General features: G+C 39.6%; 1 protein-coding gene across 1 annotated transcript; it reads right to left on the bottom strand.

The window, feature by feature from the left end:
• Positions 1-46,917: 46,917 nt before the first annotated feature.
• On the bottom strand, positions 46,918-108,613 carry LOC126278494 (serine/threonine-protein phosphatase 2A regulatory subunit B'' subunit gamma-like). Its single transcript, XM_049978653.1, has 10 exons — positions 108,481-108,613; positions 108,268-108,392; positions 108,054-108,158; positions 107,854-107,966; positions 102,036-102,204; positions 84,173-84,361; positions 83,506-83,642; positions 82,910-83,123; positions 61,925-62,052; positions 46,918-47,238 (listed from the first exon to the last, which is right to left on the bottom strand). The coding sequence occupies exons 1-10, from the start codon at positions 108,542-108,544 to the stop codon at positions 47,127-47,129; spliced, it is 1,356 nt and encodes a 451-aa protein (XP_049834610.1). The 5' UTR covers positions 108,545-108,613; the 3' UTR covers positions 46,918-47,126.
• Positions 108,614-144,179: the final 35,566 nt, after the last annotated feature.

Here is a 144,179-nt window from a genome sequence, read left to right as displayed (position 1 = left end):
GCCGCGTGGGAATTGGGGAAGCAAACAAGACTCTTCCATTCTTTTGCAGGATTATAGCTGAACAGGAGGAGAAAATTAGAGCCCTTCAGGCTGATTTGGACAGAGCGAGGGCGGAACTGAAGAGGTTAAGGGGGGGGGGGAGGAGGGCAAACAGCGGTGGGAAGTGGTAGCTGGGAACAGGGGCCACAGAAAGAGGACAGTGGCTGACAGTTTCCCAATTGGCACAACCAATAGATTTGCCTTGCTACCACTGTTCCGTAAGGAAGAGGCTCCAGTAGAAGTAGATGTAGTTAAGATGCAACAGAACCTGATTCGGAAACCAACTGTTTAAAAAAAAGTAGAAAGTAAGAAGAAAGTTCTGTTGCTAGGTAGCAGCCATGGAAGAGGTGTGGGCCAGATTTTGGAGGAAAAATTAGGTGACAGGTACCAGGACACAAACTTTTTCAAGCCAAGTGCAAGTCTTTGCAAGGTGGTAGAGGATATAGGTGTCTTATGCAAGGGATTCACAAAGCAATATCATGTGATGATAGTGGGTGGAGCGGGAAACAGTATTAATAGGGATCAGGGCTACAGCTTTGAGTGTGACCTGGTGAAAATAGCCTCGGCAACAACCCATACCAATGTTGGGCTAGTGTCTGCTTTCATGCGGCATGATCAGCCCCAGTTGAACCGCTCTGTCAGGTTGGTAAATATGGAGTTGGATCAGTTGTGTAGGGCGGTCACTCTGTCAGACAATGGATTGGTTCCTGTCAAGGCTACTGATAGGGGAGATTTCACAAGGCATGGCCTACGTCTCAATAGGAAAGGGAAGGGTAAACTGGCAGTGTTGTTAGCGAAATCCATAAGGGGGGACGCTAGTACTCATGGATGTAACTCTTTTTTAGACTAATATCAGTGTCCAATGAGAAGTTCCGGCAAGCAGGTGCTAAAGAGGTCCAAAACTCACAAAATTCTCACAACAGGAAAGTAAATAATAATGTTACCATATTTAACCAAAATATTGGTGGATTAAAGAAAAAAGTAGATTCTCACAAAAGTAAAGTAAAAGAATAATGACATTCTGGAGTAGTCGGGTGTTCTGCCGGATGTTCGTGTCAAACTTGCACAATATTTCGACAGTGTGCCTCACTGTCTTCCTCAGGTGCTTCCTGGGACTTGTCCCTGTTTGGAACGCGTCCAGTTACCATTTTTCACCAAAATATTCTGGGATTGAAGAATAAAGAAGAAAAGCTCCTGGTTTGTTTAGATGACATTGAATCTGATAATGTAATAGATATACTATGCCTGTCTGAGCATCACAGGTAAATATCAATGGTTATGAACTAGCTGCACATACACTCCTGGAAATGGAAAAAAGAACACATTGACACCGGTGTGTCAGACCCACCATACTTGCTCCAGACACTGCAAGAGGGCTGTACAAGCAATGATCACATGCACGGCACAGCGGACACACCAGGAACCGCGGTGTTGGCCGTCGAATGGCGCTAGCTGCGCAGCATTTGTGCACCGCCGCCGTCAGTGTCAGCCAGTTTGCCGTGGCATACGGAGCTCCATCACAGTCTTTAACACTGGTAGCATGCCGCGACAGCGTGGACGTGAACCGTATGTGCAGTTGACGGACTTTGAGCGAGGGCGTATAGTGGGCATGCGGGAGGCTGGGTGGACGTACCGCTGAATTGTTCAACGAGTGGGGCGTGAGGTCTCCACAGTACATCAATGTTGTCGCCAGTGGTCGGCGGAAGGTGCACGTGCCCGTCGACCTGGGACCGGACCGCAGCTACGCACGGATGCACGCCAAGACCGTAGGATCCTACACAGTGCCGTAGGGGACTGCACCGCCACTTCCCAGCAAATTAGGGACACTGTTGCTCCTGGGGTATCGGCGAGGACCATTCGCAACCGTCTCCATGAAGCTGGGCTACGGTCCCGCACACCGTTAGGCCGTCTTCCGCTCACGCCCCAACATCGTGCAGCCAGCCTCCAGTGGTGTCGCGACAGGCGTGAATGGAGGGATGAATGGAGACGTGTCGTCTTCAGCGATGAGAGTCGCTTCTACCTTGGAGCCAATGATGGTCGTATTCGTGTTTGACGCCGTGCAGGTGAGCGCCACAATCAGGACTGCATACGACCGAGGCACACAGGGCCAACACCCGGCATCATGGTGTGGGGAGCGATCTCCTACACTGGCCGTACACCTCTGGTGATCGTCGAGGGGACACTGAATAGTGCACGGTACATCCAAACCGTCATCGAACCCATCGTTCTACCATTCCTAGACCGGCAAGGGAACTTGCTGTTCCAACAGGACAATGCACGTCCGCATGTATCCCGTGCCACCCAACGTGCTCTAGAAGGTGTAAGTCAACTGCCCTGGCCAGCAAGATCTCCGGATCTGTCCCCCATTGAGCATGTTTGGGACTGGATGAAGCGTCGTTTCACGCGGTCTGCAAGTCCAGCACGAACGCTGGTCCAACTGAGGCGCCAGGTGGAAATGGCATGGCAAGCCGTTCCACAGGACTACATCCAGCATCTCTACGATCGTCTCCATGGGAGAATAGCAGCCTGCATTGCTGCGAAAGGTGGATATACACTGTACTAGTGCCGACATTGTGCATGCTCTGTTGCCTGTGTCTATGTGCCTGTGGTTCTGTCAGTGTGATCATGTGATGTATCTGACCCCAGGAATGTGTCAATAAAGTTTCCCCTTCCTGGGACAATGAATTCACGGTGTTCTTATTTCAATTTCCAGGAATGTATGAGTATAGAGAATAAGGTGGGAGGAGGAGTTGCCATATATGTCAAAAGTTATCACTGTGTAGAAAGATTCGATACAAAACAGTTTTGTCTAGAGCAACATATAGAAGCAAGTGCCTGTCAACTTAAACTGAAGAAGGGCTTTTTTATAATTGTAACAGTATATAGGTCCCCCTCAGGAAACTTTCATTTATTCCTGGAAAACTTGGATGGCTTGTTGTGCTATCTGTCAGATAGGGGAGAGCAAATTATTATTTGTGGGGACTTCAATGTTGATTCACTGAAAGAGTGTAATAGGAAGAATGACCTGGAAGTCTTGCTCGGTTCTTTCAGTTTGACATCTGTCATTAATTTTCCTACTCAGCTAGTTACAGTATATGACATAGCTCCATTCAGTAATTCAAAACTACCCTCCAAAGTTGTGTGTTCAATTAATGACTCAACAACTAGAAATTTCAAAGAAAATCTTCAGCAGTTAGACTGGGATCAGGTGTACAAGGAACCCGATGCTAATTTAAAATATAACTTATTTCATGATACACTTGTAAGAGAATTTGAAAACTGTTTCCCCAAGAAAGTAGATAATTCTAATTATAAGAAACCATGCAAAAAACCTTGGCTTACTAAAGGAATAAAAATATATTGTAACCACAAAATGGAACTGTATCTAACAACAAGAAAGAGTAATGTCCCAGAAACAGCCAAATATTATAAAAAACTACTGTGCTATATTAAGAAAGGTTATTAAAAAGTCCAGAAGCATGTGCATCATGTCTGAGATTAATACCTCTGATAACAAAAGCAAAACAATTTGGACTATTATTACAAGGGAAACAGGGCAATCAAGAGTACAGGATGACGGCATCACCATCAAAGCAAATGGAAACTTGGTAAACAACAAGCAAGAAGTCGAAAACATTTTGAATAATCATTTTTTAAATGTTGTAGAGAAAATAGGATCTAAATGTTCATTAGAAGAAGCAAGGCAGTTACCCACACCATTTGATACAACTGAAATTCCACCCACCTCTCGTTTTGATATTGTTGTTGTTGTCGTCTTCAGTCCTGAGGCTGGTTTGATGCAGCTCTCCATGCTACTCTATGTTGTGCAAGCTTCTTCATCTCCCAGTACTTACTGCAGCTTACATCCTTCTGAATCTGCTTAGTGTATTCATCTCTTGGTCTCCCTCTACGCTGCCCTCCAATGCTAAATTTGTGATCCCTTGATGCCTCAGAACATGTCCTACCAACCGGTCCCTTCTTCTTGTCAAGTTGTGCCACAAACTCCTCTTCTCCCCAATTCTATTCAATACCTCCTCACTAGTTACGTGAAATTAGGAAGATCATAAACTCTCTCACGAATAAAAGCTCACATGGAACTGATGACATTTCCAGCAGGATAATAAAAGCTTGTTCCCAAGAAATAAGTGGGATTCTTAGCCACATATGTAATAGCTGTCTGAAGCAGGGTATTTTCCCAGATAGACTGAAGTATGCCATTGTTAAACCACTGCATAATAAAGGGGATACATTTGATGTCAATAACTACCACCCACTCTCTCTTCTGACTGCCTTATCCAAAATTCTTGAAAAAGTAATGTATTGTAGGGTAGCTTCACACCTTTGTAAAAATAAAGTTTTAACAAAATGTCAGTTTGGTTTCCAGAAGGGTTTTTCAACAAAAAATGCTATATATAGTTTCACTAATGAAATATTAAATGCTCTGAGTAACTGGAAGTCACCTGTTGGATTTTTTGTGATTTATCAAAGGATTTTGATTGTGTAAATCATGGAATACTTCTAGATAAGCTCAAGTACTATGGTATGAATGGGAGAGTGCTAAAATGGTTTAAATCATACCTAACTGGAAGAGTGCAGAAAGTTGAAATAAACAGTTCACATAATATGCAGAAAAAACTGGTGATTTCTCAAACTGGGGGACAATCAAGAATGGGGTGCCACAAGGTTCGGTCTTGGGTCCTCTGCTGTTCTTAATATATGTTAATGACCTGCCATTCTACAGTCATGAAGATGCAAAGCTGGTACTTTTTGTCGATGATACGAGTGTAGCTATCACGCCCAACATACAAGAATTAACTGGTGAAATAGTAAATGATGTTTTTCAGAAAATGATTAAGTGGTTCTCTGCACACGGGCTCTCATTAAACTTTGACAAAACACAGTATATACAATTCCACACAGTAAATGGAATGACACCATTAATAAAAATAGACTTCGATCAGAAATCGGTAGCTAAGGTAGAATATTCAAAATTTCTAGGTGTATGCATTGATGAGGGATTGAACTGGAAAAAACACACTGAGGATCTGCTGAAACATTTGACTTCGGCTACTTATGCTATTAGGGTCATTGCAAATTTTGGCGATATACATCTGAGTAAATTAGCTTACCATGCCTATTTTCATTCTCTGGTTTCGTATGGGGTCATATTTTGGGGTAGCTCATCATTGAGCAAAAGAGTGTTCATTGCACAAAAGCGTGTAATCAGAATAATTGCTGGAGCTCATCCAAGATCGTCCTGCAGACACTTATTTAAAGATATAGAAATCTTCACTGTAGTCTCACAATATATATATTCACTTATGAAATTTGTTATCAACAATCGGAACTAATTCAAACATAATAGCATTGTACATGGCTACAACACTAGGAGAAAGGATGATCTTCGCTGCTCAAGGTTAAATCTAACTTTGGCTCAGGAGGGGGTAAATTATGCTCTCACAAAAGTCTTTGGTCACATACCTAATAGCATCAAAAGTCTGACAGATAGCCATAGAGCATTTAAAAGGAAATTAAAAGAATTTCTTAATGGCATCCCTACTCATTAGATGAATTTTTGGATATAGTAAGTGGTTAATTTCCCAACCCCCCCACTATATATATATATATATATATATATATATATATATATATATATATATATATATATATATATATATATGTGTGTGTGTGTGTATGGAACAAGTACTAATCTAATCTAATCTGAACATACACACACATCGGTTGTCAACTCTGTGAACAGGGACATCAATATGCAATAACATTTTCATTAGGCAAACTACCAAAACAATGCTCACCTTTCCATTATTATTGTATGTATTGTGTATATGAACTGCAAAGCACGACACGCCGTTCAAGGACAGATAATCTGAAACAGAAAGACATTTTAAATGCTATACTTTCCATGAGAGACAATGAAATGTATTTTCCGACAACACATGTAGAAATTTTAATATTATTGTACCTGTTTTAGATGTTAGTGCATATATTTTGTAAAAACTTCTTGGAACGTTCTGTCACAATGATGTCCTGCGCACACACACATACGAATTGTATATAAACTGTGATTACCATTCAAGAGTTCAACTAAAGACTGCTGCCACACTGAAATACACAAGACAGTTCATACGTGGCAGCCACAATACCAATATTGAAATCTTCTGGGCGCACGCACCTCATTCAAATATTGTATACCATGAACTGTATTTGAATGTGTATCTAAATATTGTACTAAATTGCTTTAGGGTGAATTGCTCGCCTACAGGTGCGTCCTTTCGTCTCGCAATTCAGGGGGCATTTTAAAGGCACATTTGCAAGATGGGCATGTATATATAGCAAAAACGTATATATAAGTTCAGAATATAAATAAAGAATTACATAAGATATTAATTGGTATAAGCAGTTGTATCGATTGTGGCATGCAACCACTGAAACATTTAAATAATTATGCAGTTCAGTTGTCTTGCCGAGAAGACGGCACCTGTTTTGTTCTGGAAGCCGTCCTGATCGGACGCATGTCTGCCATCGCTGCAGATAATTATTTGGCACACCGCCGTTATTATATGTATTGAGATGCAATCTCATCAGGCATACTCATAGTTGCACACAGCAACAGAATTAATGTAAGTGTCCATGTTGTTTAATTAAGCATAATATTTTATGAATACAGTGATATTATTTAGTTTTATATTCATTTATGTTGCAAGCTATTGTTCCATGTAAACAGCATCTTGGGAAGGCTAGTTTCTGTGTTACAAATTAAATCAAAGGTCCAGTATGAACAAATGTTTATAATTATTCAAACAACAAAGTCCGATAAAGAGAAATCATTCACAGTCCAATTTACGACGAACGCACCTTACGCAAAATCCTATTGTCAAGTGCACAAAGTTTGTGTAAACTGATCACACGCTATTATCATTATTTATTATAATTATAATAATAACAATAATAATTATTTGCTTGTCCTTCGATATACTCAAACCAGACAGGAATAGTCACTATAAAACAAACTAGTAATTGTAGTCCTATTCCTGAGAACACAGAGACTGCTGTTGAGCGTATACCAAACTGGTCAAGTATCATACTACAGGGAAGTTTAATTAAACAGGGACAAATTCAGAATTTCGCTGCAGAGAAGAAATTATTTTGCCCTGTGATATTTATAAAACATGTTCTGCCAAAAGTTTGGACAGAACAACAAAAAATATAGTTCATCACAACACACATTGTTGGTGATGCTGCTCTGTGGGCTATGGAAGCATCAGTGTGTTGTCATACACTGAAGCAGTTTGGAAAAAAAAAAACTTTTCTGCGAAGTACTGGAGTACATGCATTCTGGAGATGTTAAGTAAACAAGTTTACAGACCAGAGGTGTGGAACCCAAACAGGGTAGTATGAATTGTTATATTGCAAGTTATATTACGAAAGCTTGCTATTGGGATGAGCCCAGGGGGGGCCCAAATGGCATGTGCAGATCGACTAACATTTCGTCGTTCTGCACGTGACGTCAGATTAGGAGCACGTTGTGTCGAGGCGCCAGAAGAGCTTTTCTTTCCTAGTGTTGTTCTGCTTTAGTTTGTGGTGTTGTTGCGTTGTTTTGCAAAAGTTTTGCTTTAAAATGCCTGAGTGAGCTGTAACAGGGCGTCTGTCATACAGCAGAAAGACAAAAGACACGGATATAATTTATCATTCGTTCCCAAAAGACGTAAAGTGCAGATCTGGATAATGAAGTGCCACCGAAAAGATCGCTTCATCTTTGCGACGTCAACTGTTTGTTCGTTACATTTCACATCAGATGACTATCTCCGTGACTTGCGAACAGAACTTCTTAATCTAACACCGAAAAAACAACACTTAAACCAGACGCAGTGCCAAGTGTAAATACACTAGGGAGTGTTCCCAGAGTTTGTGGAAATTCAGACTCTGATGATTCAGTTTCTCCGAATAGGGCAGACAGGTTGCAGGCAAGAAAGACTATGAAAAATGCAGTTGAAGACCTGGCTAGTGTGTCTCCGAAAAAAAGAAAAATAGACCAGTCAACAGCGACAGATGACTGTGACACCGATAATAAACACATCACATCAGCGAACTCTGTAAACGATAGAAGAATTAGAATACAGGAACCGCAGACTGACAGCTATGTGTGCAAACCTCATGTATAGTGAGAAGTGCTTGAAACTCAAAGTTGAAAGATTGTCGTGAGAAAATAAAATACCAACAAAAGTGTCGAAAGAAGCAAGTACAGGAGGAAGTGACTCAAATAGTAGGCAAATTGTTTAAAAAAAAAAACACAGATAAACTGCTTGTTGAGTGGAAAGAAACGAGCAAAGTGGCAAAGGGAAGATACTTGTAAAGCGGTTACACTTCGTGCTGCGTCAAAGAAATGTTATTTGTTTTTAAGGAATCAGGTCGGTTTCTCACTTCTAGGACTGTCAACACTTAAGAGATGGACGTCACGCTCTTTGAGGTGCTTTCCTGGTGGGCTGACGTGTTTTGCAACTAATGGAAGCCCACACATCTGTATTGACAAAAACTGAACGTGTGTGTGCTATCTTTCGAAGAAATGAATGTATGTAGCAATATTACTTATGACCGTGTTGTAGGGCCACACATTAATGTGCTATTTGTTATGTACGTGGTTTGTTTTCTGGATGGAAGCAACCGATTTACTATGATCTTGACACACAGTAATACCTGCTCTATACAAGATGTTGTTGCGGTAGTGTGCGACCTTGGAACAAAAAATCGATCTGTGTGGAAAGATTCTAATGTGATAGAAACAAATTCCTGCTTTTCCAATCCGCAGTATGAAAAGCAACGAATCTGGGTGTTTTCAGATGTTCCACATTTCTTTAAATTAATGAATAACCACTTTCTGGATCACGGACTAAAGCTTCCAAGTGGGAAAATTGTTAATAAGTCTATTATAGAAAGACTGCTCGCATTAGATAGGAGTCAAATAAAGTTGTCCTAAACAGCGTCACCTCAGTGTGAAGGGGAGAGAGCGTCAAAGGGGTTATTTGGCAATGCAACTTTTTCCGAGTACCACAGCTAAAGCCATAAAGTACCTAATGCCTGAAGAAGAGCAAGCAGCATTTTCTTTTTTTTTTTTTCAGGTCGCAAATGACACATTTGACTTTCTGAATACGCGGAGGTATAACAAGAATGAGTTATCACGTGGTTATGGGATGCACATGGGTGTTCAAGAAAGATATCAAGAGAACTATGCCTGAGCCGAAAAAATGAGCCTAAGAAATACAAATCACTTGCTCCCAGGAATTTTGCCCGACATGAGCGAAGCACTGCAAATGATAGAAGGTGAAAAAGAGCTGCAAGATATTAACTTTTCTCTTCAACCTGCACCAGAAGAATCTGCTGTCAAAGAGGGATGTGACTGCTCTGCAGAAGGATTCCGTTACCTGGCTGGCTACATTGCATATCGTGCAAAGAACTGTGACATCATACTGGGAACGCCGTCTGGTGATATTTTAAGTCCTCCAACAAATGAAAATTATGGTTGGATTGAAGCCCTATCTCGCAGTGGGCTTACAATTCCAACAGGCTACATAAGGTGTCTGAGTTTGAACTAATTTTTAATGAATTTAATGGATTGGATAGTATTTCCAAGGAAAAAAATATAGTGGAAACAATATGCACTGCTATCCAAACTAAATATCCAGTGTCAGAACACGACTTTTCATTCGTATCCGGTTCCCCAATATGAAGCATAAAATGCAGAAAGCAGCACAGAAGCGGAAATCAAGGCAGCGACACTCTTCTTCCACTACAAACATCTAAACAGGTAAATCAACTGTCTCAAATAATTTCCTGAGTACTTATTTCTGTTATAAGTAGTTACTTGTCTTTAATAAGAGACGCTTGCTCCGACAGACGTTGCCTCGCTTTGTTACCACAGTGATGTCACTGCGCCAGCCAATCACTGCCGATTTAGCTTCGGGCCCAACCTCCCTCTTAGGTAACCTTGGATGAGCCAATATCCAGAAGAGATGTATTGCAAAGATTTGAATTTAAACTATTTCAGTAAGGGAAAAGTTAGTAAACCTACACGATACTGATTTAGAGCAGTTTCTGGCAACATTGGATTCCACTGGCCTCGCACATGATGACATAAAACAAAGTAATGAAAATGGCGACAGCTATTCTCGATAATGTAGGAGGAATAACAAAAATAATCACAGGAAATGGCAACGGCAGTATTAGGAAACGAGTGTCGGAATAAAAATGGAAATGGTGATTTACATCTACATGGTTACTCTGCAATTCACACTTACGTGCCTGGCAGAGGGTTCATCGAACCATTTTCATACTACTTCTCTAGCATTCCACTCTCGAACGGCGCGCGGGAAAAATGAACACCTTAATCTTTCCGTTCGCGCTCTGATTTCTCCTATTTTATTACGATGATCATTTCTCCCTGCGTAGGTGGGTGTCAACAAAATATTTATCGGAAGAGAAAGTTGGTGATTGAAATTTCGTAGATATCGTCGCAAATAAAACCGCCTTTGTTTCAACGACTGCTACCCTCACAAGCGTATCATATCACTGACACTCTCATCCCTATTGCGCGATAACACGAAACGAGCTGCCCTTCTTTGCACTTTTTCGATGTCCTCCGTCAATCCTACCTGGTAAGGATCCCACACCGCGCAGCAGTATTCCAGCAGAGGACAGACAAGTGTAATTTAGGCTGTCTCTTTAGTGGGTTTGTCGCATCTTCCAAGTATTCTGCCAATAAAATGCAGTCTTTGTTTCATCTTCCCAACCATATTATCTATGTGGTCTTTTCAATTTAAGTTGCTCATAACTGTAATTTCTAGGTATTTAGTAGAATTGACAGCCCTTAGATTTGTGCGATTTATCGTACACCCAAAATTTATTGGATTTCTTTTAGTACCCATGTGGATGACCACGGACTTTTCTTTGTTTAGTGCCAACTGCCACTTTTCACACCATACAGAAATTCTCTCTAGATCATTTTGTAATTGGAATTGATCGTCTGATGATTTTACCAGATGGTAAATTACAGCGTCATCTGCAAACAATCTCAGGGGGCTGCTCAGATTATCACCTAGATCTTTTATGTAAATCAGGAACAGCAGAGGGCCTATGACACTACCTTGTGGAACGCTAGATATCACTTCTTTTCTACTCGATGATTTACCTTCTATCGCTATGAACGGTGACCTCTCTGAGAGGAAATCACGAATCCAGTCACACAACTGAGACGATACACCATATGCGCGCAATTTGATTAATAGTCGCTTGTGATTAACGGTATCAAACGTCTACTGAAAATCTAGGAATATGGAATAGATCTGAGATCCCTTGTCGACAGTACTGATTACTTCATATGAATAAAGAGCTAACTGCGTTTCACAAGAACAATATTTTCTGAATCCGTGTTGGTTATGTATCAGTAAGTCATTTTCTTCAAGGTGATTCATAATGTTTGAGTATGGTATATGCTCCAAAATCCTACTGCAAATTGAGGTCAGTGATGTGCGTCTGTATTTCAATGGGTTACTCCTATTTCCTTTCTTGAATATTGGTGTGACCTGTGCTACTTTCCAGTCTTTAGGATCAGACCTTTCGTCAAGTGAGCGGTTATATATGATTGCTGTGAAAGGCGCTGTTGTGTGTGCATATTCTGAAAGGAACCTGATTGGTATACCATCTGGACTGGAAGACTTGCCTTTCTTAAGTGATTTGAGTTGTTTTGCAACACCTAAGATATCTACTTTTATGGAAGTCGTGCTAACAGCTGTTCTGGTTTCGTATTATGGAATATTTACTTCGTCTTCTTTCGTAAAGGAATTATGGAAAACTGGTGTATTTAGTAACTCCGCTTGAGTGGCACTATCATCGGTAACACTTCCATCACTATCGTGCAGCTGCCTGTGTACTTTACATACGACCAGAATCTCTTTGGGTTTTCTACCATGTTTTGAGGCAATGTTTCATTGTGGAAACTATTAAGAGCATCTCGTATTGATGTTTACACTAAATTTCGAGCTTCCATGAAACTTAGCCAGTCTTGGGGATTTTGCGTTCCTCTGAATTTGGCATGCTTTTTTCGTTGCTTATGCAACAGTGTTCTGACGTGTTTTTGAACAACCAGATGGCAATAATGCGTACCAAACTCCAAACCAAAATCAGTATGACAGCTATCCGCAGAATGGAAATTGGAAGCCCTGTGGAGAGACTGCTGGTTGTCCTAATCAAAACCAAGTAGATATAATTCTGACAGATGGCAAACCCATTAGGCAGGGCACTAGAATCTGAACGGGGAGCAACCTGCCATGCAAAACCAATCTGTAAGTAACCAGGAACAAGGTACCTTGCAAAGGCAAGTTAGCCAAGTAATGTTGCCTAATCAGGATCAACAAGTAAGAATAATGGAGGCTGTAGAAGGAAGCTGATCTGGCCCCTCTATGACGTTACTCTAAAATTAACCACATCATGCCTCCTGGTAGTGGTTGAGGGCTGGGGCAAAGGCACATTATTATATGACAGAAACATGTTAAGATACAATGAAGGCAATGATGTACACATTGAAGTACACACTGAGCAAAGTACTGGTTCAAATGGCAAGTACGTAGTACAAGCTGCACTGCATGAAAGGATAGGAAATATTCCACCTACCATGGTAATTGATGCTGGAGCTGCAATGAGTGGAGTGAGTTACACATTTTATGAGGAGTTGTGTCAGGTTTACCTTCTTTTTCCAGTAAAAGAATGTAGGGTAGTTGAAGCTATTAGTTCCAAATCGCAGGTAATTAACACTCAGGTACACATGGAATGTTAATGGAGAATGAGCCTTTAATGCACACTCAGTGGTCAGTATTGTGGGGTGGGATTTTGTTAGAGAGAGGAATGGAAGAATTGACCTCTTGTCTGGTACATGTACACTGGGTGCTTTAGGTGAAAGACCTTTACTGGAATTGATTGCTACTGGGAAGGTACATGGCAAATACTGTCAGTTTATCTGTATTAAGTACGCCAGACCATTGTTAAAGTATATGGGTAGTACCTTATCTATGAAAGAGAACTGTAGCTCATGACTGAGTGAGGACACTGACTGACTGTGCTGTCAGTTCTCTGGACCCATTCCATGGACTCTAGTGTGAAAAAAAATACAAAAAGTGGCAGCTGCTGTACAAAGAGCCATATAAATTTATAGACATTCCACACGAGGGCAGCTACAAGTTAATGCACCCAGAAAACATTAATATTAAATGACTTTACCCAAACAGATACTTAAAAATGTATGTAGAATTACTTCATGGAATATGTCTTTATGTATCTATTAGTTGTAAATACAATGAAAAATCCAGGGCAAAGGCTCCTCCACTGTTGTTTTGAACCACAAGGATTACCTGGTGGTAGGATTCTGCCAGCTGTCAGGTACTTCCACCTACAGACCATGCCACAGTGACCTCATTCCAGAAATCTAGCAGGATCTCCAGTCGCTACTCAAATCCTTAAGTCCATAACAGAACCTGTCCCCAGAGTCCATCTCGCTACTCATGTCCGTGTACACTAACATTCCTAATGCTCATGACCTCACTGCTATTGGGCACTACCTTTCCCAATGCCCAACAGACTCCAAACCAACAACCTCCTTCCTAGTCACCATGACCAACCATATCCTCACCCACAATTACTTCTACTTTGAAGGCGTTATCTACAAGTAAATCTGGTGTACAGCTTTGGGTACCCACATGGCACCATCCTATGTCAAGCTATTCATGGGACAGCTACAGAACTCCTTCCTAAAACCCAGAATCATAAACCCCTCACCTGGTTCAGATTCATGGATGACATCTTTGCTTTATGGATAGAAGGTGAGGACACTCTATCCACATTGTTCCAGAACCTCAACAACTTCTTCCCCATTTGTTTCACCTGGTCCTCTTCAACCCAACAAGCCACCTTCCTAGATGTTGACCTCAAAGATGGTTACATCAGTGCCTTCGTCCACATCATACCTACTAACCACCAGCAACCTCCACTTCGACAGCTGCCACCCATTCCATACCAAAAAGTCCCTTCTGTACAGCCTAGCCACATGTGGTCCTCACATATGCAGTGATGAGGAGTCCCTCTTGAAATATGGTATACCGAAGGTCTCACTGAAGACTTCACCGACCATAATTATCCCCCCAACCCTGTACAAAACCAAATCTCCTGTGCCTTATCTTTCCAGTCTCCCACCACCTTCTGAAGTCCCGTTGTCCAGCCACAGAGGAGCAGTTCCCTCATAACTCAGTATCACCCAGGAAATGGAGCAACTGAATTGCATTCTCTGCCAGGGTTTTGACTACCTCTCGTGCCCTGAAATTAGAAATGTCCTGCCCGCTATCCTTCCCACCCCTCTCACAGTGGTATACCACTGTCCACTGAACCTACACAATATACTCATCCATCCTTACACAACCCCTGCTCCCAACCCCTTACCTCATGGCTCATACCCCTGTAATAGACCTAGACGCAAGACCCATCCCATACATCTTCCCACTACCACCTACTCCACTTCGGTCACTAACATCACCTATCCCATCAAAGGCTGGGCTACCAGTGAAACTAGTCATGTGGTCTACAAGCTAAGCTGCAACCACTGTGCTGGCTTCTATGTAGGCATGACAACCAACAGGCTGTCTGTCTGCATGAATGGCCACCGACAGACTATGGCCAAGAAACAAGTGGACCACCCTGTTGCTGAACACGCTGCCAAACATGATATCTTTCATTTCACTGACTGCTTCACAGCCTGTGCCATTTGGATCCTTCCCACCAACACCAGCTTTTCTCAGTTGCGCAGGTAGGAACATTCCCTGCAGTACAGCCTACATTGCTGTAACCCTCCTGGCCTCAGCCTTCTTTAGTCACTGTCCTCACCCATCAAGCCCCTTCCCCAGGACATTCCAGCACTACGCAGCCATCATTCCACCACCATACCCACCAGTCTTTTTATTTTTCTCTTTTTCCACTACTTCACATCCTCTCCCCATCTCTCCTCTGCCCTCTGTCTAATCTGCAACACTTCACTGTCTGCCACCACTATCATACTATCTCTCCCCCTCCCCACTCCACTCTCCTCCTTAGCCCCACCCTGTCACCACACCCATCATACACTGGTGCCGCTGCTCAGTGTGGTTTCAGTTGCCTGAGACTGGAGTCACGTGTGAGTCGCGTTTGCATGAGTGTGAGTGTGAATGTGTGCTATTAGTTGTAAATACTAGTTTTTTCTTATGTGAATTTCGATATTTTTTTACCTATGTTTTAGTATGTAAGAAGTTCCACCATAAAGTGATAAAGTAACATGTCATCTGAAAGGGAGCTTTTCACTGTGTAACTCATTCCAAGAGAATTTAGATAGGATGCACAGGGGGTAATCCTCATGGAAAACAGGATAATTGGGAACTTGAGTTAATCATGGACAATTTTCTTGTGTATATGTATAAAAAAGTGAATTTTTTTCTTTGATTTGACACTGATAGATAACATCAGTAGAATTACAGGAAAGTTTTTTATTTTGACAAAGCTCTCATATTGACAGAGACTATAAATGAAACAGAATCCGTTTTTGAAGCCTGTAAAAATAGTAGACTAAGTAAACTTCAGCATAAGAATGATTCTTGTACATATAGTGAACATATTTTGCCTAAATGTCAGTGTGTGGCTAAAAAATAAACAAAACAAACCATGGATTATCAGGTAAAATATACCGAGAAAAGAGATTTTTCATATTCCAAATTTAGTCGCAGATTAGCCTCGTAAATTTCATGGTCTTTGTGGTCATGATTTCACTTGTGGGTTAGGATCTGGGAGCCGTTACACTCACAGCAAATGGGGATATGCACTGGCATCCTATACATACACAGATAGCAGTAAAGGAAAACTGAAAGATAAAGCAATGAGCACTAATTTGTAAGATCAGGCCACAGCCTTGTACCTGTGAAATCCATATTGTCAATTGGTCATAAAACACATGTTGTTGTTGTTGTTGTCTTCAGTCCTGAGACTGGTTTGATGCAGCTCTCCATGCTACTCTATCCTGTGCAAGCTTCTTCATCTCCCAGTACCTACTGCAAGCTACATGCTTCTGAATCTGCTTAGTGTAGTCATCTCTTGGTCTCCCTCTACGATTTTTACCCTCCACACTGCCCTCCAATACGAAATTGGTGATCCCTTGATGCCCCAGAACATGTCCTACCCACCGATCCCTTCTTCTGGTCAAGTTGTGCCACAAACTTCTCTTCTCCCCAATCCGATTCAATACTTCCTCATTAGTTATGTGATCTGTCCATCTAATCTTCAGCATTCTTCTGTAGCACCACATTTCAAAAGCTTCTATTCTCTTCTTGTCGAAACTATTTATCGTCCATGATTCACTTCCATACATAGCTACACTCCATACAAAAACTTTCAGAAATGACTTCCTGACACTTAAATCGATACTCGATGTTAACAAATTTCTCTTCTTCAGAAACGCTTTCCTTGCCATTGCCAGTCTACATTTTATATCCTCTCTACTTTGACCATCATCAGTTATTTTGCTCCCCAAATAGCAAAACCCCTTTACTACTTTAAGTGTCTCATTTCCTAATCTAATTCCTTCAGCATCACCCGAATTAATTCGACTACATTCCATTATCCTCGTTTTGCTTTTGTTGATGATCATCTTATATCCTCCTTTCAAGACACTATCCACTCCGTTCAACTGCTCTTCCAAGTCCTTTGCTGTCTCTGACAGAATTACAATGTCATCGGCGAACCTCAAAGTTTTTATTTCTTCTCCATGGACTTTAATACCTACTCTGAATTTTTCTTTTGTTTCCTTCACTGCTTGCTCAATATACAGATTGAATAACATCGGGGAGAGACTACAGCCCTGTCTCACTCCCTTCCCAACCACTGCTTCCCTTTCATGTCCCTCCACTCTTATAACTGCCATCTGGTTTCTCTCACGTGTTCCAACATTTCTACGGAATCCAAGATGATCTTCCCCGAGGTCGGCTTCTACTAGTTTTTCCATTCGTCTGTAAAGAATTCGCTTTAGTATTTTGCAGCTGTGACTTATTAAACTGATAGTTCGGTAATTTTCACATCTGTCAACACCTGCTTTCTTTGGGATTGGAATTATTATATTCTTCTTGAAGTCTGAGGGTATTTTGCCAGTCTCATACATCTTGCTCACCAGATGGTAGAGTTTTGTCAGGACTGGCTCTCCCAACGCTGTCAGTAGTTCCAATGGAATGTTGTCTACTCCGGGGGCCTTGTTTCGACTCAGGTCTTTCAGCACTCTGTCAAACTCTTCACGCAGTATCGTATCTCCCATTTCATCTTCATCTACATCCTCTTCCATTTCCATAATATTGTTCTCAAGTACATCGCCCTTGTATAGACCCTCTATATATTCCTTCCACCTTTCTGGTTTCCCTTCTTTGCTTAGAACTGGGTTTCCATCTGAGCCCTTAATATTCGTACAAGAGGTTCTCTTTTCTCCAAAGGTCTGTTTAATTTTCTTGTAGTCAGTATCTATCTTACCCCTAGTGAGATAAGCCTTTACATCCTTACATTTGTCCTCTAGCCATCCCTGCTTAGCCATTTTACACTTCCTGTCGATCTCATTTTTGAGACGTTTGTATTCCTTTTTGCCTGCTTCATTTACTGCATTTTTACATTTTCTCCTTTCATCAATTAAATTCAATATTTCTTCTGTTACCCAAGGATTTCTACTAGCCCTCATCTTTTTACCTACTTGATCCTCTGCTGCCTTCACTACTTCATTCCTCAAAGCTACCCATTCTTCTTCTATTGTATTTATTTCCCCCATTCCTATCAATAGCTCACTTATGCTCTCCTTGAAACTCTGTACAACCTCTGGTTCTTTTAGTTTATCCAGGTCCCATCTCCTTAAATTCCCACCTTTTTGCAGTTTCTTCAGTTTTAATCTACAGGTCATAACCAATAGATTGTGGTCAGAGTCTCCACATCTGCCCCTGGAAATGTCTTACAATTTAAAACCTGGTTCCTAAATCTCTGTCATACCATTATATAATCTATCTGAAACCTGTCAGTATCTCCAGGCTTCTTCCATGTATACAGCCTTCTTTTATGATTCTTGAACCAAGTGTTAGTTATGATTAAGTTGTGCTCTGTGCAAAATTCTACCAGGCGGCTTCCTCTTTCATTTTTTTTCCCCAGTCTGTATTCACCTACTATGTTTCCTTCTCTCCCTTTTCCTACTACTGAATTCCAGTCACCCATGACTATTAAATTTTCGTCACCCTTCACTATCTGAATAATTTCTTTTACTTGATCATACATTTCTTCAATTTCTTCATCATCTGCAGAGCTAGTTGGGATATAAACTTGTACTACTGTAGTAGGTGTGGGCTTCGTATCTAGCTTGGCCACAATAATGCGTTCACTATGTTGTTTGTAGTAGCTTACCCGCATTCCTATTTTCCTATTCATTATTAGGCCTACTCCTGCAATACCCCTATTTGATTTTGTTTTTATAACCCTGTAGTCACCTGACCAGAAGTCTTGTTCCTCCTGCCACCGAACTTCACTAATTCCCACTATATCTAACTTTAACCTATCCATTTCCCTTTTTAAATTTTCTAACCTACCTGCCCGATTAAGCAATCTGGCATTCCACGCTCCGATCCGTAGAACACCAGTTTTCTTTCTCCTGATAATGATATCCTCTTGAGTAGTCCCCGCCCGTAGATCCAAATGGGGGACTATTTTACCTCCGGAATATTTTACCCAAGAGGACGCCATCATCATTTAATCATACAGTAAAGCTGCATGTCCTCGGGAAAAATTACGGCTGTAGTTTCCCCTTGCTTTCAGCCGTTCGCAGTACCAGCACAGCAAGGCTGTTTTGGTTATTGTTACAAGGCCAGATCAGTCAATCATCCAGACTGTCGCCCCTGCAACTACTGAAAAGGCTGCTGCCCCTCTTCAGGAACCACACGTTTGTCTGGCCTCTCAACAGATACCCCTCCATTGTGGTTGCACTTACGGTACGGCTATCTGTATCACTGAGGCACGCAAGCCTCCCCACCAATGGCAAGGTCCATGGTTCATGGGACATAGAGTAATGAAATACAGAAATAAGCTTATGTAAGCAAAGTATGTATTTGACAAAAATAATGTCGAACTCTGTACAAACTGAGCTGTATGTAAAGATTGTATAGATAAATGCTGTATACAAATGTAAATGTGTCTGTTGCACAAACATGAAAATATAATATAACGTGTGTTAATGATGGGACCCTTATTTAAACATTCGCATATCAAGTGAGAGTGGGTGATTGTGATACATTTTCACAATGGTAAATTAAAATTGAGAAATAACTGTGTGATTCTCTTAGTGAATGGGACACATTAAAAACTGTGGGGTAGCTTCTGTGTCAGCACTTGTGGGACAGACTAGGTCAGTGACAGTGCAATGACAATACACATTCTTGGGATCTGTGTTGTGAAGGAATCTGTCATTTAATACAAATTTGCTGAACTTTTGAGCTATAGATTATGCTATTTATGAGATGCTAGAGGACAATATGTATATAATGACAGCCACTACAAAATAACTGTATTTGACAAATGGCTAAAACCACAATATTCTCATCAGTATTGCATGGCAAGTTTTGAACTGAAGACAGCACCCTTGCTAGTGGATAAACTGGTATGATGTTCAAAGAATCTTCACAGACAAAAATAACACACTAACAAATACAAATGGCAAAAATTTCTATGTGGAATGAATACTTGTATACTAACTTGGGTCAGCTCGTTCTAGCTTGTAGAAAGTAATATCATGGAAGAATATTTATGCTGCTCTGGAATATGCGGGTTCACAGTTCTGGATGAAATAATGACGAGACACATCGTACTGCTACGGTAGGTCTCTGTTGCATATCCAGATTTGACACTTGCTCTAGTCTGGAGGGGTGCAGCCACCCCAGTCTGCACTGCCTGCTACGAACCACGTGTGCACTGTGCAAGTGCATAGATGACCAACAGCGGGAGCAGGCTGCAGTGTGCACACCATTGATGCCGTACAAAGATCACACAACAATGCCATTGAATGATAATTTCTTATTGTAAAACAATGTAATCAACTACCTACTGCTAAAAGCAGATAAACTTTAATTTTTTGAGTTAATGAAAGAAAAATATCAGCTGTCAACATAGCAAAATCATAAACAACAAAAACAACAACAACAAGATTTTCTATATATTTGTATATTTTTAATTGTGATGAACTTGGCAATATGGTCCCACCTAACAGTATGACACAGCACCCCCTATGGCATGGATGCATGTACTGATTAGTTTGGGATGGGTTTATAAATTTATCAAACAATGGAAAATCCAGGATGGAATATAACAATATTAAGAAAAGGAAAGTTGCTACTTACCACAGAGCGGAGATGCTGAGTCGCAGATAGGCACAACAAAAAGACTGTCACAAATACGTGAAGCTTTTGGACATAAGGCCTTCATCAACACACACACACACACACACACACACACACACACACACAAGCACAAACGACTGGAGTCTCAGGCAACTGAAACCACACTGCAAGCAGCAGCACCAGTGCATAATGGGAGTGGCGACTGGGTGGGGTAAGGAGGAGACTGGTGTTAGTGGGAATGATCCATATGGCACAGGTTGTGAAGCAGTAATTGAAATGAAGGATGTCATATTTGGCACCATGTTCAGCAACAGGGTGGTCCACTTGGTTCTTGGCCACAGTTTGTCATTGGCCATTCATACAAACAGACAGCTTGTTGGTTGTAATGCCCACATAACGTGCAGCACATTGGTTGCAGCTTAGCTTGTAGCTCACATGACTAGTTTCACAGGAAGCCCTGCTTTAGATGGGATAGGTGATGTTCATGACCAGACTGGGGGAGTTGGTGGCAGGTGTTCTGGCATAACCACAAGTGCTGAAACGAAGAGGACGAATGCAAAACTAGAGAAGGTGGTAAGGAAACTTCAGCCAATACTCCACTGACAGGGATTGCCCCGTGCTAGGAGCGACCTCTGGAAGAAGTGAATATAATCGCTGCTCCTGCCAGCCTTGGCCACTCAGAGCGGCCCTGTATACAGACATTAGAGACAGTTGTAGACTGGCACTCGCAGAACTGATTGTAGTGATCCATATTAAGTGCTTGCTTGGACTTTGTATATAGCGAAGTTCATATTACTGTTGGCATGTTGCCCCTCGCTTGCGACATTTGCTGGAAATAAAAAGTTAAGTATTGTCAATCTGCTTTCTAGAAATAAAACTATTAATGTTATTTTCTTGAACTGTTGTATAGTAATCCGAGAATGCAGCATCCCTTAAGCACCCTATACGAGACAAGTGGGCAAGACCCAACAACTGGCGACAAGTCTTCAAATGAACTACGTGCCGACAGCCACAAAAATTTGTGTGTTTTTTGTGCTGGCACTTTCATTATCTCTTGTTTTTCCTTTGCAGGGGCACTCACTCATGACAGTTTCTTGTCATTTTTCCTAATCAGTTTTTTCAGGTGGGTGTTGCAGAAAATTTCTTTGATTTTGTCATTATTTAGATTGCTTGCCTTTTATATTTTTTGCATTTGTGTCTTTCAACATGCCCACCAATCCTGTCCCGACCCTGCTCAGGTGCCACAGCCACAAGCGTTAGATGCCACACAGCTAATGCAGATATTTTAGTTCCAGATGCAGCAAGTCTCCACCCTGCCCGACATGGTGCAACAGCTACTGGCCAACACTGTACACCCGACAGAACAAGTACCACCTTTTTGACAGATTCGTGACCAAGAAAAGGAATAGCTTGACAGGTTAGCCCAGTTAGAATCACATCTAATCACCCACAATGTACCAGGTACTGTGAAACTTCCCTGTCTATTATCAGCGGTAGGAAGTGCAGTGTACAGATTAATTCAAAAACTTTTTCCTAACGCCACACCAAGTGAACTCGTGTGTGAGTGTTATCACTTCTCTAACTAACTATTATGATCAACAAGTGAATGTGGTAGGTATCAATTATTTAATTGCAAAAAAGAGTCAGAACAAACTATAACAAGTGGGTCATAGATTTGAAAAGGAAATGCATATATAAATGTACTTGCAGTGCTTTCTATTCAGATGTTATGTTGTGTGATGCAATTGTGTACAACGTCTCTGATGTCAAAATCAGAGAACAAATTTTGAAATAATCCAATCCATAATATCAGCAGGTAGTGTAAATGCTAGATAAGTATGGTTCTGGTGCCTTGTTGGTTCATACATTTGAGCAGTCAGCTATTTGTCGGGTTGAGTCCCTTAGTTGCGATCACCCCATTCCACTCCAGTGACTTGTGCTGGTCATGTGGCATAAACAATGTTCCGCACCACATAAGCAGTTCGCTAAACGGGCAGTTACACAGATGAACAGAATTAAATCTTTCCCTGGGTGTTATTCATGTCACAAACGCCAAGACTGCCTCTCCTGACAAGCTCAGTGTTATGCTTGTGGTAGGAAAGGACATGTTCAATCTGCATGTTTGTAACGGAACAAACTTAAGAATTTGGCCCACTCACAAAACTCTAATCACAAGGTCCATGTCATTAATGCAGCATATTCTAAGTGTGCAACTAGCAAGCATGCAGTTTTGTCAGTGATACGTCAGTCAAACAAACTTTTTGTTCATTTACTTCTTTGTGGGAAACATTGGAGATTTCAGTTGGACATGGTCAGATTGCTAAATCATCACACATATGAACTGTTAGGCTCCCCAACCCCGTTTAAAACTAGCACACAATTGACAGCTTATAATGAACAAGACATTCCCATTCTCGGAACATGTACTTTGCCTGCCATGTATTGCTCGCATATGCAAACAGTGACTTTTACGGGGCTACAATCATGTGATTGTGAGCACATATCTGGTTTTTATTCTTTGGATTTGTTTGGCTTTAACATTCAGGACAATGTGCTCCCAGTGTCTGGCTTCAATGCAAAAGACAGTGTAGCTAACTTACTGAAAGAATTTTCAAAACTCCTTTCTGAAGATTTAGGCAAAGCTAACAATTTTGTTGCACATATTACTCTGAAAGACAACACTCAGCCAAAATTTTGCTGGGCCAGAACTGTTCCCATTGCATTACGGGACAAAGTTGCAGCTGAACTTAAAGAACTGCAAGATAACGGAGTTGTTGCGCCCATATCAGCTTGTCAATAGGCAAGTCCCCTGCTTTTGCCCCACAAACCTTCAGGTTGCATTTGCCTCTGTGTTGACTATAAGCCTACAGTCAACTAACAAACTGTCATTGATACTCATCCATTGTCATGCCCAGAGGATCTCATGGACAAATTAGGTGCTGGATGCTACTTTTCAAAAATTGATTTGCACGACGTGTATCTTCAAATACCACTTGATGAAGAATGTCAAAAAGTGTGTGTAGTAAATACTCATTTGGGCTTGTTTAAATATTTGCGTTTGCCTTTTGGCAGTGCTTCCACACCCACCATTTTTTAGTGGTATTTGAACAGCTGAATGCGCAAGTACCAAACTGTTCAAACTATTTGGACAATATTGTCGTAGCGGATCATACACCTATGTGTACACTTACGTGCTTTGTTTCATGTGTTATCTGATGCAGGACTAAAGTATAGACCAGACAAGTGTGATTTTTTTAAACCTGAGTTGCAGTATCTTGGTCATGTCATAAACAGTCAAGGTGTACATCCTCTTCAGTCGCATTTGTTAGCCATACGAGATTTGACAGTTCTCACAATTTCAGAGAACTGCAGTCACTCTTAGGGAATATGAACTATTATATTCCGTTCATACTGAATGTTGTAAAAATCACAGCTCCATTGCATCGCTTGTGTTGCAAGAATGTCCCATTTGTTTGGACAGTGCCAAGTAGTTTCTTTTAAAAAATTAAAGATGCATTGCTTAGTGATCAATGGTCAGTTCACTTTGATTTACATATACATCTACATATATACTCTGCTAGCCACCAAGCAGTGAGGGCACAATTCATGCCAAAGTCACATTTCCTCCCCTCTGTTCCACTCCACGCTAATCGCGCAGGGGAAAAATGACTGTCTGAACGCCTCAGTACGAGCTCTAATTTCCCTTATCTTTGAATGGTGATCATTGCGCGATTTGAAAGTTGGTGGTAATAATATGTGCTCTACATCCTCAGGGAAGATCGGATTTCGGAATTTAGTGAGCATCCCTTTCCGTTTAGTGCGCTGTCTATCTGCAAGTGTGTCCCACTTCAAACTTTCTATGAGATTTGTAACGCTCGAACGATGGCTAAATGTACCAGTCATTATACTTGCCGCTCTTCTTTGCCGGGGGATGTTTTGGCCAGACCACAGGCCAGATGGTGGGGGTACAGCCGGAAGCTTGACGTCCCCCGCAGCCACAGCTTCCAGCCCGACATTGCGCCCACACTTCTTCACCCCCCCACTGTGGTTGCACTCCCTACATAATGATGGTCTGTCACTTTGGGGGGAGAATTGTTCTGGCATAACCACAATTGCCAAAATAAAGAGGATGAATGCAAGACCAGAGAAGGTGGTGAGGAAACGTCAGCCTGCTGACAAGGACTGCGACGCGCCAGCAGTGATCTCTGCAAGAAGTAAATATAAGTGCTGTGCCTGCCAGCCTCAGCCACTCAGATTGGCCCCGTATAGGGACATTAGTGGATAGTTGTGGACTGGCACTCGCAGAACAAGCTGTAGGGATTCATGTCAAGCACTTACTTGGACTTTGCTATAGCGAAGATCATATTACTGTTTGCATATCACCCCTCACTTGCGACATTTGCAGTAAATAAAAAGTTAAGAATTGTCAATCTGCTTTCTAGAAATAAAACTACTAATGTTATTTGCTTGAATTGTTGTATAGCATTCTGAGAATGCAGCATCCCTTAGGCATCCTACACGAGACGAGTCAGTGGGAGGATGTATGGGATACATCTTGCATATACTGTAGGTCTATTACAGGGGTATGAGCCATGGGGTAAGGGATTTGGAAGCAGGGGTTGTGTAAGGATGGGCAAGTATGTTGTGTAGGTTCAGTGGATGGTGGAATACCACAAAGGGAGGGGTGGGAAGGATAGTGGGCAGGACATCTCTCATTTCAGGCCACGACAAAAGGTAGTCAAAACCAGGGTGAAGAAAGTAATTCAATTGGTCCAGTCCTTGGTGGTACTGAGTTATGAGGGGAATGCTCTCCTTTGTGGCTGGACGATGGGACTTTGAGAGGTGGTGGGAGACTGAAAGGATAAGGTACAGGAGATTTGCTTTTGTTCAAGGTTAGGAGGATAATTATGATCTGTGAAGGCTTCAGTGAGACCTTCAGTAAATTTCAAGAGGGACCACAGATGTGACAACCATGTGTGGCTAGGTTGTACAGAAGGGACTTCTTGGTATGGAATGGGTGGCAGCTGTAGAAATGGAGGTACTGCTGGTGGTTAGTAGATTTGAACGGAGGTACTGATGTACTGTGGAGGTCAACATCTAGGAAGGTGGCTTGTTGGGTTGAAGAGGACCAGGTGAAACAAGGAGAAGTTGTTGAGGTTCTGGAGGAATGTGGATAGGGTGTCCTCACCACTGATCCAGATCAAAAAGATGTCATCAATGAATCTGAACTAAGTGAGGGGTTAGGATACAGGGTTTTTAGGAAGAATTCCTGTAGATGGTCCATGAATAGGTTGTCATAGGATGCTGCCATGTGGGTACCCAAAGCTGTACAGCGGATTTGCTTCTAAGTAATGCCTTCAAAGTAAGAGTAATTGTGGGTGAGGATATAGTTGGTCATGGTGACTAGGAAGGAGGTGGTTGGTTTGGAATCTGTTGGGCATTGGGAAAGGTAGTGTTCAACAGCAGTAAAGCCATGAGCAATAGGAATGTTAGTGTACAGGGATGCGTCATCAATAGTGACGAGCAGGGCACTATGTGCTAAAAGGAGAGGAACTGTGAAGAGTCGGTGAAGGAAATGATTGATATCTTTTATATATGAGGGTAGGTTCCAGGTAATAGGTTGAAGGTGTTGGTCTATGAGAGCAGATATTCTCTCAGTGGGGGCACAGTAACCAGCCACAATGGGGAGTCCTGGGTGGTTAGCTTTATGGACTTTAGGAAGCATGTAGAAGGTAGAAGAGCAGAGAGTGGTAGGGGTGAGTAGAGAGATTGACTCTGGGGAGAGGTTCTGGGATGGGCCTAAGAATTTGAGTAACAACTGTAGATCATGCTGGATCTCTGGAATGGGGTCACTGTGGCAAGGTTTGTAGGTGGAAATACCTGACAGCTGGTGGAGTCCTTCTGCCAGGTAATCCTTGTGGTTCAAAACAACAGTCGTGGAGCCTTTGTCCACAGTTGGATTATAAGGTTGAGATGATAACTTTATCCTCACTTTTTTATCAGGCAGTGTATTGAAACGAAAATCAGTTACTGTAATCTTTACTTTAAATACAGGAGTTATTATTATGTATACCAAAACTACAAATATTAATAACTCAACTATCAGGAAATAAAAATACCTCTATAAAAAGTATATAATAAGTCGAGGCGGAAGTACAGAGGCAAAGATGTTGTTGAAAGACAGGTGAAGTATGAGCGGCGGCAACTTGAAATTAGCGGAGGTTGAGGCCTGGCGGATAACGAGAAGAGAGGATACACTGAAGGGCAAGTTGCGAGTGTATACCTGTCCTTTTTTCCCCCTAAGGTAAGTCTTTCCACTCCTGGGATTGGAATGACTCCTTACCCTCTCCCTTAAAACCCACATCCTTTCGTCTTTCCCTCTCTTTCCTGATGAAGCAACCGTTGGTTGCGAAAGCTTGAATTTTGTTTGTGTGTTTGTGTTTGTTTGTGTGTCTATCAACCTGCCAGCACTTTTGTTTGGTAAGTCACATCATCTTTGTTTTCAGATATATTTTTCCCGTGGAAAGCATCCACAAATATTTTGTTTTGATGAAGTTTTGTATTATTAATGGGAATATAACCAGTAAATCAAGAGTTTGATTGGATTATTTTCTCTATATATTACATGACATATACTGAAACAGTAATTAGAAGTGTAGTTCACATTGTTTGAGATGTAAATAACAGTTGATTCACTTGAACTTTCAATGTAAATGTAGAAAGAACCACTAAATTCTTAGCTATAGCAACTGCTTTTATGAGGACAGGTTTTATCTGGAGGTCAAATATCATTCTGAGAAGCAACAATAATTACAAACCTATTATCACCAATTCTATACCTAGGTACAGACACAGTTCAGTGGATCTGAGGGGGGTTTTGCTGTAGGCAGTCTCACATGAAATCAATTTTTAATATTCCACTTTGTATTACTATTTATTATTGCAGTTATGGCTGCAATTCATTTATTCTTTTTAAGGCAGACATGATCAAATGAGCCTTTGGGACCTAATGGAGATTTTTTTTTAAAAAAAAAAAACATTTCAGTTAGATTTGTATTAATTTTATTACGTTGAATTAATCTTTATTTTTTAGAATGTCCACATAATTTTTTGTTTGTGTAATACCAGAATGTATTCGACCAGAATGATACTTCTTATTTTCGTATGCAGTTTCATGATCGATTCCAAATAGTCTAGGAGTAGTTATTGTTTCGTTCATAACTATTACAATTTTAATTTTTGATTCCTGTTATAAAACGCCATTTCAGAGTAGCCAGTTTCATGTTATTAAACAAATTATGTTGTGAATTATAATGGTTGTAGTAGTTTTATTAATATGAATCGGACACAATCAGTAAAGGAACGTTATATTATAATAGGGCAGTTTTAACAATAATTGATTTTTTTTTATTTCTTAAGCAACATCCACATAGCTAATGCATGTGATAAATTAATTAAGGATTAAATATATTTATTAGCTTAGCAAAAGTATATGCTTTGCAAACACAAAACTAGATGTTTAATCTCCTATTAGTTTTATAGTTCTTAAACATTCACAAAATAAATCTAGTCATTCAATTTTTAAACAAATTGCCTCATGGCTCATATCCCTATAATAGACCTAGATGCAAGACCTGCCCCACACTGTCTACTCCAGTCCGGTCACAAGCATCATCCCATTGAAGGCAGGTCTACCTGTGAAACCAGTCATCCGATCTACAAGCTACGCTGCAACCACTGGTTGCATTCTGTGTGGGCATGATAACCAACAAGCTATCTGTCCTCATGTATGGCCACTGTCAAACTGTTGCCAAGAAGCAGTTGGACAACCCAGTTGTTGAGCATGACACCCAACATGATGTCTTCATTGCAGCGACTGCTTCACAGCCTGTTCCATCTGGATCCTTACCACCAACACTAGCTTTCCTTAATTGTGCAGGTGAGAACTCTCCCTGTAGTATATTCCATGTTCCCATAATACTCCTGGCGTCAAACTTCATTAGTCAATGTCCTCAGCAATCTAGGTCATTCCCTATTCCCATTCCAGCACTACACAGCCCTCTATTCCACCAACACACCCTCAGTTTGTTTTTCTTCTCTCCGTTTCTGCTACCACGCCCCCCTCCCCCCTGTCTAACCTCCCGGCTGCACCTAGCTGCCCTATCCTCTCTGCCTCATCCCTGTATGCTCCCATGAGCAGGGTTTTGGTTTTGATTTTGTTTTCCTTTGTATTTTGGTAATCACTGTTGTCACAACCACATCATGGTCACTGATATCAGTTTCAATGCGGACATCCTCAAAGAGGTCAGGTCCATTTGTTGCCTTCAGATCCAATATATTTTCGTCATGAGGGGCTTTAGTTTTCAGGAAAGGCACTTAATAATGTTTAACAGGATGTCTTATCACACCCAGCACTAACAAAACTGTAATTTTACTAATTAAAGGATAATTAAAGTCTCCCCTAATTATTACAGTATGGTAGGGAAACTTATGTACAAGTGAACTGAGATTTTCTCTAAAGTTTTTGGTTACATCAGGAGATGAATCTGGTGGTCAATAACGAGGATCCAATTACCATCTTATACCAACCCCTGATCCTGAATCTTGCCCAAAAAGTCTCACATGCAGCTACAATTTCTATCTTGGTGGGTTTGAGTTTCTTGTCTACTGTGACAAATACATCACCTCCATTTCCCATTTGCCTATCCTTTCAATATACACTCAGTTTTTCTCCAAAAATCTCACTGCTATCAATTTTAGATTTCAACCAGCTTCATTTTCAGGCAAATTCTGGCACTTTGTTGCGAACGCTTCAGCAGTTAACCATTAAGATTTTAATACTCTCACCTGTGGGAGGCATTTCTTTCGATCCTACACTGACACTTCTGGGTTTCCCACAGTTATCGTTATCTTTATTGGATAGAGTTGCCTAATCTAAAAAAAAACCTTGTGTGCATGCCACACACAGTCAGCTACCTGAGTAGCAGCCTCTGACTGCCTACAATTTTTAGGAGACTCAGAATTTGCAGCATTCTCCCAAGAACTGATTGTGGACCTTTGGTTCTGAATCGAGAGGAATTACTGTACCAGAGGCTTTGATGGTTCTATGACAAGCTAGGCTGTGACTGCATGGTCTTGCGCCATAGGGTTGAGAAATGTAGGATCCCTCTAAATGGGTCAGGTGTGCTACTGAGGCTGCTTGACTGTGAGTGGCATATCAGTGGTAGATTATTTGGCTAACTACAGGGAGAATTTTTGTTACTAACATTTATACTCACTGTTCTCAAGTACATCTACATCCATACTCCGCAAGCCACCTGACGGTATGTGGCGGAGGGTACCCTGAGTACCTCTATCGGTTCTCCCTTCTATTCCAGTCTCGTATTGTACGTGGAAAGAAGGATTGTCGGTATGCTTCTGTGTGGGCTCTAATCTCTCTGATTTTATCCTCATGGTCTCTTCGTGAGATATACGTAGGAGGGAGCAATATACTGCTCGACTCTTCGCAGAAGGTATGTTCTCGAAACTTTAACATAAGCCCGTACCGAGCTACTGAGCATCTCTCCTGCAGAGTCTTCCACTGGAGTTTATCTATCATCTCCGTATAACCTGTACAGCTAGTTTCTGATAGTACAATTTGAAATAAAAGAAAACATGAATATAGGTATTTGTTTACTTAATTTCAAACTTGACTGTCCCAACTAGAAATACTACAGACTTTTACAACTGTTCACTATTTTATACTGTGCAACTTAGCTACGAAAAAAAACATGTTATCCATGTCTCAACATTATGTAAAATCTAAAATCTATCTAGTTACGAGAATGAGGTATCGCACAATTCATTATATCCAACCTGGTACCACATATTACAAACTGATCAAACAAATAATGGCATTTGACCTATAGTTGTTACGAGATCCACCAGTTATAATAAGTATTACTACAGCAGTTAATCTTGTGTGATAATTCCATTTCAAATCTATCCAAATTGTTAGACCCAGGCGTCTGTATGAGTTGACTGATTCTAATTGTGATTCACTGATATTTTAATCTAAGTATACTATGTTTCTTTTTGTTTTGTTAAGTTCACAATCTTATATTTTTGACCAATCTTATATTTTTGAGCATTTAAAGGAAATTGCCAATTGTTGTACCACTTGGAATCCTATAAAGTTCTGACAATATCTTTGCTATTGATAACTACATCATTTGCAAAAGGTCTGAGGTTACTACAGGCCTTTACTTATTTATTCAAATAACCCTTTTGGAGGGTACAATGAATCAAGTTTTGGTTTTGCTTCTTTGTGTTTAATTTTAGTTGCTCTAAGACTTCATCCACCCTTTGAAGGAGTAATTTCTTTTCTTCCTGGATCCTTTCCCTTCCATTTCCAGCCTTATTTGTTTTCTGAAATCCCCCTGTTGTGAATGCAGTAACTGAAGGCTACTCTTAATTCAGCCCAAACTTTTGTGGTAGTGCCAGATCCTGTACTATGATTATTTAGTGCTTATCTGGTAGGACAGCACTATAACAGAGATGTGGTAACACAATAAGAAGTAACAAATAACACTTGTTATGAGCATGTTAAAAAATTGTACTTACCTTTGGTACACTTTGGTGTGTGACACTTCTCCTAACTAATACAATGATACTAACTAACTATGCTGTCTGTTGTGTACTGATACTGCTCAAGATACCTCTTTTTTCTGCACAAAGTATAGAACAACACAATACACAATAAGTTAAAGTTATGAATGTTACAGTTTAGTATTATAATTGTACCTCTTGTTTTCCACAGTCATTCAAAAAGATAAAATTGATAAAAAAGCTTTAATTTATTGAAATATTAATTGATTGTATCTCTTTGGTTATGAAACATAGTATAACAATAATATATGCATATCTTTGTATGTGAATAATCAATAAGTAACTGGAGTCAGTTTGTCTGTTATGGAGTATGGAGATGGGAATGAGCATAATGTACTGGACTGTAAATTCGTTTTGTAAATGATTTTATTAACTCATGAACAAGTAGTCTGATTGTTGTGGAGTGGAGGATTTGACATTCATTAACCCTTCCAGGTACATAAGAAAGCTAAAGTGCTAGTGATTAAAATTTTGTATCTCTGTGGTAACAGGAGGTTTTATAAACAAAAAAGTTATTATTTCAAACGTTTTTATTTGTACTGCTAAAAAAAAGCTTGGATGTATTTGTCCCTGTGGTCCTTAAAGGACAGTTACAGAACACATTACACTTAATACTTGAAAAAATTACAGAGGCTATGTATATGTTGTCTATTTGATGTGAAATTCTGCAAAACAGTTTCTGCTTGAAGTAAAGCATAAATTAACACCACACTGTTAACAAATATTGTAAGTGCGATTTTCAACACACTTTGAAGCACAATGAACACATCTCTTCCTTACGTCTGATTTTATAAATCGGTGCTCTAGACTCTTTGGATTGCAACTGATCTGCAACCTTCTTGATGTTTTCACTACTGATGATAAATTCCTTTGTCGACTTGAATAATTTCCAATTAGATTTCTCGCAATGCATTGTCTGAACTCTAGGGATGATAGTGTTGATTTGAAATCTGATTCTTCTGCCAATTTTGAATATATTACACATGCATTGTTTTCACCAATGTCAAGAAGATCAAAGAAAATTCTCAGGTAATACTTAATCTTTGTCGTCCTGTTGATCTTGTAAGTCACTTTCTTCTGGTCCATAAGGTCCACCCCTCCCATCCACTTATTGTACTTTCTTATCATAAGAGGACACTGAACATTTATCTTTTCAGAAGAACCAGACTGACACCTCTTCATTGTCGTACATGGTATTGGGGAAATAGAATTAGTCAGTAGAAAAACTGGCTTGTTATCCATCCATTTGAGGATTGTCAGACCATTGCTACTGAGACTGTATGAATCACCTCTTTTCATTTCTTGTCTGGAGGGAATGTCTTTAGCATGTTTTTACGATTGGAGCGCACTGTTCCACATGAGCTGATATTTTGTAAACCAAGGTAATAGTGCAAAGCTGGAGAGTTAAAAAAGTTATCTATGTAAATTTCACATCCCAGTCCAGATAGTGATTTTGTCAGTTGCAGAACTACTGACTCACTAATCCCTATTTAAGGAAATGAGGTTTTTTTGCCAGTGTATAAACCACACTCAAATAGGTAGCCAGTTTCCGAATCACATCTGCACCACATTTTGAAACCCCATTTGACTGGCTTATTTTGACACACTGTCACATAATATTATGTCCTTTGAATCTGATCATATGCTCATCTACAGATTGAGCCCTAGTTCCACTAAGAGATTCCTGGAAGGTTTTGTTCAAATGGGTAATTACAGGTCTCACTTTGTATGTGCGGTCTTCCTTTATTGACTGATCTGCATTGTTGGAAAAATGTGAGTACTTTTGAATCTCTTCGAACCGATGTAGTGGCATAATCTGAACTATATAAGGAACACCTAAATCGGGTTCAGTTGCCCAGTAGCTTCTAAATGTAGGCAAAATATGGTACCCCATTACCAGGTTCATACCAAGAAATGCCTCGATTTCATCGTCATTTGTGCTGAATGCGTTGTCTGATTGTTCTGCATACCAAATATTTTTCAGGAATTAATATATCATGCACCAAATCTTTTAGGACAACAGTGGAAGAAAAAAAAATTCAAATGGCTGGGGCATTTCATGATTTTCACTGACACTAAACAAAAGCACTTTCCCAAATTCATGATATCACTGAACTGTCTTGGTTGGTAAGTTCTGGACCATTTAAATTCTGGTAAATCTGGAAGGGAATCAGGTCCCTCAGCATTTAGTTCTGATATTTCATCTGTATGCCTTCTTTTGCTAGGTGGGCTACGCATTTATTTTTCAGGATCTTCTATAACAACATGTTCTCTTACATCTTCCATATCTCCTTCAAGAAAAATTTCATCTTCTTCATCCAAAATCTGCATAACACTTTCATCAGTGATGAAAAATTCTCTTTTTCTGGAGCACATGACCTAAAAGCAGATTTGAAATTATACCAGTACAAATTGTTTCTGCTTATTTAATAAAATGAAAGTGAGAACCACCAACAATAACCATCGACTAATGGTAGTTATAGTAATTGTTGCCACCAAAGATGTACGATATTAAAGAAAACAAATGTCTCTGCTTCAAGGAGAGCATCTGCAGCACATGAACTGTGATTACAGTCCAATTAGTAAGGTGATTTATATGTGGGACAAATGTGTCCCATGTACGTAAAAGGGTTAAAAATGGATGCGATGAAAGTAACCTGCTTCATTATATTATTTTAATGTATACATTTTCAAGCAACAACCCAAATGTCTTGTAGCAAGCACAATCAACCATCTAGACGAACAGACAAGAATTTCAACATCAATGAGCACAAAGTTAAGTAGAAATAACGAACTTTGACTATTCTACATTCACTTGCTCTTACTAATTTGTATTTATCATGCAAATGAATGCATAGTTAGTAGGTTGCAAAGTTTGCTTATCTCTTTAGTACTGTAATTATTGGAGTGAGCAGAGCCAAGAGTTGGTCAGACTTGGCAGTCACTGTAACTGATTATAATTGAGCAGACACTTGATAGTCCAAGTATTCCATGAATAATGACTGCTATGATGGAAGACAGGCTTCAGAGTACTGTTCTGCACTAACTGCAGGCACTGAAGTATATTGTCTATTTGTTTGTGCAGAACTTTGTGTTACTTATGTGGAACTGACATAGTGACCACTGCATGTCGTGTTTTGAGCCTGCTGGTGGAAGAATCACACGTCTGCCCATACAAGGCAGAAGCGAAACAGTCCACAGCTGGCAGCATACCCTATTGGCTGGAAGAATCTCACGTTCGCCCATACAAGACAGAAGCGAAATAGTCCACAGCTGGCAGCATTCCGTATTGGCTGCTGTCTCCTCTATCACTTGACATACAAGCATGATGGAGGAAGTGGCTCACAAGGAGGAAAACATCCATGTTAGTGTGTGCCACCCGGAGGCTGCTGCATGGAGCTGAGAGGCAAGTGGTTATGCTTGCGTGCTTGTTGGATCTCGTAGTATTTGTTGTGCACCTCCTTGCTTGGAACACAACACCAGCATTTTGTGTTGCTCCTCTAAAAAATACTCTGTTATCTATCTTGTAACTCCAATTCAAGTGTTTTTTAATATCTTTGTCAATTTCAGTAAAAAATGTAGGTCTGGGTTTGTAGCTGTTTGGTAAGTTAAAAGTCTGCTTGGTTATTCTATTATTATCCATTTGATATATGTGCACATATCCAGTGAGCTAGTCTTCTTTTCTTTATTACATCATTTAACTTCTCTATTTTCTAATAGAGCTTTTTGTTTGATTTTAATTTGTATTTAGCATTACTATTACTTTTGGTCCAGTATTTTCCTCAAAACTCTTCTATCAATTTTTTATAGTTTCTCAAGATCACAAAATCTTATTTGTTTAAGTATTTGTGCTAGAAACGGTACTTACCACTGTTTGACAGTATCTTTGTTTTGTGTTCCATGACAAAGATTTTTTTGTTATATACGGTTTTGTCATATGATATGCTCTTTCCATTTTATGTATTCCATTTTATACTGCTATTTTTCTTTTGTATTGCTCTTCCTTTGTGTATTTAAAACAGTTTGTTTTGTGTATTGTATTGTCATGAATTTTAAGGTATTGGAGAACATCACTGATGTTTGTTATTAGCTGTGTTTCTTTGTTCTACGAGGGGTGTTCAATAGATAATTCAACACATTATGTTTCTCAGCCTATTTTGGGTGAAAAATGCAGAATTTGTTGTGGGACATTGTGGATATTCCACTTCAGCTCCCACAGTTCCACGACATTCTGATAGCATCTGTAACAGAGGTGCATTCCAAACACAGCTGTCACTGAGTTTCTTTTGGCAGAAAACCAGACCATTGCAGATATTCACAGGCACTTGCAGAATGTTTACAAAGACCTGGCAGTGAACAAAACTATGGTAGATCACATAAAATGGTCCGATCTCCCACATGCTGGCTGGCCACACAAAGCTGTGATTCCTGCAATGTTGGAACATGCAGACATACTCATTCGAGCTGATCGACAGATTACAATTTCGCTGCTCAACTGGGTGTTTCTGGTGGTAGTATGGACACTCTCATCCATCAGTTGGGGCACTCAAAAGTGTCTGCCTGCTGAGTTCCTCTCTGGCTAACAGAAGACCATAAAGAGCAATAAAGGGCCATCTGTGCAGAACTGCTTGCATATTACAAGGCTGATCATGACAATTTTTTGTGAGACATCACCACATGTGATGGAACAAGGTTCATCACTTCGAACCGGAAACGAAATGGTAGTCCATGGAGTAGTGCCACACCAATCTCCCCTGGAGGAAAACTTCAAAGCTGCACCCTCAGGTGATGAAGTCATGGTGACAATCTTCTGGGACTCTGAACAAGTTATTTTGTTTGATGTCCTCCCTCATTGTGCAATGATCTACTCTGAAGTGTATTGTGCTGTTTGCAGGAAATTGAAAAAACTACTTCATTGTGTTTGCCACAAAAATTCAAACAATCTTCTGCTTTGCCATGCCAATGCAAGGCCTCACACAAGGCTGCATACCCGAGAAGAGCTCACAAAGCTTCATCAGAATGTTCTTCTTCATCCACCCAACATCCGGGATCTTGCACCTTCTGATTTCCATCTGTTTGTTCCAATAAAGGATGCACTCCACAGGAAGTGGTAGTGAATGATGGGGAGGTTATTGATGGAGGAAGACATTGGCTCTGACATCAACCAGTAGAGTGGTACCAACGGGGCATACATGCCTTTCTAGTAAGGTGGCAGAAGGCTGTCGCACTGAACAGAGATCATGTTGAAAAATAGCGTTCTGTAGCCAAAAGAGTGGAGAATAATATGGTCTATTGGACTCAGGAGCAAAACCAACCTGCTTTGAGGAAATAAGTATGTTGCATACTTCCTGAATGCCCCTTGTGTTTTGTCTGCAGTTCTGTGATGGTGCTATCTAGTGAGCTAGAAGGTAGACAATCTCTGGATGATTTTATTTGAGTTTCTTGCTAGTCGAACACCCTTAGTATTGATGGATTTTCTCAATTTCGTCACTACCTTCTCTAATGCGCAATTGAAAAGCAGAGGTGACAAACTATCTCCTTTTATACTCCTGACTTCATTTCAGAGGTTGGACAGTTCCCCTTAACTGTATCCCTTTCCCTAAACCTTTACAGTCATTTTCCTTCACCCCTCTTCCTTCCCCTTCAACTCTTCTGCCACAAGGAGTCACTGGCTCCGAAAGGTTGTAAAAGTTAAATCCTTTTGCGCCTGTGTTCCCCTGCTGCCGCTTGGTAAGTAGAATTTTTTTTCCCTGGGTTTCCTGGATAAAAATACACTTTTTCTTGTGTGAGAATATAATTTTTCCCTTGCAAAAATTCACTTCCTCTTAGTTGAAAATATATTTTTCCATGTTAAGTGACAATGCAGGTAGTGTAATGGATGATGATAAACAGAAGGCCAAAATTCTAAACTTAGCTTTCAAAAACTCATTTACGGTAGAGGACTGCAGCACCATTTCCCCTTTCAATTGACGAACAAATGCAAGGATGGCTGACACAGTGTTTAGTGTATCTGGGATAGTAAAACACTTAAGATCCTTAGATGCCGGGAAGGCATCTGGCCCAGACAGTATCCTCATAAGATTTTACGTTGAATATGCTACAAATATAGCACCATTCTTATGCATCCTCTATCAGAGATCACTGGAATAGCAAAAAGTTCCACTATACGGAAGGGGCCGCTCACTAAATTCCAAAATCCGATCTTCGCCAAGGATGTAGAGTGTATATTATTACCACCAACTTTCAAATCACGCAATGATCACCATTCAAAGATAAGGGAAATTAGAGCTCATACTGTGGCGTTCAGACAGTGGTTTTTCCCTCATGCAATCCGCAACTGGAACAGAGGGGGAGAAGTATGACTTTGGCGCAAATAGTGGCCTCCGCCACACACCGCTTGATGGATAGTGGACTATATATGTAGATGTAGAAATATACTTTCATTCGGAGCTGTAAAACTTATCAATCGTTTGAATAGTGAAAGATTCACACACTGGCACAGAACTCCTCAGCACTTTAGGAAACTCAACCCAGCAAAAAACAACACGTTTTGTAAAATCTTTGATGCATGGCAACATTTACATTGTATATTGTCGTATTATGAAAGTATAAACACAAATACCACCAAATATAGCACTGTAGCTTCTGAAGCATTGAAATCTAGTTTGTGATGCACTTTTGTCAATCAATTATAGTTCACGTTACAGGATCTCGCTAGACAGTGAAGCAAATGTTCAGAGCATGTGATGTAGTCAGCCATTAGCAGCACCAGTGTTAAGTAGAATGAACACACAAATAAGAAAAGTTAGCGGCTTAAATTAATTTGCATGTATACCGCTTTTTAAAAAAAGACCTCGGCTTTGACATATAACACTGATCATCAAAAAGTTTTTTTTCCACCCTGAGGGTGTGATTAGACAGGATCCTAAGAACACAGCTTAAACTGCAGCAGCTGAATACTTATGGTGAGCACAATTATACATTTCACTGCTGTGCAGCAAACATTTTGTAGGTTATCTGGCAGAATATGTGTTTCGTCAAGCATTTACTTTTGCAAGGAAAAGCCAATTATGTTAGAAATTGCCCAACGACTCACTAAACACTTTTTTTCTGAAGGATAGTTACTACTATTAAAGAACTAAGATAAGTAAGACAAATTAACCACGAAAGTTGGTCTTTGTAATGTGTGTTACCCTCTAAGATATATCACACACAAATGTTTCAGTAAAATTTTAAGTAATGGTCTTTTGGGCACAAAATTTTTCTAACTTTCTGGTCCTCAGTGTTAAGTTTTAAATAAATCTAATGCTCCTTGATTTAAGAAAGTAATTGCATATTCTAACATGTAACATAATTCATCTTGTGTAAGAGAAAATCTACCTAGAAAGTAACCCTTTTCAAACCACCATTCGCAATGTTTCAACAACTTGTTAGAAATTAAACACCTGTGACATCATGCTCATTGAAACAAGGCCCACGAGATAGAAACAATGAAAGCAGGTTGTTATTAAGAAGTATTGCATGGTCTTTGAGAGATTTTGTTGTTGCCAGATGCTTGTGTGTGCACTGAGTTTTGTTGTAAATGGTGCATTTCTTTGCAACTGAAGTTTCATTTTGGTGTTATTCTCTCGTCTATGTTTTATTGCTGCAATATTATTCTGCAGTAGCTGGTTAAAGTAAGTTTTTTTGTTAGAGTATCAGTTCTTACTAGTCAAAATGACAAAAATTTAACTGATCAAATCCAGGATGGAATGTAACAAACCTTCGTTAGTCACTGTCCTCACCCATCCATCCCCTTCCCTGTTCCCATTCTAGCACTACACAGCCGTCATTCCACCACCACACCCAGTCTTTTTATTTCTTTCCTTTTCTGCTTTTTTGTGTGTGTGTGTGTGTGTGTGTGTGTGTGTGTGTGTGCGCGCGCGATTATATACCTATCCTTTTTTTCCCCCTAAGGTAAGTCTTTCTGCTCCCGGGATTGGAATGACTCTTTACCCTCTCCCTTAAAACCCACATCCTTTCATCTTTCCTTTTCCTTCCCTCTTTCCTGACGAAGCAGCCGCCGGTTGCGAAAGCTAGAAATTCTGTGTGTGTGTGTGTGTTTTATTCATTGTGCCTATCTACCGGCGTTTTCCCGCTTGGTAAGTCTTGGAATCTTTGTTTTTAATATATTTTTCCCATGTGGAAGTTTCTTTCTATTTTATTTACATTAACATTATAATTATATGGACAAAGGAACTTCTAAAACACTGGAAAACAATGCTATGTTATACGTTGTTGTTGTGGTCTTCAGTCCTGAGACTGGTTTGATGCAGCTCTCCATGGTACTCTATCCTGTGCAAGCTTTTTCATCCCCCAGTACCTGCTGCAACCTATATCCTTCTGAATCTGCTTGGAGTATCCACATCTTGGTCTCCCTCTACGATTTTTACCCTCTACGCTTCCCTCCAATATTAAATTGGTGATCCCTTGATGCCTCAGAACATGTCCTACCAACCGATCCCTTCTTATGGTCAAGTTGTGCCACAAACTTCTCTTCTCCCCAATTCTATTCAATACCTCCTCATTAGTTATAGGTTCTACCCATCTAATCTTCATCATTCTTCTGTATCACTACATTTTGAAAGCTTCTATTCTCCTCTTGTCCAAACTAGTTATCATCCATGTTTGACTTCCATACACAGCTACACTCCATACAAATACTTTCACAAACAACTTCCTAACACTTAAATCTACACTCAATGTTAACAAATTCTCTCCTTCAGAAACGCTTTCCTTGCCATTGCCAGTCTACATTTTATATCCTCTCTACTTCGACCATCATCAGTTATTTTGCTCCCCAAATAGCAAAACTCCTTTACTGCTTTTAGTGTCTCATTTCCTAATGTAATTCCCTCAGCATCACCCGACTTAATTCGACTACATTCCATTATCCTCGTTTTGCTTTTGTTGATATTCATCTTACATCCTCCTTTCAAGACCCTATCCATTCTGTTCAAATGCTCTTCCAAGTCCTTTGCTGTATCTGACAGCATTACAATGTCATCAGCAAACCACAAAGTTTTTATTTCTTCTCCATGGATTTTAATACCTACTCTGAATTTTTCTTTTGTTTCCTTCACTGCTTGCTCAATATAGAGATTGAATAGCATCGGGGAGAGGGTACAACCCTGTCTCACTCCCTTCCCAACCACTGCTTCCCTTTCATGCCCCTCGCCTCTTATAACTGCCATTTGGTTTCTATACAAATTGTAAATAGCCTTTCACTCGCTGTATTTTACCCCTGCCACCTTCAGACTTTGAAAGAGAGTATTCCAGTCAACATTGTCAAAACCTTTCTCTAAGTCTACAAATGCTAGAAATGTAGGTTTGCCTTTCCTTAATCTAGCTTCTAAGATAAGTCGTAGGGTCAGTATTGCCTCACGTGTTCCAATATTTCTACGGAATCCGAAATGACCTTCCCCGAGGTCGGCTTCTACCAGTTTTTCCATACATATGTAAATAATTTGCGTTAGTATTTTGCAGCTGTGACTTATTAAACTGATTGTTCGGTAATTTTCACATCTGTCAGCACCTGCTTTCTTTGGGATTGGAATTATTATATTCTTCTTGAAGTCTGACGGTATTTCACCTGTCTCATACATCTTGCTCACCAGATGGTAGAGTTTTGTCAGGACTGGCTCTCCCAAGGCCATCAGTAGTTTTACTGGAATGTTGTCTACTCAGGGGCCCTTGTTTTGGCTCAGGTCTTTCAGTGCTCTGTCAAACTCTTCATGCAGTATTGTGTCTCCCATTTCATCTTCATCTACATTCTCTTCCATTTCTACAATATTGTCCTCAAGTATGTCACCCTTGTATAGACCCTCTACATACTCCTCCCACCTTTCTGCTTTTCCTTCTTGGCTTAGAACTGGGTTCCCATCAAAGCTCTTGGTATTTATACAAGTGGTTCTCTTTTCTCCAAAGGTCTCTTTAATTTTCCTGTAGGTAATATTTCTCCTACCTCTCGTGAGATAAGCCTCTACATCCTTACATTTGTCCTCTAGCCATCCCTGCTTAGCCATTTTGCACTTCCTGTCGATCTCATTTTTGAGACATTTGTATTCCTTTTTGCATGCTTCATTTACTGCATTTTTATATCTTCTCCTTTCATCAATTAAATTCAATATTTCTTCTGTTACCCAAGGGTTACTACTAGCCCTCGTCTTTTTACCTACTTGATCCTCTGCCGCCTTCACTACTCCATCTCTCAAAGCTATCCATTCTTCTTCTATTGTATTTCTTTCCCCCATTCCTGTCAATTGTTCCCTTATGCTCTCCATGAAACTCTGTACAACCTCTGGTTTAGTCAGTTTATCCAGGTCCCATCTCCTTAAATTCCCACCTTTTTTGCAATTTCTTCAGTTTTAATCTACAGTTCATAATCAATAGATTGTGGTCAGAGTCCACATCTGCCCCTGGAAATGTCCTACAAATTAAACCTGGTTCCTAAGTCTGTGTCTGTGTCTTATATAATCTATCTGATATCTTTTAATATCTCGAGCTTTCTTCCATGTATACAACCTTCTTTTATGATTCTTGAACCAAGTGTTAGCTATGATTAAGTTATGCTCTGTGCAAAATTCTACCAGACAGCTTCCTCTTTCATTTCTTCCCCCCAATCCATATTCACCTACTATGTTTCCTTCTCTCCCTTTTCCAGTCACCCATCACTATTAAATTTTCGTCACCCTTCACTACCTGAATAATTTCTTTTATCTCGTCATACATTTCTTCGTCATCTGCAGAGCTAGTTGGCATATAAACTTGTACTACTGTAGTAGGCATGGGCTTCGTGTCTATCTTGGCCACTATAATACATTCACTATGCTGTTTGTAGTAGCTTATCCGAATTCCTATTTTTTTTATTAATTATTAAACCTACTCCTGCATTACCCCTAGTTGATTTTGTTTTATATAACCCTGTATTCACTTGACCAGAAGTCTTGTTCCTCCTGCCACCGAACTTCACCAATTACCACTATATCTAACTTTAGCCTATCCATTTCCCTTTTTAAATTTTCTAACCTACCTGCCCGAATAAGGGATCTGACATGCCACGCTCCGATCCGTAAAATGCCAGTTTTCTTTCTCCTGATAATGACATCCTCCTGAGTAGTCCCCGCCCGGAGATCCAAATGGGGGACTATTTCACCTCCGGAATATTTTACTCAAGAGGACGCAATCATCATTTAACCATACAGTAAAGCTGCATGCCCTCGGAAAAAATTACGGCTGTAGTTTCCCCTTTCTTTCAGCCGTTCGCAGTACCACAACAGCTAGGCCGTTTAGGTTAGTGTTACAATGCCAGATCAGTCAATCTTCCAGACTGTTGCCCCTGCAACTACTGAAAAGGCTACTGCCCCTCTTCAGGAACCACACGGTTGTCTGGCCTCTCAACACATACCCCTCCATTGTGGTTGCACCTACGGTACGGCTATCTGTATCATTGAGGCACGCAAGCCTCCCCACCAACAGCAAGGTCCATGGTTCATGGGGGTCTTACCATTATATAATATATCTGAAACCTTCTAGTGTCTCCAGGGTTCTTCCATGTAGACAACCTTCTTTCATGATTATTGAACCAAGTGTTAACTATGATTAAGTTGTGCTCTATGCAAAATTCTACCAGGCAGCTCCCTCTTTCATTTGTTAGCCCCAATGTTATATAGAGAACTGAAGGTATGCTCATCAGACAGTGGAATGAGTAGCCAGTCTGTAGATGATAGTTGCCTAAGTTATTGTCCAGTGTCTGTACATGGCGGATCGTGCACAGTACACTATGTGATCAAAAGTATCTGGATACCCCCAAAAACATATGTTTTTCATATAAGGTGCATTGTACTGCCAGGTAATCCGTACCAGCAACCTCAGTAGTCATTAGACATCGTGAGAGAGCAGAACGGGGCACTCTGCGGAACTCACTGACTTCGAACGTGGTCAGGAGATTGGGTGTCACTTGTGTCATACATCTGTATGCGAGATTTCCACCCACCTAAACATCCATAGGGCCACTGCTTCTGATGTGATAGTGAAGCGCAAATGTGAAGGGACACGTACAGCACAAAAGTGTACAAGCTGATGTTGTCTGTTGACTGACAGGGACCACGGACAGTTGAAGAGGGTCATAATATGTAATAGGCAGGCATCTATCCAGATTATCACACAGGAATTCCAAACTACATCAGGATCCACTGCAAATACTATGACAGTTAGGCGGGAGGTGAGAAAACATGGATTTCATGGTCAAGCGACTGCTCTTAAGCCACACATCATGCCGGTAAATGCCAAACGGTGCCTAGCTTTGTGTAAGGAGCGTAAACATTGGACGATTGAACAGTGGAAAAACATTGTGTGGAGCGACGAATCACGGTACACAATGTGGCGATCTGATGGGAGGGTGTGGGTATGGCGAATGCCCGATGAACGTCATCTGGCAGCATGTGTAGTGCCAACAGTAAAATTCTGAGACAGTGGTGTTATGGAGTGGTTGTGTTTATCATGGAGGGGGCTTGCACACCTTGTTGTTTTGCATGGTACTATCACAGCACAGGCCTACATTGATGTTTTAAGCACCTTCCTGCTTCCCACTGTTGAAGAGCAATTCGGGGATGGTGACTGCATCTTTCAACATGATCGAGCACCTGTTCATAATGCATGACCTGTTGTGGAGTGGTTACATGACAGTAACATCCCTGTAATGGACTCACCTGCACAGATTCCAGACCAGAATCCTATAGAACACCTTTGGGATGTTTTGGTACGCCGACTTCATGCCAGGCCTCATCGACCGACATTGATACCTCCCCTCAGTGCAACATTCCATGAAGAATGGGCTCCCATTCCCCAAGAAACCTTCCAGCACCTGACTGAACGTATGCCTGTGATAGGGGAAACTGTTGTCATACTGAATTTCAGCATAACCAATGGAGGGTGCCACAAACTTTTAAGTAATTTTTAGCCAATTGTCCACCTACGTTTGATCATATAGTGTATGTCTTGTTATGAAAAATTGTGTGCAAATGAGCTTTCTTGGTGTAAAATCGATTTATTATCTTTTATTACATGTGCCAGTTTAAATGAAAATAAATAAAGAATAAATATTCAGAAATAGTGTCTTTACTGACTTGTAATGACCCTGTGGACCTATTCATCTACAAATCAGATGACGCTGATGTGCTGTCTCATCAAAAAGAAGTGTGAATTTACCTTTATTCTACAAATTATTTATCAAATTTTGATTGAGTCTCTTTCTCACCAAGTTTTGATGGACTAAAGGAGCACCAAAGAACTTTAGAAGTGTGCTATGCTGTTGTTACAGGCTAATTTCAGCCTCCAGTTAAGAGTGTTTACTTATAGCAATCATATTTCATGATACCCTTGTAGTTTGTTTTCTAGAAAAGTGTTTTTGAAGAATATAGATTTTAGCACTATCTGTTTGCACAGACTTATTAGTCTTTTTCTATTTGTGTTGGTTCTTTTATGTGCAGAAAATTTTCCTACTATGGCTGAGTGTTGACGTTCTTTTGTCAGTTTGTACGTTAAAGTCTTCTAGCAGGATTACTGTGTTTTCCTATGTAATGAGATCTAGAAGGTTTGATAGATTTTGCCAAAAATTTTCTGTCTGCTCATTCTGAGTTCTGTTTTTCTCTTTTGTTGGTGCATGGGTATTTAAAATAGTGAAAACTTTGTTTGATAATTTACATGTTAGTACAGAAACCTTTCATTAACTGATTTAAACTCTATTATTGAGTTTAATGTGTTTTGTTTGCAATGAAACCTGTTCCAAATTGAGGTACAGTGTTCATAATTCTCTTCCCTGGTTTTCCCTTAAATATCCCAAATCCTCCTCAATGAAAGGGATGACCATCAGTAAATCTTGTTTCTTACAGTGCATTTTTTGGTTTAAGAACGTTTATTATAGTTTAAAGTTTTTAAGAGTGAATTTATATTAAAGCGGGTAGGTAATTTATTTTGCTGTGGTTGATTTTTTGGGCTTCAGAATGCTCTGACTTATCCTGTGCAGTCTTGTGCATGTTCCAAGAATCCAAATGCCTAGTTTTCATTTCCTTGGAAATGGGAGACTGGTTACTTACTAGGGTAAAATCTGATACAAAGTGCATGTCCACCGTTGACTGCTAGTTGAGATAGAGAGACAAGTTCCCTAAAGACAATTCTAGTGATTGTTAGCTCAGAGGAAAATTTTTACAGCCATACCTCTGGTGAACAGATGTTGTTGCTTCTTGCAAGTCACACACACTGTGGATTTTTTTTTCTTTGAGTTGCTTCTTCCACTAGTTCTGCTGTACCAAGACCCATTCTTTCTGACCTCACTACCATTGAAGTCCTCATTGTTATCCTGTCTTGGATCACTCAGAGGGTACTATCACATGGGCCAGGTGAACCCTGTTATTAAGAGGTGGTTGCTCCTCCCCTTCCTCCTCCTCACTTTAATAAGCCAGCCTTGGGCTTGGGCTTGGGATCAGCATATCAGAGTTCTGCAAGGCCACTAATATACTAGATGTCGGGCTTGGTAGTCTGTATTAAAGGATGTACTTGGAAATGGAAAGGTGTAAAATCAAATCCTGGTCACCCCATGAAATATTTCAACAAAAATGATAGAGCTGCTAGATAAGTCAACAATGCAGAACTGCAAAACCCTGGGGTTATGGATACAACATCAAAACTAAGGCTCAGTCATCACTGAGTAGAAATCTGGGTTGCCAAGACTGAAAAAAACCCGATAAGTGCAATCAAATGTGAATGTAATGCTCACTGTGTTCTTTGGTTTTCATGTCATAGTGCACTACAAGTTCTTTACAGGAGGTCAAAAGATCCGCAATGAAGAAGGGGGGGGGGGGGGGGGGGAATTTAGATTCCAACGAGGCAATTAGAGACAATGCTCAAGTTTGAATTTTTTAAGGAAATTCGTCATTCCCTTTTCAAAGAAACCACCCCAGCACTTGCCTTAAGTGATTTAGGGTGCTCAAGGAAAACATAAATCTGGACCGCCATCCTGGAATCTGAACCGTTGTCCTCCCAAATGAGAGTCCAATGTGCCAATCACTGCACCAACTCCTTTGTGGAGGTCAACACCATTTCCATAAATAAAATTGAACAAATTTGTGGAAAATAATTCATGGCTTTTGTACCAAAATAATGTTCCTGCTGACACTCTACTTGTTCACCGACACTTTGACCCTAAGCAATGCTCTAATGATACCACAGCCTCCATATTTGACAGACATGGCACCAAGTAACTTTTTTTGTTGCCGAAAAGAAACTATTACGGGACTGTCATTTTACAGGCACAGGTCAGTTTAAAACCTCATTGCTGAGAGAGAGAGCTATTCCAAGAACAAGTTCTGAAAGTGTTTTGGGGACTGGAAAAAGCAATGTCATAACTCACAATATCTAATGGGGACTTATGTAGGGATAACATTGATATAGTCAAATAAAAAATATTCTTTCCAAAAACAAATATTCACTTTATTTTTTGAATGCCTACTGTACAGTAAGATGTGTAACACAGATGGAAAACAGGCAAGAAGGAAGTCAAGAGACTACTATAAAGATTGTAACACAGTACTCTGTGTTGGTGTTTGCTTGTATGCATGTAAAACACTTAAAAGTGTTCTTAGATTTTTTGGGTCTATGACATCATAACCAACCTATGCAGGAGCTATAAAAATATGAAATTTTAACATAATTTTCACTTGTTTCTGTGCATGAGTATTTTTAGAATTTTAAATACAATGATACTAAACAATATAGGACTCATTACTTTGAGCTTCTTTTGTTTGTGTGTTCTTTTTTTCATTTCCATATAAAAATCTCACAATAAGACATGTATTTTTTTAATAATAAAAAAGTAATAAAATAAGTTATAAAATAATTATAATATTATCTCACAGCAAGCTACACTTCTGCAGATGCCTCATTACTATCAGTAGATATGGCTTCCCTGTTCTCATATGTCCAGAAATCATTCAAATCTATCAGGATGCTTACTACTGTATCACCTTGACCACTGCAGAAAGGAAAAAGAAAAATATAATTTACTACTTTAGAATATTATCAGCAAAAAAAGATTAGCAAAGTTTGTTTATACGTCACGTAGATTACGAGTGGTAAATGCGTGAACTCAATGCAATAAGTATATGATCAAGAGGGGAAATACAGTAATTTGTAAGCTTCAGTAGTTTGGTCTTTGAAAATAAACAGCACTCTTACGATACATGTCATTGCTTTAGAGAGAGATCAAATCAGGCGATCAACTGTATTAAATGGTTTGCAGAAGTCATAATTTATAGGATGAGTAACAGAGTTACAAGGTCCATACACTCTATAAACTCTGAATCTTTGTTATAGAATAGGTGCTTGGTTTACAAAATGAAGTAGTAAACTTAGATTCAAAAGATGTTCTAATACACTACTGGAGGGAAGTAAATGTAATTTCCACAAACAAAACTTGGTGAGTTGACACATTTTATGTTACATTAGTATATTTTGCATTTTTGACTTGAACATAAAAGATAAAAGACTGCAATATATATAAAATATATATAAAATAGAAAGAAACTTCCACATGGGAAAAATGTATATTAAAAATATATTAAAAAGAAAAGATTCCAAGACTTAACAAGCGGGAAAGCGCCAGTAGACAGGCACAATAAAATGACACACAAACACACACACAAAATTTCTAGCTTTCACAACCAACGATTGCTTCTTCAGGAAAGAGGGAAGGAGAGGGAAAGAGGGAAGGAGAGGGAAAGAAGAAAGGATGTGGGTTTTAAGGGAGAGGGTAAGGAGTCATTCCAATCCCGGGAGCGGAAAGACTTACCTTAGGGGAAAAAAAAGGATAGGTATATACTCGCGCGCACACACACACACACACACACACACACACACACACACACACACACACACATATCCATCCATACATATACAGACACAAGCAGACACATTTAAAGGCAAAGAGTTTGGGCAGAGATGTCAGTCGAGGCGGAAGTGCAGAGGCAAAGATGATGTTGAATTACAGGTGAGGTATGAGTGGCGGCAACTTGAAATTAGCGGAGATTGAGGCCTGGTGGATAACGACAAGAGAGGATAGATTGAAGGGCAAGTTCCCATCTCCGTAGTTCGGATAGGTTGGTGTTGGTGGGAAGTATCCAGATAACCCGGACGGTGTAACACTGTGCCAAGATGTGCTGGCCGTGCACCAAGGCATGTTTAGCCACAGGGTGATCCTCATTACCAACAAACACTGTCTGCCTGTGTCCATTCATGCGAATGGACAGTTTGTTGCTGGTCATTCCCACATAGAAAGCGTCACAGTGCAGGCAGGTCAGTTGGTAAATCACGTGGGTGCTTTCACACGTGGCTCTCCCTTTGATCGTGTACACCTTCCGGGTTACAGGACTGGAGTAGGTGGTGGTGGGAGGGTGCATAGGACAGGTTTTACACCGGGGGCGGTTACAAGGGTAGGAGCAAGAGGATAGGGAAGGCGGTTTGGGGATTTCATAGGGATGAACCAAGAGGTTACGAAGGTTAGGTGGACGGCGGAAAGACACTCTTGGTGGAGTGGGGAGGATTTCATGAAGGATGGATCTCATTTCGGGGCAGGATTTTAGGAAGTCGTATCCCTGCTGGAGAGCCACATTCAGAGTCTGATCCAGTCCCGGAAAGTATCCTGTCACAAGTGGGGCACTTTTAGGGTTCTTCTGTGAGAGGTTCTGGGTTTGAGGGGATGAGGAAGTGGCTGTGGTTATTTGCTTCTGTACCAGGTCGGGAGGGTAGTTGCAGGATGCGAAAGCTGTTTTCAGGTTGTTGGTGTAATGGTTCAGGGATTCAGCACTGGAGCAGTTTCGTTTGCCACGAAGGCCTAGGCTGTAGGGAAGGGACCGTTTGACATGGAATGGGTGGCAGCTGTCATAATGGAGGTACTGTTGCTTGTTGGTGGGTTTGATGTGGACGGATGTGTGAAGCTGGCCATTGGACAGATGGAGGTCAACATCAAGGAAAGTGGCATGGGATTTGGAGTAGGACCAGGTGAATCTGATGGAACCAAAGGAGTTGAGATTGGAGAGGAAATTCTGGAGTTGTTCTTCACTGTGAGTCCAGATCATGAAGATGTCATCAATAAATCTGTACCAAACTTTGGGTTGGCAGGCTTGGGTAACCAAGAAGGCTTCCTCTAAGCGACCCATAAATAGGTTGGCATACGAGGGGGCAATCCTGGTACCCATGGCTGTTCCCTTTCATTGTTGGTATGTCTGGCCTTCAAAAGTGAAGAAGTTGTGGGTCAGGATGAAGCTGGCTAAGGTTATGAGGAAAGAGGTTTTAGGTAGGGTGGCAGGTGATCGGCGTGAAAGGAAGTGCTCCATTGCAGCGAGGCGAACCCCAAAAGTGCCCCACTTGTGAAAGGATACTTCCCGGGACTGGATCAGACTCTGAATGTGGCTCTCCAGCAGGGATACGACTTCCTAAAATCCTGCCCCGAAATGAGATCCATCCTTCATGAAATCCTCCCCACTCCACCAAGAGTGTCTTTGTCCACCTAACCTTCGTAACCTCTTAGTTCATCCCCATGAAATCCCCAAACTACCTTCCCTACCCTCTGGCTCCTACCCTTGTAACCGCCCCCGGTGTAAAACCTGTCCTATGCGCCCTCCCACCACCACCTACTCCAGTCCTGTAACCCGGAAGGTGTACACGATCAAAGGAAGAGCCACGTGTGAAAGCACCCGCGTGATTTACCAACTGACCTGCCTACACTGTGACGCTTTCTATGTGGGAATGACCAGCAACAAATTGTCCATTCGCATGAATGGACACAGGCAGACAGTGTTTGTTGGTAATGAGGATCACCCTGTGGCTAAACATGCCTTGGTGCACGGCCAGCACATCTTGGCACAGTGTTATCTGGATACTTCCCACCAACACCAACCTATCCGAACTCCGGAGATGAGGACTTGCCCTTCAATATATCCTCTCTTCTTGCTATCCACCAGGCCTCAATCTCCGCTAATTTCAAGTTGCCGCCACTCATACCTCACCTGTCATTCAACATCATCTTTGCCCCTGCACTTCCGCCTCGACTGACATCTCTGCCCAAACTCTTTACCTTTAAATGTGTCTGCTTGTGTCTGTGTGTGTGTGTGTGTGTGTGTGTGTGTGTGTGTGTGTGTGTGTGTGTGTGCGCGCGCGCGCGAGTATACACCTATCCTTTTTTTCCTCCTAAGGTAAGTCTCTCCGCTCCCGGGATTGGAATGACTCCTTACCCTCTCCCTTGAAACCCACATCCTTTCGTCTTTCCCTCTCCTTCCCTCTTTCCTGAAGAAGCAACCGTTGGTTGCGAAAGCTAGAAATTTTGTGTGTGTGTTATTTTATTATGCCTGTCTACCGGCGCTTTCCCGCTTGGTAGGTCTTGGAACCTTTGTTTTTAATATATTTTTCCCATGTGGAAGTTTATTTCTATTTTATTTATATATATAGTCTGTACTATGAGTTTGGTGTTTATGTAGTTTCAGGACTTTTGTAAGTAGAGTGAAACATCTATTTTAAATTTTTGTAGGGTCCATACTTAGAAACCACAAAACTGAGGAAAATGCAGAATCGAGAAAAACATTAAACCCCCCAAAAATAGCAAATACATATGTAATTGGCATATGCAATTAAATATCATAATCCTCACCAACACAGAGTATAAAAATAAGTGAAGGAAATTAAGTGTACAACGCAATGTCTATACAATAATTTGTGGTAATGAATTTCATCAGATCCCAGCAAGTAAAAACTCGCCAAAAAATTGAAATTGGTATCTGGGTACAAGGTAATCAAGCTATTTTCCAACATGCTACAACCACAAATTACATGCCAAAACACGCTGCTTGAGACAAGTTTTCGAAACATGTTTCTGGCTACACATTGTGGATACCATTTGGAAACATCTTTCAAAACACAGAAACGTCCTTAAAATTCTGGAGCAGAATCAGCTCTTCAGCTGTTTTGCTGCAGCTATTATTTCTTGGTAAAAGAAAGAAAGGAAGACCAGGATTAAAGTCCCCATTGGTGAAGAAGTTTTTAGAGAGAATATAACTCAGATTGCACAAGGATGAGGAGCAATTCCATTCTGTCCTATTCACAGGAACCATATCAGCATTTTCCTAAGAAATTTAAGGAACCCAAAGAAACCCTAAATACAGATAGTAATATGGGGATTTGCGATCTCCACCTTCTGAATGAGAGTGCCAATGTTTTAACTATACCAGATTACCCTGTTCTCTTGTACTCTTTCTCTGTATATTGTTTAACTTTTCTGCAATTATTCCTATTCCTGCAAGATACCATTCTACTGCTTATGTGGTTAGCCATTAGAGAAATGGAATACACAATATATTACATGTGTAAAGGAATTCAGGTGCTTCAATAAGCTCACCTTCACAGTGGATGAAGTACTGTGGCTGTAAAAAGATTGAGCCATGACAATGTGGATGTATGTCCTCCAAAGGGGAAATTTAATTCTGGGCATAAATTTGGTTTAAAGTGATTAGAAAGGATGTGACAGAGACTGAGGGAAATGTTCAGCAGTGGACACAACTGTACATAGTGTGGGGAAGGTAGTACAGAAATGCCTAACATGAAGTGTGACCAATAATTTTTGGATACTTGTACTGATATGAAGTTTGGGAATTTGGTTTAATGATCATACAGCTGTCTGACTAACATATACTAAAACAAAAAGTGCTATATGCTACTTAAATGTTTTCCCAAACAGCAGTATCACGCCAAGAGACATGTCCAGTTATTTCTGTGCGTGTATCTCATTATAATAAGTATGTGCAAATACATAAAGCCAGGACAGAATTAAAATCAGATCATGTATTCTATGACAGAAGAAATTTAGGTGTAGGCTTTCCTGTACAGAGGAAACTCAGGCACAGCAGAAAACCATGTTGTAGGTAAAAATTGTACTCTACGGAAAGCATTTAAAAAAAATGAAGTGACAATAGGGCATTTTTGGCTGGGATACCCCACCTGGGGTTGGTCTGTTGCCTACCGCTAAGTCCTTTCATAAGATGCCATTTCGGTGACTTGAGCATTGACAATTAAAGGGGTGAGAATGATATAGTCCAAAGCCAAACTCATCTTAAAATATGTTTCTTGTGTTAGTTGAACTTCTACTCACCAGAGGAAGCTGCTGCAAAAATATTTTAACTTTCACTCACTAGGGGCAGTTCACACTTGTTGCTCTCATACAGTGAGGAAGTAGTCTTTTCGAGTGTGTGTGTCACAATTCAAAGCCACAGTAAAATGGCACTTGCAAAGAAGAGGTTATTTCCATGCGTAACCGAAAAAGAAGATTCTGAGACAGAAATGGCCAGTTCTGAAGAAGATTATTCATCCAGTGGAAGCAGTTAGTGTCCCTCTGATGAATATTCATCCGAAAATGACATGGAAAGTTGAAAATACTTTTCTAACATTTAAAAATTGAGGCTTAGGACTGTATCACTGTAAAATATTATTGAGTAATTATAACTATTATATACTTGCTAATTAAAATATGTATATGTTAATCATGAACAATTTACATTTCTCCTATTAATTACTGCATTATTGGTAATAATTTTAATATCATAAGGCTATTTGTATAATATATTAAGGTATGTTATATGTGTTAAAGTGGCTTTGGTCTTTCTCATTCGGAATACTTTGTTTGGCTTAGGATGTTGACAGACGTAAAAGGTCTCCTGGAGTATTTCCTGCTAAAGAACCTGAAGGCAGAAAAAAAGAAGAAATATGTGCAATTGGGAAAGGGAAAAATGCAAATGTCATGGAAATTCTGCCAGAGGGCACATATCTGATAAAACAGGACAAACTGCTGGTGCTAAAATGTGTAGTCCTTGAATTGGGTGATTTCAATTGCCAAAATAATTACCTTCTGAGCAATATGAAGATGAAACAAGTGCAAAGGAGGTAACTATGATTAATGAAAATATGAAATTAATTTTTTATATCATGTATTTTTATAAGTAGAATATTATTATTTTGATTAATATATTTTACCTTTTTAGGTACTCAAAGAAAAGGAATAGCACAGTTTTGCGGTGAATAGTTACTTTTTTTTTTTTTTTTTACCAGGTTAAGGTTAATGGCTGTAATATTTTGGTATGCAGAGAAGCATTTATAAGTGTGCATGGGCTTCAGAACAATAAAGGACGCCTTAAGAACTTACAAAAACAATTGTCTGATGAACACTCTACTTCTCTAAAAGACAGAAGTGGTATTTAAAGATTAATTTAATGTTTCTTCCCAGAAAAATCACAATTTTGCTCTATTCTGCTTATTTATCCAGCATTTTTCTTGAAGAATCATTTTCAAACATAAATTCACTAAATTTCTCCTATCTGTGCATTTCCCTTTAAAATTACTATTATTCATTTTGTCTCCAGGAAAAATAGGGAATCCATCAAGGAAAATTTCACCAGAAGCAGTTCAGACAGTTCAAAAATTCATAAATAATATACCTAAGTAAGCCAGTCATTACAGCCACACACAGAAAAGTAATAAAGTGTACTTCGACCATGACATGTTGATTTCTTCATCATCTCAAGAACATTGTTTGAAGTATTGTGAAGAAAATTGTGCACCGTAAGTAAAAGTTTCGAAATTTCGAGATATTTTTAACTACAATTTTTATAATGGTTTTAAATTGCCTTGTTCAGACATGTGTCATGCATGTGACGAATTTCAAATTCAAATAAAAAATGCACAATTGACCAACTCTGAAGATATGATTAGAAGATTAAAAATTGAAAGGGAGCTACATCACGCCAAAGGATGTGCCGGAAAAAATATCGTTACACAGTTTTCCAAGTTAGCTAGGGAAAATCCTGAGGAACATCTTACAATAGCCTTTTATCCACAACAATTTTTTCCAACACCCAGGCTGACATCTGTGCCTGCATTCTATAAGAGGAAGTTGTGGACGTACAATTTTGCTATTCATGATTGTGGATCTGAAGGGGGACATATGTTTGTGTGGAGTGAAGACGAAGCAAAGTGTGGATTTGATGAGATAGGAAGCTGTCCGGTAAAATTCCTAGAAATAAAGAAGTATCAAGCACACATTCTTTACATTATAAGCAATAATTGCAGAGGCCAAGGGAAAAACTGGACAACTGTTGCATTAGACAGATCACTAGTGCGTTCAGGAAAATTTATGCCGTTGAACACTGGTTTCAACAAGTTGGACACACACGATTGCCCTGTGATAGAGATTTCAGTTGAATTGAGAAGCACATTAAGAACAGACACCCCACTGTGTACACCCCTGATGATTGGATTATAGTCATTAGAGAATCATGCAAGAATAAGCCATTTTCACCCGTTAAAATGAAGCAAGCAGACTTTATAGATCTGATATCTTTGCAGATAAATATTGCAAAGAAGGACAAACATGATTATGGATCTCAGTTCTGATTCTCTGAAGTGACAGCTTTTTGCTTTGATGAACGAATGCCTCACATTTAAAAGTGAAGTATCAGTGCACTGATATTGAAGAATTCAGAACTGTAAATATCACTAGAAAAGGATGAGCACAACAGGAGCTTAATCTGTTCGAGCTATCAAGGAAATGCTTAAAACCCATTCCAATTTGCGACAAGGAACTCAAAGATGTTATGTCATTGATGCTATTTACAGCAGGTGTTTCGAATGGATACTTCAAGAGTCTGAGTGAAACAGAGGAAGAAAATGATGAAAATGACACAGAGATGACCACATAGATAATATTGTCGGGAAGGCGAGCCAAAGGTTGCGTTTCATTGGCAGGACACTTAGAAGATGCAACAAGTCCACTAAAGAGACAGCTTACACTACACTCGTTCGTCCTCTGTTAGAATATTGCTGCGCGGTGTGGGATCCTTACCAGGTGGGATTGACGGAGGATATCGAAAGGGTGCAAAAAAGGGCAGCTCGTTTTCTATTATCGCGTTGTAGGGGAGAGAGTGTGGCAGATATGATACACGAGTTGGGATGGAAGTCATTACAGCATAGACGTTTTTCGTTACGGCGAGACCTTTTTACGAAATTTCAGTCACCAACTTTCTCTTCCGAATGCGAAAATATTTTGTTGAGCCCAACCTACATAGGTAGGAATGATCATCAAAATAAAATAAGAGAAATCAGAGCTCGAACAGAAAGGTTTAGGTGTTCGTTTTTCCCGCTCGCTGTTCGGGAGTGGAATAGTAGAGAGATAGTATGATTGTGGTTCGATGAACCCTCTGTCAAGCACTTAAATGTGAATTGCAGAGTAGTCATGTAGATGTAGATGTAGATATTGGCTATATTGATTGAAATATTTTAGTCACTAACATTATAAGCTCTGTTGTACGTTGATGTCCAAATTTTTGTAAACCTTGTATTCATTTAATATGAGACAGGCGAAAGCCCAATGTTATTTCACCCAAGGGATAAAATAGTTTTTTGTTAATAATGTTTAAGTTTGTTACAATATAATGCTGCACACTGTAGAAATAACACCACTGGTCATAATGACATCAAATTACAACGGAATATTATTGGAGAAGGGAGAAAATGTATGGCACAAGCGGAAAAAAGTGTCAAAATTATCAATAAATGGTTCTGTATGTATCAGAATATGTAAATGAAAACACTTGTCATGCTTACAACCCATTGAAGTTGGTATAAACAAGTGGATACACAGATTTTCCTCTCTGCAATGTTAGCCGTGATTGTCTCAGTGCAGTATCGCACTCTCCTTGTAAAGCTGTATTACAAGAATGATGACTGTGCACACGTCAATCTGCAGAAGTTCCAGACACTGAAGTGTTTGAAAAAAGGCATTTATCCAATGACTGCTGTGGGTCTGGAGAAAATGATTTGGAAATTCGGAAAGATGGGTTCTTTTGGTGTGTAACCTGGTAGAGAGAGGAAACAAATTAATTCAACGTCAGTGGAAGCAGTGGCCACAGCAATGCAGTAGGAGATGAGTGGTGGTGTGCAAACGTGCAGTTCACGGAGAATTGCCAGAACACTGGACATACCCGTCAGCAAGGTGCTTATATCTTACGAAACATCCTCCTTTGCTATCCATTCAAAATTCCCCATGTGCAAGAGTTGCTTTCTGTTGACCTGCCAGCAAGAGAGACCTTTGCTTTACAATTTATTACTCTCAAGGAAGTGAACAATGATTGGCCATGGAAGATTTTGTGGACAGACGAAGCCCACTTCAATCTGTAAAGATATGTCAATGCAGAGAATTGTTGAATATGGGCAATGGAAAATCCACATGCAAATCACCCAGCACCACTTTATCCTGAAAAGGTCACTGCGTGGTGTAGACTTACAGCATTATTTATCATATGCCTGTATTTTTTCGAAGAGACAGGTGCTTCTGGTCCTGTTAACTAAACCGTCATTGGTAAGCACTATGAGTGTCTTTAGCACAACCAAGTCATTCCAGGTCTCCAACAGCGTGGATGTGATCATTTTTATGCAAGATGGTACACCTCCACAGATTGCAAATCCAGTTAAGCAGCTGCTGAAGTGCCATTTTGGAAATCCTAGAATTATCAGCTGCAATTCCCCTACAGCCTGGCCGTCCTTATCACATGGTTCTAATCTGTGTGACTTCTGGCTGTGGGGCTATATGAGAGATGATGTGTTCAGTGTTCCAATTGCAAACGTAGCTGCATTGAAGGCACACATTGTGCAACACATTATGAACATGACCTCGGAAACACTTCGATCAGTTGTGGAGCGTGTTGTTTTTCAGTTTCAACTCATTGCCAAAAACAGTGGACAGTCGCACAGAAATTAATAATCTGATTTGATTTTGATTGATGCTTTTTATGCGGTTTTCGCCTCAGGACAATTGAAAACCTATTTTTCCCATCCGATGTGATATGACCTTGCCGTGGTGGATGGTTTTATGTTAGTAACAGCATCACACCTGTACACCCATGCACACTGAGGAGTAGTTTGTTTAATGTGAAATGTACACCTTAGGCATTGTTGTACGATTCATTTGTCATTTGTAATTGACCACTATTAAATTATGTTGCTTACAGCACCATCTATTGCTGCATTTTGTGACTATTTATTCTTCTTCCATCAATCATTTCCCCCCTTCTGTGATAATATTCTGTTGAAATTTGATGTCATTCTGACCAGTGGTATTATATCTACAGTGGTTTGAAAGTTTAACTTTAATTATAATCATTCTGTATATTAACACATTGGAGAAAAACTACTTTTGTTGGATACCCATAAAAGTTGAAATATGATTTATGGATTTAGTTTTAAAATGGTCTTCTGAAAAATTTACATTTTGTGGCTTTGAATTATATCTTTCTCACCCCTTCAATTATTACATACTGATAAGAATAACACAACACCCAGCCCTCAAGTGGATAAAATTTCTGACCTGGCTGGGAGTCAAACAGGTCCCCTGCACAGCAGTTAGGCACATTGACCACTTATCTACAGAGGTGTAAGTCTATACATGAACGTACTCATGTTCTGATGATGAGGTAGAAGGTTTCTGTAAACAGTTACTCAAGCTAATAAATGACATCAAACATCACTATAAGACATTAGTGAGGAGTTTAATGTATAATACTAAAGTACTATAAAATTAAAGATTGATTTCCCAGTCAGAAATTTAGCATAAAACAAAAACAATTCAGGTCAAACAGCAGTGAAATTTGTCAAAAAGAAAACATGTTCATTCTTAATGCATCATTCAGAAGAAAGCAAATGAAAAATGGACTTTGCAAAGAGCAAATGGAATTAAAAATGAAATTGACTACATTTTATTACACAACAAAGGAAATATATAAGACGTAAACATGCAAAGCTGTTTTATAATTTCATGAGATCACACAGTCTTAATAAAGATGCAGAGTACAAATTAGCAATGTTATATGGATACAGACACAAGGAACAATTATTGAACACAAAAATAAAATCTCAAATAAAATAAGGCAACTATTAATGAGAATATATATGAAGACAGTAACTGTTCTCGAAAGAACAGAATACTGTTGATGATCGTGCAGCTTTTCCCTGGAATAAATAATGACTAACTGAAACCCTCAGCTGCCGAGAGGTGTTGTTGATTTACCTCGATGTAGACAGCTGAGAATGTGTGCCAGGATCTCCCGGGTTCGAGTCCCAGTCGGGGCACACGTTTTCAGCTGTTCACATCGAGGTAAATCAACATCTGTCAGCAGCTGAAGGTTTCAGTTAGTCATAATTTATTCCAGGGAAACGCTGCACAGTTATCAACAGTATTCTGTTCTTTTGAGAACAGTTACTGTCTTCATATATATAGTTAAAGGCTACCCAGACATTGACCTTCGTCTGTGCGAATGCGCACGGGTTGCCCAAACTCTTACGGGAATCGCCAAAACGTGCGCGAGTAATAAGTGAATGGGCAAATGTCTATAAGGTACATTGCATATGTAGAATTGTGGACAGTTGGGAATGTGAGTCTCATGGGAAGCGTGCAAGGGATAAGTCCCTGCAGTCGCGCTATTCATTTGTGTCGTTGGTGGCTCAGATGGATAGAGCATCTGCCACGTAAGCAGGAGATCCCGGGTTCGAGTCCCGGTCGAGGCACACATTTTTAGCTGTCCACATCGAGGTAAATCAACAACACCTGTCGGCAGCTGGGGGTTTCAGTTAGTCATCATTTATTAATGAGAAGGTGAGAGATTTTAAATTTTATATCTGAGCCTCAGGCTATGTTAACCAACTTATTACCAAGTCATCATCAGAAGATTTGAATAACTCGACAACTGAACAGGCCCAGGGAGGTGCCTCTCCAGGTCTGTTCAACTGACATGTTACTATGCAATCTATTTTAATCATCAGAAACTATTTTAATCATCAAAAAGTTGAAACCAGTAATGATACCATTTGAGTTACCTGAGGCTTACAAGATCACCACCACATTTCTTTTAAGGCCGTGTGCCTAGTCTATGTAAGATTCAAGGAAATTATTGGGAATGCAAAAAAAGTTTCATGCAAATGACAATAAGAACATGGTAGTATATACTAAATTAAACAAAAAAATACAAAAATATCTCTGAAAGGATGAGAAAAAACACAACAAAAATTTGGCAAAATGAACATCTGAAAACAATGAGAATGAAGAAGAAAAGAACAGACACACTTCTTGTGTATAGACTATTATTTTATTGGACAAGTAATTACTAATACACAGATCACTGAAGTGTTTTAAGATTTCTTTAAATGTTCATTTAGTTCACATGATGAATTAAAAACACAGATGGTTAACAACTAAAATATTGATTTCGGAAGTAGCACAAGAAATCAGGAAAGGGCACCTGCAAGTAATAATGCTTTAATGAAACTGGATTAAGCTGGAGCCAAGTACTACAAATTCTGTCGAAGAAGACGAATCCTGAGTACTGGAGCAATGCTGTAACTGATCTAATTCAGAGGAAAACATTTGAAGCAAAACAATGCTACAGCCTTCCTTAGCCTTCTCCAGCAAGTTCAAAAATTCAGACTTCAAGAGGAAAAATATGAAGAGATTTTTTAAAGGACAGTCAAATGAAAATGAGACAGATGGAAAAAAGTAAATAAACTGTTTGTTATTTCAAAAGTAATCACCCACCCACATGCAGCCAAGGTTGTTTCAAGTATGCTATAGAAGTTTCACTGAGAAGTCCTTACACATCCTCTATAAATTCCTGATCTCTCCCCATGTGTTTCCCATATTTTTGGAGCCCTGAATAAAGGCATTTGCGGCTGTCAATTTGCTTTGGAAGAAAAGAGGAGCATGTCTGGGTACAATCCTGGTTCCATAGGCGACCACAAACATTTTTCCATTAAGGCACTGACCATCTTGTTTCACAGAGGGTTAAATGTATTAACAGTTATGGAAATTACTTTTGAAATAATAAACAGTTTACCAGCTTTGTTTCCTCTGCCTCATTTTCTAATGACTGCTCCTTATATATAAGATTCACAAACTTGGAAAATGAAGAAGTAATGCTTGTTGATGGAATCTGCATTTTTCTCATGACATTGTACTTACTGCTTATATTGCACAAAAACTGTAAGAAATTAATACAGCAAGTCTGAAAGTATGCCTAAAAATCAGTTCCAATAAAACTAAAATAATGAATAACCAACACAATGGAAAAAAAAGATTTTGAAAACAATGAAGTCATAGAAACAGTTGATGCGTTTTTGTACATATGGCAGTCGAAGACAACAACTGGATGGATAAGAACAGTAATAAATAGAAATGTCAAAATGGTTCAGACAGTTTCCATTATTAACTAAAGCCAGTGAGATAAGATCTTTTGAAGTGAAAACCATTAAGAAACTGAGGGTTGGTTACTGAGCACTGTAGAGATGCATGTTGGGAATTTCTGTGCGGCATAAGGAAAGAAATGGATCAGGGAACAGATAGAAAATTAACAAACAGATCAGGAAAAAGACTAGAGTGGAAGATATCCCAATAACTGCAATGTAAGTGATAAAGGAGGTTGGCAGAACATGCATCCACACAAACGGATGGTAGGTGAACAATATAATCTTTTTGCTCAATTAAGAGAGATTAGAAACGACCAACCCTACAATCTAACGAAACATGACTAAATAACATTACAAATCATTCAGGAGCAGTATGAATGTGTGTAGCTGAAGATTGCAATATATGGGCATGACTAGAGGTGGCCTTTATCAAGCAGTGGATGAGCTATGGAAATATCTCAAGACATTCTGATGTATGCCCCATGAGACATGCCAATGGAAGGAAAAAAGCTTGGAAAAATACTCATCAAATATAGTGATCATTACTGTGCATATAGGGCAACTAGTACTTTACAGAGTGCTTGCATTTTTCACTTGGTAGTTTCAGAGCTTTTTTTTTTTTTTTTTTTGTTTTGTGGACAGAAACACAATTGTGTGTTTAGATCTCACTGAAACAAGATGATAGAAGGATGTTCTTACCCTTGTTGTTTCTTAGCTTTTGAAAGCAGCCTGGACATGAGTGTTACATGATTGATATGACAGTGCAATTGACTATATCCTCAGAGGCTGGACTTCAACTTAGTTGAATAATTGTGGGTTGTCTCAGAACACAGAATTTCTTCTAGAACTAAACAAGCCACACAGATTCATCACTTTGCCGTCACTATAGATTTCCAGAAAGAAGAGCCATAATTCCACAAGAGACTTTCTTAGGGCCAATTGCAAGAATGTCATTAACTGTTGAGAAGACAGCTATAAAGACTAATTCAGCATCAAATGTGTAGTAATTGCTACAACACGAATTGAGTCTATGGAAGACTAGTAACTTCGCCTTCTGAGGTACACAGACTACTTTTCATCATTTATGATTTTTGTTAAAGTGTGTGCTGACTTTCTAATTGGTTTTCAATCAACTGTCAAAAGTAAATTTTAATAAGTATTTCTGTCAGTCGAAGGGTGAGAGGGATTATTAAAATTACGTTCCTGAAATTTGAAGGAGCAGGCTTCAAACCTCCATACAGCTTGAGGTTTTCTGTGGTTTTACTAAATCAATTAAGGAAAATGGCAGGATTGTTCCTTTAAATAAATCATGGACAATTTTCTTCTCCATGCTTAATAAATACCGGGCTACAACTCCAGCTCTAATAACTCTCTCTGACAGGCCATTAACTTACCAGTTTATTAGATCTTGAAGAGTGATTTTAGCTGGATTGGTGGGCTTGACCATGTCAAATATTTCATCACTAACATCTTCAAATGAGACAGGCTCTTGTCCATGTACTACCATCTGTTCTTGTATTGACTGAAAAAACAAGGTTACTTAGATTCAATATACAAACAAAGCAAGTGTGACAAAACACAAAACATTTCAGAGGAATGTTTCAGATTTTATGTGAAATACCACTTTCGCCCGACTTCAAGATGAGGTTTTTTCTCCAAAATACAGGATAATCTTGTATTTACATATTAATCTATTGGTTCTGAGGTCAAAGCTTTTGTGTTGTGTAACACCTTAAATAGAGATCATCTTACATTTACAGATGAAGCTTTGGCAATGGAGGTCACATGCAGATTTAATTTGAAGAGTTCAGAAGGATACGAGGGAGAACAGTGGCATCAGCTTGGCCGAGCACTAGGATGGATGTGTGGAGGAGAGTAGTGAGTGAGCAGCAAATTTTGTTGTGCTACCAACCATGGGAATGTGTACTGTGTATCTTGGCTTTTTATGACCATCTACCACAGTTAGAGCTGCAGCCTGCCTGAACCCGACAATAGCTGGAACTGAAGAGACTTTAGAATTGGACAAATACACAACAATAGTATATGTTTCTATAGGAGACAAATTAATTCTAACAAAAATGTTTGCACAGAACACTTGAAATGCGGAATGACAAATGAAACACGATTTTCAAAGATGGCGCTATGGCGGTCACTGCTCTACAGAACTACTGATTTTCAAATTTGGCAAAACAATTAAGTCTGTTTCCGTAGCTCACTGATCAGTGTGTCCGGTTGCTATGCAGAGAAGCCTTGTTTGAATCCCAGTACTGTCAGGGATTTTCCTTGGTGGGAGGCATGATAAGAGGTGCATACAGCCTCATGAGGCTAACTGAGGAGCTACTTAAATGAGAAGCAAGGCTCCAAGGGCAATAAAGCTGACACGAGACCTGGAGAGTGATATGCTGAGCCCACACATCTCCATACCACACCCAACAATGCCATTGACAGAGGATGACATGATGGTTGGTGGATCCTGGCTGGCTGATTAGGGCTAGAAAAGAGAACCTCTTGTATGAATATCAAGAGCTCAGATGGAAAACCAGTTCTAAGCAAAGAAGGGAAAGCAGAAAGGTGGAAGGAGTATATAGAGGGTCAATGCAAGGGCAATGTACAGTCTTAGACATAAAAACTGACCACTAGCAGGCGGCCACAGAGACTAAGTCCGAGTCGTTCACTTAAGGTGGCCAATAAAACTGACCGCCCCTGACAACTCTATCCCTTTTAAACCACATTTCCGACTGAAGTTATGAGTCTGATTAAGCACTGAAGATAATTCGTTTAACATTCTACCCACCAGCAACAACAAATATTCCAGAAACAATTCCACAAGACAGCTCATGGCTGTGTCGCGATCATAACAGCTCACGCTCGAGCGTTTCCTCGCGCTGCAGCGGCCACCGGCCAGACGCCACCCGCCGCCTGAAATCTGGCGCCGCCCAGGTGCATGCGTCGCGACGCTGTCAGTGTATGTATCAACTGTCATTTTCGAATTTGAAGTTCTAGTTACCATCTTGCAATTAATAAGCATTGATTTTTGCAAAATTGAAAATCATGAACTACAGTTAAGCATTGTAAAATTGAGTCGCAAGTGGAAAAAAGGTGTAACATCTGCAACACAATCTTTACTTTTGGTATAACAGAGGGGTGAATGCAGAGGAGGCAGCTAGAAAGATTTGAACGGTGTGTGGAGCGAGTGTTTTTGGGAAAAATAAACCAGGAAAAGATATTCTTGTTTCAACAAAGATTGTTCTGGCATGTATGATTTTCCACATTAAGGAAGTCTCGACTACTGATATGTGATAGATTACCATTTTACCATCATGTGACATTTGCATTCAACAAGCAAACTTCAGAAGTCTGGTGTAGGAGTACTGACTGCATGCTCTAATTTGAAACAACAAAAATCAACGGAGTGACTGTTATTGAACGTCATCAGGTCACTCATTGAGCATTCCTATGCAGTACTGTTACTGGTCACGTGTTGTGAAGCCTTTATCGTTAACTCCCTAAGAAGAAATGAAAGGCTGAGCCCCACCAAAAGACGTAAACTCAAGCAAAGAGTAGTGTGAACATAATATTTTACATCTGATAGCTCCAAAAGTGTGTTTCGGGCTACGAATTCTGTCAAAAGGGGTGTGTGCAACACAGCTGGAATTTGTTGCCAACAACTGAGACACTGTTTGGTCGCAGTGTAAGAAAATCGAGCAACAAAACTATATCACCTGTGCTACTGCATGATAACGCACTCTGTTGATTTGAGAAACAAAACTATCCAGGAGATGGATAGGGAAGTCCTCTCTCGAGCACTTGTCCCTCTTGTCATATATTCGTAAAATTTTACCTTTCCCACCCTTGATCGATCGACCGTCAAGGCAATTCATTTCTAGACGAAAATACTCTTAAAACTACACTGGTTTAATGACATCATTAGCACCAGTAGGTTTCTACTGGCGTAGAATTTGTAAACAACTTTAGCATTGTCATATAGTTTTAGATATCGTGAAAGAAAATTCTGCTGCTGATTAATTTCTCTTTGATGATTCCTGTTGCGTTTAGTAAACTAATGGAAAATGCAATTAAAATATTCACTGTACTAATACAAATTTAATTCAGCTAACTACAGAAACATCACGACGGCAGTCTATCTTAATAAAGCATTAAGTGTCTGTAAGACGATTGAGCCTATTTAAACGCGAATTGACTTCGGAAAGATCTGTATTTATTTCATTTCTCGTATCATTCGCAAGTATTATGAAAATGTGGCATTTCATAGATAAAATTATGTATTCACAACAACAACAATAACAACAAATATGTTGGCAGAAAACAAAAGTGGCATTATGAATTTGGCAATACCATAAGGTTTTCACTCTGACACTAAGGGTTACTGAAAGTAGCAAGACGAATTTTGCTCGAGCGTTGTTTTATGATTCCCTTATTGAGTTTGTATCTGCCTGCTACAAAAGAATTAAAGATCTGGCTTTCAGCGAGTCTCGAAAGGCGAACGAAAGTAGCTTTCACCTGGTAGCCAAGCATGTTACCTGGGAACTGGCTTTTTCCTAAAGTGGGAAGACATCCTTTTGTGGTTGAATTGTTGGCAAATGTCAGTCAGACGAGTGTCGTTGGTCTAAGCGTTTCAGTGTGTTGAATTTGTACTAATGATTTTTCTACATGTTTTCTCTGTCCCAAATAGAGAGTTGAAGTCTTCCATTAGTATTTTCTCGTCATCTTGGTCAATTTTGCTCATAGTTTTTTCGAGTGTGTTCCAGAATTTTTCAACATTTTCAGTGTTTTTCTTATATTTGATGTTGGTGGGGTCATGTGCATTGATGAGTGTATATTTTTTACTGAGGCTCTGAATGAGCATAGTCATAAGTCAATTGTTGATGGGCCGGCCACAGTCGCCGAGCAGTTCTAGGCGCTTCAGTCCGGGACCGTGCGACTGCTACGGTCGCAGGTTCGAATTCTGCCTCGGGCATGGATGTGTGTGATGTCCTTAGGTTAGTTAGGTTTAAGTAGTTCTCAGTTCTAGGGGACAGTTGACCTACGAAGTTAAGTCCCATAGTGATCAGAGCTATTTCAACCAAAATTAGCTGTAGCTTCTTGGTACAAGTGGAAACAAAATACCTTCAAAGTATCCTACCACACGGCGACTTTGCAGAGGCAAAACGGAGGACTTGGAATAAAAGATGTACTTTTAATATAATACATGTCACTAAGACAGGCATCACGAAACTTCTGTTCCTCTCGTTAGATCCTGGGGATAGGAATGCTCCTGTTATTGTAGCACGCCAGCATAGATTACGGCCGAAAGTGCTATGGCGATTGGAGCTGTATAAGGCTTCCACCAGCACAAACCAACACTAGAACCATTTATGATTATATTACAAGACATCGTCTTCACAAACCAATTCCAGTAAATTAACTTGAAAAAAACTGGAGGAACGTCTGGAAAAATATCAACAATAAAATTATACCAACTAGAGTCAGTGCCGTACGGTGCGACGTTGTAAATGAAACCATACCCACAATAGAACGATTATGGAAAATCAAATTGAGACCATCTCCATACTGCAACAATTGTTGGCTTGTAGAAAATGTAGCACACACCTTCTTATGTGAAAATAGAATCAGAATTTGGAACTGGACTAGGAAGAAATTAGCACTACCAACAGAACCGTAGGAAGTCATATACCGATACTGAAGCTTTACAACCCGTCTGGAAATATTACCCGTCCGCAAAGAATAACAGTTATTCGTGGCTTCTGGGACAGTTTGTGTTTTACGTTGTAACAAACAAAACTTAGAAGAGTACATGTTCTATATTGCAGAAGAATATTTTAAGCTGAAGAAGAATAACAAATATAAGGAATGTTTTAAAATTTTTTATCTATTGCTTTATGCGGGCTACAAAGAGGTGGGCAGTTTTATTGATTAGAAGAAAAATACTATTCTATCACTTTTTTTATTCCTGGAATATTCTTTCACATTGTTTCTATAATCAGAACTGTTCTAATTTGTCAAAACCCCTCCGGCTCTGTAATTTCGTTCATTTGTTAAAACATATATGGCTTCCTTACAGACCTCATATGCATACAGTGCATAACAACTTAAATTGTGAATACATTTCTGAATGAATGTTTGTTATGTATTTTCCGTCACTCTTTTCACTGTTATAAGTTACGTTCTACAAGGAACGCATGCCATTGGAGGTGGCAATCTGTAATTTATTTTACCTTAATTACTACTTCAATTTTGTTCTACAATTTAAAGGAATATATGGGTGCAAACATGTAATACATGGGAATAATGCAGCTGCTCAGTGACAGGTAGGGGGAAGGGGAAGCATTGTGGCCAGGCCTCGGATCTTCAGCCCCTGCCTCTTTGCCCCCGCCTACCTGGTGCTGAAAGTCTTCTCAAACTTAAAAATAATAATAATAATAATAATAATAATAATAATAGTGCAGTGATCAGCACATCATTCAAGTAAGCATGAGGTCTAGGTTTTTTTTTTTGAGGCAATAGAGGTGATTTGCGAACATTTGACTTGCCATCAATGTAACAGGACTTCAACGGCATCCAACCCTTAGTCATTGCTTTGTGCCAGCGCTAAGCCATGTCATATACAGGATGTTACAGAAAGGTACGGCCAAACTTTCGGGAAACATTTGTCACACCCAAAGAAAGAAAATATGTTATGTGGATATGTGTCTGGAAACGCTTACTTTCCATGTTAGAGCTCATTTTATTACTTCTCTTCAAATCACATTAATCATGGAATGGAAACACACAGCAGCAGAACGTACCAGTGCGAATTCAAACACTTTGTTACAGGAAATGTTCAAAATGTCCTCCGTTAGCGAGGATACATGCATCCACCTTCCGTTGCATAGAATCCCTGATGCAGCCCTGGAGAATGGCGTATTGTATCACAGCCGTCCACAATACGAGCACGAAGAGTCTCTACATTTGGTACCGGGGTTGCGTAGACAAGAACTTTTAAATGCCCCCATAAATGAAAGTCAAGAGGGTTGAGGTCAGGAGAGCGTGGAGGCCATGGAATTGGTCCGCCTCTACCAATCCATCGGTCACCGAATCTGTTGTTGAGAAGCGTACGAACACTTCGACTGAAATGTGCAGGATCTCCATCATGCATGAACCATAAGTTGTGTCGTACTTGTAAAGGCACATGTTCTAGCAGCACAGGTAGAGTATGCCGTATGAAATCATGATAACGCGCTCAATTGAGCATAGGTGGAAGAACATGGGACTCAATCAAGACATCACGTGATTGCATAATTGTGTGCAGATTCTCGTCAGCCCACAAATGTTGATTGTGAAAATTTACAATTTGATCATGTTGGAATGAAGCCTCATCCGTAAAGAGAACATTTGCACTGAAATGAGGATTGACACATTGTTGGATGTACCATTTGCAGAAGTGTACTTGTGGAGGCCAATCAGCTGCTGATAGTGCCTGCACACGCTCTACATGGTACGGAAACAACTGATTCTCCCGTAGCACTCTCCATGCAGTGACGTGGTCAACGTTACCTTGTACAGCAGCAACTTCTCTCAGGCTGACATTAGGGTTATTGTCAACTGCACGAAGAACTGCCTCGTCCACTGCAGGTGTCCTCGTCGTTCTAGGTCTTCCCCAGTCGCAAGTCATAGGCTGGAATGCTCCGTGCTCCCTAAGACGCCAACCAATTGCTTCGAACGTCTTCCTGTCGGGACACCTTCATTCTGGAAATCTGTCTCGATACAAACGTACCGCGCCATTGCTATTGCCCCATGCTAATCCATACATCAAATGGGCATCTGCCAAATCCGCATTTGTAAACATTGCATTGACTGCAAAATCACGTTCGTGATGAACACTAACCTGTTGATATTACGTACTGATGTGCTTGATGCTAGTACTGTAGAGCAATGAGTCACATGTCAACACAAGCACCAAAGTCAACATTACCTTCCTTCAATTGGGCCAACTGGCGGTGAATCGAGGTAGTACAGTACATACAGACGAAACTAAAATGAGCTCTAACACGGAAATTAAGCGTTTCTGGACACATGTCGGAATTACATCTTTTGTTTACTTGTGTGTGAGGAATGTTTACTGAAAATTTGGCAGTACCTTTTTGTAACACCCTGTATATGCGAATCAGATTGTAGTTCATATTTAGTCAAATAACGAATGGTCAGTATACAAGTATGCCGGCTGGGGTGGCCGAGCGGTTCTAGGCGCTACAGTCCGGAATCGCGTGACCACGGTTGCAGGTTCGAAACCTGTCTGGGGCACGGATGTGTCTGATGTCCTTAGGTTAGTTAGGTTTAAGTAGTTATACGTTCTAGGGGACTGATGACCTCAGAAGTTAAGTCCCATAGTACTCAGAGCAATTTGAACCATTTTTGAAGTATACAAGTATTTACGAAACAGAAGAAGCAGGATTGCAGCGAACTGATCACTTAACCGAGTGCAACATAGATTACCTGTGCAATGAGTCATTCCAGCTGCATAGCTGAGGGTAATATTTGTTAAGCAATTCATTGCAGAATTAATGTAATACCCGCACGATGATCTCTGTAGTCATACTGTATCATTAGCAGCCTGCGAATGGAGTACTATGTTCGTTAAATCGGATTACTCAAGCTGAGGCCAAATAAAGACATGTGACGCCGCCACATCACTATCTTTACTTAAGTAGGTAGTCAGCCCTAAATTATGTGCGCCACCATCAACGTTAGAGTAAGCAGTTTGACAGCACATCACCACTACAACTACTGACAACCTGAACCATCACGCAGTTGTAACTTGCAGTAATTACAAGTTGCTGATGTTTGTCAAGAATAGCGGAAAGCGGCTCTGAAGTTCCATTTGCATTATGCCTAGGACGGAGAGAATCCTAAATAACAGTAATAGGGCACCCAGTGAAGAGAAGAGTCCACGTATTGTCTCAAGTTCTTGCAGTTTGATATTAATGCAGTTCCCGATTGTTTCACACTAACGGGCTCTTTTGGCTATCGGAATACTCATATGCGAATTATAAAAGTGTAATTGCTAGAACGCTCAACTACCTTAATAACACCTCATTCTGGATTGAATACGACCCGGAAAGCGACATTAATTTGACGTTCCTATCCATCTCCTGACGTCTTACCGACTGAAGTCTGAAGTGAATGCACAGTTGTGTTGCCTGCAGCAAGGATTCTGTGAAGTGCTATGGTAGCTGGCAGTTATTGCTGAATACAGACATGTGCAAATATTCTCACTGCTCTAGGGGAACTCGTCTTTGTTGCATTTTTTTCCAATTAGCACAACAACATAAGGCTTGTTCTGCTGAAGAACTTGAAGCCCACAAGTCCTTAAATAAGAATTTCCTAGCAGGAGTAATGCATGAAAGGAAACAGACTGTTGGACAAAAGAATGGACAGCTCCCTGCTTTTTGTGTTTCTGATAGCGCCTACGATAAGAATATGGTGTCATATTATGTTTCAGATCCCTAAACTGTTTATTTTTTTTACTTCACACTAAAACAAAAGTTATGATATGAGAAGAGGAAAAGACTTATATGCTTCTCAGGACCTTAAGTTTTTCATGTTTATTATCTCACTTCATACTGAAACAAGGGCGCTAATATGAAAAGAGGAAACTAAATATACACTTCCAAGACATAATATTTCCTTGTGTGCTACTACTGCATACATGAAAGCCCTGCAGTTAATTTTTGTATGTTGGATAAATTTTGATATCATCCCACATTCCTTTGTGAGAAGGTTCCTATTTTTTTGGGATTCAAATAGAGTGGACATTTCATCACTGGTTAATATTCTGATGACTAATGACGTGATACCCATTGCAATTGCTCCATGGTACCTGTAAGTAGAGTCTCACGTTGGTTACTATAAGAACACGCAAGCAGTGATATCTGCTCACTGCAGTCAGAGCCAAGGTGATTTCTTTCTGTTTATGGCGAAGCATCTGCTGCAGTGTCCACACTCAGCTAACATAAACAAATCACGGCGGCATTGGGCACTGCTAATCACTGCACTTCTCGCGAGCCTCGACAGCAAGTGTCGCTGTTAACGATACTATGGATTTAATACATCTTACTTGACGTAATATGCAGGACGTGGGTTGGGTAAATGGTGGTGGTTAGTGTTTAACGTCCCGTCGACAACGAGGTCATTAGAGACGGAGTGCAAGCTCAGGATAGGGAAGGAAATCGGCCGTGCCCTTTCAAAGGAACCATCCCGGCATTTGCCTGAAACGATTTAGGAAAATCACGGAAAACCTAAATCAGGATGGCCGGAGATGGGACTGAACCGTCGTCCTCCCGAATGCGAGTCCAGTGTGCTAACCACTGCGCCACCTCGCTCGGTGGAGTTGGGTAAAGATTCAGTTTGTAACATCCCATTGCATTAAAATACTTTACAGTCCTTTACAGTCCTATTTGTGTTGAACAACACATGCACCAGTCAATTCCTCAATTGGCGTCGAGTGGATGAGATTTTTCAATTACCTTGCATTGCAAGAATTGTAAGGAGGAGACTGAAAGTAAATGGACATGTACGCTAAAGAGCTGCGACAAAGCAAAGCTTGACTGATTATCAGATAATTGTCCACAAGGGTTTTGTGGACGAGTATACTTTTAGTAACCAACCCACCCACGATCATTACGTAAGATTTCTCAAAGGCGTAGGGGAATTGGTTTCATTAAGTCGTCGACAGTGTAGCGTGATGGTTTACTTCCCACCATACGTTTTCTACGTTCGTCCAAAGGTCGCTTGCATTTGTAGGTCCACATGGCAATAACCTTGCTACCTCTGCCCACATATTCTCTATCTGGTTGATGTTCGGTGATCATGGAACAAAAGGCAACAGCTTAATCCTCTCTTGGCCCTGAAACCAATCTTGCACTGCTCCGCTATGATGGATGGGGCTCTGCCCCTGTAAATGCACTGTTATCTTGCTAGTTCATTTATTTATATTTAAATAACGTATTTCTAATAAGCACATTGCATTATTATTTTCCACAGTGTTTAAGAATTCAGGCCTTGTCATAGATACGAGATCTAGATTCAACAGTCCGATTAATAATGTGGTTTACCCAGTCCATCATATGATGAGAGTTGTAGCCGGATATCCACACTAAGACAGACTGGTAGAATCCGATAAGTACGATCTGGTATCGAAATGAAATTACAGAAATCAGATTCCTCTGATGCAGTAACAGGCAGCAACTGTCTAAGAAAAAGTGAGAAATATGTCTACTAGCAGCAATTTAACGTAATTATAACCCATATTTATGTGATGGAAATACTGAATCGAACAATATAAATCTATTTCAGTGGTGGGAAGATACACCATATCATATTTGCTGATGACATAATGAGAATAATAATAATAATCCCGTGTGGCGAATGGGGGAAACACTCCCCCATATGGGTGGTACCGAGGAAATCAAATAATTGGGGTGAACCAAATACTAACACAATCCTGAACGGCTTCTCAATCTGTTGAACCCAAAATCCAGACACATCAGTGTGAAAATCACTGCTACTCTGGTCACCATCTGTTAGCTCAATGAGCTTGGCTGAAAATATTTGCTTCCAAAGGCTTCAGCACCCTCTGGTCCTGTTATCATCCAAGCCAAGCCAATGAAACACAAGCAAACATGAACACTGCAAGCAAAGTCAACTTTGCCCCAGGTGGTACACAACCCGGCTGTCGACAGGCGGCAGTTGGGTTTTCGGATTCTGAAGAGTCCAGGTTAGCACGGCAGAGAATACCGAAGATCTCTGGTAAATTTCCCTACAAGCAGGAAACATGCATTTGAAAACTAAACATCGATATATTGAGCCAAGCTTGAAAACTAAATACTCTCACAAAGGAAATCGACCAACAAAAAGTTCTCATCCTTGCTCTTCAAGAACCACGACTAATGGACTATGAAACCTTGCATTACGAAAACCATTGCATCTTCAAGAGCAAAATACAATAAAAGGTAGCAAAAGGCGTACCAATCTTTGGCATTGCAGTTCTCGAACACAGATCTATCGTCAACTCTATCAAAGAAATCACACCCATCAACAATCAAAAGGTTCAAATGGCTCTGAGCACTATGGGACTTAACAGCGGAGGTCATCAGTCTCCTAGAATTTAGAACTACTTAAATCTAACTAACCTAAGGACATCACACACATCCATGCCCGAGGCAGGATTCGAACCTGCGACCGTAACAGTCGCATGGTCCCGGACTGAAGCGCCTAGAACTGCTCGGCGACTGTGGCCGGCCCATCAACAATTGACTTATGACTATGCTCATTCAGAGCCTCAGTAAAAAATATACACTCATCAATGCACATGACCCCACCAACATCAAATATAAGAAAAACACTGAAAATGTTGAAAAATTCTGGAACACACTCGAAAAAACTATGAGCAAAATTGACCAAGATGACGAGAAAATACTAATGGAAGACTTCAACTCTCTATTTGGGACAGAGGAAACATGTAGAAAAATCATTAGTACAAATTCAACACACTGAAACGCTTAGACCAATGACACACGTCTGACTGACATTTGCCAACAATTCAACCACAAAAGGATGCCTTCCCACTTTAGGAAAAAGCCAGTTCCCAGGTAACATGCTTGGCTACCAGGTGAAAGCTACTTTCGTTCGCCTTTCGGGACCCGCTGAAAGCCAGATTTTTAATTCTTTTGTAGCAGGCAGATACAAACTCAATTAGGGAATCATAAAACAATGCTCGAGCAAAATTTGTCTTGCTACTTTCAGTAACCCTTAGTGTCAGAGTGAAAACCTTATGGTATTGCCAAATACATAATGCTACTTTTGTTTTCTGCCAACGTATTTGTTGTTGTTGTGAATACGTAATTTTATCTATGAAATGCCACATTTTCGTAATACTTGCGAATGATACGAGAAATGAAGTAAATACAGATCTATCCGAAGTCAATTCGCGTTTAAATAGGCTCAATCGTCTTACAGACACTTAATGCTTTATTAAGACAGACTGCCGTCGTGATGTTTCTGTAGTAAGCTGAATTTAATTTGTATTAGTACAGTGAATATTTTAATTGCATTTTCCATTAGTTTACTAAACGCAACAGGAATCATCAAAGAGAAATTAATCAGCAGCAGAAATTTCTTTCACGATATCTAAAACTATATGACAATGCTAAAGTTGTTTACAAATTCTACGCCAGTAGAAAACCTACTGGTGCTAATGATGTCAGTAAACCAGTGTGGTTTTAAGAGTATTTTCGTCTAGAAATGAATTGCCTTGACGGTCGATCGATCAAGGGCGGGGAAAGTAAAATTTTACGAATATATGACAAGAGGGACAAGAGCTCGAGAGAGGACTTCCCTATCAATACAAGTGCCTGAGAGACGACTTCCCTATCCATCTCCTGGATAGTTTTGTTTCTCAATTCAACAGAGTGCATTATCATGCAGTAGCACAGGTGATGTAGTTTTGTTGCTGGATTTTCTTACACTGCGACCAAACAGTGTCTCAGTTGTTGGCAACAAATTCCAGCTGTGTTGCAAACACCCCTTTTGGCAGAATTCGTAGCCCGAAACACACTTTTGGAGCTATCAGATGTAAAATATTATGTTCACACTACTCTTTGCTTGAGTTTACGTCTTTTGGTGGGGCTCAGCCTTTCATTTCTTCTTAGGGAGTTAACGATAAAGGCTTCACAACACGTGACCAGTAACAGTACTGCATAGGAATGCTCAATGAGTGACCTGATGACGTTCAATAACAGTCACTCCGTTGATTTTTGTTGTTTCAAATTAGAGCATGCAGTCAGTACTCCTACACCAGACTTCTGAAGTTTGCTTGTTGAATGCAAATGTCACATGATGGTAAAATGGTAATCTATCACATATCAGTAGTCGAGACTTCCTTAATGTGGAAAATCATTCATGCCAGAACAATCTTTGTTGAAACAAGAATATCTTTTCCTGGTTTATTTTTCCCAAAAACACTCGCTCCACACACCGTTCAAATCTTTCTAGCTGCCTCCTCTGCATTCACCCCTCTGTTATACCAAAAGTAAAGATTGTGTTGCAGATGTTACACCTTTTTTCCACTTGCGACTCAATTTTACAATGCTTAACTGTAGTTCATGATTTTCAATTTTGCAAAATCCAATGCTTATTAACTGCAAGATGGTAACTAGAACTTCAAATTCGAAAATGACAGTTGAAACATACACTGACAGTGTCGCGACGCATGCACCTGGGCGGCGCCAGATTTCAGGCGGCGGGTGGCGTCTGGCAGCTGCAGCGCGAGGAAACGCTCGAGCGTAAGCTGTTATGATCGTGATGCAGCCATGAGCTGTCGTGTGGAATTGTTTCTGGAATATTTGTTATTGCTGGTGGGTAGAATGTTAAACGAATTATCTTCAATGCTTAATCAGACTCATAACTTCAGTCGGAAATGTGGTTTAAAAGGGATGCGAACAGGCGACTATGAGCTTAGAATGCACGTCGATTACCACTAGACCACGGGCTCACACACCCCGACAATATCTCGGAAGTAGACAATACTTCCTCCTAACACTTCCGCATCTTACAGTGTTGCCAGATTGTGCAGATAACCGGTACTTAGAGTTGTCAGGGGCGGTCAGTTTTATTGGCCACCTTAAGTGAACGACTCAGACTTAGTCTCTGTGGCCGCCGGCTAGTGGTCAGTTTTTATGTCTAAGACTGTACATTGCCCTTGTATTGACCCTCTATATACTCCTTCCACCTTTCTGATTTCCCTTCTTTGCTTAGAACTGGTTTTCCATTTGAGCTATTGATATTCATACAAAAGGTTCTCTTCTCTCCAAAGGACTCTCTAATTTTCTTGTAGGCAGTATCAATCTTACCCCTAGTGATATATGCCTCTATATCCTTACATTTTTTCCTCTAGCTATCCCTGCTTAACCATTTTGCACTTCCTGTCAATCTCATTTTTGAGATGCTTGCATTTCTTTTTGCCTGCTTAATTTACTGCATTTTTATATTTTCTTCTTTCATCAATTAAATTCAATATCCCTGCTGTTACCCAAGGATTTCTACTAGGCCTCATTTTCTGCTTGACCCTCTGCTGCCTTTAGTATTTCATCTCTCAAAGCTACCCAATCTTCTCCTACTGTATTTCTTTCCCCTGTTCCTGTTAATCATTCCCTGATGCTCCCTCTGAAACTAACTACAACCTCTGGTTCTTTCAGTTATCCAGGTGCCATCTCCTTAAATTCCTACCTTTTTGCAGTTTCTTGGTTTAATCTACAGTTTATAAGCAATAGATTGTGGTCAGAGCCCACATTTACCCCTGGAAATGTCTTACAATTTAAAACCTGGTTCCTAAATCTCGTTCTTCCAGTGTCTCCAATGATGTTGTTGTTGTTGTCTTCAGTCCTGAGACTGGTTTGATGCAGCTCTCCATGCTACTCTATCCTGTGCAAGCTGCTTCATCTCCCAGTACCTACTGCAACCTACATCCTTCTGAATCTGCTTAGTGTACTCATCTCTCGGTCTCCCTCTACGATTTTTACCCTCCACGCTGCCCTCCAATTTGTGATCCCTTGATGCCTCAAAACATGTCCTACAAACCGATCCCTTCTTATGGTCAAGTTGTGCCACAAACTTCTCTTCTCCCCAATCCCATTCAGTACCACCTCATTAGTTACGTGATCTACCCATCTAATCTTGGGCATTCTTCTGTAGCACCACATTTCGAAAGCTTCTATTCTCTTCTTGTCCAAACTAGTTATCGTCCATGTTTCACTTCCATACATGGCTACACTCCAAACAAATACTTTCAGAAACGACTTCCTGATACATAAATCTATATTCGATGTTAACAAATTTCTCTTCTTCAGAAACGCTTTCCTTGCCATTGCCAGTCTACATTTTATATCCTCTCTACTTCGACCATCATCAGTTATTTTGCTCCCCAAATAGCAAAACTCCTTTACTAATTTAAGTGTCTCATTTCCTAATCTAATTCCCTCAGCATCACCCGATTTAATTTCACTACATTCCATTATCCTCGTTTTGCTTTTGTTGATGTTTATCTTATATCCTCTTTTCAAGACACTGTCCATTCCGTTCAACTGCTCTTCCAAGTCCTTTGCCGTCTCTGACAGAATTACAATGTCATCGGCGAACCTCAAAGTTTTTACTTCTTCTCCATGAATTTTAATACCTACTCCAAATTTTTCTTTTGTTTCCTTTACTGCTTGCCCAATATACAGATTGAATAACATTGGGGAGAGGCTACAACCCTGTCTCACTCCTTTCCCAACCACTGCTTCCCTTTCATGCCCCTCGACTCTAATAACTGCCATCTGGTTTCTGTACAAATTGTAAATAGCCTTTCGCTCCCTGTATTTTACCCCTGCCAACTTTAGAATTGGAAAGAGAGTATTCCAGTCAACATTGTCAAAAGCTTTCTCTAAGTCTACAAATGCTAGAAATGTAGGTTTGCCTTTCCTTAATCTAGCTTCTAAGATAAGTCGTAGGGTCAGTATTGCCTCACGTGTTCCAACATTTCTACGGAATCCAAACTGATCCTCCCCGAGGTCCGCATCTACCAGTTTTTCCATTCGTCTGTAAAGAATTCGCGTTAGTATTTTGCAGCTGTGACTTATTAAACTGATAGTTTGGCAATTTTCACATCTGTCAGCACCTGCTTTCTTTGGGATTGGAATTATTATATTCTTCTTGAAGTCTGAGGGTATTTCACCTGTCTCATACATCTTACTCACCAGCTGGTAGAGTTTTGTCATGACTGGCTCTCCCAAGGCCGTCAGTAGTTCTAATGGAATGTTGTCTACTCCGGGGGCCTTGTTTTGACTCAGGTCTTTCAGTGCTCTGTCAAACTCTTCACGCAGTATCTTACCTCCCATTTCGTCTTCATCTACATCCTCTTCCATTTCCATAATATTGTCCTCAAGTACATCGCCCTTGTATAAACCTTCTATATACTCCTTCCACCTTTCTGCCTTCCCTTCTTTGCTCAGAACTGGGTTGCCATCTGAGCTCTTGATATTCATACACGTGGTTCTCTTCTCTCCAAAGGCCTCTTTTAATTTTCCTGTAGGCAGTATCTATCTTACCTCTAGTGAGATAAGCCTCTACATCCTTACATTTGTCCTCTAGCCATCCCTGCTTAGCCATTTTGCACTTCCTGTTGATCTCATTTTTGAGACATTTGTATTCCTTTTTGCCTGCTTCATTTACTGCATTTTTATATTTTCTCCTTTCATCAATTAAATTCAATATTTCTTCTGTTACCCAAGGATTTCTACTAGCCCTCGTCTTTTTACCTACTTGATCCTCTGCTGCCTTCACTTTTTCATTCCTCAAAGCTACCCATTCTTCTTCTACTGTATTTCTTTCCCCCATTCCTGTCAATTGTTCCCTTACGCTCTCCTTGAAACTCTGTACAACCTCTTGTTCTTTCAGCTTATTCAGATCCCATGTCCTTAAATTCCCACCTTTTTGCAGTTTCTTCAGTTTTAACCTACAGGTCATAACCAATAGATTGTGGTCAGAGTCCACATCTGCCCCTGGAAATGTCCTACAATTTAAAACCTGATTCCTAAATCTCTGTCTTACCATTATATAATGTATCTGATACCTTTTAGTATCTCCAGGATTCTTCCATGTATACAACCTTCTTTTATGATTCTTGAACCAAGTGTTAGCTATGATTAAGTTATGCTCTGTGCAAAATTCTGCCAGACGGCTTCCTCTTTCATTTCTTAGCCCCAATCCATAATCACCTACTATGTTTCCTTCTCTCCCTTTTCCTACTGATGAATTCCAGTCACCCATGACTATTAAATTTTCGTCTCCCTTCACTACCTGAATAATTTCTTTTATCTCATCATACATTTCATCAATGTCTTCATCATCTGCAGAGCTAGTTGGCATATAAACTTGTACTACTGTAGTAGGCTTTGTGTCTATCTTGGCCACAATAATGCGTTCACTATGCTGTTTGTAGTAGCTTACCCACACTCTTATTGTTTTATTCATTATTAAACCTACTCCTGCATTACCCCTATTTGATTTTGTATTTATAACACTGTATTCACCTGACCAAAAGTCTTGTTCTTCCTGCCACCGAACTTCACTAATTCCCACTATATCTAACTTTAACCTATCCATTTCCCTTTTTAAATTTTCTAATCTACCTGCCCGATTAAGGGATCTGACATTCCACACTCCGATCCGTTGAACGCAAGTTTTCTTTCTTCTGATAACGACATCCTCCTGAGTAGTCCCTGCACGGAGATCCGAATGGGGGACTATTTTACCTCCGGAATATTTTACCCAAGAGGACGTCATCATCATTTAATCATACAGTAAAGCTGCATGTCCTCAGGAAAAATTACGGCTGTAGTTTCCCCTTGCTTTCAGCCGTTAGCAGTACCAGCACAGCAAGGCCGTTTTGGTTAATGTTGCAAGGCCAGATCAGTCAATCATCCAGACTGTTGGCCCTGCAACTACTGAAAAGGCTGCTGCCCCTCTTCAGGAACCACATGTTTGTCTGGCCTCTCAACAGATACCCCTCCATTGTGGTTGCACTTACGGTACGGCCATCTGTATCGCTGAGGCACGCAAGCCTCCCCACCAACGGCAAGGTCCATGGTCTCCAATACCAAAATATAATAAATGACCTAAGTTTCAAATAGATATAATGTTAACTTTTTATGGAGATATTTTATATCAATAACACTGTTTATAATTTTAATTAGCCAGAATATGCCGAGCATAATAATTTCTCAAGGAGCTCTTTTTTCAAGGGGGGAGGTCATCTTATATTCAAGGTAGTCTTATAAATGGGTAAATAGGTACAGCAAATTGAGAGATGATACTCATATGGAACTTTGTTGATGACACTTAGAAATTTCCTTCAGCAACTTCACTGAAATTCCATGCCACTTTATAGGCTGTACACTGCAACCACCAGTAAAATGTTACCCGGTAAGAGGGACAGTAAAAGCTTAACAGCAGTAGAAAAGTAATGAAATGCAGTGAGGTGGTGTAGGTATGTCAGCCAAAAGCAGGTGGAGGCTCCCGGGGGATAGTTTTGTGGCAGACCCCTGACTGGTGGTCCCCCGTCACTAATAAAGGCAGAATGCTCCCATCACATGGAAGCGGGGAGAGGGAGAGGGGAGGAGGGGGGGGGGGGGAGGGGGACTATAAGTATAAAAGCATGAAAACTTGATGTCATATGTCAGGCCATTTAACTATTTAAAGGCACATAGTCAGCGAATTCAATCTTTAGAGATTCCCCCCGAGGTATGAAATGAGATGCGAGAAAGCAAAAAAGCAAAAGTGACATTAAAAATAATAAGATACAGTGAAGTGGTGGAGGTGCACTGCCCAAAAACAGTCCCAAAAGACTTATTTTGCAGTGGGTTGTCAGCTTCTGCTTCTGACCAGCAGCCCACTGTAGAAACCTGGCAATGTGCTTGTATCACAGAATGGTAAAGAGAGGTTATGAGAACATGATGTCAAACTTCAAATGAGAGTAAATAAACCACTTTCTGCAGTAAAATGTAGAACCAAATTCACTGCTTGCATTTGATCAGCTAACAGCAGAGGTAATGAGCTCTCAAGTTTTTTCAAAGTAAACCTGCAGCAGTCTGATAAGGATGTAGGCCACTGATGGAGGGGGTGCCACAATGACAAGAGGATGGGTCCTCTTGCCCGAGGATGTAGCCATCAGTAAGCTGTGTGTGACTAGCACGGAGCCAAGAAAAGATAGTCGATTCTCTTAGGAAATCTTGAAGGAAAGGCCAGTGTCCAGTTGTGAGATCTTATGTTGCTTTACAGCTTGTTCACAATGGCCATCTATATCTTCATCCACATCTACATACACACGCTGCAAGCCACCGTACGATGCATGATGGAAGGTATCCTGTACCACTACTAGTCATTTCCTTTCCTGTTCCACTTGCAAATAGAGCAAGCGAAAAATGGTCATGTATGGTTCAAATCAATCGGTTCCAATGATAGCATTGTTTTAGGGCCTGTAAGACTGTTTAGGCAGGCAACGCATATTATAAAATTCTCACACTTCAGTGCAAGTGTAATGGAGAACTCTCATTGGATAATTCAGCTGAAAAAATTGTGCACCTGTATGGTAGGGAATGTTGCATGTGAGCCCTTGAAAGTGCGAAGTTAGTGCCATCCGATACGCTACTTTTGTCAATAGAGATCACTTCTTAAGCAGAAGAAACACTAACTAGCAGAGGGGTTTACTATTTATATCTATCAGAAGGAAATGTCCAGGCTAAACTTTGGGTGAGGCACACACCTTGGAGAAAAGTAAGGAAGGGGGGACACCAGTCGCAAGTTGGATTCTGCAACAGTGCAACAATGCCAGCATGCATAATTATAGTGGGGACACTGAACATAAGCCAGACACCCATAATCCAGTTGAGATAGAATGAGGGCTTTGTAAAAACAAACAAAAAAATGTGGAGGTATTCCACACTACAGGTGGTGTTACAGAGGAAGAAGACAATGTTCAGTTTCAACTCACTACTTTTTATAAGTTGGTGAGTATGTAGTGGTCACACCAACTGAACATCAAACAGAAACTTCTGAAAGTAAGATGAGCCTATCACACGGAGCATTTCATTATGAAAGTGAAGTTTAGATGTTGAAAAGTTCCAAGATGGCAAAAGAGCGTAACACGTTTTAAAACAAGAAAATTGTAAGCCATGATGAAGCCCCAGGGCTGCACTTTCCTCGTGGTGACTTGCAGCTGGTTTATCAACATTCACAGTTGAACTGCAGTAAATGATCTTGTGTGAGCCCACTGATTGTCATTAGAAAAATGCCCATAGATCAGATATACTTTTTGTTCTAACTTATTCATAATGAGAAGATCCTCCAGGATGTCTAACATGTTAGAAAAACAAGAATACACAATAAATATTAACAATGAAAAACAAATATGCTAATGTACCTTCCACAGATCCTAAGTGAAATAATTGTCACTGATAGAAAAATCATTTTGCAACACTTATTTACAATGATCATGTTGCTGCTCCAAACTTTTTTTTGAGTTATCAGTCTTCAGACTGGTTTGATACACCCCACCACAAAGTCCTCTCCAGTGCCCTCACTTTTATCTTTGAGTAATATTTGCAACCAATGTACTCAATTAATTGCTGGATTTACCCCAATCACTGTCTTCCTCTACAGTTTTTACCCTGCTCAGATCCCTCTAGTACCATGGAAGTTATTCTCTGATGTCTTAAAAGATGACCCGTCATCCTGTTACTTCTTCACGTTAGTGTTTTCCAGATATTCCTTTCCTTGCTCATTCTGTGGAGAATCTCCTCATTCCTTACCTTCTCTGTTCATCTTATTTTCAACATTCTTTTCAAATGCTTCAATTCTCTTCTGTTCTGGCTTTCCCACTATCCATGATTCACTACCAAACATATGTTCTCAGAAATTTCTTCCTCACATTAAGGTGTATGTTTAAGACAAGTAGACTTCTCTTTGCCAGGAAAACCCTTTTTGCCAATGCTACTCTGCTTTTATGTCCTCCTTGCTATGTCCATTAAAGGTTATTTTGCTGCCTAGGTAGCAGAACCCTGAACTTCATGTGCTTCATGTTCACCCATGATGATGTTAGATTTCTCACTGTACTCATTTCTATTACTTCTCATTGCTTGTGTCATTCTTTGATACTCTCAATCCATATTCTGTATTCATTTGACTATTCATTCCATTCAAAAGATCCAGTATTGTAAGTAACTGTACAGTCCATGTTTCTCACAAACACATTTTGAATTCACCTGACTTGCTCTTTTATTATTTGGATGTTGCTTCTTTAGAGAATAATTTAAGTTTTATACTGTATCTGACCTTATAATATGCTGGGTGAATCAAAATTAATGATCTAGTTTGTGACTGTAACAATTAAGAAACAGGAGCTGCACTGGACACGAAATGATTGAATGGGCATGGCCTAGAGTTTTAGACAATTGCTACTACATGTCACTCCATGCATTGCTCAGTCAGTGTGACACAAGACAGCAGTGGATCAACACAAAGTGTTTTGTGTACTACAGTTTAGGAAGAGTGAGTCAGGGATTACAGTCCAGCATGAGCTCATTGAAATCTTGGGACGAATCCACCTTTGCTGTGGGGAGGGAGAGAAGGACCGGGGGGGGGGGGGGGGGGATGGGAGAGGGGGAGAGGGAGAGAGAGAGGGAGAGAGGGGGAGAGAGAGAGGGGAGAGAGAGAGAGAGAGAGAGAGAGAGAGAGAGAGAGAGAGAGAGAGAGAGAGAGAGAGAGGGAGGGATTTATTTTTGACTCACCCGAAAGAAGTAGTTGAGTGTGAATACATCTAAGTAGCCTTTGCCATGTACATCAAGAATTCTAAAGAGGTAATGCAGGGATTGTGGTTCCTGTCTATTTTCCATGGCCAGCACAAAGTCAAGGTATGTCTTGTAATCCATTTCACCATCATACGTGAGACATTCTTGAAATACTCGTTCTGTGAAAACCTTTGATAGAGTACCAGTGCCATACCTAAAAAATTATTTCATTAATTCATTCAGGAATTACATTGAAAATGCTATGACAAACATAATCAACATATGACAAACATAGATCAACTACATTACACATACATCACAGGAGCTGCAAGACTCTCAAAAACAATGACCACAACAATGGCATTAATTACCTACAGAAGAAGTGTTAATGTTTTCTTCAATTAAAGACAATTATGTCTTACAATAATGAATACTGAAGGCATTATACAATTGAAAGGAACTCACCACATCGAATGTAAAACAGCTTCAAAGGTTTCATTTTATATAAAAGTTGACATAAAAAACATTACACAGATGTTTGTACAACAGAATAATACTACTGCTCATTTATTATAGAATATAAAACTTGTCCATACCCCGAAAGCTCACTGCAACTGAGCATACCATTGTGGTCCTTGTCAAGATTCAGATACTGACCATAGACACGTAAAGCTGATGGAGCTGAAAACCAGTTGCTATCTTGCAGGTCCTTTGGTAGGTCCACATCACGCAACTGTAAATGTCCATGTATACAAGTTATATATAAATTACCAGACTTCTCCACCAAAATATTTATCAGAGTTGCAGTATTTTAATGTCAGTGCCTTGTTGGAGTGTATCTGCTCTTAAAAGTGTACATTATACTGCTGAGATCTTGAATCAGCATATAAGAATTATTTCCTACAATACAATTAACTGTTTAGAGCTGACACTTGAATCTGGTAAGACAGGTAAGGAGAAAGTTGCGAGTCTTATGCCCATCAGCAGAGTTTGTGGCTTGTTGAACTAACACAGCTTTTACCTGAAGTCATTTAAGGAGACACACAATACACAAATCAGGACTGTTGGAAGGAGATAGAAATTCTCTCATTTTGAATATAAGTACAGTGCCTTCACCAATCTGAAATTGCACTAGTTCTGAACATATTTTTAGCCTATGTTATAGAACCCATTATTATTTATCCCACCTACTGAACATTACAACCATAAATACACACATGCATTCTAAATCAAACAGCATAGCACAAATTCAACAGTACACACCTCAAGCAAGTCATCAAGGAAGCTACATGCAAGTATGTCTTGGATTCGTACACGGCCAGTACGCAATGGATCCAAGAAAAAGAGAAACTTGCGAACTGCTGTACACACATAGAAACTATGGAATGATTTCTCCAATCCATCTAACTGAGGCAGTGTAGGTATCAGTTCCATGATGTAATTTTCTAAATCCTGCAACACGAATAATAATGTCACGTAAGTGTAGTCTGCAATAGTACTAAACAGAAATGAAGGACCAGAAGTATCACATGAGATAATAAAGCAAATAAATTCTCCATTTGTATCCTTTGTCACATTCTTGTACTTGCTACAATCCTTTCTAATATGATAACTACAGAAGTAACTATCTGTTATGTTTTCACAGGCTCTGAAGCACTTTTGATGATATTTGGCGTGGAGATAGCCGATGTTCTTCCTTAGGGTTCAAGATGTTTTAGAAAGTGAGTAGTATAACATGTTTACTGATTTGAAGAATATAACACGAAATATGGAACAATAATTACTCTTTGAAAAAGCTATTGACTCTTTTTCTTTTGAATTTTACCATGTTTGTGACAAGGCTTTTATTTTTTGGTATGTTCTACATACAAAGTAATGAATACAATGCTTATTCAATGATCCACACTTCCATACTAATGTCAGTCATAAGCCCATTGCAGTTCAACCACTGATCTTAATGTGTTTGTTACAACTTTTAAGATGTGTTTCTATATCTGTGAGCAGCTCATGGGGATGTGGGAAAAATTACTGACCGTTGATTGTGGGGTCCCACCTTTGATTCTTGGCCGGGTCGTATTTTTTTTCCCTAGCGACTGGATGTGTGTGTTGTCCTCAGCACCATTTTATCATCGCTGACGCAGAAGTTGCATCAGTGGAGAGTAAAAGGACTAGCAGAAGCTCCCAAACATCCTGACTGGAGTATCCTGGTCGATAAAGCCATATGTATATTTAATTTAATTTCTTTTCATTTAACTGCTATCTGAACACAGTCATGAGTAACAGTTAGAATACAATGTTTATACAAGATTAACCCATACTAATACTATAAATGCGAAAGTAATTCTGTTTGTTACATTTTCATGACTACACCGTTGAAGTGATACTCATGAAATTGGTATGAGATAGCTTGAACCTTGAGGAAGAACACAGGTTACTTTATAAAGTTTGTCGTACAAGATAACAGTCAACAAAATTCTTCCTGGGTTTGAGACCTCACTGTCATCTGTAAACTTCCAACGTTTTGGCGACTGCTGCAAGGTGCCTTCCTCAAGCTGTATTGCTAACTGCTCCACAAGGATTTTACTGACTGTGACAATGGCTGCGGAAGTCTACGTTTACATATAGAACAAGATATTTACTGATGTGGAGAATATTACTTGCATTAAACAAAAATATTTATTCTTTGCAAAAAACTATTTACTCTTTCACTTTTTAACTTGACAATATATTTCAATATGATTTTATTAAAAACAAAGATTCCAAGACTTACCAAGCGGGAAAGTGCTGGTAGACAGGCACAATAAAATAACACACAAACATACACACAAAATTACGAGCTTTTGCAACCGGCGGTTGCTTCGTCAGGAAAGAGGTTACGTATTATTGAGTATAATTAGGCAGGATAAAATGTATGGTAGATTACAGAAAAAGGGAAGATGAATACAAAGTGAAACTACCTGTACAAACAAAAAGAGAAAGTAAGATGATAGAAAAGATTTCGAAATGCAACAGAGACAATAACAAACTAATTGTTGGGTTCAAATTAATGATGTAAATGAAATAGAAAGAAACTTCCACATGGGAAAAATATATTAAAAACAAAGATGCCAAGACTTACCAAGCGGGAAAGCACCGGTAGACAGGCACAATAAAATCACACACAAACACACACACAAAATTACGAGCTTTCGCAACCGGCGGTTGCTTCGTCAAGAAAGAGTCGTCTTTCCTGACGAAGCAACCGCCAGTTGCGAAAGCTCATAATTTTGTGTGTGTGTTTGTGTGTTATTTTATTGTGCCTGTCTACCGGCACTTTCCCGCTTGGTAAGTCTTGGAATCTTTGTTTTTAATATATTTTTTCCATGTGGAAGTTTCTTTCTATTTTATTTACATCATTAAATTCATTTTATTGGTTTATAAGTTCAACACAATATGATTCAATACAATCAATATACTGCTGATACAATTCTCAATGTGTTTAATCCGTACTTCCATACCAATATTAATATTATTAAACAAAAAGAAGTTCTGTCTATTACATTTTCACGGCTCTACTGCTTAACTGATTCTGATGAAATTTGTTGTGCAGATAGCTTGAAACCTGAGGAAAGTCACAGGCTACAGCAGAAAGTGTTTTTTTTTTTTTTAAATATTATTAACATTTTTAATTATAGTAAATGTGTGTGGGACGCAGACAACATTGGCGCTATCAATGGTAACTTTTAGTGTTTGTACTTTGTAGGTTATTCTGTGAAAAGTGCAAATCCAATGTTATTGTGCATGCGGTTTATGATACCGAGTTGTTACACCACCTGGCAGAGCTGGACATTTTTTTTGTAGATACAACAATAAAACCCAATGGTAAGCCCAAGGACCATATTTAAAACTATTCTGATAAGCCTCAAAATGCTAAGTCTGATTTAGCACTTAGTTCTAAGGGAGCTCAAGCTGCGAAAGTTACTCGAATCCAACAAAACCTGGAGCAATCTCAAGTCCACTGGAGCTTCCATGCAGTCAGACAGCCTTGACACTTATGGGGGCAGTAGAGGACTCACAAGCCCAGTTGATCGTAACACATCTCATACAGCTTCCATGATGCTTCAAGACTCACAACAACGGCAACATTTAAAGGCTGTACGACAAACAGAGACTTCGTACTTTTACATGTGGAACATGGGTGAGTGGGGAGAGGGTGGGAGTGAGAGGCTGCATATGATTACAATCTATTAAATGATTATGTTAATCTAAATTAGTCATTTTAGTGGGGTGAAAAAATGTAGACTCTATAATGCATTGGAATGGGAAGAAGAAACAGTTACTGTGTGATGCTCTGGTGGTAAAAAAAAATCTCACATCCAGAACTGTGTGACACCGCAGTCGTTAAAAACTACTACTGTACGCTGACACTGCATATATATTTTATAGATACATCTCTACAGCACTATATACATAGACATTTATAAATTGTCAGCTTACTTATTCACCATCTCTCATCATAACAAAACTACTGATATGCGAACATAGCAGCCGGTAACACCTAGTTTACCATAAGTTGATTTTTTCTCACAGAAAGAGACAGCTCTTTTTAAATCAAAACAGTGCCACCTTGACTTCTACCAATGTAGTTTTATATAAATATGTTGATTTAATCTGCTTTAGACAGATGCTGGTTTTAACATTAATGATAATCATCATTTCCATTGCACTGAAACATAATTATTTTTTTACTGTAGCTTAAATTTGTGGTGAAGCAAACAAATGTGCGTATTCTTTAACCTACTTTTTACGATTGTGCACGATATATAATAAAAAAACACCAGCTTCCAAGAAAAAATGTTTCAGCAAACAAGGATGCAATTGAATGTGTGAAAGTTATTTTCATTCTACAAACCTTACTTCTGAAGTTTTTGTGAGCATAATATTTAATTTTTGATTTGTATCTGCAACATTTATCAACATTGAATTATAGTATCTTTGTACATGTCACTTACTCTCTCTGTAAACATAATACAGAAGTACTGCAACTAAAGTAAACATGTCCTCTATATACCTTTGGGAACTTCCACTCACAATACCTAGAGACACATACAAAAATTTCTAAAATCATCTCTCTTCCAAGACAACCTAAGTTTATGGAACACCTTGGCTCCTTGCAAAAATAGTGTGCTTTCTTCTAAAACACTGTAAACTACAAACATTACAAAATACCTACTGAAATGCGTGCTTTAGTTGATTTACTAGCCACGGGCTTCACTCAGATATCTAAGATACTGACCATTTCCTGAACTGCTTCAATGTGTATGTGTCTCGTTACCACTGTGTGTTGGTAGTTAACATGTTTGTTGTTGTCTTCAGTCCTGAGACTGGTTTGATGCAGCTCTCCATGCTACTCTATCCTGTGCAAGCTGCTTCATCTCCCAGTACCTACTGCAACCCACATCCTTCTGAATCTGCTTAGTGTACTCATCTCTCGGTCTCCCTCTACGATTTTTACCCTCCACGCTGCCCTCCAATGCTAAATTTGTGATCCCTTGATGCCTCAAAACATGTCCTACCAACCGATCCCTTCTTCTAGTCAAGTTGTGCCACAAACGTCTCTTCTCTCCAATCCTATTCAATACCTCCTCATTAGTTATGTGATCTATCCATCTAATCTTCAGCATTCTTCTGTAGCACCACATTTCAAAAGCTTCTATTCTCTTCTTGTCCAAACTAGTTATCGTCCATGTTTCACTTCCATACATGGCTACACTCCAAACAAATACTTTCAGAAACGACTTCCTGATACATAAATCTATATTCGATGTTAACAAATTTCTCTTCTTCAGAAACGCTTTCCTTGCCATTGCCAGTCTACATTTTATATCCTCCCTACTTCGACCATCATCAGTTATTTTACTTCCTAAATAGCAAAACTCCTTCACTACTTTAAGTGTCTCATTTCCTAATCTAATTCCCTCAGCATCACCCGATTTAATTTGACTACATTCCATTATCCTAGTTTTGCTTTTGTTGATGTTCATCTTATATCCTCTTTTCAAGACACTGTCCATTCCGTTCAACTGCTCTTCCAAATCCTTTGCCGTCTCTGACAGAATTACAATGTCATCGGCGAACCTCAAAGTTTTTACTTCTTCTCCATGAATTTTAATACCTACTCCAAATTTTTCTTTTGTTTCCTTTACTGCTTGCTCAAAATACAGATTGAATAACATCGGGGAGAGGCTACAACCCTGTCTCACTCCTTTCCCAACCACTGCTTCCCTTTCATGCCCCTCGACTCTTATTACTGCCATCTGGTTTCTGTACAAATTGTAAATAGCCTTTCGCTCCCTGTATTTTACCCCTGCCACCTTTAGAATTTGAAAAAGAGTATTCCAGTCAACATTGTCAAAAGCTTTCTCTAAGTCTACAAATGCTAGAAACGTAGGTTTGCCTTTTCTTAATCTTTCTTCTAAGATAAGTCGTAAGGTCAGTATTGCCTCACGTGTTCCAACATTTCGACGGAATCCAAACTGATCCTCCCCGAGGTCTGCATCTACCAGTTTTTCCATTCGTCTGTAAAGAATTCACGTTAGTATTTTGCAGCCGTGGCTTATTAAACTGATAGTTCGGTAATTTTCACATCTGTCAGCACCTGCTTTCTTTGGGATTGGAATTATTATATTCTTCTTGAAGTCTGAGGGTATTTCGCCTGTCTCATACATCTTGCTCACCAGCTGGTAGAGTTTTGTCAGGACTGGTTCTCCCAAGGCCGTCAGTAGTTCTAATGGAATGTTGTCTACTCCGGGGGCCTTGTTTCGACTCAGGTCTTTGAGTGCTCTGTCAAACTCTTCACGCAGTATCGTATCTCCCATTTTGTCTTCATCTACATCTTCTTCCATTTCCATAATATTGTCCTCAAGTACATCACCCTTGTATAAACCTTCTATATACTCCTTCCACCTTTCTGCCTTCCCTTCTTTGCTTAGAACTGGGCTGCCATCTGAGCTCTTGATATTCATACACATGGTTCTCTTCTCTCCAAAGGTCTCTTTAATTTTCCTGTAGGCAGTATATCTTACCCCTAGTGAGATAAGCTTCTACATCCTTACATTCAGTATACATTAATATTAGTTACACTGAAAATATCATAAATCAACTATCACTTGCAAGTAAATCTATGATCACTTTCCTTCCTAATTGCATTTGGGCAGGACTGAACAACATTCAACTTGAAAGAGCAAACTGATTAAGATCATGATTTCTGAAGCCTCTGTCAAGAAAAATGATTACACAGCCAAATTTAAAGTTGCAATCGTACAAGGTCAATATCGTGCAACAGTTACACGAAAGTGATTATGAAAACCGAATGGCACTGTCTGTTGACTAAAATTAGGCACAATGAAGGCTTCTTCAATTTGCTGTGCACCTCTCACACAGTCAGAAAGACACAGTGTGGTGTAATGTCTCTTCAAACAGTATAATCAGCCATTTTTCTTTTAAGATTAACATGGATGAGCAACCACAGTCACATCTCAGTGGTGTGCTGCCATGGTTGACAACATTTCTCACACTTTAACAGTTTCCTGCAAAAAACACACACACACACACACACACACACACACACACACACACACACACACACACACACACAGAGAGAGAGAGAGAGAGAGAGAGAGAGAGAGAGAGAGAGAGAGAGAGAGAGAGAGAGAGAGGTCCTTAGTCATAAAAGAAAAATGATAATGAATAGCAGAGGTAAGAGCAGGAAAGAACAGAATATTTGCAAAAACAAATTGAAGGGTAATGACAACATGCAGGAATATGTCATGAAGCTTCAAGATAGATCTGAGTTTCTAACAATGGAAGACAACATTGGCTTTGAAGGCAAGTGGGAAATGATATAAGCAAATGTGGAAGATGCAGCAGTAGACGTATTTGGAAAACAGAGGGAGTAAAATCCATGGTTCTTAGAAGAATGCGAATAAAAAGTGAAAGACAGGAGAATAACAATGGAAAAACACCAAAATGAAGATTCCAATCAAAGTAAAGAAGCACATGAAAATGCTAATAAGGAAATCTGAATCTTCTCAGAAGAAAAAAAGGGGGAGAACATGTGGAGAGTCTAATTAAAAGAGCAGAAAAGGATAAAACTACAGGGAATGCAAGAGATTATTACAAGTCACACAGATTCTTCAGTAAAGGATATCTACCATGGACCTATGGGATAAGATATGAAAAATGACAATATAATTTTGGAAAGAACAAAAAGTATAGAAATCTGGAAGGAATATTTTGACTAAATTTTAAAAGTTGAAGTTCGAAGTACAGAAAAGAAGGAACAGCAGCAATATCAGAATGTTGATGTCTTAGTAGCATAGCCGGCAACGTAACATACAGTCCGTAGAGTCAAACTACTAAAAAGCAACAAAATTCCATGGAGTGATGGAATAAATACAAAACTACATAAAAATAGAGAAGACGAACCAACCCATAACAAACACTTGGAACAAAAAAGAATGACAGGAGAGGGGAAAGATGTGACCATAGTTCCAGTCAGTAAAAAAGGCAATAAACATGAATGCAGATCTCATTAATTAGCACATCCAACAAAGTATCCTCCAAGACCTTTCAGAAAAGATAGTAACCATATTTAAAAGAGGTAACATTTAAGAAAAAGTGGTACTTATGAATAACTGAGCAACTACTGAATAGATATTTGTACTATATAAAAAAATACAATACACAAAAAACCTCTAAAAACTTGAAATTTAAAAATACCCAACACAAAAAACTTCCAAATTTTTTATTTAAGGTTTTTAGATATTTTGTGTGTGGTTTTTTTTTTAATTTTAACTTTAAGTTTCATTTCATGTTATTTAAACTTTATATTATTAGCATAGTACGATCAACATGCTATCCCCACATTCATCTGAATACTTTCCGGAGTGAAACAAGACTCTGCAGCCATGAGATCTTTTCACTTATGGAATTTACACATTTCTTTCTTTAATTCACACATATATTTATTGACTGTGTTTTAGCATATAGTTAACTAATTTAGATAACATAAGCAATAAGCAATGGTGACAATTCTAAATCGAGTCGGAAGAAAGTGGGCTGCCATAGCACTCTCTTGCAATAGGATGCTTAAAGTGTTATGGCAAGATCATTTGATTTTATACTGAATTGTAGTCCTCAAAAGAGTCTTTGAAAGCATATGTTTATCTTTTACAGTTGAGTTACAATCACCCTTTTCCTACTTTGTTAGTGCTGAAATGGGTGACTTCTCAAACCAAAAATCATCACTGTCTGTCAACCATAAAAGGCAAACATATGTTCTAGTGGACTTTTATTTCGATCTTTTTCAGCTCTACAATCTGGTACTCCATAACTTGACGAAGTTATTATGTATTATGTAGTTTATATCAAGACAGAGCACTGGCGGAATTTTTTTTTTTTTTATTTAATTTAGCTGATGAAATTTAAATGGCTGAATGGACTACCATGGAAAATAGCTAAGAACCAGCCTTATTACACCAGCTTACAAATAAAAAATTAAAAAAAACTGTATTAAAATTGGACCTTTTGTTTGGGAGCTGTGATGCCACAGACAGATACACATGTTAATCTCATAACACCCCTCTGTTTTCATCAGAGGTTAAAAATATGCCATATCAAAATACTGAGAATACAATGAAACAATGGCAGTATTAACTTTTCATAACTGGAAGGTAATGAGAAGTAGTAGAAATGAGAACAGCGAGAAACTTAAGATCAGGATTGATGGTCACGAAGTCAATGAAGTTAAGGAATTCTGCTACCTAGGCAGTAAAATAACCAATGACGGATGGAGCAAGGAGGACATCAAAAGCAGACTCGCTATGGCAAAAAAGGCATTTCTGGCCAAGAGAAGTCTACTAATATCAAATACCGGCCTTAATTTGAGGAAGAAATTTCTGAAGATGTACGTCTGGAGTACAGCATTGTATGGTAGTGAAACATGGACTGTGGGAAAACCGGAACAGAAGAGAATCGAAGCATTTGAGATGTGGTGCTATAGACGAATGTTGAAAATTAGGTGGACTGATAAGGTAAGGAATGAGGAGGTTCTACGCAGAATCGGAGAGGAAAGGAATATGTGGAAAACACTGATAAGGAGAAGGGACAAGATGATAGGACATCTGCTAAGACATGAGGGAATGACTTCCATGGTACTAGAGGGAGCTGTAGAGGGCAAAAACTGTAGAGGAACACAGAGATTGGAATACGTCAAGCAAATAATTGAGGACGTAGGTTGCCAGTGCTACTCTGAGATGAAGAGGTTAGCACAGGGGAGGAATTCGTGGCGGGCCGCATCAAACTAGTCAGTAGACTCATGACCCAAAAAAAAGGTATTCACAGTCATGTGAAGTTTCTTGAATGACATCATGTTAACACCAGTGACTGTTAAACTTTTTATTTCCACTATTGCAATTCCGGCCTTAGGCCATTATCAATTGCATATTTTTTGGCTTTAAGCCATGTCTACTTTATACAAGCTGACACATTTATATGTCTTTGTCAACGTATATAACAGCAAATGACGTAGGTCTTATGTATTATGAAGCATATATCAAGACAGAGAAATGGTGGGAAACTTTTTTATTTAATTTAGCTGATGAAATTTAAATGGCTCAATGGACTTTTATGGAACATAGTTGTCAATGTATATAACAGCAAATGACAACGACATATAAACGTGTCAGCTTGTATAAAGTAGACGTGGCTTAAAGCCAAAACATCTGCACTTGATGATGGCCTAAGGCCGAAATTGCAATAGTGGAAATAAAAAGTTTAACAGTCACTGGTATAAACATGATATCCTTCAAGAAATGGCAGTATTGTTTGTTCTGGTCCACAGAGCTCAAACACTTCAGACAGGGAGAGACTTGCTGAAGTTCTGAAGGAATAGTTACTCAGATTGTCAAGCAGAGTGGGCATCATGCCTGAGAAAGAAGTTGAGACTGGAACAGAGAAAGAATGGCCAAGAATCACTAATCTGACTTATACTGGCCAAATACAGAGAGATTGTAGATTTCTATGGAAATATGGTGTCCAGTGCATTTTGCTCCTGTCAACAAAGATAAGAAATTATCCCTGTAGTTTTAAAGATAATCTAGATCTTTGAAAGCCAGGGGCATACTGTATTGTATGTGAAGGTAGCATGTATTATGTGGGATAGACTATTAAAACAGTAGACGAGAGAGAAAAGCAACATCAGTAACACATCCTACTAAAACAACCAAGAAAGTGAACTGTCACTGAGCACTGCCTAAAATGTAATTGTCAACTAAATATGATGAGACTAGTATTATGATGCAAATATCATGCTTCTGGAAAGAGAAGTTAAGGTGTCTATCAAAATAAAGATGTTGAAAAACTCATAAGAAGGGATGGAGGTTTTAATTTTTGCAAAGGTTGGGGTCTGGCACTCAATTTATTAAGATTTCATCAGCCATCACATCCACTAGAACAGGAAAATGCAGAGAGAATGTGCATTTCACAGAATATTTTTGCAGGCTCTGAAAAATGAAAGCGCAGCAGAGGGCATGGAGGGCATCAGGAGTTGCTATAAATAGCTGCATGACGTCCACATTAGTTCACAGCCTGGTTGGAATCCAGACATTGGACTGCATATTGCTAACATTCCTGTTGTTTAGTGTAAGATGGAATTAGATATGAAGTTTATATATGTAGGTGAGAACAGTAGATAAGTGTGCATCCTCCATGATACAGGGTGTATCAAAAATAATAAACCAGTTTGGCACGTTTTATATTTCTGAAACTAATAAACATATACAATGAATTATGTTTTTTGATGAATCGGAAACTCAAGAAGTTTTTTTTCCCCCATACCTTTTCTCACGAAGAGCTTGCAGTAACCGAATTTTGTACGGTTTCATGTGTAAACGTCAACAACACACGCCAAATGGACATTGGAAGCATGTTGAGCTGTCGAGCTGCACAGCGAATGGATTTCTGCGAACTCCTTGTGAAACTATGGCTGGTGCATTCAATGTCTGTGCCAAACACTCTAGGATGGCCCGGCGATTTGCCTTTACACAAACAACATGTTTCTCGGAATTGTTCATGCCATTGTCTATTGCTCTGTGCTGTAGGAGGATCCACACCATACCTAGTTTGAAAGTAACACTGAACAGTTATTACTGACCCACACTGCGCAAAACGTAGAACACAAAGCGCTCCCTGTTGTCCTGACACCATTTTTAGTAGGACTGAAGTGGACACACACTGCTGCTACCTAGCAGGAAACATGTAAAACTTGAGAGTTTACTCTTTCCAACAATACATTGTTCATGCATACATCTCAAATAACGTAATAGTTATGATTTTTTTTAAATCGGATGATTCTTTTTGGTATGCCCTGTATTATTCAAATAATAATGCTTCCGAAGTATTTTAGGGAGCTGGTCTTCCTAACTAGTGTGTTCCTTCTCCAGTGCTTCCTCCGCTTCTTTATTTTTACTTTTTACTATGATTCACTTTATTTTCTCTCTGCTGCTCCAACATAATACATTCAGATTCCCCACCTTCAACCCTCACTTTACAATTAGTTTGCTCAATGCATAACCTACTCACTAGATCAGTTTCAAAGTTCTGTAATACATGAAACATGGAATTTAACTGATAAAGCAGAAAACAGAAAAAATCAGCATATGAAGTAGACAACAGGGAATACAGGTTCTTAAAAAAATTGACAGGAAGTAAAAAGTGCCAAAGCAGATAAGGCTAGGAGACAACTAAAAATCTGGTGAAGCATGCATGACTGTCCAAAAGATGCAAATCACTTGTAGGAAAATAATAGAAATCTTTGGAGAAAAAGATAAGGAGCAGCTGTATGAACACTTTGAACTCTGCCTATTGGCTTCTGTCTTGGGTTCTTTGGCCGACGTTCATTTAATGATTTTTCTGACCATAACATTTACCATGGAAGTAGATGTGCTGGTCACAAGGGACAGCGAAAACCTGGGACACAGCATGTATGGAAAACCGACACACACGGACCGATACCTGCACACACTGTCAAACCACCACCCGAGCAAGAAAGGAGGCATGATTAGTACGCTCATAACGAGAGCAGGACAAATATGTGAGCCACAACACCTCAAACGAGTAATGCAACACATAGAAACTCTTCTGAGGAGCAATGGGTACTCCACAAATTATATTAGAAGTGTAAGAGAGCCAAACACTCGGTGAAGTAAGGAACCAGAAAAAGAAACGTTGGGTACGACCTTTCTGCCATACATTCCCAGAGTGACGGACAGAATCGGCCGTATATTGTGCAAACAAGGCGTAAAGACAATTTTCAAACTGACAAGGAAGATCAAAGAGGGCCTTAGATCGGCAAAGGAGAAAAGAGACCCACTTGCAATGTCGGGAATATACCGTATACCATGCACATGCGGAAAAGTTTATGTCGGAATGACTGAACGATCAATTAACACCAGGATGAAACAGCATAAGTGACATTGCAGGTTGGGGCAGGTGGAGAAATCAGCCGTGACAGAGTACGCACTGAATGAGACTGACCATGTAATAAAATTCGCCAACACGGAAGTTCTGGCTGTAGAGAAGCACTATCACACGCGCTTGTTCAGAGAAGCTGTAGAAATACAAAAACATGCGAACAGTTTCGACAAGAAAGAGGAAAGCCTTAAGAAAAAGTGGATCCTGGCTTCCCGTACTGCAGCGAACGATCGTCGCAGGTAGCAAGAGGAGAACCGCACCGGAAATAACCGCAGAGAAGCCCTCGGACGTTTGTGCGCCAGGTACATATAGTCTGCGGCCGCGAAGTCGGCTCCAGTTCACCACTGGCAATGGAGGGTGAAGCTTTGACAATGCCAGCCACTCGTGCTGGCGAAATATCAGAAAAATCATTAGATGAATGTTGGCTGAAGAACCCGAGACAGAAGCCAATAGGCAATTTGTCACTTTCAACTCTAACCGCAAACCAGTATGAAGGAAGTAGGATGAGGCCGAAAGTGGGGCTCGAAGGGGAAGGGTGGGGGCATACAAAGCAGGACTGTAAAAGGGGAAGAAACTAGAGTCCAATATTATGGAAAGGAAAGAAGAGGTGGATGACCATGAGATGGGTAATATGAAGAATCATTTTATTGGGCACTGAAAGACCTAAGTTGAAACAAGGCACTCTGAGGGGGTAACAATCTCTAAGAATAATTAAGATTATTGAGAGCATCAATCACGACATAACTATTCCATTTGTTATGTAGCATATTTGGAAAGGACAAATACCCTCATACTGATAAGAAAACTTTAATAATGCAAATAACAAAAAGCCAGGTACTGACAGGTGTGTGTGTATGCGAGCGCACGCTGCAATGTCGTGGCTCCGTAACAATATGGATTATACTAGATGAATCACCTAACACATGCATTGCAAATATTTCAGGCATAGAAGTAGTTCCCAGACAGTTGCATGAGAAAATGGCACACATTCACCACTGACTAAGTTCCATCGCTATAACATATCTCTTCATCGAATGCTGCATGGAAATGATTTTGTGAATCTTGTGATCTTTTATACATAACCATTCAGAAGTGTTTATGGAGGAAGCAACATTTACAAACCATGGCCAAGTAAATCTCAGAAACATGCACTGCTGCTCTGATAACAATCCCCGTTGGCTTCTGCAGGTGGTACATAAGTGTCCATGGAGTTTAACCATGTGGTGTGGAATAGAGTACCATCACCTCCTCAGCCCCCTGTTCATAGAGAGAACACTGAATTTGCTCAGGTAGCTCAACCTCCAAATGGACCCGAATCATGTTAGACAACATTCCCCTTCAGACTAGGAGAAACCTGTGGTATCAACATGACAGCTGTCTAGACCATAGTGCACGAATTACAACTACGTGTCTTCAGGTATTGTTTCCAAATCGATGGATTGGATGAAGAGGACCTGTACCTTGGCCAGAGAAGCTGTCTGCGAGGACATACCAATCACACCAGATAGTATGAAATGGTGTATTACTTCTGCCTGTGCTGCAATTTCCACTGGGATGCTGGAACATGTACGGCAACGATTGCATGGCAGACTGCAATCTTGTATTGACATTGGTTCTTTACGCGTCAGACCTCAGAGATATTGTATTCACTTTTGTCTGTCTTTTGTTTGTCCTAGGTAATGGCCCATTTAACAAAATGGCATTTCCATAGATATATTAACATCTATGCACGGCTGCACATACACACCCGTATCTAACATTCGTTTGTGCAACCACATGGAACAAACAATTGTCTTTGTTTACGCTGTTCAAATTACTATAGATATAGTATACTTGCACTAGACACTAGTAACAAACACCTCTGATTCCTAATTTACTCTAATTTGATTGTGGTACTGTCAATAGGCATTGTTCCAATGAAATACTTGTACCTTTTGTAAATACAGTGAAACCTTTATTTCACGTTTTTGCGTGGTCCAGACTTAAACGAGAAACGGAGGAAACTGCAGAATTGAGTAAATGAAGGAAATTATATATACAATACAATGTTTATACAATAATTTGTGATAATGAATTTCATCAGTTCTTAAAAAGTCACAGATGTGTAACAGCAAGTAAAAACTCATCAAAAAACTATTGTATCTGGGTATAAGGTAATCGAGCTAATTTCCATCACGCATGACTGCAAATTATACATTTGAAACATACATTTTTGAAAGATCATCCTTTGTATACACCTAGAAAAAGACAAAAATTGATGAACATGTTGAATTAAACCAAAAACATCACAACAGCTAAGTGGTTAAACCATAAATGTACATGTGGACACCTGCTTAATGATGTACTTTGTCACCATTGCTGTTATTGTTTAATGATTTTCTTATGAGTCACACTTCATATGCTCACCACCTTTAAAGTGTTAGTTTAGGCTTGATGATCGAAACAGAGACATGAAAAAATGAGTTTACTTTCCTAGTTGACATATTACAAGCTTACTGGAAGTCAGCTCAGTGAATTTCTGCACACTGTGTAAAATGTAAATCTGAAAGAAAGCTCAGATGCTACAGTTTTGCTTCATGCCCCTATCACTGCTGCCAGCCTTTACAAGCTGTAGTGTGTGGTGGATAGTACATAAATGAGTAGTGTATGTAGTTGTTGCAACTGTATCATATCAGATTTGAACACAAAAGTCTTCAAAATGTGCCCTTGTTCTATTTCTGTTTGGTACCTCTGTCACAGCACTTCACCTGCACGGAAAGTATATTTTCAGCACTACACAAAATGCTTTCACCCCTTCTTGCAATCCCGTCACTGAAGGGCCACTTCCCCTCTCTACACATCCGTGAGCTATTTTACATGTGTTAGTGTTGTGTGGTGGCTATGCTGGCTATTGGGCAACTTAACAAGTCCCCAGCTAATAAACGTTCTCTAGCCAGAAATGGGCGACCTTTACTCAATTATGACCGAGCATATTCTTTGAGACTCAGGGTTTGAATTTAGAAGGTTGACAATAAATATTGTTGCTGAATACAGTACATTGGAAATAAATGCAAGAAGACAAGACTGAGTTACAAGTGGCACACGGAAACATGGTGGCTGTACTCCATCATGTATTTGCTGGATCCGGTACACTTCGCACTGATGGTCTTGTTTTCCATGACCACTGCAATCTAGCCGAAGTTGTATCATAATTTCACGGTGAAGCAAAATACTGCAAGTTGTGTTGGCAACACTGATCGTGGATTACATCAGAACTTCCTCTGTCTCATCTCACCTCTCCACAGCAGCCTAAAATAGCCCCTTAATTTTGCTACCACCTGTGATGCGAACTACCTGTCTTTTGAGCCACTTAAAACTTTTTCAGTCACATCTAATGTCAACAGGAAGACAACAGGATAAAGTCAAGCTAGACATCAAGTAAGAACTTAGAATCGAGGTAAATCTTACTAGGACGAAATGTAAAATTGGGGAATTTAGCATTGATCTTATGGGTTTCTCACAGCGGCTATGAAGTTATCGTATAGAACCGCGGAAAATGTAAAATCGAAGGTTCACTGTAAACACATATCCAAAACTGATAACACTATATATAGGCTGCAAAGGTGGCCCTCTGCCTACCATTACCATCTGCAAAATCCGTAAATCAATAGTGCCTCCCTTTCCGAATATCAGTATATGTTTAGGAGAAAAGTAGAAACAGGCGAGGCAATGCTGCCCCTACGATTAATCTTAGAAGATATGCATTTGTGTATTTTGAAACAGATATTGAAAATATTGACTGGAATATATTCTTTGAAATCCTGCAGTTATCAGGCAGCAACATGTTTCCTCCAAATTGTTCTGCAGAGGACAGATTGGAGGTAATAAGACTCACAGAACATGAAAGGAAGGCAGTAATTGAGAAGGGAATGAGACAGGGTTGTAGGCATAACCCTTTCCTTTACGGAAAGGAAGCTAAAGAGAAATATGGAAAGAGAATTGATGTTCAAGGAAAAGAACTAGAAACTTTAAATAAACATTGACAGAAGTAAAACATGGGTAATGAAGTGTAGTTAAATTAAGTCAAATGCTACTGGCAACAGTATGTCAGGAAATGGGGCTCTAAAAGTGGCAGACAGTGTTTGCTATTTGGGCATCAAAAGACCTGAGAACACAAAAGAAAAGAGGATACAAATGTAGAAAGGTAATAGTAAGAACAGCTTTTTTTTGGAAAAGAAAAATATGTTAACATAAAATATACATTTAGGTATTATACAATCTTGTTTGAAAGAATTTATCTTGTGTGTAGTGTTACGTGGAAGTCAATTATAAACAACCAATAGTACAGACAAGAAGAGAATCAAAACTTTTGGAATGTGGTTACAGAAGAATGTTAAAGATTAGACGATTTAGATCACACAATAAAGGAGGAGGCACTACATTTAATTAGAGAGGAAAGAGCTTTACGGCTAAGGTTATTCATCCTGATTTTTTGTGATATTCCTGATTTTTAACAAAATGATAAATGAAAAGCACTAGTTTCCTTATGTTCCACAGTATTAACAAAATGCTTCAGTTTTTCATCTTACATTGTTACACTTTTCTTTTCTTTTTCACCTACCCTGATACAATATTTTGTTAGCCCGAGTTTTTTGAATGTTGGTATTACACTTCATTTGCATGAAAGAACTAAACTGTGTTGGTTGACAAGTTCAATACCATATATCAATTCTTTTGGCAACACAATGGTACTGTAATCTCATAAACAACAACACATGTTCTAATTTCAGTATGTTGTACAGTTTATTGTTTCCAGTGCTTGAGGTGGTGACTGATAAACTTCATTTTAATATTAACTCTGTCAATCACATGAAAACACAAGTGCAAACTAAACAGTAAGATACCACAAGGATTCCCTTTTCCTAAAGGACACGGGGAGTATGCTCAGTGTACAGTTTGTACTGCGAAATTTAGCATTGGGCATGAAGAATGCACTGGCATAGCAACTCATATAAGGACCTACAAAACATTATTCTGCATTTCAGGTTAACACTTTAAGTTCAAAATTAATAAGTACTAATCATGAAGGTAGTTTCAAGTCCATGGACTGAACCAGCGGATGGATGTGTGTGTGTGTGTGTGTGTGTGTGTGTGTGTGTGTGTGTGTGTGTGTGTGTGTGTGTGCACACGAATGTACACCTGTCCTTTTTTTCCCCCCAAGGGAAGTCTTTCCGCTCCCGGGATTGGAATGACTCCTTGACTCCTTACCCTCTCCCTTAAAACCCACTTCCTTTCGTCTTTCCCTCTCCTTCCTGAAGAAGCAACCATCGGTTGCGAAAGCTAGTAATGCTGTGTGTGTGTGTGTGTGTGTTTTGTTCATTGTGCCTGTCTGCCGGCGCTTTCCCGCATGGTAAGTCTTGGAATCTTTGTTTTTAATATATTTTTTCCCATGTGGAAGTTTCTTTCAATTTTATTTCTATCATATTTAATAAAATAAACAAATGAGGAACTAATGAACTTGGAAATAGAACATTAATTGTTACATTAGTCTGAGCAAGAAATGTTAAGTTGTATGCAGCCAATGTATCAGTGTTTTTAATAATTATATTATTTATCTGCAAGAGTATATCCTTACCAGCTCACGTAAATAGCCCTGGCCCACAAAATCGTAGAGAGACAAACCAATGCGAGTCTCATGGTACCATACTTTACGCATAATGTAGTTGAAAAGTACCATTATGTTGATTCTACAATAGGGATCCCCATGCTGCAATTTAGCAAATACCTGTGGTGTGAAATAATGCCTGCAATGAAGTAAGAGTAACAGAAATTTTTAAAGATTATTTATTATATATTACAACAAAAAGCTATGGAAACAAATGAAAGCACAAGGGTGAATGAAATATAAACCAGAATTTTTGTTTTAGTCACCTTTTGGTGAAGAGCGGGACAATCACTGCTCATTGTAGGTTTCATTTCCAGTGACTATTCTCAACAGCTAGAACAATGTTGGACTGTTTCTTTAGTTTGAATTGCAATATCAGAGCAAGAGTACCGTCATCTGTTGGGCAACGCATTATAGTCAAGTTTCTCACGCAGAGGGCATAAAACCATCTGAAATTTTGAAAAGAGGCTGGCAGCACAGTTTGAGGACAACAACCTCAAATGTTCGGAAGACATAAACAGTTTTTAAAAGGAAGAGAAACAATTGAGAATGCAGCTCATTCATGTTGCTGGAGCAGGATGACTGAGGAGAATATCTGCATTTTTAGAGAGCTCACTAAAGACAGTTGTCTAATACCAGTTGCTGAAGTTGCTTTTGAGGTTGGCATAAGCTACGGTAGTGCTTAGGCAATCATTACTAACAACTTTAGGTTTGGAAAAGCATCCAAAGGCGGGTGCTTCATCATCTCACTGCAGACTACCAATTTCATTGTTTCAAGGTTTGTAAATGGCTGCTGTCATGTTACGAAACTGGAAGGACATATTTTTTGTAATGGACTGTGTCCTATGATGAAATGTGGGTGCATATTAAACCACCAAACCAAAAAGAAAGCACCTTGGAACAGTGCAAAACCGACAAATCTGCACCTCTCAGAGCCAAAAACAGTTTGTGTGTGGGGAAGATTCTTGCAACAGTCTATTTTGAATTTAAAGGTGTTCTTCACATAAATTTTCTCTGCTAATGTTCTACTGTGAACACTGCATATTACTGACAACTTTTGGACTAAACAAAAAATTTGCATATCACCAGAAAAGGCACACATTTCCAATCCAGGATGCAATCGGGCTTCATGATAATGCTCGATACGACACTGCTACCCAAACTCAACAAAATGTCCAAGAATTGTTTTGGACCACACTACAACATCCTTCCTACAGCCCAGACTTATCCCACTGCAATTTTCATTTGTTTGGACCACTAAAGGAAGCAATCTGAGGACACAGATTTGATGAAGTGTTCATGTGCAACTAGCTGTTCTTACAGCAACATTTATTTTACAAAAATATAACCAAGAAACTGCCTATCCAATGGGAAAAATGTATTTCCCATACAGGATACTACATAGAAAGACAAGTTTGTGTGTATGAATTTTTCTGAAGCTTAAATACAGTTATAAAAAGTAATTCCGGTTTATATTTGATTAACCCTTGTGATTTTAATAGAATTATCATAACTAAAAATAGAGATGGAATGTTTCCTAAAGTATCAATAGAATGACTTTTTGAAATAAATGATGACAATATATTGGAGGTACAACTATTTATATTTCTGATACACTGTATTTTGCTGCATGGTGTTCACAAACTCTGGTCTATCAGTATTTCTGCTTCTCCCATTGGGTGTGCAAGTCACTCTTTGTCAATGTTGTGACTTCAGTGACTGAAGAGTGTGTTTCACGCTTTACTGAGAGTGAAGCCACTGTCCATATTGATCAGGTCGCTGGTCACTCAACAGCCTCCTTTAAGAGACAATCCCAAAATGGTGATGTTTGTCTTAACACTTGCATTTGTTCACATTTCATGAAGCATACCGTAGCTATGTAGTGTTCCACTAATGCAGATTTAGTTGAGTTCGGCAAGACTCCCGTGCTCCAGGCATCCTTCTTTGACTGTCTGCACATTCTGGTTGATGTATGGCTAACCATATTACAAGGATTATGATAGGCACCCAGCTGACGAAGTCCCACCTCAGCTTTCAGAATACCTAATGGTGCTCATGTTTTTGGTGGAAGACGAAAACCGCATTTACACCAAGCGACAATTCTGCTAGTTGTTCTGAAACTTTGTTGGCATGCAGCAGGTATGCCACTGTGTTATTCTCCCCATAGTGTTCCATTTGTTGGGCCTGTACCTTCTGCTCAGAAGCAAGTCGGATTTGTCACTCACTTTATCTGTTTTCTTAGACTACATCTTTACGACAGGTGAGCTCCAATTGGTATGCTTTCTTTGTCAGATATTGCATACACCCCATGGATCACTGCATGTTGCACATCCTCAAGTTGTTGGCAATAATGGTAGCTGAAAGTGTGGAGGTACAAAGAGGCATGGATGGATTTCTTGTACACACTGTGCTCCATAGTACCATCTACTTTGAGCTTGACCAGGACAACTGAAAAAGGTAGTTCAACATTATCTTCCACTTCAATGGTGAACTGATGCTGAGTTGCAATGTTCAAACATTGAAGGAAATACTGAAGCCTTCACACCCATGTAGCCTCATGCCAAATGTGTCATCACAATAGCTACGAACACACATGAACTTCAGTGCACCATTTTAGAGATCTTTCTCTTCAAAATCCTCCATGTATATGTTCAAGCTCTACTGTTGACAGAGGGCAACCCTTGGTGACACCATCTGTTTGTTCATAGTCACAATTGAAGAGAAGGAATTTATATGTGCGAACAAACTGGAAAAGGTTAGTCATTATGGGATTGAGGTTCTCCCTGATCAATTGGAGAGCTGAAAAGGGAGGCATATGAAAACTGATCAAAACATCCTGGTTACGAAGGGTTGGTGACTGACATGGACTGAGTTTCTGATGTGTACTGATATTTACTGACCTTGGGCCTTCATACTGCCATTAGAAGTTTGGCTCCAGGTACATAAGTGTGCCTATGTTGCTTACTATAGGTTACAGAGCAATGTTGGCCATGGTGTGTAAAACTGCATGCTAGTACAATGTGCTGCACATGTGTGAGTTGAGGCTTGGGCCTGTCATGGATTTGCTTGGTCCTTTTCAGAAATATTTGGTACATTTCATTCAGCACTGCAACTGAGGATTTTATGGCTGGCACAACATTCTTCAGTTTGGCAGTATTGTGGTCCCATTGCTGTTTTACCAATTGCTATTTGTTTGTGGTATGAAGGAAGATGACAGGTCCAGTGGCTACATATACAAAAAGCGAAAGGCTAGTGATCTATTGTCAATAGATCACTAGCCATTAAAAATGAATGGGAATTACAGAAGAAAAGGATGAGAATTCTCAGTATCTATTACACAGCTACTTAATCAATTGGTGTTGCAAATTTGCTATAGAACGATATTAAAACGCCACGCAGAAAGAATTTGATTTAGTTTATGGTGAAAGTGCAAAAAACTTGCAATGATCAACAGATGGGATTCATTGCTCTGTACTTTCTGCTAAATTCACAGATATGGAACACGTGATAAAACTGAAGGTATGGACAGTCCATTTTCTGAAATTGCATGCATTATTACACTGCCAGTTGCAACATTTTTTGAAAAAACTGAACAAATAGCATGAAGACTTTATATATTACTGCAAAGTATGTTGTTTAAGTAAAGGAGTATACATAGAATAATTTTTCAATTTAAAACGGGCTATTGCTGAATTTTTGTGAATGAAGAAGGAAAGCAGGAATGAAAATTAGAATATCTGGATTGCATTTTAAGCAGACCTGACTGCTGACTGTCCACAATAAGACATTGCAAGGTGAGAAACAACTTATTTCTAATTTAAAAGGAAAATCCATTGTGGAACTGAGGAATTCTGACAAAAAACACAGTGTATTTATCTAAACTTACTCCCGTTAAAGGAAACATGAGTTTTGAAGAACTGATTGTGATTTTGAAAGAATCAAAGGATAGCTTTCTATATGTTTTGAGGACACTGCCAATCTATCACCTGTTTTATATTTAAATGTCAAATATACAAACAAGCAGGTGCACTGCGTACTTTGTACACATGTAAAGAATAGCTTTCTTTATGTTACCAAGGTACACATGTTTATGAGCAACATCACATTTTAATCTTTGTTTGATTCAATAGTGATATAATAAACTTACATCACATAAGCTAAACCACTGTTTTGTTAAACAATAATAAAATCAACTTTCATTACATCACTCTGTTGCCACGTACAATTGTTACCCCATACTAATGACCCACTCGAAGCAGTAAACAGTGCAGTTGCATCATGTCCCAGCCAGCCACTTATTCGTTAAATAATTATCTCAGACAACTGCCTCATTATGGGACTGTGCTGTTAGTTCATAACCTGGGCCAGTTTCTTGCACAAATTGTTTTTTCTTGCATAGCTTACAGTTCATTTTTATTTCGCATTTGATCACTTGGACGTATGACACAGCTAATCACTGTGTTAGCCGAAGCAGTAATGGGGGAATAGGTATGGGTTCACAATTGTAAAACAACAATGGAACAGTACAAGACAATGTTATTTGTGGTAGGCACAGTCCATACACAGGTGCGCCCCCTTAAGAGTTACAAGGTTGCATCAGACGCATCCTCATGAATATAATTCAATTTCTTTCCTGGCACCTACTCGGTGAAAGAAGTACGAGTGCATCCAAGTGGCTTTTCAGTATGAATTATTCATAAGACTTTTGTTTTGAAGGATTTTTTATAGCATTATCACCTGATGCTTTGTCAAGATGAATGGAAGAGACTGCCTGAATGTTAAAAAAGAAACAATGTAAATTACACCAATTTTTTTTAAACTAAGGCCGAATGCCCTAAACTGTTTTACAAGAGTTACTTTTGAGTGGCCCCAGATTGGTAGGTAAAAGCTTACTGAATACTGTGAATCAAATATGGTTCAATTGGCTCTGAGCGCTATGGGACTTAACTTCTGTGGTCATCAGTCCCCTAGAACTTAGAACTACTTAAACCTAACTAACCTAAGGACATCACACACATCCATGCATGAGGCAGGATTCGAACCTGCGACCGTAGCAGTCACACGGAATACTGTGAACCATCGGATGCAACCTCCCCTTGCCAGCATTCAGTAGTAAAATCACAAGAAAATCTGTGTTCATGCTGCTGCTCTTGAGTAGTATGAATGGGCAGTTCTTGATAATCTTGACTCTTCTGCTGATGAAATTAATTTATTGGCAATTCTTTTCAAAGCCAGAGCCTCCCCATATGGGTGGGTTAAAAGCGAATGTTGCTGCATACTTGCTTTCACAAATGATTCTCACTGATTTACATCCAGAGAACTGTCACTTCTACATTGGAAATGTATCCATACATTATTAGAATATAGGGAAGTTTTCCATGTAGTATGTACCTCTTATGGCATGGAAGAAAGAGAAAAATACTAATACAACTTAACATACGTAATCAATTCTTGGGCCCTTTATACAGACAGTTAATGAATATGAAACTAAAAAACAAAAGCATGTTTGTGGTGAAAGACTGATTATAGCACAGAGGCACTACCTCAGAGCAAAATACTGATACCATGTTCTCAGTTGCCTCTACAATAAACAGTACACAAAAAAGATTTATTGTTCAACAGTATTTTAAACCTATGAGGCTCATTTTTACACACAGCGTGAAGAAACTTTGCACTAACACACTTAAAAATCACGCAGTCAATCACAGAGATGGGCATTATCATTAATACAAGTAAACAATGCATCTCTAAAGCAAGATTGTACCCAAATAAACAAGTAGATGTTTACTTGCACTTTGGTCCTCCCTTCTCTGCCACTTTCAGAAAGTCTTCATAGTTGATTAACTGTTCATCATCTGATAAGGGTGGGCTATGATGATTCTCGAGCAGGACCCACAGAGCCTACGACATTTTAAAAAATAACAGATTGCAGGCAGTCACATCAGATAAAACCAGCAACAGTTCGAAGAATCAACGAATGTTCCATACCTTCAGTTCATTGCTGTTCAACAACTGACGGCCTCTTCGTTGTAGAAACACAGCTCTAGCCTCTTCTCTCAACTTTTGGGCAAGAACATCATCTTGCTTTGGTAGCTGCAAATTTAGATAAACAGTAATGGCCACGCTCATGAAGTGGTGAGAACGTGACTGCACGTTTAGGAGAAAAGTGTAAAAACACGTCGTGAATGGGACACTGACTAACCTTGCGATAGAACTTCGGTATTACGTCGTAGGACGAATGGTTTTCTTTCGGTTCAGAGCGCCATTCAGTCAGATACTTTCTATAGAGCTGCTGTTCCAATTCTTTCAGTTTCTCTGGTGATTTCCCTGCACAGCAAGTTACATAGTAAAGTATTTGGTGTATCAAATATACGTTAGGATTTACAGACGTACTTTCGTTCTATCTGTTACTTACTACTGCCACTCGATACGCATACTTGTAAAGCTTCTTTCAAAGAACTCAGTGGATTATCATCCATTATTTCAGGCAAACATAAACGTCAACAAAAAGTACATTTCAAATGATGCGGAATTATACCAAAGATATACTTAATAGCTACGACCAGAGAGTTAAACTACTAACTAGACTGTGGCTAAACGTCAAAATAATCATCTTGGGGTTGAAGAATTTTGTTCCGTGTTTGCTTTAATAATACGTATGTTTTTGGATAGAATCCGCCTTTAGCAGACCACAATTTTGTTTTCCAACTCAAAATGTTTCACTGCAGTTGCAGCATCTTCAGTGGGCTTTCATTTTTCATCTGTTACAGACAACGAGTGTTCTTTGCTTTTTGTATACATGTAGCTATCAGTTTTTAAATTGTAATTACAAATATTTGAGAAAACACATAAATTGCGAATTCATACCTTTTTACCGCATGGTGTGGTTTTTCTGATGTGTTGTGTGTCTGCAGTGACCGTTTTGTTCCACAGTTTGTCATCTGCAACCACTTATACTTTAAAGTAGATAAATTGTTTAAGCCAAAATTACGATTTGAAAACTTGTTATTTCTATGCCTGAAATTATTTAATTCTATGCGCGCCCTCGCGCGTGTGACTGTGCCTATTTACATAATGTTTCACTTACATTTTCCTTTTAATCATCTTCATCACTGTCAAACAGTGACAGTCCAAAACCCTTGAAAAAGTAATGTATGGTATAGTAGCTTCAACCTTTGTAAAAATAAAGTTTTAACAAAATGTCAGTTTGATTTCCAGTAAGGTTTCTCAACGGAAAATGCTGTATATACTTTCACTAATGAAATATTAAGTGCTCTGAGGCACCGGAAGTCACCTGTTGGGATTTTTTGTGATGTCTCAAAGGCTTTTGATTGTGTAAATCATGGAATACTTCTAGTTAAGCTCAAGTACTATGGTATGAATGGGACAGCGCTCAAATGGTTTAAATCATACCTTAGTGGAAGAGTGAAATAAACAGTTCACATAATATGCAAAAAACTGGTGATTTCTCAAACTGGGGAACAATCAGGAATGGGGTGCCGCAAGGTTCGGTCTTGGATCCTCTGTTGTTCTTATTATATATTAATGACTTGCCATTCTATATTCGCGAAGATGCAAAACTGGAACGTTTTGCTGATTATACAAGTACAGCTATCTCACCCAACAGACAAGAATTAACTGCTGAAATTGTAAACGATGTTTCTCAGAAAATGATTAAGTGGTTCTCTGCAAATGGGCTCTCATTAAACTTTGACAAAACACAGTATATACAGTTCCACACAGTAAATCGAAAGACACCATTAATAAACATAGACTTCTATCAGAAATCGGTAGCTAAGGTAGAATATTCAAAATTACAAGGTGTACACATTGATGTGGGGTTGAACTGGAAAAAACACACTGAAGATCTGCTGAAACGATTGAGTTCAGCTGCTTATCCTATTAGGGTCATTGCAAATTTTGGCGATATGCATCTGAGTAAATTAGCTTACCATGCCTAATTTCATTCTCTGGTTTCGCAAGAGATCATATTCTGGGGTAGCTCACCATTGAGTAAAAGAGTGTTCATTGCACAAAAGCGTGTAATCAGAATAATTGTTGGACCTCATCCAAGATCATCCTGCAGACACTTATTTAAAGAGCCAGAAATCTTCACTGTAGCCTCACAATATAATAGCAGTGTACATGGCTACAACACTAGGAGAAAGGATGATCTTCACTACTCATGCCACAAAAGTCTTTGGTCGCTTACCTCATAGCATCAATCGGGTGACATGTAGCCATATAGCATTTAAAAGGAAATTAAAAGAATTTCTGAATGGCAAATCCTTCTACTCATTAGATGAATTTTTGGATATAGTAAGTTGGTAATTTCCCCACTCCCCCACAAAAAAATTAAAAATACAATACTGGCCATTAACATTGCTGCACCATGAAGAAGACGTGCTACAGACGCAAAATTTAACCGACTGGAATAAGATGATGTAATATGCAAATGATCAGCTCTCCAGAACATTCACACAAAGTTGGCGCTGGTGGCGACACCTACAGCGTGTTGACATGAGGAAAGTTTTCAACCGATTTCTCATACACAAGTAGCAGTTGACCGGCGTTGCCTGGTGAAACGTTGCTATGATGCCTCGTGTAAGGAGGAGAAATGCGTACCATCACGTTTCCGACTTTGATAAAGGTCAGATTGTAGCCTATCAGGATTGCAGTTTATCGTATCGCGACATTGCTGCTCGCGTTGGTCGAGATTCAATGACTGTTAGCAGAATATGGAATCGATGGATTCAGGAGGGTAATACGGAACCCTGTGCTGGATCCCAACGACCTCGTATCACTAGCAGTCGAGATGACAGGCTTCTTATCCGCATAGCTCTAATGGATCGTGCAGCCATGATTCGATGCGATCCCTGAGTCAACAGATGTGGACGTTTGCAAGACAACAACCATCTGCACAAACAGTTCAACGTCGTTTGCAGCAGCATGGACGATCAGCTCGGAGACCATGACTGCGGTTACCCTCGTCGCTGCATCACAGATAGGAGCGCCTGCGATGGTGTACTCAACGACGAACCTGTGTGCACGAATGGCAGAACGTAATTTTTTCGGATGAATCCAGTTTCTGTTTACAGCAGCATGATGGTCGCATCCGTGTTTGGCGACATCGCAGTGAATGCACATTGGAAGTGTATATTCGTTATTGCCATACTGGCGTATCACCTGGCGTGATGGTACGGGGTGCCATTGGTTACACGTGTAGCGGGACTTTGAATTTCGCCGCGCTACACTCGTTCCCTCATATATAAATTATACCGTCGCCGCTGTATGAGCGCTCGACGGCAGAGAAAATATATAAGAAAATGAAGGTACTAAAATTGTAACTCTTTTTGTTTTCTATCCGCTTTTGTCTTTGAGAGCGAAAGCTTAACTTACTTATTAACTAGTATTGGTCGGATGAAGACGAAAACATCTTATTGATTTGCAGACGTATTTTGGAAGTTTCTATGAAATTCGGAGGATGGAAGCAGCAACGTAAAATACATTGCATTTAATATCAAGGCAGTTTTTGTATAAATTAGTAATTACTCGACAATGAAATTTATTGCAAGATTTCGGAGCAGCTACGACCTTTCACGCAGAAATGAAGCAGAAGATTTTTGGAGAACAAGACCTGGACGCCGCACGAGAGAAGACATGTTAACATGGTAAAGGATGAACTCTTGTCTACGCCATTTCCCCCTGTTAATCACATTTTATCATTCTCTGTTCTCTTTCAAATAATTTTTGTAGTGGAAATTGGTTTGACTTTTGCTCAGAAATGCCACAAGGACCACTCCAACTTTAGCTTTTCCGAATCACGAAGTCCGATAACTTTTCTGTAATACGAAGTACGATCTGCATTTCCTTCTTTCCCTTTTCCACAGTCATTAACGATTTTAAAAACCCCTTTTTATTCACCATTTCTTCTCACATTTTCTTTTTTATTAACCACTACACATGTCTCGGTCACCCCTTGTTCGCATTGAGAGCACTCTGAACAGTGGATGTTACAATTCAGATGGGCTCTCCCCTTCATTCGATCCCTGCAAAACCCTGTATTTCAGCAGGATGATGCATGACCACATGTTGCAGGTCCTGTACGGGCCTTTCTGGATACAGAAAATGTTCGACTGCTGCCCTGGCCAGCACTTCTCCAGATCTCTCGCCAATAGAAAACGTCTGGTCAATGGTGGCCGAGCAACTGGCTCGTCTCAATACGCCAGTCACTACTCTTGATGAACTGTGGTATCGTGTTGAAGCTGCATGGGCAGCTGTACCTGTACACGCCATCCAAGCACTGTTTGACTCATTGCCCAGGCTTATGGCCAGAGGTGGTTGTTCTGGGTACTGGTTACTCAGGGTCTATGCATCCAAATTGTGTGAAAATGTAATCACACATCAGCTCTAGTATAATATATTTGTCCAATGAATACCCGTTTATCATCTGCATTTCTTCTTGGTGTAGCAATTTTAATGGCCAGGAGTGTATTAAGTTTCATGTAATATTTTGTGTAATGTAATATCTTGTATAGACACCTTTTATTAACCTGACATGTTCCACATCATTACGAAGTGTCATATTCATGATCTATGGAACAAGTACTCATCTAATCTAATGTAATCTATAAATTGAGTTGACAGTTTCACTCTCACTGTAACTGTTTCACTGCTTTACTAACTGTGAAAACGAACATGGCGGGCAGTGGGACAACTGAAAGCGTAAAAACAAGATGGCTGACAGTGGAACAGCTGAAGGTGTTCCTTTTTAATACTAGATACATAGAACACAGAAGAGCATTAAAAAGTAACAGCTGTCATTTCACATTTGCTGGACATCTCATGGACAAGAAACATAACCCAACAAACATCAATACAGATTTGAAAATTCTCCAATGCAGCAACAGCCCCCCACAAAAACTAATAATTGAAGAAAATTATCAGATACAAAAAGCCATAGTGGAAGGCAAACAAGTGATACATGAATACACAGCTTCTGCAACGGCACTCTGTTCTCTGCCCTCAAAGAATTATTAGACAAGACCAACCTATAGAGCTCTCACCTCCGCCCCCCCCACCATCCCAGCCTCCCTCCACAAACAAAAATAATAAAAATAAAAAGCAAGAAATCCCTAAATCTACTGTCATTCTCTCTCTCTCTCTCTCTCTCTCTCTCTCTCTCTCTCTCTCTCTCCCTTACACACACACACACACACACACACACACACACACACACACACACACACACACACACACACACAAGCAAAAAGAAAAAATCACAGACACCTCTGAAAGATTCAGAACAACCGCCAGGAACACCTTCAACTGTGCCTCTGTAAACCATCTTGTTTTTACACCTTCAATTGTTCCACTGTCCGCCATGTTTGTTTTTACAGCTGGTAAAGCAGTGAAACAGTTACAGTGAGACCGACAGTGGCAACTCAATATATAGTGTTTGACAGTGATGAAGATGATGAAAAGGACAATGTAATTGAAACATTATGTAAATAGACATACACACACACACACACACACACACACACACACACAGAATTAAATAATTCCAGGCATAAAAATAACAAGTTTTCAAATCGTAATTTTGGATTAAACAATTTATCTACTTTGAGGTATAAGTGGTTTCAGTTGACAAACTGTGGAACAAAATGAGCACTGTAGAAACACAACACATCAGAAAAACCACACCATGTGATAAAAAGGTATGAATTAGTAATTTATGTGTTTTTTTCAAATATTTGTAATTACGATTTAAAAACTAATAGCTACATGTATACAAACAGCAAGCAACACTCTGTGAGTTTAACAGACGAAAAATAAAACCCCACTGAAGATGCTGGAACTGCAGTGAAACAAAACTGTGTTTTGCTAAAGGCGAACCCTATCCCAAAACATACCTAAACGCCAAAGTTTACATCTACGAAGCTATCGACAAAGAGGAAAATCTTAAAGGCCAGATCACAAACTGACCTCCACGTCAAGGTGTACTACGTTTACACGCGACACATCTTCCGAAGGACGAAAACCGAATGTCGGGAACCGTTTTTGGCTATCGTGTTTACATGTTAAGGTCTGAAGCAGGTTTTCTACCCCAGTTAAATATGGCGCCTGGGAAACAACTGATGCAGTTTACGATTTAATCAGCACAATCATTATTTCTCTTCAATCAGTCTAGATGTAAACAGCTTCAGTCTAATACTGCTACTCATCCTTCACTGCACAAAAAGCCACTCCGCCCATATTAGCCGAAAAGTTTTAAAAAGAAGACGATACCTGACAGTGCAAGCACGTTCAAAACCGGTTGCGTTTAATGGGAGCGACAGTAGAATGCGGAATTGAAAATTCGACAACCAGAAGCGGATTCCCAGAAACGATCTTTAAAGGCCTTTCTACACGGGACATATGAGGTTTCAAGATTACCCATGAAGCACCATTTTCACCAGCACCTACCGTGTAGACGGAGCCACCTGCACGAGATTCAGGCGTACGATTGCTAGAAGGCGGAATAGCATGGATCCTGTTCTCACGCATATGTAGGTGCTTCGCGCATGTGCAGACCTCCAAGTGGAGAGCGCAACTGACGAACAGCGCGGAGTTCTTTGTGAATTGTGTCTCCCGCTCAACGAATCCTTGTAGTTCGTTCATCCTAAAAATAGTTAAGGTTGGAACATCTGCTATAAGCGTTCACTGGATTTTAACCGATAAGACGCTTGTAGGAGGAAGTGAGTGTAAACCAGGGATCTGGATCTATCTGGAACTGCTCTTAAGAAAAATGTTCTTGTTCGCTCGCATAAGAGCCATAAAGATCCTTCTCATCAAAGAAAAAATGTGAGTTAATCTAGTAAATTTATACCGGCAACAGAAAAGCAACACTTCTATTGGTTTGTCCATATTTCTAGCTTTTATAATGAGGTCGTTTACACAATTACTTTCGCATAAACTGCACGAAAACAACTAAATACAGCGTCACAGTGTCCGTCTGAAATACAGTTAAATATAGTAATCATTACAAAAGGACATGAATACTTTATAGTCGTGAAGAGTAAATCTAAGCTGTTGGTTCACTTGATGGGAGTTGATGACAAAAACAGTAGACCTGTAGAGCAGACGACTAGACAGGCATGTATTGTGTAAATGCTATTTTGTTGTTGAACTGTCTGTCGCATGGAGCACTGCAGCAGATGGCGATTTTGTTGTTCATGTGGCACGCCCTGTGTAAAATGGGCTTAAGTATTTACATTTCAGCCAGCTACAGCTTATCTCTATTCACTGAAGAGATTCAACGAAGTCGTTACGCAATAAATTTTTATTTTCAAGCTCAAACACAATGAACTGAAAAATGTAAGTCAATATGAAGAGTAGTAATAAAAATCAAAGAGTGGAGAAGATCGCCCGTGCGGTCGTCGCCACAGAATAATGCTATGCTTCACTGTGCATTCACAGATGTTCTTCTGGCGACTCTCAGAAACGCCCCCCACCCCACCCCTGGCTCTGAAGAGCGGACATCAGGGAATATATATATATATATATATATATATATATATATATATATATATATATATAATGCCCAGCTCTCGTATGTCATAAAGGTGTTGCTTGAATTTCTTCAGCCTCTGTTATTGGTAGTGGCGGTACCACTTCATCTTGTGGTACCGAGGTGGTGTTGTCCACGTCCAGTAGTGCAGAAGATGACACTTTGTATTGGAATATATGTCCTCTTCAGATGGTAATATATGTGCAGGTCTGACCCATCCCAACAATACCACTTGAGTCGTCCCATTTTGATCTATATGCCTAGTATGACCTATATAGGAAATCAGTTATAGTTACCAGTTCCAATATTAGCAACTTTTTCACAGAAGAAATGGAAGCAATGGAAATATTAAAACAAACCACTGTGAACACACATTATAACAATGCAGAATTTGCATACCTTGGAATCAACGAACCTGTGCAGGACAAAGCTACTAATCCAACTCAAAAGACATTATTGTTAAGTAGTGAAGAAAACATTTCCAAAAATGAAAATCTACGAAAACATCACTGCACACCTGAAATACAAAATCACAAAAATGACAAACCTTGGGATCAGTAACTAGACTACACATAACTCACACCAGCTACAATGGCTCGAAAATGAAAACCTTAGCATGTGTACCTCAGGAATGAAAGTGAAACTGACAGAAGTATAGCAGATACATTGAAATGGAAAAAAGAAAATGGCTACATATAAAGAAGCTTACCCCTTGTGAAATCCCAGAGAAGCTGAAGATTGAAGCTGACAAGGAGAACAAAATAGAACATTACAAGGAATAAGAATACTATGAGGTTAAACTACAAAAAATAGGCAAAAGAAAAAATAATTAATGAAAAAATTAATAAGAAACGCTAAACGCCAGGCACAAAGGAGGTGCCACTCAAATCAGTTCTTCCCCACCATCCTCCCCCACCTGCCTGCAAAATTTTAAAATGGAAAACACAAAGAATATCACACATCAAAGACAGAAACCCACCCATACAACTAACCTCGTGTCCTATCATTGTACTCAAAAAATATTAAAACAACACAAAAACGTCCCACCACAGAGACACCAAAAAATGCCACAAATCTACAGATCATAGTAATGGAAAGGAAACCAACAGAAAACAAGATGAATGTACTAACAAAACAAAGCTTGTACATTTTGCTGATTACGTTCATAAAGGCTAAAATACACAATAACCTTAAGAAATACTCTTCCTCCAACACTATTCAACCAAATGGCCTTGCAACACTGAAATACATCTCCTTCTCCGTTCTACAACACCCCTCAATTGCATTTGTACATTACCCCCTCTTATAATCTTTACACTGAATGTCATGATTTACAACCAAACTACAATGACCCATGTGATCGAACTCTTGTATCAAGCAATGCCACCTGACATTACTACTGAACCTTCATCGACATATTCTTCAGTTAAAGGTATGAACACTTTTTTGATATGATTTCGATCCACCCTTTAGAATGAGAACCAGTTGCCATGCAGGATTAGCCAAGTGGTCTAAGGTGCTGCAGTCATTGACTGTGCAGCTGGTCCCAGTGGAGGTTCGAGTCCCCTCGGGCATGAGTGTGTGTGTTTTGTCCTTAGGATAATTTAGGTTAAGTAGTGTGTAAGCTTAGGGACTGATGACCTTAGCAGTTAAGTCCCATAAGACTTCACAAACATTTGAACATTTTTTAGAATCAGTTACCTATAGTGTCATACACAATCCCTGTTTCGTGCATAGCGGATTCAGCGGAATATTCATAGCAAAAATAGGAAGTTAACATGACTATTGCTTCTAAATTCAGCCTTGATGTTTCGAACCAGGTCCTTCTACAGATAGAACTCCATGTATTACTTCTTCTACATCTCCACATGTATTCATCAGATGTTCTTGAAGCTGGAATCTTTGTCAGCACCATGTAATTTCCACTAGCAAAATTGACTGGTAACACCCAATGACTGTAAAAATATGGTAGTAGATTTACGTTTAAGAATTCTATCGAAGAAAATTTACGCAGGATTGCTGCAGAATGGGATATAACCATCGGATTTGATCAATGACATCAGCTGTTACCATAGACGATGTATTGCTCAGATTTAACAGCAAAGACGAATGTTGAGAAACAAAAGAATGTAGGACAAAGTAAACAGGTGATAGACATAGTAGTAGTAGTAGTAGTAGTAGTAGTAGTAGCTTTATTCATCCGTGGATCTCTTTTCACAAGGATATAGGACATGTCAAAGTATTTACAAATTTAGATCAATTTAAAATAAGCTAATTTGTATACACATATATTTACAGACTTCTAGTTAGAGACAATCATTAGATTTACTCCTGCTATAAACACTTTTTTTTTACAAATAACTTATTAAATAATGTAATGCCACACTGTTCACTCATATCTCACTACCAGTCACTGCACACACTATACACACATTGTTTCATACCACTTAACTCACTACACACACACACACACAACACACACACACACACACACACACACACACACACACACTGGTGACCTCTGGGGCATTTTTTGTACTGCAACTTCCTATTTGTGCTATCTTGAAAAACTGAGTCAGCATCCCTCAATAATGAGTGAGATATTGAGCTCAGAAACAGGAAGAGGTGTTAGTATTGTGCTATGTGTAGCTTGGGGTAAGTATTTCTAGAAAGGAAAAAAAGAAGGAAAAAAACATAAAGTGAAGGTGTTATGTGGAATGTTGGATATTTTCTAATCGTTATTATTATTATTATTATTATTATTATTATTATTATTTGTATAACATTTTTTATCAGACCCCTAGTCTGTTTTAGCTACATAATCCTTCACTGTATAAAAGGTATTTTTAGTTGCCTTTTTAAATAAAAGTATTTTTGCAATTTCTTTAATCTCATTTGGTAATTTATTGTACAGTTTTATTCCTTGGTAGGAAATGTTGTTTTGAGTTTTATGATTATTTTTTCTTGGTAAATATAACTTGAGCTTATTTCTTGTTGCATGCTCATGGACAGAGCTGTTTATGCAATAATTACCAATGTTATTTTTGATGTGTACAACTGACTGGTCAATGTATTCACATGGAGCAGTTAAAATCCCCAATGTTTTGAACAGATCTTTACAATGGCTGCAATTAGTATTTTTGATTATTATTCTTATGGTTATTTTCTGGAGTTTGAAAATTGTTTTCATATTTTGTGTGTCTGTTCATTAGAAAAGAATGCCATAATTAAGAACTGAGTGTACATATGAATAATATGTAACTAAAAGACACCATACATTACACACTGATGATAGGATTCTAAGGGCATAACATGCAGATGACATTCTGTTTGCAAGTACCTTTGTGTGTTCACATAACTTCAACTGAGAATCCATATTCATTCCTAGAAATTTTGCGTTTGTTACACAGTCTATAGAGGTGCCATCTACATTTAATTTAACAGTATCATTTTTCCTCTTCAAACTGAATGTGATGGCATTAGTTTTCTTTATGTTCAATGTCACTTTATTGCTTATTGACCAATCATAAACGTCCTTGAGAGTTTCATTTGCTTTCTGGGCAAGGAGTTCTCATTTTATCTGAGTGACTATAATATTGCTGTCATCAGCGAAAATAATTTTCTTACCATGAGTAACAGTAAGTCATTGATGTATATCAGAATCAGTATTGGTCCTAATATGCTACCTTGCATAACCCCTATATTAATGTATTTTGGTTTGCTAAGTGTTTTACTTAATGTTTAGATCTATTTGAAGTATGTATTATCTCTGCTCTTTTTACCCTATATGTTAGGTATAACCAAAACCAGTCATTATCTATCCCTCTTGATCCTAACGCTTCTAATTTATTTAACAGAATCTTGTTGTCGACTGTATCAGACACATTATAATGATCTAAAAATATGCCTGTGACACACTCATCTTTATCAAGAGCATCAAGTACAACGTTTGTGAATTCTGCTATGGCTGACTCCATAGTTTTGCCACTTCGTAAAGCAAAATGTGATTTGCTGAAGAGATTGTATTTATTCAAGTAATTCATTAATCTGTCTTTCATAATTGCTTCTATTACTTTTTAGTATGGTGATACCAGGGAAATGGGCTGGTAATTTTCTGTGTTTTCTGCATTACCTTTCTTAAGCAAAGGTACAACACTTGCCTGTTTTAACTGCTCTGGGCATGTCCCTGATGTGAAGGATTCATTTGTTATATTTGTTAAGGGGCCATGTATAATCCTTATGCATTGTATCAGTACACACATTAGTACTTCATCTAAGCCTACTGACTTTTTATTTTTTAGTTTTTGAACAGTTTTATTGACTTCATTCTCTGTGGTTGGAGGTAATATCATTGTATTTAGTGCAACTTTCTTTAAAGGTGTTATATTTGTTTAGGGGAATTGTTGCTGTAACTTCTCTGCAATACTTGAAAAATGCTCGTTTACATAGTTTGCTAAGTGTTGTGGATCATTTATTACCTTATCATTCTCCCTTAGCAGTATGTTATTCTGTATTTTTTGCCTCTCCCCATTTACTTTTTTATAACATCCCAGACTGCTTTGCTTTTATTCTCTGCATTATGCATTATTTTGGCATTAAATTACTTTTTTTGCAGCTATCAGCACCTACCTATAGATCTTTTTGTATCTATGATAAAAATTTAAGAATTCTGGATCATTGCGAATCTTTTTCATGGAACTGAGGTGTTTAAGTGTTTGGTAGGACTTCTTAATACCTGCTGTTATCCATTTGTTTTTGTGAGATGTTGATACAGACATACATACTTTTGGAAATGCCTTTTCAAAGTTCAGTTTAAACAATGTGGAGAATTTACGGAATTTCATATTAACATTGGTTTCCTTATACACTTCATCCCAACTTTGTTTTTCTAGTCCTTTAGAAAAATCTTTTATTTTGATTTCTAATAGATGTCGTTTGTAGGCTTGTAGTTTCGGGAATGATTCAATGCCTGATTTTACTGTTGTTATTTGACAGAGATGATCTCATAGTCCAGTATCTTTTACAGCTACACCACATACATCATGTACAATCATACTTCGAACACAGTGTTAATTGCATCTCTTCTTTGAGACCTAGTGTCCTATTCTTCAATTAACCTATAGAGCTCAACTGAAGAATGGGATACTAGTGCAAAATAGAAAGCAAAAAGGGACAGAAGTAACATTAGCATGAGGTGACATGTATGAGTTATGTCCTGAACTTCATCTGATCTTTATAAGTCAACTGAAGTACGAGATACATATTTTCATGGTGCAGGATAGAAATTTAACGAATGTCGACTTTTTCGCCTTCGCTAGCACTGTTATCCTATTCTTCAGTTGACCTACAAAAGTCATACCTACAAACAAAAATCAAAAAGTAAAAGCTGTCAAGAATGAAAAACAATTCTTCCAAAATATATCAAACTCACTAAGAATGAAAATAAGTATTGAATGAATTGGAATGAACAAATAATTTAATACAAGTGACAAAAATCGTACACAATATCTAGCCCTGTCTTTTATAAGTACTTTCATTTATTTCGTTTTACAATGATGATGCTTTGCCACAGAAAATAACCGATTTATTATCTATGGCTCGGAAATTAATATCTATGAGTAAACTATGACATCATTGATTGAAGCTCATGGGTGTATTCCATCCTTCAGTTGACCTGTTTTCACTGTAAATAAACTTACTCATCCATAATGCAGAAGCAGTTGTGTGTGAAAATGGGACCTTACAAGTCTTGAATACTTTCAACAACCAAAGATACCGAAAACAAAGTATGATAAGAAAACAAAAAGAATGTACATCAAATGTGTAATATAGTCACATAACGAATAAATCCAGAGAAAACATTAACATTCATAGCTACAGTTTGCGACATAAACAAAATAGTCTGTTGGTCCATCGTGGTCAGGGGACATTGGCTTGTTAGGTAATAGTCAATGTCAATGAAATTCACCAACAGAATTGTAATTTAAGGTGTAATTTTATTTTATTTTGAATGCTACCAGGTTCAGCATTTCATTATGTCATCATCATGCCCCTCCAGAAAAAAGAGTATATACATAGTGTAGATCAGGGTGTACAATGCAAGCTTACAGAAAGTAATGGGTAACCGTAGTAGTGCTTAAAGCTTAAAAATGAAAGTAGTGGTGTTAAACCAAACTCTGTGTACATCCAGCATAATATACTGAAACATGTTTATATATTTGCTAGTCATAAAGTATATACCACCACAGATTTACAAGAGAACATGCAAAAATCAAAAAAGGCCAGAACCAGACAGTATACAATCAGGATATCCATAGAATATATATGTATTTATAGAATCCTATAAAATTCTTACAGATGAGGAAACTCCTAGTATATATGAGGACCGATCCTCGTTTAAAGTTAAATGTCACACAGTAATCTATGAAGTACAATAATATGTAGATTTACAGCCTAGGTACTATCACAACTGGTAATATAATTAGTTGTCACAGTATCAAGAAACGACCTGATGCACAACCCAATGGCAGTCGACATATCAAGAGAAAAAGAGCATGCAATGGCCATACTAAGAATACTCACAAATATTTTGTGGACCTAGGTTATACAGCAAATCGAAAGAAAAAGATAGGATTTGGTTTCCTTTATATCACTTAACAGCTCGGCATTATCACAGTGAAACAAACCAACAAGGATCTCAAATTCTACTTAACCAAGGGGAGTCGTCCAAGTTCTCAGCCAACAATGTCATATTATTTCCCTTGGAGTGTAAGGCAATACCCTAATGACCTATCTATAGACGATGAACCCATCTACATCATAAGACACAGCAAACAGTGTCATGATATGGAATGTGGGTATGGAAAAAGATAGATGGTAAATGAGTCTGTGAAGACCACCATATCATCAAAGTTGAAGTCCACAAAGTGAGCAACTACATCAAACTCCCTGAACACTGTTTTGTAGAAGTGCTTGTCTTATATAAGATCGATTTGGCTTATGATAGGGTGCAGTGGTTTTATGGTTTTGGTTGTGAATACTTAGCTTGTTGTCACTGTTTAGGCTTCCATCATTTCTTTGACGATGCATATTTCCCAATAATACACTTTAAGGGGTTGTACCGTGATATAGTCGGTTCTGTGAGTGAGACATGTAGTTTGTTAGCGACTCATTGTATTCCAGTAGGGTGATCTTCATCATAACTATATTGTCTTTTTAATTAAGCTAGACTGACCCATGATGAATTTGGCCCATTAGTGTCTAGCCATCAGTCATTTCTGGTACTTATTTTAGTAAATTTCATATTGTTACATTGTTTTTTATGTGGATGATAGGTGATAGTTTTGTTCTGCAATATTTATGTACCTCTACATTAATTTAAGCCTTTACATGTCTGACCATTATGTTTCCGACAATATACATTTTTCTTTCACTGTGTGTAAAACCAACCTGTTAAGTGAAATCAAATCATATCTTTTTATTTAGATTTGTTGTACAATTGTACAATCTCTCTCTCTCTCTCTCTCTCTCTCTCTCTCTCTCTTTCAACACGGCTCCTGATTGTGTACTGTTTATTTCTGATCTTGTTAATGTTTTTGTATGTTCTCTTGTAAATCTGTGGTGTTTTATGACTAACAAATTTGTACACAGATTTTAGTATATTCTGCTGGATATACAAAGAAATTTGGTTTAACACCACTACTTTTTTTTAAAGCTTTAAATTTTGCTATGATTACCCATCACTTGCAGTAAGCTTGCTTTGTACACTGCATATAAACTCTTTTTTATGCATGGGCCTGAAGGTGGCATACAATAAAATAACATCTTAAGTTACACAGCTGTTGGTGAATTGGATTGACACTGACAATTAAACAAAATAACATAAGAAATGATGCCATTTCTCCAAGCTGATGGCTATAATCTGACACTAGAATTGACCTGTTCATAGCATCACATGTGTATATTTGTGCACGAACTTACTGGGTGTTTCAAAAATGACTGGTATATTTGAAACGGCAATACAAACTAAACGAGCAGCGATAGAAATACACTGTTTGTTGCAATATGCTTGGGACAACAGTACATTTTCAGGCAGACAAACTTTCGAAATTACAGTAGTTACAATTTTCAACAACAGATAGCGCTGCGGTCTGGGAAACTCTATAGTACGATATTTTCCACATATCCACCATGCGTAGCAATAATATGGCGTAGTCTCTGAATGAAATTACCCGAAACCTTTGACAACGTGTCTGGCGGAATGGCTTCACATGCAGATGAGATGTACTGCTTCAGCTGTTCAATTGTTTCTGGATTCTGGCGGTACACCTGATCTTTCAAGTGTCCCCACAGAAAGAAGTCACAGGGGTTCATGTCTGGCGAATAGGGAGGCCAATCCACACCTCCTCCTGTATGTTTCGGATAGCCCAAAGCAATCACACGATCATCGAAATATTCATTCAGGAAATTATAGACGTCGGCCGTGCGATGTGGCTGGCACCATCTTGCATAAACCTCGAGGTGTTCGCAGTGTCGTCTAAGGCAGTTTGTACCGCCACAAATTCACGAAGAATGTCCAGATAGCGTGATGCAGTAATCGTTTCGGATCTGAAAAATGGGCCAATGATTCCTTTGGAAGAAATGGAGGCCCAGACCAGTACTTTTTGAGGATGCAGGGACGATGGGACTGCAATATGGGGCTTTTCGGTTCCCCATATGCGCCAATTCTGCTTATTGACGAAGCCGTCCAGGTAAAAATAAGCTTCGTCAGTAAACCAAATGCCGCCCACATGCATATCGCCGTCATCAATCCTGTGCACTATATCATTAGCGAATGTCTCTCGTGCAGCAATGGTAGTGGCGCTGAGGGGTTGCTGCGTTTGAATTTTGTATGGATAGAGGTGTAAATTCTGGTGCATGAGACGATACGTGGACGTTGGCGTCACTTGGACCGCAACTGCAACACGGCGAACAGAAACCCGAGGCCGCTGTTGGATCACCTGCTGCACTAGCTGCACGTTGCCCTCTGTGGTTGCTGTACGCAGTCGCCCTACCTTTCCAGCACGTTCATCTGTCACGTTCCCAGTCCGTTGAAATTTTTCAAACAGATCCTTTATTGTATCGCTTTTCGGTCCTTTGTTTACGTTAAACCTCCGTTGAAAACTTCGTCTTGTTGCAACAACACTGTGTTCTAGGCGGTGGAATTCCAACACCAGAAAAATCCTCTGTTCTAAGGAATAAACCATGTTGTCCACAGCACACTTGCACGTTGTGAACAGCACACGCTTACAGCAGAAAGACGATGTACAGAATGGCGCACCCACAGACTGCGTTGTCTTCTATATCTTTCACATCACTTGCAGCGCCATCTGTTGTTGAAAATTGTAACTACTGTAATTTCCAAAGTTTGTCCGCCTGAAAATGTACTGTTGTCCCAAGCATATTGCAACAAACGGTGTATTTCTATCGCTGCTCGTTTAGTTTTTATTGCCGTTTCAAATATACCGGTCATTTTTGAAACACCCTGTAGTTACCACTCCATATCTCTAGACAGTCGATGGGCGAAGTGTGGCCATATGCTCGTCTATCGTTTGGAGTAAATATGGCAATTCGGTCTGCGTGCCCCGGTTTGATCAGCAAAGAATTCTGTAAGCAGTCATAAGAGTTCACCATAAACGAATTCTGCAGTGGATGCTTCTAAATCCACTTTTAATGATGATGAAGGCCCAACCAAACCATTGCCAAAGCTTATGGTTCAAGATTGCGTGTGACACGTTAAGGCAGCTTTTAACATCCTATGCCAGCATTCCACCAGTCTAGTGCCTGTCAGGTGGTACACTGTGGTATGCTGATGGTGGAAACTGCGCAAGTTGGCCAGTTCTGAGAACAACGTCGATTCGAATTGACGCCCCTGGTCTATGGTGACATGTAAAGGGCAGCTGAAACGTGCGATGCATGACGAATGAAATACCCACGCCACCGTTTCCGCGGAAATGTCCGATAATGGAATCGCCTCCACCCATCTGGTGAAGCAGTCCACTTCAGTGAGGAGGTAACGGTATCCTTCTGATGGAAACAGAAGCTCCACGATGTCCAGGTGCACATGTCTGAAACATTGCGTCGTAAGTGGGAATTCTCGTCCCGCTTTGTGTACGTGTCGTCGAACCTTGGCTCTCTGACAGTCTATGCAAGTTTTTACCCAACTACGACAGCCGTTATTTATATTGGGCCACACTAATCTGTCCATCAGTTTGACACAGGCGTTTATTCCCAGGTGAGCCAGCCCATGGATGCTGTCAAATAATTGCCGTTGCAATATCTCAGGTACAAAAGGTCTCGGTTTTCCCTGTGACGTGTTGCACGAAACTCGGAAACATTCACCATCAGATGTACTGTCGCAATGGAATTCAGCGAGTTGTTGATTTGTCTCTTGTGCAGCAGCTAACTCCTTGTAGTCAGTAGCATGAGAGGTCGATTCCAACCGAAGCAGGAAATCCGCCACAATGTTCTCAGCTCCTTTTATATGTTGCAGGTCTGCCTTGAACTGGGTGATGAATTGAAGTTGTCAAAATTGTTGCGGCGAGTAGCCATCCGTGTTCTTATAGAAGGCTTGTGGTCTGTGAAAAGCGTGAATGGTTTGGCCTCCACTTATGGCCGGAAGTTCTAATAGCTTCGTAAATTGCCAGCAATTCCATACCGTAAGTACTCCAGTTAACTTGTGATGACATGGTCTTGCGGGGAAAGAATCCCAGGGGCTGCCAGTGGCCTTTGACATGCTGGTGTAGCGCTGCGCCAGTGGCTTGCTGGCTGGTACCCACAACAACTGCCAGTCACTCCTGAGGAACCGAGTTTACCAACACGATTGCGTGATACAGACACGCCTTGATCTTACCGAATGCCATCAGCATCTCTGGTGCCCACTTCAAAGGTCGTTTGCCTACTGCGCCCTTGACACCTAGTGCTGACATCAAAGGTGCCTGGACAGTCGCCACATTAGGCAGATGTTTTCTACAGAAATTAACTGCTCCAACGAACTGGTGTAGTTGGTGATATATGGAGGTATTCAAATAAGCCCAGTAGTGTCTTGACAGCCGTCCTCGGTATTTTGGCAGGTGCGACTGGTATCTGGTAATATGCTTTCTGGCAATCAATGACACTAAAATAACCGCGAGTGCCAGCGAGTACGCAAGATCCCTAATATGTGGTATCGCGTAACAATCGAGAATGGTGTGGGTATTGAGGACGGTAGTCTCCATATGGTCTTCAGGTCCTGTCTTTCTTCTTTACTGGATGAAATGGGGATGACCATTGGCTGTTGGTTCTACAGACGACACCCGAACGCAATAGGGCTTTAAATGTTGTCTGTGCTGTGGCGGAACGATCATGAGCTAACCGTCGCGGGTGCTGAGACACTGGTTGACCTGATGTAGTCGTAGTGTGATGGACCTTGCTGTGCTTAAGAGTCTTCACATACGGCACGGGTTCGCAGTTTGCTACGTGTGGCGTGAGCTTTAAGTGAGATGGGGAAGCTTAATATCACAACTTCTAACAGGCATTGCACTGACTTGCGAATCTGAGTCGATTAGATAAGCGCGGCCGGATTTAACGTCTGTGACGACAAGTCGATGGGACAGCGAGGGTAAAAGGAGAAAGGTTACTCACCAGTAGTAGCCCTTCGTCGCTCTCACCTAGCAGCAGTAGGCGGCAGTGATCGAACTCGCGACCGATGAGGCTTATAGCTGGCTGCTGTCGCCATTTGAGTGAGTGCACCGTTCCGCCTTGTTACCGAAGCGACATTGGTACCAGCAGATGTGCTCCTTAGACACGTTGCCTTCTTTTCTTGCTCTTCTTGTGTGTATCTACCTTGCCTCCGAGCAATGTCGATATCTGTCGCCGCAAGCCTGCCGCTGTGATTTCGTAGCTCGGCCTACAGTTGATTAATGTCCGCTCGTTGACATCGTTGTATCGCTGCAGCTTCCTGAAGGTCTGTACTGCTGCGTTCGAACGTCACAGATGACATCTAACGAGGCATAGACCTTATTGGCTACTAGGAGCAACGATAAATTATCGCGTGCGTCGGACATAAGAGTAAATATCTCTGGAGTGAGCATTGCGTTCTGCGCATGTTGGCAGCATTAAACCAGGATTGTCACGTATTTTCGAGACTTCGCTGTGCGTGTGTGCTTTCCGCAGCGTTTGAAGTTTGTAATATCAAGAGCTTTTGTTGTGTTTCACCGTTTGTTGATAATGCGATGGTGAATTACTGTTGTTGCTATGGGTGCAAAGAAAAATATGTGAAAGGAGGGATAGTAACTTTTCATGGGTACATGCCATGTAGCTCTAATTATAATTATCATATTAGTAAGAGACACTGTACATGTTAAAACTTTCGAGATGCATTATAATTAAGGCTTGATTCTGTAGACCCATATTTCTACTATTTTATGACTATATAATAAATATTACGGCTCGTACAAAAGCTTACAAACAGTTTCTTCCTCTCGTAAATTTGATAGTGGAACAGGAAAGGGAATGGTTAGTTGTTTCAGCAAATACTATCCTCCATGCATTTATCAGTGACTTTTCGAGTATGTACATAGATTACTCAGTCTACTATTTATTTAATAAACTGGGAGCAAGTACGTAAAACGCGTTAAATAAATACTTCAAAGTGTCACCAGTTAGAAAAATTGTGCTTTAGGTCGCAAAAACGAGAAAATAAATATGCAGAAATAGCAGAAAAATGGACGAATTAGCAGGGATATAATCGATAATGTGTGGCAAATTCGGTGTTTTTCGGACACTTGCAAAAGTACTAGCGTACTCTCAAGCCGTTTTGCAAGACTATCACTGCAAAAAGGGGTACGTCAGGCTCTTTAATACTAAACTACCAAAAATCGAGTCCATCTGAACTGTGACACCTATCGCAAAGAAGCAGAATGCAATATCACTTGCCCTTAAAAGTTATGTAGCTGGTTAATTACCGGTTTCAAATTGATACTGATAAAATGTCTGCGCAACATATGTAAATAATCCACGACACATATGAAAAGAATCCGTCTGTACTAGGGATGTAGTGGCATTCTAAATATACAGGGCGCTATACGGACAGACACACGACGTCCCGAGAACACGTGACCTGGCCTGCAATGTATGTTGACAACACGAAATCTGTTCTGCGCATGTGAATGCTCACTCCAGAGACATTTACTCTATGGCGTCGGAAAGCCCCACGGCTATTCTAACTGCCTCTGGCAACTGTGCGCGCCATACATGTTCCAGTGTCGTTTCTGGCAAGTCGGTGTCGTCGACTAAGCTTCGCAGGTGCCACCAAAATTCCGAAGGCGACTTATCTCCTCTCTTTTCATCATATAGTGGTTGTTGGATACCAGCTGACGTATCCATTCAAGGAGTAACAGTTTAAAATGCGTATACTTCTGCGTGACAGGTGGAGTATTATATCTGCGTTGATCGTTGCTGTTTTATTGTCGAGCTCACTAACGGTGATCATAAATTTGGTATCTTCGTTTTCAATGCCGTGGTGCTAGAAAGTCAGATGGAGCGTTGTAAGCCATAATTCAGGTTTATCAGGAATGAACTGCGGTGGGCGTATTTTCATCTTGCTATTGTTATCCGCTGAATGACCGTTCCTTGATGCAATACAAAAGTTCATCGCAGCGTTTTCCTGGTTTTCAAAACCTCGTCGTAAATCTTCGAGGTGCTTCAACAAATTGCCGCGCCGATCCGTAGTACTCTCTGTGTTACGCCGTCGCGCCGACTCTGCAGTAGACGATAACCGACGGCGCTGCGTCTGTTCGTGTACAGCGGAATTCAGTGTATGGGGTCACAACTTTAGCCAACTACAGCTTATCTCTGTCTGCTAAAGAGATTCAACAAAGCAGTTAGGCAATAACTTTTTATTTTTAAGCTCAAACACCGTGAGCAGAAATCTAACTCAGTATAAAGAATAGTAATAAAAAATCAAAGGGGGAATAAGATTGTCCGGTGCTTTAGGCCACAGAATAATGCTGTGCTACACTGTGCATTCACAGGTATTCTTCTGGCCACTCCCACAACATGAGCACCCAATAGCGGTATTGGGAAAGCGGTTTACGAAATCCGGTTTTGGGAGCAATATGTAAGCAGAGTGACTCTCCGTCACACCACGGCACTTAGGTCAATTCAAGTCACGTTACCTCAACTCGCATGGCTGTCCTCAGCTGTTTTTCTCCCGGGAATTGCGATCTTCGCTAGATGATTTTCAACTATTTTTACGCTCGAAGTGCATCTACACAACGCGGCAGCCCGTATACGTGGATGATGCAGTGCACATTTCTACGAAAATGACATTTATCTGACTCAAATGGTTTGCACATTGCAGGGATATTATGTGTATTACAGAAGGAAGACAGAAGTGCAAAACAAAACAAAAGAAAGTGTGGGTCCGATAAACGTCATTACATGGTACAGATGGGGAATTTCACGCATTATACAAGGAGCTCAAGGAAGAGGAATCTACCTTTTGTGTTTTAGAAATTCGAACCAGCAGCTTTTCCATTTGTTACGTCAAACTGCATCCAGAATTACTAAAAATAAAATAGTGTTGCCACCACATCCCATGAAAAATTGGTTTGTTTGAAGTTAATCTTAGTTGCTAATCCAGTGAAAATTCTTGTGCAATAGTCATATTTCTTGTAGGTTTTCTTTGCATCTTGTGCTTGGCTTCTTATAGTTCAAGTGCCTTATTTGGACTGGAGCTGGCTAGTGAAACCACATAAGTATTGACCAATGATGCTTGCAAAACTGTTTCACACACAATCCAGAGAACTACTTAACAATAAATAAGCCTGCCATGAGCACATGTTTAAACAAAGAACTTTCAGTGTCTGAAGGTTTCAGTCCATTTCTTTACGAAACACTACAAATGCCTGACAACATTAAAATAAATTCCGCCTACTAATTAATCTGTTTCTACACGAAACACTTTTTTTCACTTCAAATTGCAACCATTTCATTGTAAAATATTAAATATGGCACTGGTGTGCATAAAGATCCACTTTATACATGTAGTAGAAGGCAATCAATTTAGTATGCTCATGTTGTACAATTCAGACTGCTACCTCACTGCTTTAATTAATCTTCCATCATTTATCTTAAATTTTAACAAATGAAATAATGAAATAAAGAAACGCCTAGAAGACTTTTTTCGTTTAGCTTTTTCATCCCATACTGGTTTCAGGAACATTGAGTGACTTGGCTTATCTGTCACTGTGGTCCAGTAACATCCTTGGTTATTACAGTCTTGCTTCAGGTTTTCCGCTGTATCTATGTAGTTATTATTCAGCATGTTGACAATTTCTATTTTATCTGTGATGATTTTGTTACACACTTTCTGTTTCATTTGTTTTCTGTGTGTTCTTTTGTTGCCCTGCTCACCGATAATTATATCCCAGGGTGTTTTCATTTTGTTTGTTGATTTTCAAATAATCTCGTTAATTGGTTTGCCTTTTTCTTCTCTTATGAACTGTCAGTACTTCTTCTGGTACTGTTTGTGGATTAAATAGCTTCCCTGTGTTTTGTTACTCTTAAGGTAGCCCTCAGTTCTATTATTTCCTTTGTTATCCATTGCTTGGTTTGGAGAATTTTTCTCTTCCTCTTGGTTTTTGGAAATGCTGTATTGAAACAATAGGTTCACATTTCTTAGAAAGCATTGTATTTTTCATGTGTTCCCCAAGCTTGAAGAGTGTCTGTCCACTGTTCTTTTCTTAACATTACTTTAAATATGTTGATGTTTTGTTGGTTGAAAAACCTAAAGCCTAAAATCTCTTTCTACATTTTTATCTTCTGTTTGTGAATTCAAATTTTCATATACTCCACGAAGCTCTCAAAATGTAATATTTTATGATGAAATGGACTGCAATGGAGTTGCAACTTGAAGTGAAAAAAGTATTGTGGGTACAATCAGTTTGATTAGTGGAGTGAGGTTATTTATATGTTGGCAAGCATTTGTAATTTGTGGACTCAGTAACAGTGGAAAAATGCTTTTTTGTGAAGTATACGTCAAGTAATGTACTGAAATTGTTTGCTTAAATATGTGTTTGTGGCAGGCTTCTTTATTGTTAAGCAGCTATCAGGATTATGTATGAAACAGTTTTTCATATCATGGTCAATATTTATGTAGTTTCACAAGCTAACCCCAATACAAATAAGGCTCTTAAACTATTAAAAGCCAAATACAACATGTAAAGAACATTTATAACTCCTGAATGGAAAGGTACTGAAGGAGATATGACTGTTATACTATTGACTGTGCTGGCAACTAAACCTTAAACAAACCAGTTTTCAGGAGATGTGATGGCAGCTTGTAATGCTGTTGTAACTCTGTGTTCCTTTTAGTAATTCTGGGTGCACTTTGATGTACCAAATGAAAAATTGGTGCTTTGACATTATAAAATATTTATAAAATGACTATTCCTCTTCCTCAAGCTTCTTGTAGAGTGTGTGAAATTCCTGTTACGCACCATACAATGACATCATTTTTTTTGGACATACACTATTTTTTTGCATTGTTTGACACTTCGGTCTTCCCCCTCTAATATACAAGCTATCCCTGAAAGCTGTGTACCACCTGAGGCCTATGAATGCAATTTTAGTACAAACATAGACTCTAGCATCCATGTGTATAAGCTACTGCATTGTGTATGTGCACTTCACATGTTAAAACAGTTGAGGACAGCTATGTGAGTTGAAATCACATGACTTGAATTGACTTGATGTGAACTGATGTGATGGACAGTTTTAATACACCCTGATGTGATGGGACCATGACGTGATGGTGCTGTGATGGCCATTGTGCATTGGCCTATTGTGAGCTCGTTTTTGCTGGATAGTCTATCTCTAAGTTAACCCATCCATCTTCAAGCTTTTGCCAGTTCAAGTTTTTCAGAATACCAGTCATATTCTCCCATGGGTCAAACAAACTTTGACAATTATGCTATAGTTCTTTGTATATGTTCAATATTCCCTATCAGTTGTAATACCTCAGTTTTATTTTGTGCTTCCAACAAATCAAGGTAACTGAGCAAGATTCACATTCAAACATAATTCTGTAGAGATGTTGGCATCTTCAATGATTAGAGTAAATATTCACTTTAGTCTCTGCATGTTTATTTGTCTTGGACAAATATCTGTCTGTAATCTATACCACCTATTTGACTGAAGAAGATAGCCATTGCACCAAAAACAATGGTCACAAATAACACACTGACAATTGCAAGAGCAACAGACGCCACTAACACACAGAAGTACATGCTGTGAGTTGCAGAATAACCATGACTATGAGTAACACAACTCGATCACATAATAGAAAATGGAAAAATAAACACAACGGGCAATACCACCCCAGTTAGAATAATAGGCTTTCTGCTTAACTTCGACAGCTGCTGGGGTAAACACAGTGTGGCTATGTTATCAAAACAGCAAGAACACTCAGATACATTGTTGAAATTTAACTCCCGTTGGCATGATGGAAATGAGTATAAATGTTATTTGCCAAGTGCTTCATTACATTGCATTTGAACAGTTTTGCAAGTTCATCACCAATCGTGTACTTCTAGTGAGTCTTCAACTCACAAACCTCACAAGGTGAATCAAGTTCTCCAGAATAAGGTATGCTCCAGGCACTGCAAACTGGCAGTACAGCTGACACACGCATGTCTTTATGATGAAAGACACAATGTACATTTGTAATGTAAATATTCTAACACCACTCATACATTTTTCAGGAGAAATAATCCATCCACAACGAGAAGCTTAATAAATTACCCATTAACCTCATTAAATTTTGTCACAGTAAATCAGATTTAACTCTAATGATGAATAAAACAAAAACAACTAACTATAAACCTGTAGCCATGCCTCTTGGCACTTACAATATTCATTTGTCAATAGGAAGACTCAGTTTAACTATTTTGGTACATGTTTACATGTTCAACTCAGACAATCACGACTTTTGTACTGGTAAAGCTGTCCTTCACTGGCAAACTGTGCAGTGTGTTTATCCTCGAAATTATGAGAATGAAGACACTGCACAGTCACATCCCATCATGACAAGATAGCGAACCATTGGATAGTAGGATATAACTGCAGTTGATCAGCACTGCAAACATATCAGCAACATGGAATTAACTAATCTTTTTCCACAACTGTATTCCAATTCTACAGTACAAGTCACTTACACAATATATTGACCAAATAAACAATAGGTGATTTAATAAGTGCTAACATTCTTATACTAACATGTAAAAAACAAGCACCTTATTTATAGACATAATCATGAAAAGTAAAATTATTCTAAACAACAGACAATATTAATTCATATCACAACATTTATTTACAGTTGAAGATATGTGTGGTGTCTTACATGACTTTTTAGTTATTATACAGTTTCATATCCTTATGTCGGTACAATTCCCTTATTTTCTGTGAACCAAGAAAGTTGAGTAAATACAGTCCTGAAACATTGGATATGTATGATCTCAAATTGTCCAATCCATAGAAATTCCCATATTTTCTTGGTGATTAGAGAAGAATTATGATTATGAATCAGGACTAAGTCACTGATATTATAGTCATATATTTGACTGACTTTCTTATCAGAATAGGCCTTTCTTTAGTTCACTCTCATGGATAAGTTTATCAATGTTTGCCTTATGTCACCTATATGAGACTTTCTTGCTCACGCCAGTTTTGAATTGGATTTACATCAATCGTTATCCCCTGAGAACAGAAATTCACATGGTGTGTGTAACCAGTTATTTTGTTTGGCAAATCATTCACTATTCTCTCTATGGGTCTCATATATTCTAACCACTTAGTCTATGTGCAGCCTTGCACTATGTGTGGCTGCATAATCTGAGACAGTTCATCTAAATATTGTGAACAGGATTCTTTTCAGGGTCGTATTTTGAGGTCAGAATTTGCCTTATCCCATTGTTCCAGAAAAACTTGTCACTCATAAATGTTGTGCCATTGTGAGAGAGAAGCTCTTCAGGCTTGCCTCCTCTCACAAACTAACCAGTTTTTATGTGTCATACTCATCATATTTTGACTCCATACTTTCTAAACTTGTCATAAAATGCTACCACATAGTGGATTGCAGTCATCACTCATGTGTGAGACCCTTAGATATCTATAGGGCAAGTTAAATTGGCTTATTTGGAACAATATAATGCAATATTCCCTTGTGGTAGAGGTATGAGGTTTTTGTTTTCTGAGAAATCAAGCAGCCCTTGACTATCTGTCAAATTCAGTGTCACATACTGTAGAATTGCCAATACACATTGATTTTGTTTGCAAAGTTTAATATGCCACAATGACCCAACATAAGATGCATGTAACAAATCAGTTTTTTGATTGCTTCATGGGGAATGCACACATGCTATTTCTCACTATTCAAATTTTGTGATAATACAAGACATTAACTTAATCGAAATTGTGGGACATGAGCTGTACATGATTCTCTTCTAGCAGTTTTTCTGCTAAATAATAGTTAGACCACTGCTAATGTCTCTAGTTTGTTTGTCAGATAATCCTGTTCAAAATTATTTAACACACAGTTCACAACACTGCTTGCTTGTACCACAGTTTTACCATTTACTTGTTTTGTTGGAATAGGCAGCACCCTATTCCTATTTCTGAAGCATCAGCTGCTAGAAAAAAGTAGAATTCATGTCAGAATGATATAGTACCCATCATTCAAACAAGCTGGCCTTGATCTTCTGAAAAACAGCTTGCTACTCAGGTGACCAATACCGATGTGACCAATACCAATGTCAATGTTTCTTTAATAGATTGGTCAACGCCATGCTATTTAGAGTCTCATCATGTTCAGATCGTCTATACAAAGAAAAAATGGTGTGAGTTGTTTAATCATCTGAGAATGTGGAAAATTGGTGGGTGCTTTTCTTTTCTCTCTATTGGGCATAATAGCTTATTGATTTATAATGTGGCCAAGAAATTTAAGTTTGGCCTTACCAAACTTAGAGTTCTGGAAATTAGCAGTAATTGCTGCATCTCTAAACAGTTGTCATACTTTTTGGAACTGGGGCTCCTATTGTGGACTGGCATGAGGGCTGTCTGTTGGTTCAGAAGTTCCCTAGTGCAACAACTAGTTTATTTCTTTTAAGAGTACAGGTCTTTTTTGTCCATGAGTTGGAGAACGGTGGCAGATTGAATGGTTCATGAGGTAAAACTTCCAATTTGCACTCACAACAATAAGTCACTCAGGCTTTTTCTCAAAAATGTTGCTATACTTGGTGAGAATACTTTGCAGATCAACTCACTGCTGATCAACAGTATGACTTGTTTCAGGTACTTTATCTTCAGTGGTTGTTAGTATGCATTTGGTGCCCATCATCTGCACTCATACCTGTGAACAGAACCAAACACAGCCTTCAGTTAAACATAACAAATTGACCTTGTAGGTACGGGGCACTGATTGTAAAATGAATGTTCCAGCAGAAAAGTCGATCATTGCATTCTTATCTGCAAGGAAATCAACACCTAGGACGTAATCATCACCAGACAGTTGACAATGAGAAAGGTGTTACACATACCTGTTCTTCAAGTTTCACTTCAAGATGGGAGCCCACAGCTCATTGTCTACAGGCTAGCATTGCTGCCTCTGGATCATGGGGTCCCAGGTTAGATTCTTGGTCAGGTTGTGCAGTTTACTCTGCCCAGTGTCTGGTTGTTTGTGCTGTCCTCATCATTTTATCTTCATCATCATTCGTAACCATGGCTAATTTGGACTGTGCAAAAACTGGGCTGTGAAAAAATTGGGACTTTGTATGGGTGCTGATGACCACGCAGTTGAGCGCCTCACTTGGCACTTTTTTGTATTCAGAAATTCGTTTGAATAGGGAGGTTGAGACTGATGTCATTTCAGGCCCAGAATCAATAACTGATATGGTATCGATTCCCTCAATATGAATCGCGATAGGTGAGTCTTTCATTATGGGCTCGAACAAAGGACAACTGTCGTGGATATCTTGTAAGTCATCACAAATGTCAATGCCATCATTGTAGTATAACATGTGAATGCCTAAATTTATGCCTCTCACAGCCCCCTTGAGCACAATGGGGCTAACTTGTCTGGTTATAATTGGAGTTCCTGTGGGTTGTAATCACCAGGTTCATCCAAACACTGGCTCTAATTATGATCCCTGAGCCATGGCGGGACCAGCGCTAGTAGTATCTCTGACATGAGTACGATCAATTTCCTAGTACAGAGGTTTGTCTTGGGGCTTGGGCAGGCTCGGGATATAAGCGAGTGCCGACCGCGAGTAACGAGAACAACGCTTTGAGAACGAAAGGCAGAGGTGCTCGAGTCGGCGACTGGTTGGCTGGCAGAAGCGAAGACGGCGTGCCTGAGGCCGGGCGTGGTTATCACGTGGTTATACTGGAGGCGTCGGTTGATGGCGGGTGCTGTGCCTGCTCTGGCAATCTTTTAAGCTGTGGATGTGCCCGCTTCCTTGGAGGAACACGCTGTTAAGGTCTTGCGAAGTGATGGTCTGACATCTTCGCAAAATCGCCCCAGCATCAAGACATCCAGTTAAATAATCTAATTACTAAGAGCTCTTCGTTTATTGTGATTGTGATCGCTCTTGGTATAGTAAGACGTAGCTGGACGAGTGATGTTATGTTTGTTTGATTTCATTTGATGCCTGTTCCTAAGCGTGTGCTCTGTTTCCGCATACTATTGATGTATTTGCAGAACGTTAGTTCATTAGCTATCATTAGCAAGTGTTTAATTTGCTTACGATATCGGTTAATCCATGTCAATATGTCCTCTGCGGGCGATCTGAGTTTTTATTTCTAAAGGTTACAGTGTTGAGCTTTGTAGGCCCACTTAAGGTGGCCAATATGTGTGTCATTAAGTTCTGCTGAGTGTCGGTTCTCTTGAGCCAGTTCATTTCCCACGCTTACCGTATTTATCGGGTACTGTTTCACTTAAAGAAAGGACTTCCGAGCGAAATTAGTTGTTGTTTAGCCTTGATTTTGTAGTGTTAATTTGCTGGTCAATCTTGAATGTTAAAGTAAAGAAAAGTTTTTTTGGGCCTCCTGTTGTCGGGTGTGGTCTGTGTTTCAGTGAACTGAGGCAGCGGGCAACCAGATTAGATTAGATCAGATTAATACTTGTTCCATAGATCATGAATACGACACTTCGTAATGATGTGGAACGTGTCAGGTTAATGAAAGATGTCTGTACAAGATATTACATTACACAAAATATTGCATGACACTAATGCTTAAGTTAGTTTTTTTCCCTCCCTTAATTTATATCGAAAAATTCAGCCAATGAGTAGAAGGAGTTGTCATCTAGAAATTCTTTTTATTTTTAAATGTTGGTTGACTATCTGTCAGGCTTTTGATGCTGTTTGGTAGGTGACCAAAGACTTTTGTGGCAGCATAATTTACCCCCTTCTGTGCCAAAGTCAGATTTAACCCTGCATAGTGAAGATCATCCTTTCTCCTGCTGTTATAGCTATGCACACTGCTATTACTTTTGAACTGGGCTGGATTATTAACAACAAATTTCATAAGTGAATATTTATACTGTGAGGTTACTGTGAGGATCCCTAGATCCTTAAATAGATGTCTGCAAGATGACCATGGGTGGGCTCCAGCAATTATTCTGATTACACGTTTTTGAGCAATGAATACTTTTCTACTCAACGATGAATTACCCCAGAATATGATACCATACGAAAGCAGTGAATGAAAGTAGGCATAGTAAGCTAATTTACTGAGATCTTCCCTTTAGATTACAAAGTTTGGCTTACAGGCAGTGGATTTCGCCTGAGCTTGTGTGTTCCTCTTTGGTAGCGTTTGCTGGGTTCACATTTCGGTGGCCTACTCGATGTGAGGTTGCAAACGGAGCCACGTCTTAGTTCGAAGTTAAGTATTACTTCCTTCATTTGGCTCCACCGTTCGTGGTTAAACTTCAGCCTTACAATCTTGGCCCTGTTTTCTGTTGTTATATATTTATGATTGTACAAAGCTGAAACTTTCTATGCCCTAAAAGCCCATCTTACAAGCCAATGGGCAGTTGAATAATTTCGTGGTTCACTCTGCAAGATTCTCTAGTCTAGTAATTTGCAAGATTGCCCAAGTTACGTTTTAATAAATATGTTCTAAGTATTCATGTTAAAATTGAGGCTGTGTGTCCACTGTTATTTTACATGTAATGTTAATGTATTGGAATTGAAAGTGTCTTAATTAACATGTCTTAACTACATTTGTTTTGTTAAAGTTATGGTCAAATTCAGCCTTCGTGGCGTTTCTCAGTTTATGGGAGATCGTTGGCTAATGATTTGTTAACTTGCTTATAGTTTTATGTAATGAGTGTTTTATGAATAATCTTGCCTGAGTGGCGTCTGTCAATTTTTATGTGAGATTGTTTTTGGTAGTTAATAAACACATCGGAATTGAAATTTTCACTTTATTGAGTCAGCCCTTCCACTCCCTATAGATGTAAAGGTTAAACAAATCAGGTGTTAAGCAAAAACGTTCCAACCCCTATTATAAATAATAATAATAATAATAATAATAGATTTACTCAAAAACTATTCAACGTAATTTAAAAAGACTTTTACAAAAACTTGTAACTGTGATGTCTGAAGCAGCTATATCTAAATGGTACTGACAACCAAATATGCACTGTGGGGTCAACATATGATTTATCTTCTTTTTTTATTGATTTACTATGTTCGCTGTTCTAAAAGTTATTTCACAAAAATAGATGACTTCAAACAAACTATATGCTACACAAAAATATCTTTGGAACTGTGTATACCTGTACAGTGACACAAATCGAGCAACATTTTCATTTGTGTGTGGCCAACCTTTTAACAAACATACTAAAAAACCTGTTACTTTCATGTATGTAAAACTACGGTGGAATAGCGGTGCCATCTTTCAATATAATATTATCATTCAATATCTATTTTTTTCTTAGAGGTATTTATCTAAACTGAAGTGACAAAAGTCATGGAGTACCTCCTAATGTCGTGTCGGACCTCCTTTTACTCAACGTAGTGAAGCAACTAGAAATGTCATGGACTCAACAGATCATTGGGAGTTCCCTGCAGAAATATTGAGCCTTGCAGCCTCTGTAGCCATCCATAATTGCGATAGTGTCGCCAACGCAGAATTCTGTGCACGAACTGACCTCTTGATTATGTCCCATAAATGTTCAATGTCAACCATTGTGGCCGAGCGGTTCTAGGCTCTTCAGTCCGGAACCATGTTTTGCTACGGTCGCAGGTTCGAATCCTACCTCAGGCATGGATACGTGTGATGTCCTTAGGTTAGTTGGGGGGGGGGGGGGGGTTATGGGCGCTCACCTTAGGTATCAAAAATGGCTCTGAGCACTAGTGCTTAGAACCAATTTGAAATGTTCAGTGGGATTCACATCTGGCGGTACAGGTAACCAAATCATTCACTCAAATTGTCCAGAATGTTCTTAAAACCAGTCGTGAAGAATTGTGACCTGATGACATGGCGCATTGTCAACCATAAAAATTACTACTTTGAGTGGCTGCAAATAGTCTCCAAGAGGCCGAATATAGCCGTTTTCAGTTAAAGATCAGTTCAGTTGGACCAGAGAACCCAATCAAATCCACTTAAACACAGCCCACTGCATCATGGAGCCACCACCAGCTTGCAGAGTGCCTTCTTGACAACTATTGTCCATGGCTTCATGGGGCCTGCGCCACTTTTGAATTCCTTATATCAGCTCTTACCAACCGAAATTGGGTCTAATCTGACCAGACTGCAGGTTACCAGTCATTTAGGGCCCAACTGATATCGTCACAAGCCGAGGAGAGGGCCTGCAGGCGATGTCGTGCTATTAGCAAAGGCACTCGCTTTCGTCGTCTGCTGCCATAGCCCATTAACGACAAATTTAGCAGCACTATCCTAACGGATACATCCTTCATACGTCTCACATTGATTTCACGCAGTGTTGCTTGTCTGTTAGGGTTGACAGCTCTACATCTACATCTACTTCTGCATCTACATCTACATCTACATGACTACTCTGCAATTCACATTTAGGTGCTTGACAGTGGGTTCATTGAACCACAATCATACTATCTCTCTACCATTCCACTCCCGATCAGCGCGCGGGAAAAACGAACACCTAAACCTTTCTGTTCGAGCTCTGATTTCTCTTACTTTATTTTGATGATCATTCCTACCTATGTAGATTGGGCTCAACAAAATATTTTCGCATTCGGAAGGGAAAGTTGGTGAATGAAATTTCGTAAATAGATCTCGCTGCGACGAGAAACGTCTTTGCTTTAATGACTTCCATCCCAACTCGCGTATCATATCTGCCACACTCTCTCCGCTATTACGTGATAATACAAAACGAGCTGCCCTTTTTTTGCACCCTTCCGATGTCCTCCGTCAGTCCCACCTAGTAAGGACCCTACACCGCGCAGCAATATTCTAACAGAGGACGAACGAGTGTAGTGTAAGCTGTCTCTTTAGTGGACTTGTTGCATCTTCTAAGTGTCCTGATAATGAAACGCAACATTTGGCTCACCTTCCCTACAATATTATCTATGTGGTCTTTCCAACTGAAGTTGTTCGTAATTTTAACCCCAGGTACTTAATTGAATTGACAGCCTTGAGAATTGTACTATTTATCGTGTAATCGAATTCCAACGGATTTCTTTTGGAACTCATGTGGATCACCTCACACTTTTCGTTGTTTAGCGTCAACTGTCACCATACAGAAATCTTTTCTAAATCGCTTTGCAACTGATACTGGTCTTCGGATGACCTTAATAGACGGTAAATTACAGCATCATCTGCGAACAGCCTAAGAGAACTGCTCAGATTGTCACCCAGGTCATTTATATAGATCAGGAACAGCAGAGGTCCCAGGACGCTTCCCTGGGGAACACCTGATATCACTTCAGTTTTACTCGATGATTTTCCGTCTACTACTACGAACTGCGACCTTCCTGACAGGAAATCACGAATCCAGTCGCACAACTGAGACGTTACCCCATAGGCCCGCAGCTTGGTTAGAAGTCACTTGTGAGGAACAGTGTCAAAAGCTTTCCGGAAATCTAGAAATACGGAATCAACTTGAGATCCCCTGTCGATAGCGGCCATTACTTCGTGCGAATAAAGAGCTAGCTGCGTTGCGCAGGAACGATGTTTTCTGAAACCATGCTGATTACGTATCAATAGATCGTTCCCTTCGAGGTGATTCGTAATGTTTGAGTACAAAACCCTACTGCAAACCGACATCAATGATATAGGTTTGTAGTTCGATGGATTGCTCCTACCACCCCTTATTAAACACTGGTGCGACCTGCGCAATTTTCCAATCTGTAGATACAGATCTATCGGTGAGCGAGCGGTTGTATATGATTGCTAAGTAGGGAGCTATTGTATCAGTGTAATCTGGAAAGAACCTAATCGGTATACAATCTGGACTTGCCCGTGTCAAGCGATTTGAGTTGCTTCACAACCCCTAAGGTATGTACTTCTAAGAAACTCATGCTAGCAGCTGTTCGTGTTTCAAATTCTGGAATATTCCATTCGTTTTCCCTGGTGAAGGAATTTCGGAAAACTGCATTCAATAACTCCGCTTTAGCGGCACAGTCGTCGGTAACAGTAGCATTGGCACTGCGCAGCGAAGGTATTGACTGTGTCTTGCCGGTTGTGTACTTTACATACGACCACAGTTTCTTCAGATTTTCCACCAAATTTCGAGACAATGTTTCGTTGTGGAACCTATTAAAGACATCTCACATTGAAGTCCGTGCCAAATTCCGCGCGTCTGTAAATTTTAGCCAATCTTCGGGATTTCGCGTTCTTCTGAACTTCGCGTGCTTTTTCCGTTGCCTCTGCAACAGCGTTCGGACCTGTTTTGTGTACCATGAGGGATCAGTTACATCTCTTACCAATTTATGAGGTATGAATCTCTCAATTGCTGTTGCTACTATATCTTTGAATTTGAGCTACATCTCGTCTACATTTGCATAGTCAGATCGGAAGGAATGGAGATTGTCTCTTAGGAAGGCTTCTAGTGACACTTTATCCGCTTTTTTAAATAAAATTATTTTGCGTTTGTTTCTGGTGGATTTGAAAGAAACGGTATTGAGCCTAGCTACAACGACCTTGTGATCACTAATCCCTGTATCAGTCATGATGCTCTCTATTAGCTCTGGATTGTTTGTGGCTAAGAGGTCAAATGTGTTTTCGCAACCATTTACAATTCGCGTGGGTTCGTGGACTAACTGCTCGAGAAAGCATTTAGGACAATCTCGGAAGATGTTCAAAACCGGTGGCAGGCAAAAAACAAGTATTTTTGCCAACATATCGAGGGAAGGTTGAAGTCCCCACCAACTATAACCGCATGAGTGGGGTATTTAGTTGTTACGAGACTCAAAATTTCTCTGGACTGTTCAGCAACTATATCATTGGAGTTTGGCGGTCGGTAGAAGGAGCCAATTATTAACTTAGTTCGGCTGTTAAGTATAACCTCCATCCATACAAATTCGCACGGAGTATCTACTTCGACTTCACTACAAGATAAACCACTACTGACAGACACAAACACACCGCCACCAACTCTGCCTAATCTATCTTTCCTGAACACCGTCTGAGATTCGAAAAAAATTCTGCAGAACTTATTTCAGGCTTTAGCCAGCTTTCTGTACCTATAGCGATTTCAGCTTCCGTGCTTTCTATTAGTGCTTGAAGCTCAGGGACTTTCCCAGCACAACTACAACAATTTACAACCACAATTCCGACTGTTCCTTGATCCAAGCACGTCCTGTATTTGCCATGCACCCTTTGAGATTGCAGCCCACCCCGTACTTTCCCGAGGCCTTCTAACCTAAAAAAACCACCCAGTCCACGCCACACAGCCTCTGCTACCCGTGTAGCCGCCAGCTGAGTGTAGTGAACTCGTGATCTATTCAGCGGAACCCTAAACCCCACCACCCTATGGTGCAAGTCTACATAGACGCCGCTGCTCTCGGTCGGTAAGCGAAGGCTGTCGGCCAGTTCGTTGTCTGTGGTGAGTGGTTGTGCCTGATATTTGGTATTATTGGCACGCTCTTGGCACTGTGGATCTGGGAATACGAAATTCCCCAACGATTTCCGAAACGGAATGTCCCATGCGCCCAGCTCCAACTACCATTTCGCGTTCAAAGTCTGTTAATTCCCTCAGTGCGGCCATAAGCACGCCGGAAACCATTTCACATGAATCACCTGAGTACAAATGACAACTCCGCCAATGCACTGCCCTTTCATACCTCGTGTACTTGATACTACCGCCTTCTGTACATGAGCATATCACTATCCCATGACTTTTGTCACCTCGATGTATTTTCTTCGTTTTTGTGTAAAATAATGTTCCAGAACCTCATAACTTCCATCGAAATAACTGAGTTATCACTGTCACAGACAGAGAGGCTTAAAACCCTAACAACACGCATTCTGGAGAACGACGGTTCAATCCCGCGTCCGGC

Source organism: Schistocerca gregaria, chromosome 6 (assembly GCF_023897955.1).
Source record: "Schistocerca gregaria isolate iqSchGreg1 chromosome 6, iqSchGreg1.2, whole genome shotgun sequence".
NCBI classification, from domain to species: domain Eukaryota; kingdom Metazoa; phylum Arthropoda; class Insecta; order Orthoptera; family Acrididae; genus Schistocerca; species Schistocerca gregaria.
Note: the sequence above shows the minus strand (reverse complement) of the source record. Positions and strands in the feature narration are given on the sequence as shown.

Bases quoted from the DNA above. Each gene is read 5' to 3' on its own strand.
- LOC126278494 (XM_049978653.1), bottom strand. From the start codon at position 108,544: ATGGATGATAATCCACTGAGTTCTTTGAAAGAAGCTTTACAAGTATGC. The intron at 108,159-108,267 runs GTTAGTCAGTGT...CTAAATTTGCAG, and splicing joins TACCGAAGTTCTATCGCAAG to CTACCAAAGCAAGATGATGT. The intron at 107,967-108,053 runs GTATGGAACATT...AAAATGTCGTAG, and splicing joins TGAACAGCAATGAACTGAAG to GCTCTGTGGGTCCTGCTCGA.